Source organism: Erpetoichthys calabaricus, chromosome 3 (assembly GCF_900747795.2).
Source record: "Erpetoichthys calabaricus chromosome 3, fErpCal1.3, whole genome shotgun sequence".
Classification (NCBI taxonomy): Eukaryota; Metazoa; Chordata; class Cladistia; order Polypteriformes; family Polypteridae; genus Erpetoichthys; species Erpetoichthys calabaricus.
The window spans coordinates 1,345,749-1,479,411 of NC_041396.2; the positions used below are offsets into that span (position 1 = coordinate 1,345,749).

The 133,663-nt window shown below is 44.0% G+C and overlaps 2 protein-coding genes across 3 annotated transcripts; both read right to left on the reverse strand.

Moving 5' to 3' along the window:
- Nucleotides 1–1,865: 1,865 nt before the first annotated feature.
- mocs1 (molybdenum cofactor synthesis 1) lies at nt 1,866–75,070 on the reverse strand. 2 transcript variants are annotated; one of them, XM_028796328.2, is made up of 11 exons: nt 74,773–75,069; nt 35,109–35,250; nt 32,789–32,956; nt 32,431–32,595; nt 32,145–32,206; nt 22,893–23,004; nt 17,294–17,406; nt 10,746–10,856; nt 7,221–7,341; nt 7,009–7,056; nt 1,866–6,305 (listed from the first exon to the last, which is right to left on the reverse strand). In XM_028796328.2, exons 1-11 carry the CDS (start codon nt 74,953–74,955, stop codon nt 5,221–5,223), a joined length of 2,310 nt encoding a protein of 769 aa, XP_028652161.2. In that variant the 5' UTR covers nt 74,956–75,069; the 3' UTR covers nt 1,866–5,220. The 2 variants fall into 2 exon arrangements, with proteins under 2 accessions (XP_028652161.2, XP_028652163.1); XM_028796330.2 differs by having other exon boundaries at nt 6,164–6,305; nt 6,994–7,056; nt 74,773–75,070.
- A 33,123-nt stretch (nt 75,071–108,193) lies between these two features.
- Nucleotides 108,194–127,356, reverse strand: fosl2 (FOS like 2, AP-1 transcription factor subunit). Its single transcript, XM_051925419.1, has 4 exons — nt 127,104–127,356; nt 110,357–110,611; nt 109,102–109,209; nt 108,194–108,998 (listed from the first exon to the last, which is right to left on the reverse strand). The coding sequence occupies exons 1-4, from the start codon at nt 127,236–127,238 to the stop codon at nt 108,474–108,476; spliced, it is 1,023 nt and encodes a 340-aa protein (XP_051781379.1). The 5' UTR covers nt 127,239–127,356; the 3' UTR covers nt 108,194–108,473.
- Between the last annotated feature and the right edge of the window lie 6,307 nt (nt 127,357–133,663).

Consider the following 133,663-nt stretch of genomic DNA (forward strand, 5'->3'; position numbering starts at 1 on the left):
CAAGGAGGAGAGCCAGTCGGTCTGTGAGGCCCCCCAGTGGCACCTCTTAGCCCTCTACCACTGCCGTGCCACCTACTCCCATACGGTGACAGCTCTTCTGTCCTGCTGTTGTCCCATCACCACACAACGAGGTCCTCCACCAGCCCCCTGCACTCTCATTAGGAGTCCAGCCAATGACGCAGGTGTCACCTGAGAATGTCACATACAAGGGACCAGGAGGTGGGACAGCACAGACCCCTGGTGTTGTCCAGTCTTTCTGACGAAAACGGCTCTCTGCTGGTCTGGTAGTCCATGAGCCAGGAGATTTGGGGGGCATCAACATGCATGGACTTCAACTCCATCAAGGTCCCCCCAGCCAACCAGCCAGTTGATGAAGCAGAATTGGTGGACAAGTTTAGAGTGCAAACATCTCAACTACGAGCCTCATTTCCACACGCAGACCCCATGGCACTTACTAAGGGCTGCCACCTCCTCTGGTTGGCACAGTCACTCTGCAATGGCAGAACTATGGCCGAGGTGGGCACCTCCGTACTGAGGGCCGAGTCTCAAGGTACCTTAGCCAAGGCCGGGACCCCCCAGCACTCTGCTTAGAGCAGGATTCACGGATTTGCCAGTCGGCTCCCGGCTCGCCACCAAACGACCTGAAGAAACGGGCAAGAAACCCTCAGGCGGGGGGTCCAGGAGAAGAAGCGACCTGCCAGGACCGCCTTACCTTAAGAGTTAGGGTCGCACCATGAACACTTGTCACAAGACACAGGAGACCTGGGACAGGGAATGGCACCCAAACGTCACTTCATCTGCTACTTCTGTTCACTGGCACAGAAAACATGGCACCCAATAGCAGGGGTCTACTGGGGGTGGCACACTCGGATAGCCAGTTGATGCCAAAAAAAAAAAATGAAATGATCACCAGCCAGTGGCCCTGACGTCACTCCTGTCCAATGGCGGAGTTCACACCCTGAAATGTGGAGGACACGCTCAGGCCCAGGACGGCACACTTTTGGAGAAACCCACCTGTGGACTGGCATCAGCCTGGAGCTGCCCGATGTCCTCGGTTGTAAGTGACAGCAGTCAGAGGAGGACGGCCATCTCGGCCTGTGGACTTTCTCCTTACGCCCGAGCAGTTTGTTAAGGGGGTCCACAGGGCGCAGTGACCGATGGCCCCCAAAGGTCTCCCAAAGCTCAGCAGATGTCAGCACCTGGCCTGACAACTCCAACAATGGGGCCAAGAAGATGCAGAGGTGCCGCTCACTGAACCAGCTTGACCAGTGGTCCTCAGTTGGGGACAAGGTGACAGGGCAGGGTGGGGGGTCACTAAGTACTTGAGGAGCAAACAAGAGGAGAGCCTGAACTTCAATGGAAAGAACGAAGGAGGAAGGCCAACGGCGCAGCCCTCTAGGAGGAAGAAGGCGGCGGCCGAGGAAAACAAACACCTCGAGTAGCGTCCGGTGGCACTCGTGGACACAACACGTCGTGAGGACCCTCGGTCAGCAAGTGACCCCTAGGAGTTGCATCAGATGTCCAGCTTTGGAACACTTGTGGTGACATCATGAAGAACAACAGGAAGACGTAATGAGATGGGATACGGCGGTAAACCCCACAGCCACATGAGTAGTCCTGTAACGTATGAGCGCACACACACACACACACACACACACACACACACACACACACCTCTAACGACAGTTAAGCCCAATGACAGACTCGTTTTATTTTACTTTTCCATAAGAGTCCCCTTCCTGCTTTTCTAACCACACAGAAGTCACAGTGAAGCTGGCCAGGGCTTGAAGTGACATTCACTCGTCCACCGTGTCCCTCTGTGTCAAACAAATCTCTTCTATAAAATATCACAGAAGGGAGAGGATAACCAACAACCCCTGGCCTGAACACAGCAAGGCGACAAGAAATGTTGAGCAGGGAGGGTTTATTGAAAAGTACAAAAATGTACAAAAGAGCAGAACAGAATCGAGACGGGACGCCTCTGGAAGGCAAACTTGTTCCAAACTGAAATCCAAAAGAAGAGTCCAAGAAGTCGAGAAGAAAAAAAAAATCTAAAGAATATCACAAGGAAGAAACTCAAAATCCACCAGAGAGCATTCGACATGAGCCGCCCTGGACTTCAACTCCCAGCATGCCTGTCTAGGGCTGTGGGGGGAGGTTCCTTCACAGTGACGGACATGTGGCTCCACCTCTTACTGGGCCGACCCACAAGATACAAGAAACATAAAAGAGAAGGGAAACCGAAAACACACAGCGACGTGGAGGAGCCCAACCTTCTCAGCGCATGGCGACGCTAAGCTGGCATTTCATTTGAACCAAATGGAGCTTCACGGAGATTAAGGAACAGTCGGTTTAACCCTCAAAACGCCAACAAGTTCACAGAACGACCACAACGCTCCGCTGTGTAATAACACAAGAACCTCTGGTTTGTGGTTGGAGGACCAGAGAGGGACGCGCGCTGTGAGACATGAAGACGAAGATCTCAGGCCACTGGCATCATGCTACGTGCGTCTGGTCCTGGAGAACATGAGAACATACAGAAAGTCCAAGGAATGGAACAAAAAGACATTTGAGCCTTCAACAGAACGTCACTGTGTGCGTGAAGAGTGGACTTTGAATTTCACTAAACGCTTAACATGAAGACACTTGGACTGTGGAGTCCTTCATGAAGACGAGTCCTGCTGCGGGCCAAAGCCTTTCAGGTGGCTGCGTTTTGAACTGTTTGGAGACCCTCAGCAAATGCAGCTACCTTAAAATAAATAATCAAAGAACAGGAGGATCTGTGGTGGGCTGGCGCCCTGCCCGGGGTTTGTTCCTGCCTTGTGCCCCGTGTTGGCTGGCATTGGCTCCAGCAGACCCCTGTGACCCTGTAGTTAGGATGACGACTGACTGACTGAACAGGACAATGAAAAAGAACAAAGGAGATCATGAGAAGCCCCTCTGAACATGAGCCGCTGTGGGGGTCCAGCGTTATTAGTGATGAGCAGACATGCAGCGGGGCTACATGCAGTAATAACGGTATTTGGTTTCATCGTCCCGTTGCTGTCCGTTATGTGTGCGTCAGTAAATGTTGTCCCCGTAAGAGCAGAGAGACCGCAGCACCAGGACGGAAACCACCTGTTGACGCACCAGATACATCGGGACATTTTACATTTAAAAAAGAGGCGCGAAGGCGAACGAAGAAAGGGGACAAATGACAAACTCGTCACTGCTGCTCATGGCGTCATCACGACAGCCAGAGGCGAGAAAACCCGGGGTTCGGATTCATCCCAGCCATTGCCAGCACTCGTCACGGTGAGGTCGTTCTGTCACAACACACCGCAGCCAGTATTAACACGCCGCATTTCAATTACCTGATCGGCGTGACGTGCTTTTGTTCAGGAGCCACAGAGGGTTACTGGGAGTCTCTGTATATTCGTGATCTTGTCTAGTAATCCGTCACTGGTGTTTTGCGCACACCTATCTATATTATTGAATATTTGTCTTTTCAATCTACAATACTGCGGTGGGCTGGCGCCCTGCCCGGGATTGGTTCCTGCCTTGTGCCCTGTGTTGGCTGGGATTGGCTCCAGCAGACCCCCGTGACCCTGAGTTCGGATTCAGCAGGTTGGATAATGGATGGATGGAATCTACAATACTGTATATCCGGGTTTGATTTCACTTATCTGAGACAACTAGTAAGGAGTACGGCTCGGGGTCGGCTGGCACAAAATAAAAAAGCACACAAACCTCCCGGCATCGACACCAGCCGTGTGGCTCAGTCTCGAGGTGTTTATGTGCGTTTAACTGCACAGGCGTCTCTGCCATTTCGTTTTTAAATAAAGATCTCACTTGAATGATAAAACACACACACACACACACACACACACACACAGTCCTTACTAATAGGAGCCCACCTGTCATGATGGCACGTCTTTACAAATTCATCATTCCCAAACCACTCAGACCTTCACGAGATGCGAGTGCCAATCTCTGCCTGAACGCCATCTGCTGGCAGCTCCTAGCGACTTCTCGTAAATCCAAAGGGAGGAAGAAGGAACAACAGAAACTGAGTGGCACCAAATCTGTACCAGCCGGAGATTCCCGAGCCATTCAGGACGGTTTTCCTACCTTGAGCCGCTGGATAAATACGAGTCCTGACCTGATTTGGGGCAACGTCTGAGAATAATAAAAATTAACTTGGGGAGGTGCCCCCCCAAGCGGGGTCTGCTCATGTCCTGCCACACACAGACAGCTTGACGTGTGCTGGTAGTTGGATGCCCACTTTACCAGTTACGATGACAATCTCAAGCCTAAAGCATCACAGACAGAAACGAGACTGGCAGCTCCCCGTCACTTGAAGTGGGCACCGCCGCAGACCCCATCGACGGGACTCGGGGAAAGGGCAGTTGCTAGGTAACAGTGGAGTGGGCGGGACTTCATGCATAAACGGGGTGTGGCAGGGTCACAGGTGAGAGGCTTTAGCGTTTTTAACTGTCAATCAAAAAACTTTAAACCCCAGGGACCCTCCAGTGAGTTCTGCAATTTCAAAATCGCCCGGCAGATGAGTTTTAGCGTCGGCTTCACAAAGCTTACTGTTCTGCTCATCAGTGCACAGCTCACTCTTTGGGGGTGCCACTGCAAACAAAGGCAAGCGAGCACGTGCCCCTCTATGTGACAGCCTGTCCCCATTCGCCGGGTAAGAGCTGTGCGTGTGGCATCACCTGCCGATGGCCTCTTCATCCTGTGCAGATCACCCGACGAGGCCCAGAATGTGACATGTCTATGGGTGACCTGCGGGCCGTGATTTGCCCACCACTCATCTAAGCAATCGCCTGCTTCACCTATACAGACAGGCTGGCATTGGCTGTGACACCCAGTCTGAAAAGCTGTGGCTTGGGCAATGCCACACTTGGAAAGTCACCAATTGCTCGTTTGTCTCTCGGATTATTGGCACCAATGCCCATTTGTAAGCAGTCCCCATCTTTTCTCCTCAATATACCCAAAGCTTTGATGCACCCTGATCGTGCCCGTGGGATCCCTCAGCCTCATTAAATTCATGGCACTATATACAAATAAGGAGGTTGAGGCAAAAGTAGCTACAAATAATTTAAATGCAGTGGGTACACAGCAAAAGTTAAGCAGAGCCAGTCAGGAGGTGGCAAAGACGCCATTGTCATCTTCTTCCTCCCCGGGTCCATTAGTGAAGCAGGTATCAAAGCCAGCACTGTGCCCACTGTATTACTTTAGTGTGGGCTCAGGGGCGGGAGGGTACCTGTGAAAGTCGCCCCTCTGCCCGCCTGTCTTACTCATCAGTTTCACTTCCTCGATGACAATATCATGGCTGACTGCTTTGCACATGTCATACAGGGTAAGGGCCGCCACGGCGGCAGCCGTCAGAGCCTCCATTTCGACTCCGGTGCGAGCGCTGGTGTGGCATGTTGCGGTTATCACAGCTGAGTGGGCAGAGTCCTCCAGAGTCAGAGATACATGCACCTTGTCAAGTGGCAGAGGGTGGCACAGTGGGATCAGTGAGCTGGTTTTCTTAGCTGCCAGTATCCCTGCTATTTGGGCCACTGCAAGGGCATCCCCCTTAGCCAGTTGGTTGTCCTGTACCAAGCGGAAGGCTCGCTCACCCAGCTTCACCCTGGCATGGGCCACTGCTGTCCGCTGGGTAACTGGTTTACTCCCAACATCCACCATGGAGGCCCGGCCTTCGGCGTCTGTGTGAGTGAGCTGACTATATGTGGCTGAAGGGTCAAATCTGAAGGCAGTTGTGCCCAATTCATGCCCACCTGCACTGGAATAACTCGGGACAGAAGAGGGGGTTTCAGGTACATTTGTCTGCCCAGTACATGTACACTTCAGGCACATTCCCTGTGCCCTAGCCAGAACTGTATAAGCTGCTGCATGGGCACTGTGGCCAGCCTGGCATACAAATTTATACCACCTCATTAAAAGCATTTGGAAGGCATTTTTCCCATTGACTACTGATAAGAATGTGCGTCTCATCCAGAGCTTCGCACTTGATGCTTGGCATCCACAAGAGTCTATGTGATAACTCAAGTCGGACTCGGTGTGACGTGCCCGTTGAAAGGTGCTGCTGCAACTGGGACGAAGGTGCTGGAGATGTTGTCGAGTCGCAGCATACAATATGCCAGCATGTTGCCATCTCCTAGAAGTCCTTGCTACTGGAGAAACGTGGCACAGAAGACAACTGTGAGGCACAGAATTAAGCACATTAGGCACCTGCATTGCTGGGTGACTGTGCCAAGGCTTGGAGGGAGAATATCTGGGCAGAGACGGGCACCTCAAACGGTCAGCACCTGAAAAATAACAGAAAAGAACAGAGAGACCCTAAACAAATGGAAAAAGTCTGGGTGGCACCAGACTGAAGGCTTCCCATGGCCACCCACTACATGTGGCACAAGTGTCTTCTTATTTTCTTAACAATTGGTAATGTCCTTGTCCAAGGTGACTTGCAAGATCGAGACACATTGCAATTAAGTCACCTGCTTAGTGTTGCATGAAAACTGAAATGGCAACCTCTGGGTCCAACGTTCAGTGTTGTGCCCACTAGACCACACTGCCAAGTGAGCTCATCAAATAAGGTGATGGTGCCAGCAGTGGGATTCCTTTTAGTGAAATTTTCAATGCCAGCTAGTCAGTCAGATTGTTCCATCTAAGTATGTGCCCTGGCAACACCCATTTAAGATCTCTACTGCCAGTGCTACCATACCTGGGTAAGGTGGGGCAAGAATAATGCTGACAACCCACCGCTGTATTTGTCAAAGCAAGACGAGATTTTCATTGCAGTTCTATGAAACTGGTGCCACAGTGTGGAGTCACATGAAAGACACCATAAATATACACAATGCCAACAGAAATCCCAACAGGTGCTGCTTAACCCACAGAAACACCCAACGAAGGAAAAACCAAAGAAAGGGGAAAACAGAAATGAGGAGGAGAGGTGAGGAGAGGTGAGGTGAGGCACAATGACCAGTTGTTACGTACAGCGGTGTCACCCACCGATCAGGATCATCGGACGATTCTTCATCTGAGAGATGTTGAACATGCCTGCAGAAGACAAGAGAAGAGATGAGTGAGCACGTGTGTTACAGAGGCCCTCACTTGTCACCAGACTGCGGGTCTTCACCATCACATCTGTCAAGGAGAGCTCACATGTGGAGAGGTGGATACGCCATTGTCTTTCATCACAAGCCTCCCCTCCTTTCGCTCACCTGCATGCTGTTTCTTTTTGCGGCCCACCGCAGCCCCTATGATCTGCAGGAGCTCCTCGTCGGAGGCCCCAGCCCTCAAGCAGTCTCTGAGACTGACCTCCGAGTTTCCAAACAGGCAAACCTGAGGAGAAGAAAGTCAAAAAGGAATGACTGGGGTACATCAATCTGTAAATGAGCAATCAAGAATTTCATAAGTGACGAGGAATAACTGATGGAGCAAAACTATCAGCTGACTTTACAATTATTATTCACAATGTATTCTGGGATAGTCCCGTTACTGGGTGTAGGCCAGGACTGGTGGTGGGTGCACATGTATATGTTTTAGGGGAGTGTGTTGGTGTTAACACATGTATAATATATTTAAATACTGTACATGTCATATGTATTTGGTTTAGATGTGATGTCTGAAGACTTTGTGAAGTGTAAGCAGGGAGATACGGGTAGTGGAGACAACAACGGGCACAAGGATCACCTTGGCTATTCTCCACAAACGGAAACGTCTGCATTGTATTTGTGTGTGTATTTTGGTACAGCAGTGTCAATCATACCATACCATACAGTGGCGGTCCGGGTTGACTCTACCCGCTACAACATCTTTGAACCCGGAACCACTGATAACATGACCAGGATGAGTCTGGCAAATGAGGACACAAACAAGACGAGTAAGGTTCAAGAAAAAGGGTTCAGTGATCCAATAAATAAAAGACAACATTCATGGAGGTTCAAATGCCAATAAAACGAGACTGAAGTCATCGGCAGGTTAAAACCATCACAAGCCGCAGTAATTCTTTCTGAAATCGGACGTCTCCTTAGCTCATCCTTCTAGGTCTCCTTAGCATGAGGAGACGTCCATCGACAGCACAGTTAACTCTCAAAACTCCGGGCTCGTGTTCCTCGCCCTCACAGCTTGGCAGCCCGGGTATCCTGTTAGACCCCCCACTCTGTCTCCTGTCTGACACCACGGCACGGCCTTAAGACAGGAGCCCATTCAGAGCATTTGGCTTCTCCTGCGTAGCACTCCGTCCCTCAAGTGCCAGCCACACTCTGCTTTTGGGACCCCGCATCACACCGGCTCTCACGATCCTGCCCTCTTTCTTCATTACCGTCTCCCTCTTGTCTCTCTCTGGCTTCTCCCATTATACCTCTATGGGTGCTAATTACCTACAAGTCACAGAGACTCCAAGTGGAGCAGCTGACTGATCACTCAACTACGTCACCATCCACACCACTGTCCTCGTGGCTGCCCAACTCTGAAACTGGGCACACACCCATGGAACCTGAGCCACAGTATTTTTAAAAACTTGAGCTGCCACAGGCCTCCATTTCATTACACATACCGTCGTCTAAGCCTGCTTACTCCTGAGCAGAGTCACAGGGGAGCTGGAGCCGACACCGGACTAGGAAAAGTGAAACAGTCGAGTGAAGTCGATCATCCAGCTGGCGGTGAAAGTCTAAGGTCAATTGATATTCTGCCTGTCGAGGACACGTCTATATGTGGTGGGTCCACATACGAGTCTTTATTTATCAGGGTAAACATGTCCTTGTCCTAGAGTGTCATTGAATGTTGTGGATAGTGACAGAGATTTGTTAATTGGGCGGCACGTTGGCACAGTGGGTAGCGCTGCTGCCTTGCAGTTAGGAGATCTGGGTTCGCCTCCTGGGTCCTCCCTGCATGGAGTTTGCATGTTCTCCCCGTGTCTGCGTGGGTTTCCTCCCACAGTCCAAAGACATGCAGGTTAGGTGGATTCTAAATTGTGCTTGGTGTGTGTGAGTGTGCCCTGTGGTGGGCTGGCACCCTGCCTGGTTTGTTTCCTGCCTTGCATCCTGTGTTGGCTGGGACTGGCTCCAGCAGACCCCCGTGACCCTGTAGTTAGGATATAGTGGGTTGGATAATGGATGGATAGATTTGTCAATTGATTAGCCATGTAGCTAATGTAGAGGAAAAGTATCTCATCCGGTCGCCACATGTCACGTCTAAAACCTGGATGTCCCGTTTCAAGAACCTTCTTTTTGAGTGATAGTCCATGATGGAAAAGAAAGAAGAGAGAGAAGGATTCATACCATGAGAAGAATCCCGTCACATCAGATCAGATTATTCAAGGCCTGCACTGAAGGAAACGTCCATAACTTGGATTAATGAAAAGGTGTGTAGAAATGCACTTCGGAGGACAACACGCTCTATAATGGCAACTCTCCAAGATACCGGCAAAATCAATACTCTTGTTTTTAGGTCTCTGAGCCGCCATTTTACACTTGGAGTAATTGATTTCTTTCAGGACTGGTTTGATTCAGGGCCATGGAGAGCAACTGAGGTGGAAAGACTGAAAGATCTGAACTTTTCAATGCAAGTAAATGAATTTTGTAGGCGGCATATTTGAAATGTTTAAAATTATGAACAGAATAAACACCGTGGATTCTAGCTGTTACTTTAAATTCATTAATAATAATAATTCTTTGCATTTATATAGCGCTTTTCTCACTATTCAAAGCGCTCAGCAATTGCAGGTTAAGGGCCTTCCTTGCTCAAGGGCCCAACAGAGCAGAGTCCCAACTGGCATCTTATGGGATTCAAACCAGCAACCTTCTGATTGCCAGTGCAGATCCCTAACCTCAGAGCCACCACTCCGCCCATTAAGAATTTGGACGCTTGCTTAGGGAAATCTCATACAACAAATACAAACGTTTTCTACACACAGAGAACCAGAGACACGTGGGATAAGTGACAAAGTACTTTAGGGACCTTCAAATTTCAAATTGATATTGTAGAAAATCAACGAGAATAAGATGGACAAGTCCTGATGTTGTTGTCCTGAATGGCCTATTTTTGCCATAATAATCGTGCTATTTTAACCAAACACCCTACCAGCCTTCCTTTTCACATCAGTCCACCATCTTTAAGCAGTGAACAGGCCACTAGGACTCCTTGGTTATCTTCATATGACGTACTTTAATGTTTCATGACTTCACTTATTTCAGCCCTCCATGAATTGACTTGTGATGTGCCACCTTGTTCATTTCTGCCCATTTCAGTTTCTAACCTGTGGATGTGTCTTTAGTTCTGTTTGTCAACTTCATACACTGGAGGAGTCTTAACAGTGACCCGCACTGCCAGCAGAACAATACACCTTAAACTTTATTTAGCGCCTTTCCAGAGGCCAACATTACATGATGACTTCCAGGTAATTCAAATAAAACAGATAACTGACCTCTAAATACCGAGCCAGACATCTGTTCTCTTAAGCAATAAAGCGAGTGGTTCACTTGGGACATGATACTCTTCCACCTCAGGTGGCCCGGGTACCAGCACAGCTTTAAACATTAGTGATCAGATCCTCTGAGCTCTCAAGGACAGCACAGCAGGTACAAGTCACACTATATGACCAGTCATGTCATTATCAAGTGACGCACGTTACTGACAGGTCGGATGAGGTCCATGTACCTCACTACTCATTCATATTTTGGGTACATTTTCCAAAGGTTGTAAGGCATCAAGTTAAAAGGAGAAACAAGAATCTCAAGTTTTACCTTTAAATTGCCATCAGCGGTGATTCGCAGCCGGTTACAGGAGCCACAAAAGTGATCAGACATGGAAGTGATGAATCCCACCTGACCTTGAAAGCCTGGCACCTGGAACTTCTGAAAATAAAAAGAAGAGAAGGACATGTGGAAACTAGGAAGTAAGAAATGACAAGAGGCCCAGCTTAGACTGGCAGATGGGCACTGGCCTTGTGTACCAAAACCATAAGGTTTGGAAAAACAATGAGGGGCACCGATAGTTAAATACGAGTTACTGCTTTAGCCTCACACACCTGGCGACACAGTGAGCACAGTTCACACCATGCTAACACACAAAACCCACACACCATTTCAGTCGGATGATTTTTTTGTAGGTCACTGGTGTACTGGTTGTGAAAGCCACCTTAGCTTATCTCTTAACAATGAGGCACAAGAGGCTGCTTAGAGCGGCCATTAGGTGGGCACCTCAGGCCTATTCTCCACTTTCTTTAAGTCTGTCGCAGGTAGGTGTGTTGCATTGTAAGCAATAAAAACAGTGCGGATAGGTGAGATGAGGAGATGTGGGGCAGGTTTAGAAATGCGTTTTTTTCCATAAAGCGTTTGACTCAGTTGATTGAGCTACTGAGTGGGACATCCTAAGACTTTGTGGAATCCCCCCAAAGTTGCTAGATATCCTGGCCGTACACTGGTACTGTGAGTGCTGTGCAGAGTGGAGGCAGAACCTCTGTGTTCTTCCTACTATGCTCAATGCCTGCATGGACTGGGAGGTGGGCAGGGTCGTGGGGTCCGGAGTCAGTGGGGCATCTGTTGGTGAAGAGAGATTCACTGACCTTGACTTTGTTGATGACGTGAGAAGTGTCCAGCTGCAGTCAGGACAGTATTAGGCCTCGGTCAGGTCCGAGCACTTCAGACACTATGAGGTCCATAAATTGACGCCCCCTTCTGAAGCCCCGCCCCTATGCCTGTATTACACGCCCCTTGTGAGGATTTCAATTCCCTTTAGTGCCTGCACTCAAATGTGTATTCAGCATTTATTAAACTTCTAAACTATCAAGTTCTGCATCCGAGGCAGTTATTTGGTGTCATATATTAGAAACAAGTTGAACAAAAAAATCTTAACACTTTGTATTTGATAGTATTTTTATAGCTTTTTAGTTTTATATCTGCGTTTGCTGCGTCTCATTTTTTAATACGGTAGTTATATGCTGCACTCAACAGAGTAGTGGCTCTGTGGCAAAGGATCTACACTGGTAATCAGAAGGTTGAGCCCTTGTAAAAATGGGAAATGCCAAGGAAGAAGATGAAGAAGAAGAAGAAGAAATGATATGCTGCACTCAGCTACCATTAACACTATACAGTAGTACCTTGGGATACGAGTGCCCCAAGCTACAAGTTTGTTGAGATACGAGCCGTCACTAGGTTGATTTTTTGCCTTGAGTTACGAGCCAAAATTCGAAATACGAGCCATCAAAGAGCATTCCGAGGAACTGACGATGGATGAGTTGACGGAACTACAGACACGGCAACATGCGGAGGTCCTGCAGGAGATTGTTATGGTGGAGGAGGAGGTTATCTCTTAAAGTGAGATAAAGGAACTGATTGCAATGTGCGAAAAAGTTTCGAACTTTAAAGAAGAGAAACAACCTGAAAAAGTTACAACTGATCGTGCAGCGGCGCTATTTAATGACACTTGCCTAACTCATAAAGGGGAGGACTAAACAAAGCTCCTTGGACAGGTTTCTATTGAAACGCCTTGAGAATGAAAGTGACGAAAGCGAGGCAAAAAGAAAAAAACTAGTGAAAAAGAAAATTAAGTTAAGCAAAAGTGAAGTGAAAGAAAAAAACATTACAATACGCTAATCGGTGTCGCCAACATCTGTTTATTTCCTTAGATTCTCTTTTATGTACAGTCGACCCTCAATATACGACCGGCCTGACATGTGAACAACTTGCTTTATGACCAAAATTTTTGTTTTGATTTACGACCAACATCTTGCGTTACGACCTGAATGTGGTCACATGTATCCGCTTGTGCGATTGTAAACAAACAGCCAAGAGCGTACGTAAGTGTCAGTCGGAGCCCAGATACGTGTGTTTGTGGACGTAATTTCGATCAGTGCAGTGATTTATATAATTTTTTTTGATAATTGCTAAGGAAGGAAGAGAAGGTAACGAAGGTAAAGAAAGCGATCACAATCGAAATGAAGGAAATTGTGCCGAAATATGAGAGTGGCGTTTGTGTGACCGATCTCGCTAATATGTACAGCATGTCGAAATCCACCATCTCGACAATTTTACAAAGAAAAGATTTGTATAAGGAAACTCCTTCCAAACAATAACCACCTTCCATTGCATTCTCCTCCTCCTTCCTTCCTGCAAGCCAAATTAAATGGTGAGTACAGTATGAAATTGTTGTTTCTGGTAGGCTAGGCACTTTTTATAACTTTTTGGTTAGTACATTAGAAAAATTATTGGTGTTTTGGTACATTATGCACATTATACAACCCTTCTTTATTATGAAAAGGTTAAGTAAGTGTTGCTGTGGGAGGTTCAGAAGGCATTATGGGTATTTCCATTATTTCTTATGGGAAAAATAGTCTTGACTTACAACCAACTTGAGTTACAAGCAGCCCTCGTGAACGAATTGAGTTTGTAAGTCAAGGGTCCACTGTATTAGGTTTTATTTTGTTTGTATACGATATTTGTTCATTATAAATACATTTTTCTTATGTTGAAAACATTTAACAAAAAATTGGGTTGGTTTTTTGGGGGCTGGCACAATTAATCTCATTTCAATTAATTTCAATGGGGAAAATTGATTTGAGATACAAGCATTTTGACTTATGAGCTCAGTCACGGAACGAATTAAATTCATACAGTATCTAAAGGTATCACTGTATATTCTTATAGACTAATTCGAATAAATCATATAATTTGTGTAAGCAGTCAAAATATGCAACACTATGCGCCGGACGTTTAGGAGCTGTTGAGAGTGCTGTCTTTGTGGTCCTCTCTGTGTTACATCATTAGTACTGTATTATTATTGGTGTACAAAATTTGAATATTTATATTAACGATGCATTAATTGTGGCGGAGTTTATGCTCCTAAGGAATGACGCACTCGCCCTCAGAAACACAAAGAGGTATAAAGTAGTCGTTTGAGTCGCCCAGCTTTGACCTGCTCTGTTAGCTGAGCGGCTTTGCAAACCCACTGAGGATGGCTCACGACCTCACAAGCAAGTACAAAGAGACGTTTATTACATTAGCACGACAGTTTATCCTAGTGAAGCTTTTTTATTTATAATAAATATTTTTTGCTCACGTACAGTTTGCCACCATTACTGTAATAGTACATTTAGCACAAAATTGTACCGCTAACACGAGGGGTGGAGGCATGGAATGTGGGTGGAGTCAAAAGATATGCAGCTGAAAGGGGCGCCAGCTTATGGGCCTCAGAATGTCTCAGGTCGCTTAATCTGTTCGAGGTCTAAAACTGTCCTAACTGCAGCTGGACTCTATTGGACGATGCTGCGATCTTTGCGGAGACAATGGAGGTTGTGATCGGGGCTCTCGAGAGACTGAGCAAGTAATCGGAGGGTCTGGGTTTGCGAGTGTCTTGATAAAAACCAAGAGCCAGGCCTTTAATGACCTCTTGGGCACGGCCGTCAGCAGTGCATCTGTTTGTGAAGAGTGTCGACCTCGTCGAGAGGTTTACTTACCTTGGCAGTGACTTTCACATCTTTGGTGACTCTTCCTATGAAGTCAGTAGACGGATTGGGAGAGCATGGGGGGGTCATGAGATCACTGGAAAGGGATGTGTGGCGCTCCTGATATCTCTGCAAAAGGACGACAGTCCAAGTCTTTAGAGTCCTGGTGCTTCCTGTTTTTGCTATATGGTTGCGAGATATGGAGACTACCCAGTGACCTGAGATGAAGACTGGACTACTTTGGTACTGCGTCTCTCCTGAACATTCTTGGGTACTGTATTTTTCTATTTTGTTAAATAAATCCTTCATTTAAGGATTCTTTCTTTGCCCTTTTGTGAACAAGCCTGAGGTTTATGGTCATCCTCCTCCTCTTTGTGGGGATTTTTGCTATATTTTGGAACATTTCTTTATGTTTTCTATCTATTAAGCCAGTTTACCTCACTTTGGGCCTAGCCATATTAAAGAATGCAGGCACATTTCTCTGGGCAGGTTGATCTGGAATGAGTGAGTCCCTTTTGAGCTAACCAATGAAGATTCTGGTCTGCGTTGTAGTTATTTCTGAAGGTCCCACACCATTTTCAGTATATTTGGGTCTCCTCATCCTTACTACTACTATACTAATTCAGGACAACCGTGCACAACCAAATAGGAAAGACTGAATCTTTTAAATTTAAGAAAACAGAATGAGGCAGTGCACTGAAAGAATTTCAAATTATGACACTATTAGGATAGTGGATCCAAGCTTTTACATTAAAATCGATTCTTGAAGAACATGGGAAAACCCAGCTCTTCATATATAAAACCAGAGATACACTGAAAAAAATTACCAACACTTTTCCAATATGTTCACCACTTTCAGTCCCTTTCTACCTTCTTTACAGATCTCTTTGGAAAACTTCCTTCCAGCACCACATGAGAGATGGCAGGCAACCTCAACTTTCTTTGTTTTACGCAACTTAAATCCTGACTACGTCCCAAAGGAAAAACTCGGACATATGTCTGCTGAGCAGCTAATAAGTAAGCTGGCTCAAAGAAACAAATTTTACTTGATACCTTTTTGTTAAGCTCAACTGATTTGTGACCTACAAACAAACAAAAAGCTATTCTGTCATGAGGACAGTGTAATAATATAATGATAAAAATATGTACTTAGAAAAACAATAATACATTAGAACTTATTACAGTTTAACAATGATAAAATCTAAGAAACTAGACTGGTTAGTTAGCCTGGGAGAATACAGGTGGGATGAGATGAAATGCCATTCACCAGTCTGGAACAACCTGATGTGGAAGGGATATGGAAAATTCATGATGCCCCTTCCCAGTCCAGGAAGAAAGGATGGGATGGAATTGGGGATGAATCTACCAGAGTTGGAATGAAGTAGGGTACCTGTTTATGCCACTGGTCCAAGAGGCTGGACTAAGATAAATACAGAGGTGACAAAGAAGCTCAGGATCTCTGTCATTTTTTCATTCACGGAGGAACAGAAGCCCATCTCTTGTTTCCAGCAGCCATATTCAAACAGGCCATGCCACCTGGCCTTATGTAGATGGCATGCTGAATCGAGGACCAGGCTGGACCAGAACACAAGACAGAGCCACCTGAACTGATTATTACATACATTGTATTATTATTATTATCATTTGAACTCTACTTACACTTTAGGAATATTATTGTCTTAAATATATAATGAATGATCCTATAACTTTGTCTCTCCTGCCTGTCCTGGAACTCAAATTACGGACTGGGGTTAGAGATATAAAAGGAAGGGGGAGAAGTGCTGAACTGAAGTATGTGATGTTGAAGTATGAGATATGAAGACTACATAATAAAAGAGTATAAAGGGGAATCGGGTCACCCTAAGACCCTACCACAAGAAAGCAACTTCCTACCTGCTCAAAATGATGAACACAAAGACTACGCATTCAATGTGGATGTGCCAGGCATCCATTTATGTTTCTGCATTCCCATTACAGCATTGTGGGAGAGTTAGCATTGTGGGAGGTCAGAGTTGAACCCTACCCAGGCAGTTAGGTGAGATTTAAACCTGCAGAGGACATCTCCACTGGCAATTGGCAAGGACAATTAACCTGAATTGTACATCTTTGGAACATGATGGGAAACTAGAGTACCTGGAGAAAAGCCATGAGGACACAAGTAGAACACGCAAACCGCACACACTGCTCAGGCTTGCTCATGAATGCTTAAGGCCTTGTGTTTAAATTCAGCCCCATAGTTTTTTTTTTTTTTTTATATTAAACTTACTTATTTTTGTGATAAATTACCTATTAAGATAGATATCATGCAATAAATTAAAAAGATTACAATATTCAAGCGTTCGAGGCAACTCAGGCCCCTTCTTCAGGCAAGATGTAATATGATGTAACCCTGAAGAAGGGGCCTGAGTTGCCTCGAACGCTTGAATATTGTAATCTTTTTAGTTAGCCAGTAAAAGGTGTCATTTTGCTTGGCTTTTCTCTACATTTTTAATGGCTAACACGGTACAACACCCTAGTACTATGCAATAAATTGTTAGAATAACCCTCAGTTTTGCAGTCTTAACAAATTTTTGAAAAAACTCCTATCATGTGCTGAATGTACAGTACTGTAATTACTCACCAGACTAACCTCGCTTCTTGTAGTGTGTGAACTTGCCTCCAGCCCCCTCCCCTGCATTGTTCTTGATACCCTTGGCTGTGTGGACACAAGGCCAACCTGAACTGCCCAGTGTTGCAAATATTAAATGTGTCCATTTCTTCAGACTAACACTCCCAAACACGTTGGTATTTTAGAAAGCCTGTCGCTCAACCCCCCTAATCCTACGCTTCACCCAGGCCCGACAGGCTCACCTTTGACGTCTCAGTGCCCTCAGCAGGAAGTGGCTTCAGATCAGGCCACTGCTGCCGGATCCGATCCAGCATCTCCTGGTAGCTCACCATCTTTTTGAAGTTCCATTTATTGCCTGAGAAACAAAAGAGAGAAGGCCTCAGTGATATTGAAGTAATATTTTTGAGACATTGAATAAATAAATATTTTGTTTTCTGGACTAATGTTTCTAACTGTCTTTCCTCTGTTAATATCCCCTTCTCCTTTTTTATGCTTACTTTTATCCAGCAGAGGTTATTTTGTCTGAGTACAACTGATACTAAAATGATCACAGACTCTCTGTATACTTCTGAAAATCCCCTTTCTTTAATCTCTCTTACTCAAACTTTCAGCAGCATGAATCAATGGGTCATGTGGCTCCATTGCAGAGAATACAGTGACAAGCTGACGCAAGTTTGGTAGGAAGCTGGGTGGCTGGGACTGTGATACTCGTCTTACTCCCCAATTCTTCACTTTTCAGATTCCTCTCTATCCCCCTGGGCTCACTTTGTCTGTTGGGCCAATCTCACTGGTCTACCAGGAACTTTCAGTCATACTGGGATCCTTTTTAACAGTGTGGTTTTGAGAAAATGTATGCTGGAGGGAAGGGGGTCACTGATTCCTTATGTCACTACAAGTTTTTCTATAATTTTGATTGCTCGATTTTCTTATGTCTCACATACTAATGTCAAGAGTGCCTGACGGTGGTTTTGGGTCTTTATCTTATAATACAGGGAAGGTTTCTTTCTAGAATGGAGATGAACACCCCAGAAGATGAATGACATCACTAGTGCTGCCCCTTCCTGGAGTCTACTTTCAAACAAGTCCAAACTCTTTGTAGAGAAGCCCTCTGACAGCCTGAGGAGTTGCACTCTATAGTCTGGACCTCCTTCAGCTATTATCTTCTTGCCTTTTTTTTCTTCAACCTGGACGTCCCCTGGAATCCCCAACCCTTTTTCTAAGTGTTTACATTTTCTTATTAAGCTCAATAAAAAAGCAAAACTGAGCACACATACATATACAGGTATGTGCCACTTAACATCCTATTTCATAGAATGCATTTTAGGACAGTGACAGCAGTCTGTCGCTGAAGCTGCTCTTCTGTCTGGAGATGACATTATTTAGTGGATGCAGTGGATTCTCCATAATTGATAGGAGCCTGCTGAGCGCCCTTCGCTCTGCCACAGATGTTAAACTGTCCAGCTCCATGCCAACAATAGAGCCTGCCTTCCTCACCAGTTTGTCCAGGCGTGAGGCGTCTTTCCTCTTAATGCTGCCTCCCCAGCACACCACTGCGTAGAAGAGGGCGCTCGCCAAAACTGTTTGATAGAACATCTGCAGCATCTTATTGCAGATGTTGAAGGAAGCCAGCCTTCTAAGGAAGTATAACTGGCTTTGTCCTTTCTTGCACAGAGCATCAGTATTGGCAGTCCAGTCTAATTTATCATCCAGCTGCACTCCCAGATATTTATAGGTCTGCACCATCTGCACACAGTCACCTCTGATGATCACTGGGTCTATGAGGGGTCTGGGCCTCCTAAAATCCACCACCAGCTCCTTGGTTTTGCTGGTGTTCAGGTGTAGGTGGTTTGAGTCGCACCATTTAACAAAGTCATTGATTAGGTCCCTATACTCCTCCTCAAGCCCATTCCTGATACAGCCCACGATAGCAGTGTCATCAGCGAACTTTTGCACATGGCAGGACTCCGAGTTGTATTGGAAGTCCGATGTATATAGGCTGAACAGGACCGGAGAAAGTACAGTCCCTTGTGGCGCTCCTGTGTTGCTGACCACAATGTCAGACGTGCAGTTCCCAAGACGCACATACTGAGGTCTGTCTTTAAGATAGTCCACGATCCATGCCACTAGGTATGAATCTAATCCCATCTCTGTCAGCTTGTCCCTAAGGAGCAGAGGTTGGATTGTGTTGAAGGCGCTAGAGAAGTCTAGAAACATAATTCTTACAGCACCACTGCCTCTGTCCAAGTGAGAGAGGGATCGGTGTAGCATATAGATGATGGCATCTTCCGCTCCCACCTTCTCCTGATATGCAAACTGCAGAGGGTCAAGGGCGTGTTGAACCTGTGGCCTAAGGAGGTGAAGCAGCAGCCTCTCCATGGTCTTCATCACATGTGATGTCAGAGCAACAGGCCGAAAGTCATTCAGCTCACTAGGACGTGATACCTTTGGGACTGGGGTGATACAAGATGTTTTCCAAAGCCTCGGGACTCTCCCCTGTTCCAGGCTCAGGTTGAAGATGCGCTGTAGAGGACCCCCCAGCTCCGATGCACAGACCTTCAGCAGTCGTGGCGATACTCCATCTGGACCCGCTGCTTTGCTGGCACGAAGTCTCCTCAGCTCTCTGCTCACTTGCGCTGCTGTAATTGTGGGTGGGGATGTTTTTCCTATGCTGGTATCAGCAGAAGGATGTGTAGAGAGTGCAGTACTCCGAGGTGAGAGTGAGAGTGGGTTAGGGTGGTCAAACCTGTTAAAAAAGTTGTTCATTTGGTTTGCTCTCTTCACGTCTCTCTCAATGGTGGTACCCCGCTTCGAGCTGCAGCCAGTGATGATCTTCATCCCATCCCACACTTCCTTCGTGCTGTTATTCTGCAACTTCTGCTCCAGCTTTCTCCTGTACTGCTCCTTCGCCGCCCTGAGCTGGACTCGGAGTTCCTTCTGCACACGCTTGAGCTCATGCTGATCACCGTCTTTAAAAGCCCTTTTCTTCTGATTCAAAAGGCCCTTGATGTTACTTGTAATCCATGGCTTGTTGTTAGCATAGCAGCGTACTGTTCTTACTGGAAGTACAATGTCCATACAGACGTTGATGTAGTCAGTAGTGCAGTCAACAACTTCCTCAATGTTCTCATTATGAGATCCCTGCAGGATATCCCAGTCTGTAGTTCCAAAAAGTTCTCTCAGAGTATTCTCAGCCTCCAGGGTCCACTTCCTGAATGATCGTGTGGTTGTAGGTAGGACTCTAACTTTTGGTTTATAGTGAGCTGAAGCAGAACCAGGTTATGATCTCCTTTCCCAAGCGCAGGCAGCGGGGTGGCGCTGTATGCGTCTTTAACGTTTGCATACAGTATGTGATTTGGACTTTGTGTGAACAGCATATCATATACAGCATTTAGGAAAGCTAAACGAGATAATGTAGTGTAACTGTTTTGACTAAATACAGAGAGCTAATGCTACAGCACTCCAGAGACGCACGATTGGGTGCTGCTGCCTACGAGTCAAATCACACACTCTGCTACACGGTAAACCTTTTATTTGCAAGTAGGGAAAATACACATTACAAGAACGATAGAAAGTACAGTACAGTGGAATCTCGGTTCACGAACGTCTCGGTACACGTACAAATCGGTTTACGACCAAAAGTTCGCCAAACTTTTGCCTCGGTTCACGACCACACACTTGGTATACGAACAAGCCAGTTTCCCTTTCGGTTTGTACATGTTCAGTCTCTCCCTGTGCATGTCCTGTGCAGCGAGTGAGCAAGAGAGAGACAGCGAGAGAGAGCGACACACACAGAGGCGCGCGAGAGAGACACACACACACGAAAGAGCGAGCGAGCGAGAGAGAGAGAGAGGGACGACTGGACGCATAAGGTAGAGAAGGCTTGATTTTGTGTTCACTTCTGTTTACAGCGATCCGTTCGTAGCGTGCATTGTTGCAATGTTACTTTTCTTGGTGGTTTATTAAATTACGGATTTTTCAAATGTTCATTTTTCCCTGTGCTTAAAACTCGTAAAAAAAAAAAAAAAAAAAAAAAAAGCGGTTGGTAGCGCTATAGCGCGAACTATTGCAGTGTTAAGTTTTCTCTGTTGTTCAAGGTTTTCTCAGTGTTATTCAATGTTTTTACATTTAGTTTACTATTACGCTGTGCATTCTATGGTGTAATTAACTATATTTGTGCTTAAAAAACTAAAAAAATATTTACATACAGTTCGTACGGTCTGGAACGGATTAATTGTATTTAAATACAATCCTTTGAGGGAAATTGCTTCGGTTCACGACCAAATCGGTTTACGACCAGAGTTTTGGAACAAATTATAGTCGTGAACAGAGGTTCCACTGTACTGGCAGCGCAACTGCTTTGTATACAAGAGACATGACATATGTATGTGGGAAGCTGTTACGTTCACTACACTCCTTTTCATCCGCTACATTCAGTTCTCCGATCGGGATTTCTTAACTCCATCATAACTTTATGGGCCCAAGGATGTTGCCTGAACACATGTTATGTGGTGCATAGCTGTATTGTGAAATATGACAATAAATAAATATTAACAAAATGACATGTGAGCATGAATAATTATACACATTACAAAATGTATGTTTGTGAATTTTAATACATTTGCAAACCTTTTCTGAAAACATGTTTGTTACTGTTATTGAGTTTAGAGTGATAGGCAACTTATCAAGTCACTCATCAACACATACGCCACTTCTCGTTTAGTTAAAAAGCAGACATCTGGCAGGATGGTACATCAAGGCCAGTAGGTATCACAAGGTATATTTTGATATCTCAGTATTTATGGGTAACCACCCACCATTAGAAAAACTAAATACCCAAAAAATCTCAAAAACACTTCGACAGATTTAATTGAAATTTGGTGACTTTATAGAAAAAGAAAATTAACCATTGCGTTTTTAGGTGTGTTTGTATATAATGTCATGTCATGTCGGTCTGTCTGTCTGTTCACATGAAACAACTCGGCCCCCCGTGCACCAATTTTGTTAAGATGTGGCCCACTTATTTTTCAAAGAAATGTGTCGAGACAGTTCAGTTTTCATTGCGATATCTTGAGCAGATCACACTGCACAATGTTTTAAAATTTCAAAAATTTCCCATTGAAGAGCACCAATGAATTTGTGAACTCGTCCATCTTTCAATGGAGAAACGTTCTGTGAGCCTTCGACTAGGAATTTGTGTACCGTTTCATTTTTACCTTGTGAGTGGTTGCTTGAATGATATTTTTGTATATTTCTCTTTTTTACTCATCCGACTGCTGACTTTAACAACAGCTGCCAAACTACTGCTCAGTAATTTCTAGAATTGTGCATGTGCATTGAGGGCCTTGGAAAGAAAGACTTCTGTTACTTTTAGTGCAATCCAAAGCTTGCATTTGGAGCTTTTAAAGTTCAAAATTTTAAAATGCCAAAGTGGTATTACATATTATTTTGTTAACTTCAGACTGTATATTATAAATAAGAAAACATTTTGTGTACACTGCACCAGTTTTTTTGTACTCTTTGGTGGTGTGTTAAATACCAGTAATAATGTTGGTTCAGTGCCCACCTCTAATATATTGAAAGCCCCTGAGCAAGTCACCTGCAGGTGTTCCCAATGCAAAAATAAGCCGAAATCTGCTGCCCTATGGCTCTGTACCTGACTGGCATGGGATTCACTGCAGAAACTCACTATTTGTTTGTATCCTTCATATTAGAACACAGATATTATAGCTGCAGTTTAGTACCAAAACTTTTATGACAGTCCATGGAGGTCAAATCTATCATGGAGGTCTAAGAATGTTGCCACGCCACACCACATCACACCAACCCCCCCAGGGTACTGACCATCAAATGGCATGTACTCGATAAAGCGCACTTCAAGAGGCTTCCTCTCTGTGAGAGACACGAAATCCAGCAGCTCATCTTCATTCAGGCCTCTCATCACCACACAGTTCACCTAAACAACAAAAACAAAAACCTGTTAGCACACGGAAAGCCAACGTAGGATGGAGAAAAACAGGAAAAGCATCATGACTTGATCACTTTGACAAAGGACAAGAAGGAATTTGCTGGAATGGAGGTTCTCTAGTCCCTACTTGAATGCCCAATGGCCACATAATTAATAAATCCTGGGTGGCACAGTTGTCAGTAATGCTGCTCAAGTATCCGTTGCCTAGAATTGTCCCATTTGTAGGGTCTGCAGGACTCCCCGCTGACCCAGAAACATCTGTGGCAGGTAATCTGGACATACCGGGCTGGCCCAGGGTGAGCGTGTGCCTAATTTGGTCCTGCAACAGACTGGCAGGCCATCCAGTGCCATTTCCTGCCTTGTATACACACAATGCTGCCAGACTGAATTAGATTCAACAGGTTGGAGAACATTCATAGAAGTTTGTTGGTAGAATCTAGATATAGTTTTAATGTATATGTCTAGTACTATCAGTATTGCTTCAGCGACAGAGATTAATGAAGATGAAAGAAGTCCTGCTTGCCCAGCTGTTCCACTCAGCTGGGCATATTCATTTACCATCTACTGGAAAGCATTTCGTCATAGACTGCATCACATTTTTCATTCCAACAAATGGTGCACTGCAAACATTAACACAACAGTTGAGAATCTAACAGCAAACAGCACATAAATGAGGCAGTAGAAAAACTGACACTTCATAAACGAAAATTCAAACAGAAAAAATATCTACACAATAAAAGCCGATTTCTGTCCATCTGGCAGTTCTAATTTACTGGACGTGATCCGTGTTAACGGATGGGGTTCACCATGGACTGGAATGTATTTTGTAAAGCATGTAGTCATAAAGTACGCTGAAATTTTTGTTCCAGCAGTTGATGTCATTGAGAATTTGATAGCGAATGGCATCCCCATGGGGACAAATAAAGATCTCTTTATTTATTTTTAAGGGAACAAACTGAAATTACATCTAACAAAAAATATTTTAAAATTCAGGAAGCAGGACTAATGTGATTGAAGTTGATTTAATATTCTGAAGGTCTGCATTCATGTAGCAAAATGAAAGCAAAAATAAAAAGTAAATAAGTGACAAGGCTGAATTAGATTCAACAGGTTATGATAAATGATATGGAAGCACTGGCGTCTACAAAAAAAAAGTCTTAAGAAGTCCGAGTACTAAAGAGCTCAGTGACCGTCACAGAATGACACCTTTACCACAAGTCAGTACTTGACACTTCTGCCCCAGTATTGTAAAGCAGAAGAGTCGAGGAGCAACTTCAGCTCGGCCACACAAACTCACAGAGCAGGACTGCCGAGTGATGAAGAAAGTAAAAATGGCCTCTCCACTGTGGCATCACTCACAACTGAGTGCCAAACTGCCTCTGGAGGCAACATCAGCACAAGAACTGTGTGGGGAGCTTTATGAAATGGGTGTCCGTGATAGAGCCGAAGACCATCATGTGCGATGCCAAGCGTTAGCTGGTGTCGTGTAAAGCACACTACCTACCCTCAGATTCTGGGGCGGTGAAAACGTGTTCTCTGGAGTGGTCAATCGTGTTTCTCTATCTGGCAGTCAGAGATGCCAGGAGAAGACCATCTCCCAGACTGCATAGTGCTTGTTGTAAAGTTTGGTGAAAAAGGGATAATTCAAGGGTTTGGGTGGGCCCCTTATTTCAATGAAAGATACTGTTAATGCTACGACATAAAACGACATTTTACACAACTTTATGGTCACAGTTTGAGGGAAAGCTCTTCTCTGTTCCAGCATGACTGTGCCCCTATGCTCAAAGTCAGGTCCATAAACCCATGGAGGAACTCGAACAGCCTTATCTCAACACTACTGAACACCCCAAGGATGAATCAGCAAGCCAGGTCTTCTCACCCAACTTCAGTACCTGACCACACAAATGCTCTATTGGCTGAATGGGCACAAATCTCCATGGGCACACACCAGAATCTTGTGGAAAGCTTTTGCAGAATGGAGGTGGTTGGGGGGCTCGGATATTACTTTGTTATCAGAGGTAGATTTAGCATAGCTGGAACATGGATACAAATTATGAGCCACCTTTTCTTCTACTGCCCTGATGTATCACAGCTCCTACCGCATGACTCCATGTGCTCTTAATGAGAAGTCCTCATTGCTCCAAATGCTGCAGCAAAGGTACCTTCTCTCATCTGCTTCATCCCCCACATGCACACTCACGCTGTCGGCTCTGCCTCACACTGCTCACTGAGGACAACGCCATCTGCTTCACTTTTCCCAACTCCGTGGACTAATTCAAGCCAGAATGAGTGAAGAAGCTTGTTGATGGCCACAGACCCAGGCCAAGTGCTGTCTATCTGCACTGAATTCCTTACGGCACATTCTGCAGCAGCCCCTTACAGCTGGAGCCTACTCCAGTAAGCACTGGAGGCAAAGCAAGAACAAGCACTGGACAGGGAGCCAGCCCACCACAGGCTAAACACACACACATATATCCTGGGCAGGTTTATTTATCACTTTATTAAACTGTGAAAATAACTACACCATGTTGGTACTCAAAGGCATCAACAAAACACACCCAACCAAATTCTGGATTTGGTGAATCACACACACGTGGAAATTAAGGGGAAGTGCACTTAGGACTGAAATCAGGAAGCACTTCTTTGTGCAAAGAGTTGTGGGACTTTGGAACAAACTATCAAGACGTGGAATTGAAACAGAAACCCTGACAACCTTTGAGGAGGATCAGGAGGAGATTTTGGAACTGCTTAGCTATTAGCTAAACAAATGAGTGACAAATGGACTGAATGGTCACTTCTTGTGCATAAAACAACCACTTCAATATAACGACGCCACCTTCTACCATACACACAAGATTAATGACAGACAACTGCTATTCCGAGTATGGAGGGCACACCATGACTTCCACTGCTCTGCAACCATCTGTATGTACTGTATGTATGTTTTTTAATTTTATATATTTAGATAGATAGATAGATAGATAGATAGATAGATAGATAGATAGATAGATAGATAGATAGATAGATAGATACTTTATTAATCCCAAGGGGAAATTCACAATTTAATAATAATTAATTTAATAATTTATTAGCCATGCTAACTGTCAAAGACAGGTAATAGTAAATATTTTTTAAATTTGTGCTCTCTCTTGCCCTCCTTGTACCTTCAGAACCTTTCATCTGTATTTGCGTGTGTCTGAACTGCTCTTTATCCCTCTGTTTAGTGCGTTCCCATAAAGCCGGCTTGTCAGACTTGTTATTGTTTTTGAGGCACTTTCCTCACCTCCTGCCTGTTTTTATACATCCCGTCTTTGGAGACTCTTTCTGTGTGCCTCTTACACCGAGTCACCTCCTTTTGTGTCTAACACTCACGCTTCCTCATTCAGTCGTGTCACCAAAGCCAAACTGACCAATCTTACTACTCAGAGGGACAGGACATACACACAGACCTTGACGTTTTACTGTATGGTATATACCGTACATGCTCACATATTATTTCGTTGTCCTTCAATTTCGTTGTTCCTTTGTAAAAGTGACAATGACAATAAAGATCTATCTATCTATCTATCTATTATACGCCCGTTCACAAATACACTTTTTTTTTTTCTTTTTATATTTTCTTGCTTCCTCCAATCTCACACCAGTTTCTCAGACCCATCAAATTTTGTTGCAGCAGCGCAGTTACCAGTTTCTTCTGCCACTTCAACGACTTTTAATATAAAACCAACTTCACATTCTCTTATCGAATGCTCCATCATAGATAAAGGATGCTCTTACGATAAAGGTGTATGATGGTGTGAGACACAAAAAAAATACAAAACAGTGCAAACGTTGCTTAGGAATAGTTTGGATATTACCATGTGGTTATGTAGGCACAATATGCAGAAAAAATAAAGGCAGTTTGCTCCGTGGTTACTCTCTTAGGTGGGCATTAGCATATCATAATCTCTTGGACCAATAGCGTGAGGTTTCCACATTCAACTTACACGACCGACATTATAAAATACTGGAATTTACATGGTAAAAATCAAGCCTCGGCTTATTCGCGGGAGAACTTAAATGCGAGTGTGTATATTATATATATAAATATATATATATATATATATATATGAAAAAGTTTGGGAACCCCTCTCAGCCTACATAACAATTGACTCTCCTTTCAATATAAAAGATATCAATACAATACAGTTTATTTTTGTATAGCCCAAAATCACACAAGAAGTGCCGCAATGGGCTTTAACAAGCCCTGCCTCTTGACAGCCCCCCAGCCTCGACTCTCTAAGGAGACAAGTTGAAACTCCCCAAAAAATAACCTTGTAGGGAAAAAATGGAAGAAACCTCGGGAAAGGCAGTTCAAAGAGAGACCCCTTTCCAGGTAGGTTGGATGTGCAGTGGGTGTCAATACAATACAATATAATACACAAAACAGAACAAATCCTCAATACAGTATTAAAAAAAACAATTTTAGAAGTAAGGAGCAGAATTTAACAGTGGATGATATCACATAAGAAGATTTGGATGTATTTAGAGTCTTGGAGACCTCATCCATCAAGCTGCCTCCCCCATTTGGCCATTCCATGGCATGAAACAGCACTGGGCCAGCCAATCCGATGAAAGGACCCCTCCTTCCCACGATTCCTGCGATCCTCCATCAGGGTTGACTTTACCTTAGGCAGGCAAAACAACTTGACAGGTGGGCCGTGGCACCAAGTGCCACATTTGAGTATATATCAGTGGTATGTCTTTCATTTCCTAGGAGTCCTGCAGTGTTTTCGAACAAAGATTTTTAGTGACGCAGGATTTAGTTGTATGAAATTAAATCAAATGTGAAAAACTGGCTGTGCACAAATGTGGGTCCCCTTGTCATTGTGCTGATTTGAATGCCTGTCACTGCTCAATGCTGATTGGTTGGATGAGCTCATTATGCCTTGAACTTCATAGACAGGTGTGTCCAATCAGGAGATATAAAGGGATTTAAGGTGGTCAATCGCAAGTTGTGCTTCCTTCCTTTTGACTCTCCTCTGAAGAGTGACAGCATGGGATCAACTCAACTCAACTCTCCAAAGATCTGAAAACAAAGATTGTTGAGTCTCCTGGTTTAGGGGAAGGCTACAAAAAGCCATCTCAGAGGTTTCAACTGTCAGTTTCAACTGTAAGGGATGGAATCAGGAAATGGAAGGCCACAGGCACAGTTGCTGTTAAACCCAGCAGGTCTGGTAGGCCAAGAAAAATACAGGAGCGGCATATGAGCAAGATTGTGAGAATGGTGACAGACAACCCACAGATCACCTCCAAAGACCTGCAAGAACATCTGGCTGCAGATGGTGTATCTGTACATCGTTCTACAATTCGGCGCAATTTGCACAAAGAACATCTGTATGGCAGTGTGATGAGAAAGAAGCCCTTTCTGCACTCACACCACCAACAGAGTCGCTTGTTGTATGCAAATGCTCATTTAGACAAGCCCGATTCATTTTGGAACAAAGTGCTTTGGACTGATGAGACAAAAATTGAGTTATTTGGTCATAACAAAAAGTGCTTTGCATGGCGGAAGAAGAACACTGCATTCCAAGATAAACACCTGCTACCTAATGTCAAATTTGGTGGAGGTTCCATCATGCTGTGGGGCTGTGTGGCTAGTTTAGGGACCCGGGGCCCTTGTTAAAGCTGAGGGTCAGATGAATTCAATCCAATATCAACAGATTCTTCAGGATAATGTTCAAGCATCAGTCACAAAGTTGAAGTTACGCAGGGGTTGGATATTCCAACAAGACAATGACCCAAAACACAGTTGGAAATCTACAAAGGCATTCATGCAGAGGGAGAAGTACAATGTTCTAGAATGGCCGTCACAGTCCCCTGACTTGAATATCATCGAAAATCTATGGGATGATCTAAAGCAGGCTGTCCATCAAATTGAACTGGAGAGATTTTGTATGAAAGAATGGTCTGAAATACCTCCATCCAGAATCCAGACACTCATCAAAGGCTATAGGAGGACAGCGTCTAGAGGCTGTTAGATTTACAAAAGGAGGCTCAACTAAGTATTGATGTCACATCTCTGTTGGGGTGCCCATATTTATGCACCTGTCTAATTTTGTTATGATGCATATTGCATATTTTCTGTTAATCCAATAAACTTAATGTCACTGCTGAAATCCTACTGTGTCCATAAGGCATGTCAGATATTAAAAGGAAGTTGCTACTTTGGATTTTTGTTTATCATTGGTTGAGCTTTCAAAGAATTAAGAGGAGTTCCCAAACTTTTTCATATGACTGTATATGCAAGCAAACTATGATTCTTAGCGATGACAGAAGTCGCAAAATCAACCAGAATGTTGAAGCAAATTCTAGAAAAAAACCTGACCTAAATCTGTTAAGTAGTTCTCTCATTCGCTAGCTAAGTGGATGTAAGATACGCCCCGAGGCTGGCGCATGAGTGAGGAAGGCCCTGCCTGCCTCAGCCTGCTGCGACTCTCTTGGATTCGTGCAAATAAATCAGTACCGCAAGTGAATTATGATACTTAGCGCAATGAGAGACGTGGCAGAATCAACCGGAATGTTCAAGCAAATTCTAGAAAAAAACCCAATCTAAATCCGTTAAGTAGTTCTCTCGTGAAAAGTGGACAAACATACAGACGTTGGATTTTATATACTGTATATAGAGCTAACATACTCTGAGTGTTGCTTGGTGTGTATATATACAGTGCATCCGGAAAGTATTCACAGCGCTTCATCACTTTTTCCACATTTTGTTATGTTACAGCCTTATTCCAAAATGGATTAAATTAATTTTTTTCCTCAGAATTCTACACACAACACCTCATAATGACAACGTGAAAAAAGTTTACTTGAGGTTTTTGCAAATTTATTCAAAATAAAAAAATTGAGAAAGCACATGTCTATAAGTATTCACAGCCTTTGCCATTAAGCTCCAAATTGAGCTCAGGTGCATCCTGTTTCCCCTGATCATCCTTGAGATGTTTCTGCAGCTTCATTGGAGTCCACCTGTGGTAAATTCAGTTGACTGGACATGATTTGGAAAGGCACACACCGGTCTATAGAAGGTCCCACAGTTGACAGTTCATGTCAGAGCACAAACCAAGCATGAAGTCAAAGGAATTGTCTGTAGACCTCCCAGACAGGATTGTCTCGAGGCACAAATCTGGGGAAGGTTACAGAAAAATTTCTGCTGCTTTGAAGGTCCCAATGAGCACAGTGGCCTCCATCATCTGTAAGTGGAAGAAGTTCGAAACCACCAGGACTATTCCTAGAGCTGGCCGGCCATCTAAACTGAGCGATCAGGGGAGAAGGGCCTTAGTCAGGGAGGTGACCAAGAACCCGATGGTCACTCTGTCAGAGCTCCACAGGTCCTCTGTGGAGAGAGGAGAACCTTCCAGAAGGACAACCATCTCTGCAGCAATCCACCAATCAGGCCTGTATGGTAGACTGGCCAGACGGAAGCCACTCCTTAGTAAAAGGCACATGGCAGCCCACCTGGAGTTTGCCAAAAGGCACCTGAAGGAGTCTCAGACCATGAGAAAGAAAATTCTCTGGTCTGATGAGACAAAGATTGAACTCTTTGATGTGAATGCCAGGCGTCACGTTTGGAGGAAACCAGGCACCGCTCATCACCAGGCCAATACCATCCCTACAGTGAAGCATGGTGGTGGCAGCATCATGCTGTGGGGATGTTTTTCAGCAGCAGGGACTGGGAGACTAGTCAGGATAAAGGGAAAGATGACTGCAGCAATGTACAGAGACATCCTGGATGAAAACCTGCTCCAGAGCACTCTTGACCTCAGACTGGGGTGATGGTTCATCTTTCAGCAGGACAACGACCCTAAGCACACAGCCAAGATATCAAAGGAGTGGCTTCAGGACAACTCTGTGGATGTCCTTGAGTGGCCCAGCCAGAGCTCAGACTTGAATGTGATTGAACATCTCTGGAGAGATCTTAAAATGGCTGTGCACCGACGCTTCCCATCCAACCTGATGGAGCTTGAGAGGTGCTGCAAAGAGGAATGGGCCAAACTGGCCAAGGATAGGTGTGCCAAGCTTGTGGCATCATATTCAAAAAGACTTGAGGCTGGAATTGCTGCCAAAGGTGCATCGACAAAGTATTGAGCAAAGGCTGTGAATACTTATGGACATGGGATTTCTCAGTTTATTTATTTTTTATAAATTTGCAAAAACCTCAAGTAAACTTTTTTCACGTTGTCATTATGGGGTGTTGTGTGTAGAATTCGGAGGAAAAAAAATGAATTTAATCCATTTTGGAATAAGGCCGTAACATAACAGAATGTGGAAAAAGTGATGCACTGTGAATACTTTCCGGATGGACTGTATATATGTGTGTGTTTGTGTGTGTGTGTGTGTATCAGTCTCTTTGTTATTATTGCTCTCAACTTTTCTGAGGCGACATGCAAGGAAGAATTCCATTGCACTGAGTCCACATGACAAGAAATCTGAAACTTAATGCAGAACTGAGCGCCACAGGATGGCCCAGTCTGTTAGGCCTCATGAACTTCCTTTATAGAGGCCTATTAACATTTATCTAATCTAGTATGAGCAAAATGGTGTAGTCGTCCAGCGGTGCTGCACAGAGTGGGAGCTCATCTGACGTCACCAGGAGTGCACTGCTTGCTGAAGCTCAGAGGCTGACCCTGCATGTATTGTAGCAGGACAGACGTCTCTCTTGCTCAAAGCATTAAGGTGTTTAGAATCAGCCACTCATCATGGATTCACACTCAGTGATTCCAAAGGTGAATGTCGGACTGAAACAGCAAAATCTAAAACTCATCCCACCCATCTCAGGGCGATGCCTGCTCTCTGCTGCTCATCCTCCCAGAGATAAAACTCAGGGGGCCTTCAGGTTACAAACCCCCTCCTCGGCCAGAGCAGCTAAAGCACACCTCTCCTCTTGGTACAGGTGCCAATAGGACATAACAGGACGCTCCATCTCTCTCAGCCTCACTGCTCTTGCACATTCCATTACAGTCATCAAGAGGATTTTTGTGACTTTACAAATGTTGTACATGAAACAAGTGGGCTTCTGGCTTCCCACAAGGACCCCCATCCGAATTTCTCCAACAACATAGCGTGCAATGATCAGCAGAATCACAAACCTTCAGTGGACTGTAGCCCAGCTCAATAGCTTTGTGGATGCCCTCCATCACTTTGTGGAAGCCTGTTGAGATACAAATTGGTGGACGTGCAGAGCTTTTAATTGTCAATGACATACCTGACACACGTGATCAAAAACAAACATTTTGGAGCCCACATGAATGGTAGGAGATAGGACAAAAAATGACTTACCACTGAAATGAATGGTGAAAGAGATGACAAACACACAACAGACAGGCCAACCAGAATCTCGACACCATCGCTAAACAACAGAGCAGCTCCACTCACCTTTCCTACGGACGATCAGCTCAAACTTGGCAGGGACCAGAGAGTCCAGACTGACGTTGAGCATGTCCAGACCCGCTGCTTTCAAGCTCGGCAGGAGGCGTGTGAGGTTTGTACCATTGGTGGTCACAGCAATCGTCTTCAGCCCCTCAAGTTTTCTGAGCTCTGCTGCAAGAAGATTAAGATGAGGCATGGCCAACAGTGAGGCCACTCATGAGCTGGACATCAACTAAAACAACAACTCTAAATGAAGGATATTTCAATCTAAGGGGATTTCTTTACATGTGGATAAACTGGATGGACCAAAGCTGCAGCAGAAGCTGTAGTGGGTAACAGAAGCTAAGATGGTCAGCTTACTCACCAATGATATCCACCACATCGGGCCGAATGAGCGGCTCACCCCCAGTCAGTCGGATTTTCTCAACACCCTCTTTGACAAAGAGCTGTGCCAGCGATATGATCTCTGCCGAGGTCAGGAGTTGTGATCGGGGGGTCAGCTTCACTCCTTCTTCTGGCATACAATACTGACCTAAGACATCCCCAAAAAAATGAAAAATGAATGATTACAACAGCTGAGAAAGACAGCCCAAGACCAAGAGAGATGAGCCGATCCTGACGTATACCTGACACCGTACAAATATAACTCCAAGGCCAAACAAACGTCCATCATCAAGTGATGACAGCACAGGTCTGATCACAGACACCATGAGATGTTCAACAGAGGACAATCTCCTTACAGTTTGGTCTGAAGACAACAATCTCACACATGACATCAGCAAAACCAGCGGACACCAAGAAAGTTGACAAACGGTCATTCTACGGAACTGAAGTGGAAAGGACAAGTAGCTTCAAATACAGTGCTGTGAAAAAGTATTTGCCCCCCACGTGATTTCCTGTATCACTGCAATGTTTTGCCATGAATGCTTCAAAGGCTTGAACCAAATATCTACTACTAAGTAAAGCACACTTGAGTAAAACACAATGCATTATTGTTTTTCACTTATATCACTTATTGAATGAACAACACAAACTGGCATTGTGTGAAAGCTAACTGCCCCCTGGCATTTAAAAACTGGATGTGCCATCTTTAGCTGCAGTGTCTGCAGCCAAGCATTTCTTCTGATCCAGCATCAGTCTTTCCTATAACTGGGGGATTTCAGTCCACTCTTCTTGAAGACCTCCTGTAATTTGGTTGGTTTTGCAGCATAGAAATGGAGTTTAGGCCTGGACTTCCACTTGGCTGAAAAGAAGCAAAATTAAAGTTTTGGATTGGCCATTCTGATGTGGCCTGGCACATGTGTTTTGAATCTCTGCCTCATTGTATGATCTCACTTTTAGATTCAGGACAGACGACCAGATATTCTACTTTTGAATTTTCTAATGATGACTTGAATTCATGGTTCCTCCAGTTATGGCAGGTCATCCAGGTCCAGACGCATCAGATAGATAGATACATAGATACTTTATTAATCCCAAGGGGAAATTCACATTCACCATGCAACACACTGCTAATGCCACCACGTTGGACTACTATTATGATGCTCTTACCATGGAATGCTGCGTTTGCCTTACTCTGAACATAAGGTGAATGTCCTCCAAAATGTTCTGCTCTCAGAGAACATTCTCCTCAGGGGGCCAAAGAAGAGACAAACATTGAAGTTCTTCTTGATGAGCAGTGGCTTCTGCTTTGCTGCTGTCCAATGAAGCCCATCTCTTGAGCCCAGTGTCGCCAGCATGGACCTTTGCTGAAGCAAGCGAAGCCTGCAGATTATGGGATTGTTCTTCTACCCGCCTGGATGATTAATGGGATTACTGCACCCTTGGCAGCCCATCCACTCCTGGGAAGATTCCATGCTGTGCCAAGGGTCTTCTGTTTGTAGAGTATGGTGTGGATCACTGTGGGCCCACAGCTTTAGAAATAGCCTGATCTTTTTTCCTGGCTGTCTATTTTTATTCTGATTGCTTCAAGAATTTCCTTTGCTTGTGGCGTTATGAACTTGTGGAGCACTTCTGCTGGAAAATTGACTGTGACGGTGAGGGTCAAAATAAGTGAAGCTGATACTGTGTTCAGCTGGCAACCCCGAATGATCTCTTGATTTAACTAAAGTGGGCAATTACTTTTTCATACACCATCTGCTGATGTTGGATAACTTTGTTCATTTTAGGTAAACAAGTTCAACTAAAAGGGCCGACTTGTTTTCTCAGGAGCCTTTTTTTTCTAATATTAGACTTTGGACAATGGCCAAAATCTTCAATAACAGATTAAATCAGGAGGGGCAAATACTTTTTCACAGCACTTTTGCTTGTCACCCATAAACACCGAGGACCTTACAAGCTCCTTCAGCACCAATTGTCTGTTTATGAAAGCGCAGCATCACCATACTTCTTACAAGGCCTGAAGGAGCTGGTGATGTCTGCTCAGATCCCTGCTAACTTTCAGAGGCGCTCCTGGGAAGTTTCCTTTTATTATGTAGTAACATTATTAAAAATGTGTTTCAGTTTTCTTTTGTTTCAGCTTTAAGATGTCAAAACTATGAAAAACGTAAGTCTGTATCAATGGAAAGAAGGTCAAAATAAACAAAAAAAAGAAGTCCAAATCATTACAGGCATCTCTGAAACTTCACGTCACACATCACAGATGCAAATGCTTCTCCATGCCCAGACTTAAAGCAAACACTTACATCGCAGGTTGCACTTCTCCGTCAAGGAAATTCGCAAGTAGCTGTGTCTCCTTCCAAACGTGTCTGTCAAGAAAGCAGAGAAGGGTAGGTGGTCACCCTTCATCAGCATCCTCCTCCGTGCTGCAGGCGACTGCGCCAACTCCTGTTGGGGTGACATGAAGAGGGGGACCTCAAATTTATGTTGTACCACACAAACACAAGTTACTTATTTGCCTAAATTAGTAAAGGAGCTATTCCCCGATGGCTGTGGCCTCTTACAGCAGGATAACGCAACCTGACACACGGCAAAAATTACTCTGGAATGGTTTGAGGAGCACTAGGCCACAACTTTCAAGGCTTCATTTACTTTCATTGCTGCGGAACATCTGTAGGTTGTAACCTCTTAGTTGTTACCTAATGAAGGCCCTTCACTAATATTCTTAAATTTCCTTTTTTTCAGTTTTTTCTAACCTACTTTGAATTTAAACTTCTGGCAGTTTACCGCTTATGTTTTCACCATTTTTGGTCATTCATTGCATTTCAACTGATTACATTTGAAGAAAAACTGGAAAAACTGAGGTGTTGTAAAACTTGTGATGGGTAGAATAATATTTTATATATATTGTGACACCAGTAGAGGGCGTAGCAGCCACTCAACCCGACACAGACAAACGCAGGAGGCACATTTAGAAAAGCACCCGTGATTTTTATTCTTTTCCCTTGTTGGCAATGTCTTCTCCATACCCACAAGCCACAACACTGTCACAAAGCACAAACACAATACTTTTTCGTTTCTTCTCTCTCTTTTCTTTCTCATCCACCCAACTCTGGCTCCTGGACTACTGTCTGCTGGCTCCTTTTATATGTTACCTGGAAGTGCTCCAGGTGCCTGATGACCTACTTCTGGCAGTACTTCCGGATGTGGCGAAATAACTGCCCATATGGGCTCAGGAGCAGCTGCAGCACCCCCTGGCGGCACCGTTGCAACTCAGGGAGGCTGCCCTCTAGCATTCTGGGATAGGTAATGTCCTGACTAGGCTTGCTCCTCTGGTCCTCCCAGCAAAGAGGTGTCCCCAACCATCCATGAGATATATATATATATATATATATATATATTATATATACTATGTAACCACCCATACAATCATTTTGTGACACAGACTACGAATGCCGTGAATGTAATTACCCCGATCTACATGCTGTCAAATAAACGAACCACACGCCGTGGCGCAACGTTAGGGGCATCGCCTCTGGCGCGGACATCCGAGGTTCGATTCCCGAGAGGGAGTGCAGTAGAGTGTGTACACCTGATGAGCCCAGAATGAGGGCGAAACACGTGTCGTGTACTCTTTGCATTTATTTGACAGTAAACTATTTGAACCATATTATTATATATATATATATATATATATATATAAATATATATACTTACAGTATATACACATACATACACACACTAGGTGTTCCCCCCTGCTTGTTTCGCTCATCAGCCACTTTGCGTCTCTGCTGCTCGTGTTGTGAAGAGGGGGGCTGAACGCACCCCATGGAGATGCGGTCGCTCCTCTGAAACCCCCTCTTAAATCGGTGATACAATGGGAAACACGTAGTTTTGTTTTTTTTTGTTTTTTTTTTACCTCCTCTTTGCTTGCTGCTGCTGCATCATCATCATCATCTTGCACGGCAAACATTTAAAAGCCTGTACAGCAGCTGTCCTACTCTGTTTTTTATTTCCGTGGTTAAATCTCTTGGTACAAAGTCTTGTCTCGCAGGACGAGAGTTCTTGATATTTTTTAGTTTATAAATTTAAAAACAGAATAAGAATTTGAAAATCTAACAACATCACGTTAAAGTTTCATAAATTCTGAAAAGAACGATACCAAAGATATATATGTAGGTTTTAAAATAAGCCCGATTTAAAGCGTGACAAAAAACGTGACGTAAAATTGTTGCACTTTTAGGCATATATATATATATATATATATATATATATATATATATATATACATATACATATACAGAGAGAGAGAGAGAGAGAGAGAGAGAGAGAGAGGAGAAAAGGACTTTTTAAACAGATTTGTGTCTTTATGTGTACTCATTGTGTAATCTGTAAAGTTTCAACTTGCTAAAGCACACCAAGCCTACACCTTAGTAAATGGCGCAATACAAAAATTAAGTCAACTGAACTGAACAGATGGAAATAAAATCACAATATAAGGATAAATGGGTGCATATAATAGATAAATAATATTTAAGAAAGGCACTATAGAGATACAGTAGTTATGTAACAGATACTGTAGATATCAGACATAATATCAACACATATTGATGAATATTTTTATATCATATATCAGACATACCTGACATCATCACATTTACTGCCGCGTGTATTGATTTATGGTCTGCTCTCCCACACACAACTATCACAATCACACGCATTTCATTGCACACACCTGTAAGTGTGAGCTGCTCAGGATCACCCAGGGGTCAATGGTGGGGACTGAACTTGTGGCTGACACATAAACTAAATCTTTGTTTGTGGCCTGTGACTGAAACAGACCGGGGGTCACGGTGTATGAACTACACAGACAATTCTATTTTTGATGTGTACTTTAGTGTCATCTGTGGTAGAATTTGGATAAATAAAGACACGTCACACGAACACATCCATTTGTCTGGCTTTTGTAAGGAGTAACAACATAAAGGTGGGAGGCCAGTCTGGAGCCTAAGACAAGGGGGGGGGGGCACAAGACAAACGGCTCATATCAGTTTTGTTTTCACCAGCCCCCCCCCCCCCCCCAAATTTCCCCTTTGGCTCACAAGCACAAGGCAGTGTTAAGACGGCTAATCTTTGTCTTCCTTCACTGATCCCCGCTTATCAGACACGGACACACTTGGATGTGCCCACTGCTTTCACTCTCACTCGCTCCAAAGGTCATCTCACACAGCAAAAGAGGCGGAGTCAGTGAGCAGCGGAGGGTCCTGTGACACCACTGACTCTGTAAAAGATTATCAAGAAAACTGTGGGGAAAAGACAAAAAAAAAAAAAACCAGCAAGGCTGGCACAAGTTAAAGAAACTGGGACTTCCACAAACCTGGCATGAGCACACCAAGTACCATGACGATGGCCTTCACACTGCTGATCGGGTTAATACAAAGCATGTCATAACAGGGCTGACCTCGCCCAACTTCAAAAGAGCCACTTGTCCACTAATGAGGGGGTCACTTGCCAGGACATTTCATAAGTACAGGGACCTGATGACCAGCAGCAGCTCCATTTGCTACCCACAAAACCAGGCATCCACTGGGGGTTGGTGGCCACCTCACGGGCACTTGGGAAGTAAAGTCACTGCATTTCATAGAAAGACAAAACTCTTACTTAATAAACAGATTAACAGGCGGTAATACTGGGGGGACGGCAGAAAGTGTGTGGCGGGGGAACTGCTAGTGGGGCACACATACTTAAAGCATGGCACTCCACCTCATTCAAACATCATTACAATATTTATATGCTGGCACATGTAATTGCTAACTCCATTCTGTGAGTCACATGGTGGGGTATATTTTAATAAATAATTATTTCTGCATTATCATCAACTGCTCTTGAAGTACAACCTGGGGAGATCGTAAATTCAATCAATAACACCACTGATAGACTTATTTCAGTGAGGACACAATGTGTTTGATCATCCCTCATGGCCTGCCTTTGGCTCTGGGACATCTACTTATAACAGACAGTAGCATTTAATTCTATATATTTCAAAATAAATAAGAAAAAAACCCCAGAAGTCATAGTGAATGGCAAATATAGAAATAGCAAAGGTATTAGAAATAAACTTGATCCCTTATAGTAGGTTTAAAGGTCAGGGAGAAGGTAAAGAATTTAGGGCTAATCATTGACTCCGACCTTAACTTTAAATCACATATTAACCAGATTACTAGGACTGCATTTTTTCACTTCAGGAATACAGAAGTTAAACCTCTTATAACTTTACAAGACATTGAATAATGAGTTCACGCTTTTGTTTTTAGTTGACTAGATTACTGTAACGCACTCCTAACCTACCAAAGACATTAATCGATTGAAATGAGTGCAGAATGCTGCAGTAAGGATCTTAACTAGGAAAAGAAAATCTGAGCACAACTCACCAGCTTCAGCGTCGTTACAGTGGCTACTCGTGTCAGTCACAATTGACTTTAAAGTACTTCTAATGGTGTATAAAGCTCTAAATAATCTGCTCTGCTCTATATTTCAGAATGCCTGTCCCCCTACACTCCGAGTCGTAACCTCAGATCTTCTAACAGTCGCTAATTATAATCCCAAGAGTCAAGCTTTATAGATGTGGTGAGGCAGCCTTTTGCTGTTATGCACCTAAAATCTGGAAAACTTTACCAAAAGATACTCAGCAGACTAACACTATGAAACATTTTAAGAAACTGCTAAAAGCCCATTGTTTTAATTTGGCTTTTTCATAGCTACATTTTAGTTGTAACAGACTACATGGGCATAGAACTCTCACATTCTTCAGGGATCTGCTCTGCTATTCTCTGCTGACTTTTCTGGTTCTTCTGTGGTGGTGATTTGCGTCGCCGCCACCACCACCTGATCAAGGCACCATGCAGACCCTTGTGATGATGGAATGGAGGTGGACATCCCAGCTGTCCACAAGACCAACTTCATCAAGAACATTTACATTAGTTAAAATGTCCAGAGAATGTTGGGTGGTCTCTTGGCCTTGGAACCCTTGCAGACTTTGTTTTTTCTCCAGCCTAACTAGAGATTTTTTTTTAGTTTCTCGTATACCTGTGGGTAAAGTATTGGAATTGTCCAAAACTTCAATTGCAAGATTTTGATGAATCTCAACATTTTAGACCTCCCGAGTCAGAAAATACCATTTTTGGAATGATGTCTGTGTGTGTGTGTGCGTGTTGATGCAAACACTTTCACTTCGGCCAACTAAATTTTACATACAAGTTTTAGGTACAAAACGTCAATTTCTATCAACTTTTAGGCTAATTCCACTAACCAGAAGTGGTACTTTACCTGAAACGTTTCCCCAAAAATATTAAAAATGTGATAATTTCACACCATATTACGGTAATGGTCCACATTCTAAGCATTTTTTGTCACTTTGCATTTTTTTTGAAAAACGACCAGTTTTCGAGATAATCGCAATCTTCTGTTTGACATTCAAATGGTAATACGTACATATTTGAGAATGTTTTTGCTTTACGTAAAACAAACGTTTGTGCACAAGTGTTACATTGCACACAATTCTCAGCTTTTGACCCACTTCCTCTTACTGAAGGTGATAGTTTACCTGAATTGTTCGCCAAAATAAAATTATGGCAAATTTGTTATTCATGCAGTTTGCAGAGTCCGATTTCTTTAGCTTTCCTTTTATAATAATTCAGTATATTATTAATTTGATTTGATTTCTTGTTGATGGTTCTTTAATGTACAGAATATAAAAATACAACTGCGGTGGGTTGGCACCCTGCCCGGGATTGGTTCCTGCCTTGTACCCTGTGTTGGCTGGGATTGGCTCCAGCAGACCCAGTGACCCTGTGTTCAGATACAGCGGGTTGGAAAATGGATGGATGGATGGATGGATATAAAAATACAAGCATTGTCTAGCACTTTATTCCTCAAATATCCATTCCCATATCTTAGTATACAAGAAAGTCGAGATGGGGAGAGCACTCCTGATTGTTTTGGTTTTTTTTCCATCCTCCTGGCCATTTGACCTTATCGTTTAATATTATTGCCTACTCTCATTTGTCTCATTTTTCTTTTCTTGTAACTTTCTCTTTGCCATCCTGTAAAGCACTTTGAGTACCACTGTTTATATGACAATGTGCTCTATAAATAAATGTTGTTCTGGTATGGGGTAAAACGGCAGCCTTGAAATAAACATAACACTTAAAAAGACAACACTTCACAAAAACAGGACCTTGTGCACTCACAAAGATCAAAAATGAAAGTTGACTGGGACTACACAAAAACCTGGAAAAACATGTTACATGTCTATTATAAAAAAATATACTGGAGAGAAACAGTAGGGCGTCGAGATGTGATCTTCATGTTAAGATCACAGAAGACAGTTAAAAGACCCGCGAGGACCTTAAACATGAGACATTGTGCCAAGAGATTCACCCAGGACTGTCTCACGATGACACAGAACATGAGATTCTTGCAAGACACGCTATACTTACAACCAATATCAAATAAGACAACGGGGCAGCAAAACATTTAGTCTTGTGAAGGATTTGAGCACACACAGATCCAGGGTCTCAGCGCATATAAAGCGTATAAGGACAATATGTTATAAATGAAACGTCGACGACTAAGTGAAGAAGAAAGCAGTGTGGAGAAAAGAGACTCAAAAGCGTTGGAGAGAAAAGAGAGCAAAAAAGAAAAAATAATCTAGGTGTAAATTCAGAAAATATGGCAAGTAATTATCAGCCCGTAACGTAACAAGTGGAACTGAAACAAAGCACTCCTAATCGGGCTCAGAATTAAAAGACAGAGTAAAAGACAGAGTAAAAGACAAAGTAGAACTTCATAAACGTTGGCACTATACACATGCTGAGCAAATTATGAAAACAGTGAAATTCGAAAGGCTAAAAAAAAAAGTATGCACGATACAAATGTGGAGAAAGAAAGAATATGAAAGTAGGAAAATTAGAAAGTATAAAAAAAAAGAAAGATCGCAGTAGCGCAAACAAACGGAAATTATTACTTGAGAAAGGAAAAATAATCACCAAAAAACAGGACAAAGCGAGATTAGAAATAAAATACAAGAGTAGAAAACAAAGTAAAACGTCACAAAGAGGTTACAAAACAAAAGGGCCAAACACATGCAGAGCAGGTTAGAGAGAATGACAACAGGAATTCAAAAGACTCAAAAAAAAGCAGGCACGAAACACATGCAGAGCAAGACACAGAATATGAAAGCAGAAAAAAACGACAGTGTCAAAAAGAGAAAGTAAACATTGCATTAGCGCAAATAAAGAGAACTTGTTACTCGGAGAAATAACTAAAAGGCGAACAGAGATCGAATATATGGACACAGGTGATATGTCAGAAGTATGGAAATATTGTAAGGCTCTGAAGTTTAAGTCAGAGAATTTCAAAAATTTCGTTTTACCTCAAATGCATTTATTAGTAACTTTGCAAAAAAAAATTATTAACTGCTGATGATGTCGATCGCTTTGTCTGTGCTGAAATTCCAAACAGAGAAACCTGTCCTGAATTATGGTACAAAGTCATTAAACACATGTGTCACTGACCTCCTTTAAAAGATTCAGCACATTGGAACTCGAAAGATTCCAAATATTGTTTTTACAGAAGTTCTGAAATAAAAGTGAAACTAATGAAATAGCAACAATTCAAAGAAAAAAACAAAATTTTAAAAGTGTGTATCCAGAAAATCAAACACGGGGGTTGGCGAGCAAAGCCCCCTAGTAATCTAAAAAACCAAAACACAACCCAGTACTTCACGACCCTGGACACCAGGCGGGTGCGGTGTGCAGGTGCCATTGACCAACAAATGATAGTATAGACTAAATATTTATCTTCCATTGTATGTTATTGTTTCAGGTGTTGCGAGCCAAACCAGCCACCACCTTAGATGCAGGATCATTAGCTTTAAAGTACAGCACAGGTTGTGGGAACATGAAGATTCATACCTTCCAAAGATTGTGATTTGTTCATTTTATTGTGGGGACCCCAGGGACACACCCAGTCTTGACACACACACAGAGACACGGACGTGTGACAGAATAAACCGATAAATACTATAATAATGAATAAGAAGAAATACTACTACAAAAAAGAAATGTGTATGCAAAACCCCTTCCCAACTCCCCAATGGCAAGAATTAATTAGAATAGCACACAATAAACACAAACAACAATGTCCAAAGCAGTCCAGGATCACAGAGGCAGATGATGATGGAGGTATGAAATGAAAAACCCTATATATAGCCCTCTGAAAGCAATGTGAAGTTTTGTCCTGCCAGGTTGCAACATGAGGATTTGAGAGGATTGGGAGTGCTCCGCCAGACGAAGATGTGTCCACTCAGTACAAACTCGCACGCACAAGCAGGTGCAGGACAGCACATATATCCAAACAGAATCTGTAATCCACGGTGGTTAAGCCATAATCAAACAGCATGTGGGATGAGTAGAAATAAAACAGATGGAAGATTGCAATGCTTCCTTTTGAAAGAGCCCGCCTGATTCATCTCCTTCCCAGCATCACCTGCCTCCTCTAAATCCACCGAATTGCATAACACCACCAGGGCCGCAGGGAGATGCAGGACATTTTAAGTGGAGCTGCTACAAACCGCATGTTGGCCGAGGTGGCAGATGAGCACTGTCAGTACTGAAAAGGGTCTTTAAAATGGCAGCTTTAAAGCTGCTATTACAAAAAGAAAAAGAATATGGCACTTGTGTTGTGGATTTTATATTGAATGTTTGATTCTTTTGTCCACACAAAGATCAACTTCATTTTTACAAGGACAGTTAAAATCAAAGCACCTTCTTCTCCTGAATTGTACCAGTAATCAATCAATCACAACTGTGTGAGAAAGCAGAAGCTCTGGAAATGGCGAGTGACTAAGAGGTGCCAAATTGATTTCAAGCTTGGGAAAGGATGGAATTTGGAAAAAAGGAAAAGATCAAAGACTGCAAGTGAAGTCAATTAACATGCGGACAGTCAGCCAATCAAATGTGTGTAACATCACATGTTCCAGAATACTATTTGGAATTTTAAAATGCATAGGCCTTGTCCGAGAGTGATGTTGGAAGAAGAGACAAAGACACGTGTGACCATTTCATCTTAACATCTCAGGACACAATTCGCGCATTTTGCCAATTGCTGACTCAAAGAGCTGTTATAATCATCAACATTAAAAGAAATAAACATTTGATTAAACATCAGTCTGTGTGTAATGAATGAATCTAATATACAAGTTTCACTTTTTGAATGGAATTACTGAAATAAATCAACTTTGTCATGATATTCTAATTTTGTGACCAGCACCTGTATATACATCCAGACTTCACTATTAACCTTATTTTCTATTATTTCTTGTTCTATTTGGTATTATTATTCATTTAATGCAGGGCTTTCCAAACTCGGTCCTGGGGACCCCCTGTGGCTGCAGGTTTTTGTTCCAACCGGATTTCTAATCAGTGACAACACCTGATCTCATTTAATTAGCTGGGATTTTTTTGTCTCTTATTCTACACTCAGAAAAGCACAGCAGCATTGATATTTACATTTATAAGACGTTTAGAGATATTTCTATTTTTGCTATAGACTGAAAAGCTTAACTCTCTTTTGCTAATTTCATTCTATTTTGCCCTTTCTCTGTGAAGTTTTCCCCCTTCATTGTATCTTAATAATGACAATTAAAAAGGAGCAGAGCAGACAGACAGCCAGGCAAACAACACAAATCATGAAAAGCTGCAACTGCTTTAGAGTCAGACTCACAAATTAGTAAATAATGAATTAATTAAACAATTAGAATGAAAATCAAAATGAAAAAAAATGTTAAAAAGAACAAAATACATTATTCCCATATAACTGCTTGGTACATTTTAAGGATGTTTATGCAAGTAGAATATTGTGAGATGTATTCTCCATTGTCAGCTTTAGGACATAAACGTGTGAATGTGATGGGTTCTAAGTAGAATATTACGGGGTGACTGACAATTAGGCTTTCACCCGAGACTTTGTCTATAGGATCCGTATATGTGATAATCGTAAGGTGCGACTGTAGGCCAATCTAGTAACGGACTTGGCAAGTCCCACAGAAACCCACAATAATGCAGCACTGAAGAAAAACATGAACACACCAAAGGCTTACAAAGGCTGGCTGAAGAAATGCCAGTCAAGGTGTCTCACATTTCACCTAACAAAGACAATAAACTTCCCAGTCCTGTGCAAGTCACTAACTAAAGTTTTGCTTGTAAATGTACACATTTTTCATGTCGGGGTGTACAGCAGACATTTGGAAGACCTTGAGGAGTCACCACAGAGCAAGTTTGGAAAGCAGGGCCATCCTGTTTTGACTAAAACACAGGAAAGGAGCGTCGGCGCAGACAGCAAACAAACAAAGTCGGCGTCCAGCCTTCACCGCAGATAGCCGGGCGTTCAGTTGAACAAGTCTAGACTGCTGCTCCATTTTCCAAGTATCACATTTACTCAAATGTTTTACATTTTTCAGTTCATCAAATAAATCTGAACTGCAAACTAGCATTTTCATGAAACAGCCATTGTTTGAGCTTGCTATCAAAATTGTATTTCCTACTTTGTGCAGTGGACCCTTGACTTACAAACTCGATTCGTTCGCGAGGGCTGGTTGTAACTCAAGTTGGTTGTAACTCAAGACTATTTTTCCCATAAGAAATAATGGAAATGCCCTTAATGTGTTCCGAACTGCCCACAGCAACACTTACTTAACTTTTTTTAATAGAAAAGGGTTGTATAATGTGTTTAATTTACCAAAAACACCAATACTTTTTCTAGTGGTGGCTCTGAGGCTAGGGATCTGCACTGGCAATCGGAAGGTTGCCAGTTCGAATCTCATAAATGCCAATAGGGACTCTGCTCTGTTGGGCCCTTCAGCAAGATCCTTAACCCGCAATTGCTGAGCGCTTTGAGTAGTGAGAAAAGCGCTATATAAATGCAAAGAATTATTATTATTATTATTAATGTACTAACCAAAAAGTTATAAAAAGTGCCTAGCCTACCAGAAACTACAGTTTCATACTGTACTCACCATTTAAGTTGACATCTTTGGCTTGCAGGAAGGGAGGAGGAGGAGAATGAAATGGAAGGTGGTTATTGTTTGGAAGGAGTTTCCTTATACAAATCTTTTCTTTGTAAAATTGTCGAGATGGTGGATTTCGACATGCTGTACATATTAGCGAGATCGGTCACACAAACGCCACTCTCATATTTCCACACAATTTCCTTCTTCGTTCCGATTGTGATCGCTTTCTTTACCTTCGCTTCCTTCCTTAGCAATTATCGAAATAAATTATATAAATCACTGCACTGACCGAAATTACGTACACAAACACATGTATCTGGGCTCCGACTGACACTTACGAATGCTCTCGGCTGTTTGTTTACAATCGCACAAGCGCATACACGCGACCGCAATCGGGTCGTAACGGAAGATGTCGGTCGTAATTCAAAACAAAAATTTGGGTCGTAAAGCAAGTTGTTCGCATGTCAGGCCGGTCGTAAATCAAGGGTCGACAGTACTTCAAATGTCAACAAAATGTGCCATTTGGCCAGGGGCGTCCAAACTTTTTCAGAGAACTACAGTATGGCTGTCATAATGTTTTCAATTCTAAGCATTGTGTTTCTCATTCAATCACATTTCACTATTCATACGTTTTCACCAGTATAAACTCAGAGGGTCACATGTGCAGAACACAGGGAACAATAACAACATTTATTTATATAGCACATTTTCATACAAACAATGTAGCTCAAAGTGCTTCTTACTGGCACGAGCGAATCAACATGCAACACACATCACAACTCTCTGGTGCCATGAGAACCACCTGATGGCAAAACGTCCGATTTCCTCACCAGAAAATTTACTTTCATAACAGTCTGAAATCAAACAGCACATCGTCTCAATATCAATGGGAGAATTAAAACAGAGTTTAAAAAGGAGAATCATAAGAGCCACATTTGGACATCCACCGTGGATTCACAAAGCAACAACACACAAAACCGAACACAAGTAATCCTCTTCACCGAGTATGGTACAATAGTACAAGAGGTTCAAAATCTTCCTGACCTCCAAATGCATTCATGTAAACCATCCTGGATAGCAGACCCAACTCTGACACAGAGTTCCAACAAAATTGGATTGCTGCAAACCCCGTTAATGCCCACCTCAACGATCAGACGACCCGAATGCCTGGGTCTGAGCTAAGACAACACAAATGGGTACAACTGAATAGAATAAGAACGCACCAAGGAAGGCGTGATGCATAAATGGGGCATCGCAGAAACAGCCGAGAGGCAGACAATTCAACAGATAATTGACGCACGTCCAAATAGGCGATTTGATGGTGGTTTAAATGTCCAACATCAACTTCCACCCACTGCAAAGTCTAAATATTAATTTGTAAAAAGATACTAGTCATGTTTATAAGTCATACAAATAATAATAATAATATAGTCTAATAGTAACAGTACAAGCCACAGCTCTGAGGATGTTGATGGAGAAGTAGAGAGAAGGCCAGAAGGCGTTGCATTGTGTCTTTGTGGACCTGGAGAAAGCATATGACAGGGTGACAGAGAGGAGTTGTGGTGTTGTATGAGGAAGTCGGGAGTGGCAGAGAAATACGTAAGAGTGGCACAGGATATGTATGAGGGAAGTGTGACAGTGCTGAGGTCTGTGGTAGGAGTGACAAAGGGGGGATTACATCAGGGATCGGCTCTGAGCCCTTTCTTATTTGCAATGGTGATGGACAGGTCGACAGACGAGATTAGACAGGAGTCCCCATGGACTGTGATGTTTGCTGATGACATTGTGATCTGTAGCAATAGTAGGGAGCAGGTTGAGGAGACCCTGGAGAGGTGGAGATATGCTGTAGAGAGGACAGGAATGAAGGTCAGTAGGACCACCATGACAGAATACATGTGTGTGAATGAGAGGGAGGTCAGTGGAATGGTGAGGATACAAGGAGTAGAGTTGGCGAAGGTGGAGGAGTTTAAATACTTGGGATCAGCAGTACAGAGTAACAGGGATTGTGGAAGAGAAGTGAAGAAGAGAGTGCAGGCAGGGTGGAGTGGGTGGAGAAGAGTGTCAGGAGTGATTTGTGACAGACGGGTAGCAGCAAGAGTGAAAGTGAAGGTCTACAGGACAGTAGTGAGACCAGCTGCCGAGGTGTTATGGAAGCCCAGGATGCTTTGGTTGCGACCTTCATCTCGTCAGCATTATTGGCTCTGCTGTCTCTCATCTTCCTCTTGATAGGTTCTCTATGGGGTTTATATCAGGCGAGTTAACTGGCCAGTCAAGCCCAGTAATACACACCACAGTCATTAAACCAGGTATTGGTACTTTTGGCAACGTGGGCAGGGTGGAATTGAAGAGTCACAGTGTGGTGGAGGAGCGATCTCCTCAGTCTGTCAGAGAGCAAGACGGTGACAGCATGTCGCTGAAGCTGCTCCTCTGTCTGTAGATGATCCTGTTCAGTGGATGCAGTGGATTCTCCATGATTGACAGGAGTCTGCTCAGCGCCCGTTGCTCTGCCACAGATGTCAAACTGTCCAGCTCCATGCCTACAATAGAGCCTGCCTTCCTTACCAGTTTATCCAGGCGTGAGGCGTCCCTCTTCTTTATGCTGCCTTCCCAGCACACCACCGCATAGAAGAGGGCGCTCGCCACAACCGTCTTGATAGAACATCTGCAGCATCTTATTGCAGATGTTGAAGGACGCCAGTCTTCTAAGGAAGTATAGCCGGCTCTGTCCTCTCTTGCACAGAGAATCAGTATTGGCAGTCCAGTACAATTTATCATCCAAATCCGCATCTCCATAAAGCAGAGGGAAGCATTGAGTGATCTAAAATGTCCTGGTCGATAGCTACGCTGACTTTGGACTTGATAAAACACAGCGGACCAACGCCAGCAGACGATACGGCTCCCCAAATCATCACTGACTATGGAAACTTCATACTGGACCCCAATCAACTCAGATTCTGTGCCCCTCCACTCTTCCTCCACACTCGCGGTCCTTGATTTCCAAATTGACTTTCATCTGAAAAGAGGACTTTGGATGGCTGAGCAACAGTCCAGTCTGTTTTCTCCTTAGCCCAGGTAATAGATAATAATAAACTCTGTTTCTTGTACTCATAACCCTAACCCTAGGTTTGCCCAACCCTAAATACACACACACAACTGACAGTGCCTGTCATAACAGATAACAGCAAATATTTCACTTCTACCTCTTGTTGTACGTGTAGCCGTTTCTCTGTCTCTGTGCATGTGTGGACATCTCACCACCAGCGCTCCTTCTCTTGAGCGTGTTCCCATAAAGCCTTTTCAAGGCTCCTTTCTTGTCTCCTGTTCGGTTTTATACTTTCTGTCTTTGAAGGCGACACTCCCAGTGTGCCTCATGTGCCTTTACTCTCACTTGTGCACCTCACACTTCGTCTTTTGACTGCGTCAGCAAAGCCAAACTGACTGGTCACCAGACCTTAGGGTTTATTATATAGTTGATCACAGATATGCATACACACACACACAGGCACAGTTCAAACTAACGTATACACGCACACACAATTACACTGTATATAGTGCAAATACAAAGTGACTTGACCAAAGAGTAAGTGAGACACACCCAAAACCCCGTCTGACTGCTCCGTCATGTTAAAATGCAGTTGATGAGGTGTGTGGGACTTCATAGAACTGGCTGGCAGTTGGTGGTAAATGAACAGCATAGACGACTACATTAATAAAGTTCATTCTTTACATTTATATAGCACATTTCTCATTACTTAAAGCTCTTCACACAGCGAGTGGTGAGCCACCCCAACCACTACTAATGTGTAGCATCATTCTGAATGATATGACAGCAGCCATTTTGTGCCAGGTACTCTCACAACCTATTAGCTATCAGGTGGTGAAGTGGCGAGAGATGGCCAATTAGAGACAGGGCATGATTAGGGGGTGCAGAATGCCTAGGCTGTGGTGGGCAATTTATCCCAGACATCTGGATACACCCACTCTTTAGGGTCTTTTATGACCACAGAGAGTCAGGACCTCGATTTTCCATGTCCACCGAAGGACGGTGTCATTTTTACAGCACAGTGTCCCCGTCACTGCACTGGTGGCATTAGGATTCACATTCAGAGGACAGGGTAAGCGCCCCCTGCTGGCTTCACCAACACCTCCTAGGTGGCCTACATATTTATTTCTCGGTTACGTGTTAGTCTTTCAGGCGCCGTGTGTCGAGTCAGCAGCTACCCAGGACACAGGTTGTGTGATAACTGGCTCATGGAGCTAAATCAGCACTGCTGACATTGGCTCTTTAAAATGGTGACTTTAAAGCTGCTATTATGAAATATGGAACTGTATAAAAACCATGAACACACACCACGTTTACAAATGCTTGAAGTTGAAATGCAAGTTAACTGGTGTCTCATTATACCAGATGTCCCCAATTATATCCAAGTCACTCATCTTTGAAAACCTTTCATTAAAACATTTGCTCCTAAATGTTAAGACGGCTGTTCTTCTACTTCAGTTCTAAATCTCACCACGTTTTTAAACACACAGGGGCAACACGCAGAGACTTAGCAGACCTCGGGCAGCCATCACGGAGAGTTTGGAAAGCAGAGCACTGGGCTAAGTCAGTGGTGTCACTTTAAAATGGAGTCGTTTGTGCTGTAAAGTGCCTTGTGATGCGCCTCGTGGATTAAATTAGCGTTGCTGTCTCTAAATCCCCCTTAGTGACCACCGCAAATCAAGCACTACCACTAGGATTCAAAGGATATCCATGAACAAACCAAAACAATACGCATGAACAGAGGAACACTGAGCGACATTCAGTAGGAACAAATGAGGAACAAAACAATTCTCCATGCCAGCTGAGCTCCCACTTGGGAATGAAGGCCGCCTCATCAACTAGAACTGCCGGATTAAAAGTGCAATTCTGATCCTGAGCAAGATAGCAAAGAATGAATCCGTGGATGTTCAAGTAGACGATAAATAAGCAGACAAATACTGAGACACAGGGCAGAGCCCGATATCAACTTACAGTACAAAACACAACGACGAGCGCCCAGCCATCAACAGGATATGTGATTCAGAGCCAAGGGGCTTCATGGGAGCTGGAAATCCCACAAGAAGCAGCTCTGTTACTGCTGTGCCCTAATTTGAGGAAAACCAAATCAAACAAAAACAAAAAAAAAAAAAAACAACGATACGCAGCTAACACAGTGAGGCCGTTGTGTACTCGTCTTGTGAGATTTGAAAGGGGGACGTGTGACATGCGCACTGCCATGGCTGTACTGTGTGCTGGGCTGCCCAGTGCTCACCACAGTGGATGTGTGCTGAGGGGTCTTAGCTTTCAGTCTGGAGGTAGGCCTCTGTGAAAAGACGGTACACTGCGGCAATGTGCACCTTAGTCAGGGCAAATACAACTTAACACCCTTTTATGTGTGATCATCGAAAATCTACGGGGTGATTTGAAGCAGGCTGTCCATCAAATTGAACTGAACTGGAGAGATTTTGTATGAAGAATGGTGAACAAGACCTCCATCCAGAATCAGACACTCATCAGAGGCTATAGGAGGCCAAAAGGAGGCTCAACTAAGTATTGATGTCATATCTCTGTTGGGGTGCCCACATTTATGCACCTGTCTAATTTTGTTATGATGCATATTGCATATTTTCTGTTAATCCAATAAACTTAATGTCACTGCTGAAATCCTACTGTGTCCATAAGGCATGTCAGATAGTAAAAGGAAGTTCAGCCAATGAGAAACAAAAATCCAAAGAATTAAGAGGGGGTTCCAAACTTTTTCATATGATTGTACATATACATATAAACATACATACATGCATACAGTATGAGAGACTTCAAAAAGTTTCTACACTTTTATATTTTCACTGGAAATGGTGAAGGTGGGAGGAGTAGAGTAGTAATTGAGCATTAAAAACTTGGTACAACACTGGGAAAATTGCATCGCAAATGAAGGTGAAAATGTAGAAAAGTGACGTCATTTGTTTTTGAAATCCTTAATAAATATAGTTTAAAAAAGAAAGTGCGGAAACTTACTGAACATCTCTCATATATATACATATATATCCAAATCATTTATAAACAGCAAGCTGGTGAAGCCTACAGATGATACCAAGTGAAGTGGATCATCTAGAATCTGTTGAATCATCACAGAGGGGACTTGGACAGCACTCAGGCTTGGGCAGATTTGTGGCAGATGAAATTTAATGTTGGCAAAAGTTAAAAATTACACAGAGGAAGTGAATATGTGAGGTTTGAATACACAATGGGAGATCTGAAAATCAAAAGTCCATCTTATGAGAAGGATTCGTGAGATTTAGTGGACTGGACACTATCAACTGTCAGAGAGCAGGCATTATGAAGGCTAACAGAATGTCAGGTTATATAGCGCCTTGATGTGTGGAGTACAAGTCACAGGAGGTTCTGCTCAAGCTTTATAACACACTGGTGAGGCCTCATCTGCAGTCCTGTGTGCAGTTTGGGTCTCCATAAAGACATAGCAGCACAAGAAAAAGTCCAGAGAAGAGCAACTGGGCTGATTCAGGGCTACAGGAGAAGACTTGTGAGGAAAGATTAAAAGAGCTGAGCCTTTACAGTTTAAGCAAAAGAAGATTAAGAGGAGACAGGACTGAAGTGTTTAAAATTATTAGGTGAATTAATTAGTCCAGTGGATCAAGATGGTGACTTTACAATGACTCAGTTTCACACAAACATTAGGAAGTTATTCTTCACACAGAGAACCACAGACATGTAGAATAAATGAGTAAGTATTGTTGTGAACATTAGGGACTTTCAAAACTCAACTTGACATTATTTTAAAAGAATTAAGTGGACAGGACTGTTGAGCATTGTTGGGCTAGATGGCCTGTTCTCGTCCAGACTGTTGTGATGTTCAAAAAAAAAAAAAAAAAATGTAAAAATAAAGGAGCAACAGTGGAGATGAAGTCCACATCAATGGCAAACACAACTTTGAAACCAAAATGAGTCTAAACAATACAGAAAAGCCTGAACCCCAAAGGCTGACAGCACCCGAACAAGAAAGGCACACAACTGTCTAACGAATGTCCCACAGTTGACAATGACCAAGCCACAAGGCCAAAGGAATTGCCAGAAGAGCTCAGCGACACCCAGATCTGGGGAAGGTTGCAGCACTGGAGTTCCCCAGCAGCACAATGGCCTCCATAGTTCTTAAATGGAAGAAGTTTAGAACAACCACAATTCCTCCTGGCCATGAGCAGAAGACGACGCGGGGAAGTGTTTTTTCCCACTGTTTGGATCTGTGACTCCAATGGAGTCAAGTGCAGCTTCCTTCTCTCTCACACACTCCACACTGCTAACAAAATGCAGGACAGAGAAGGCCTTTATGTATCGTCTCAAGGGGCTTCCAAACAGCCATTTTAAAACATTCAGTTATCCCACTCTCTTCAAGGGGGTAAAGACACAGAAAAGTTACTCCATGAAACCCCTCCAAAAAAGTTACTCCAATCAAACCCACATACTGTGACAGCCTGCGGTGGGTTGGCACCAATGCCCTGGATTGTTTCCTGCCTTGTGCCCTGTGTTGGGTGTTGAAGGCGCTCTGTGCACATTTCAGTCACACAATGTAGAAATGACAAGACAGCAAAGGAAATTCCAAGGGCGATGAGGAAAACAGCTGTTGAAACTTCCCAATCAGGAAAAGGTGGCAAAGTCTCCACAGTGAGAGCCTTTAACTGCAAATGGAGAACATCTGGAACAATCTCGCCCTGTCCAGGGTTTGTTCCTGCCTTGTGCTAGCTGGGATAGGCTCCAGCGGACCCCTCTGACCCAGATCAGGACTAAGCAGGTTAGAAAATGACTGACTGGCCTACTGAAATGAGCCCAAGGGCACAGTGACAACTCAGCCAAGAAAACACAAAGAAAGAAAGAAAGAAAGATAGAAAGATAGAAAGAAAGAAAGAAAGAAAGAAAGATAGATAGAAAGAAAGATAGAAAGATAGATAGAAAGAAAGATAGAAAGAAAGAAAGATAGAAAGATAGATAGAAAGAAAGATAGAAAGATAGATAGATAGATAGATAGATAGATAGATAGATAGATAGAGATACTTTATTAATCCCAAGGGGAAATTCACAGTAGAAGAACATCCACAGAACTGCAGGCCTCTCCAGCCACAGACAGGTCCACATTCAGGACTCCTCGACAAGAAAGACAAGACTGAGGAATATGGGATTCGTGGGATAGAGGTAAAGAAGCAAAACCTTCTGGCCCAGCAGAGGAACATCAGTGCAAAGAAAGCCCAGGATGATTCCCATGTGTTTAGGAATGACGACAGACCAGTTAAGAGCAGAATGTTTGGACAAAACAGGGCCCACTATGTCTGGCTGAACAGACCTACCATTAAACATGGACATGCCGGTGTGATGGGGTGGGGCGCTTTTAGAAGGCTTGCCATGATCGAAGGAGCTATGAATTGTGCACTTTTCCAGAAAATTCATTTGCAGCAGGACAAGGAGCCAAAACTCAAAAGCAAGTTGACAACTAAATGAATGGCTCAGGCATTTTGAAGTGTCCTCATCAAAGTACAGACATGAACCCAACAGAGAGGACCATACGGAAAAGGAGGCTAATGAGCTTTGGGATGAGAACCAAAACACTAACGTCCTTTTACCACTGGATTATGTCACACACGTGTGCATTGGGGACAACTGAAGGGCTCTGGTGATTGTAATCAACTGCCCCTCCAGGGGTTGGCACTATGTTCTAATGTCTGTTCTCTTCCTCCCTCTGCAGACTGGATGACTAACAGCTCTAACATCTCTGACGTCACTTCTGGTGCCCAACCGCCTGGACCCACCTTTTCCAGCCAGAAGGACACATAACTGAATGGTCGGACATTTTGAGATCAGTTCCCTGTGGAGCTCCTGTCTGAATAGACATTCTTTACAATTATTGTTTGTTTTTCTGCTTTTCCATTATATGGGGGTCACCAGGTGTTGCCCCAACTCTTTAATGTGGTCTGTCTAATCTCTTAGAACTATTAAAAGTGTCCGAAACCGGATACATCTTAGTGTGGTTTGGTTGCCCCATTTGCCAGGATCACAAACCTCTCCAAAAGGGCTGTCCATACATCTTTTAAAATCACTGGGGCTCACTGGAGTTGAACCAATCACCACGGGGGGCAGACACCCAGCTCCCCTACTGTTTTCACCTCTCCACCCACTTCTGGAGGAGCTTCTTCTCCCAGGCCATTAGGTCACCTGACCCTACCTGCCCTACACAGAGTACTGTGCCCACCCAGACAGATAAAGAAAGAGAGAACTTTATTTGTCCCCAGGGGAAATTGGTCTTTTTACAGAAGCTCTATAAAGAAATAAATACAAAGATGGACAGACTGACAAAAAAATGAAAGGAACAAGAGACAAACACATAGACAAACGTACACACTCGTTGGTCTGAACACACACTGCTGCTTTATGTGAAATTGTACAGTATGTTATAGTAAATAAGAGTGAAAACATGTATTTTATTTATTTGGACTCTTTATTCATTTATCTTTCTTCTTTTTATAATTATCAATTATTTTCTAATTTCTATTCTTATTTGCAATGCTGATGGACAGGCTGACAGACGAGATTAGACAGGAGTCCATGTGGACTGTGATGTTTGCTGATGACATTGTGATCTGCAGGTGGAGGAGACCCTGGAGAGGTGGAGAGGAATGAAGGTCAGTAGGACCACCAAGACAGAATACGTGTGTGGATGAGAGGGAGCTCAGTAGAATGGTGAGGATGCAAGGAGTAGAGTTGGCGAAGGTGGAGGAGTTTAAATACTTGGGATCAACAGTGCAGAGTAATGGGGAGTGTGGAAAAGAAGTGAAAACGAGAGCGCAGGCAGGGTTGAGAAGAGTGTCAGGAGTGATTTGTGACAGACGGGTATCAGTAAGAGTGACAGTGAAGGTCTACAGGACGGTAGTGAGACCAGCTATGTTATATGGGCTGGAGACGGTGGCACAGGGGGCAGAGCTGGAGGTGGCAGAGTTAAAGATGCTAAGATTTGCATTGGGTGTGATGAGGATGGACAGGATTAGAAATGAGGACATTAGAGGGTCAGCTCAGGTGGGACAGTTTGGTGACAAAGTCAGAGAGGCGAGATGATGTTGGTTTGGAGAGATGCTGGGTATATTGGGAGAAGGGTGGTAAGGACAGAGCTGACAGGCAAGAGGAGAAGACGAAGGCCTAAGAGGAGGTTTATGGATGTGCTGAGAGAGGACATGCAGGTGATGGGTGTAACAGAACATGACGACGAGGACAGGACGTTATGGAACAAGATGATCCACTGTGGTGACCTCTAACAGGAGCAGCCGAAAGAAGATGATTTATTCATTGATCTTCTGCTATTTTATTTGCTGCATTTATTTATACATTGCCACAACCGTGGCACAAGAATTTCAGTGAGCTCTAGACTGAAATTGGCAGTTAATGCTGGCAAACAACAACATCATCATCATTCATTTCTATAACACATCTTTATACAAGTGATGGAGCTCAAAGTGCTTTACAGGATGAAGAAATAGAAAGTATGAAAATAAAATTAGGGAACACTAATTAACAATGTGACCAATGTGCCCAAATTAAAGCCAAGAAGAGCAGCTAATCAGTGATGTGAAAGACCGAGGTGAAGCGACAGGAAGCGTTTAGTTGCAGTTACAATCTATGGGCACAATTACTTATCGTGGGAGGTGTTGGACAAGAACGTTGTTCCCTTGAATAAAGACCCGATTTAAAAACCGTCTTGTGTGTTCACTCAGTTCCCCTTCTCCACTGCCGACTCCATTTATTGTGTGAAATATACAACTTAGGTAGGGGGCAAATACTTTTTCATAGCTGGCCACAAATGCGAGTAGAATATCACTGCATGCTGGACACGGATGTACTGCTACTGTGATTTCAAAGCCCACCTGTCTTTGGTGTCCCTTTCTGAATTCTGCGATGTCAAAGGCAGGAACACTGGGGTCCCACAGAAATGACTTGTACTACGTTTTTCATTTGTATTAACAACTTGAATAAAAAAAATTTTAAAAATCTGGTTGTCTTTTCAGTGGAGGTATCCCAGACAAGGTCCAGAATGTTCCTTATCAATGGCTGCTGGATGCCTTTTATTAACTTCTCAAGTCACCAGTCCCAGGTCAGGGCCACCTAACCACTGTCCTACAGGGCCACAATGGCAACTAGTCCTGTAATTTAGAGGTCGACAGCCCTTTGAACCCCCACGTTTGACTAACTGACATGATATCGATTTTGCATTCACACTCAAATGACTCCGACGTGAGCTTTTCAATGGCGACTGTCAGAACACAAAAGTAAAGGTGGCGTCGGGCCTGCTCGTGTTATACCGATCTGTCGTTCTTAGCCAGATGAAGCTGTGCTATCAACAAGCATCGCTGTCACCTATAAATACAAAGCTTGTGATTTACACCTGCAGCACGTTGCTGAAATAAATTCTCGTTTTTTTTTTTTGTTTTTTTTTGCAACCCACTTTAACTCTTTTAGGGTAATTTTTTTTTTTGTTTCTTTTCTCCCAGGGCTGAATATTTTTCCAAAAACTAACTTTTTTAAAAAAAAGAACACAAAGCAATTGAAATCAACAAAAAATATTTACTTTGACAAATGTTCCTGTCTTGCATGTTGTATGAGCCTGCATACTCGATGATTTCAGATACAAATCACATACGTGTTACACAGCAAAGTCCTGCCAAGTCTGATCTCGCTCAAAGCAGCCAATTTCAGTCACTGCCACATTGCACTGATTACAATACGTGTTGCTTTGGTGCCTACTTTTCAATTGTCTGTTGCTGCACTTTCTCACATATATTGTTAGTGTGTACTTTAGAGAGACAAGTCACCCGTTTGCCATCATGCCATGCCACTGCCACCAACTTTTCTGCCCGCATGAAAACCGTATTGTCACCTCTTTTCCTCTTCAGCCTGTGTCTCCTGTTCACCCTCACTGTGCCACAAGCTCCAATTCCTCTGCTCTGTAGCTCCATGAACAATTCTGCTGATGTATAAAAATTGTCCAAATGTACACAACATGACCCAAATGTTCATAGCCCTGAAGCAGCTCCAGCACAACCTGACTTGTCAAGGGACAGTTCTCTCTCTGAAAGAAATACTTTCCTGTATGTGTAATTACTTTCAGGTAGAAACCAGTGTTTGCTTCTGCCAGTACAAAATCCTTTATGCCATACTTTGTGGGCTTGTCTGGCATATACTGTCGTCCCTTGTATTTTATCACAGATTCATGCACAGGCAAATCACAGCCAGGCTGATAAAATTGTTTCTATGTTGGTTCCACAATGTCAAGCAGGGGCTGAACTTTATGCATGACGTTATAGCCTGGCTCACCCCACGGGATTTGCTTGTGTTTATTACAGAAGTGAATAAAACTTTGCAGCATCATGTACCTATCATCACGCTGCATAACCTGTCCAAAGCCACCAGGGGACAAAGCACGTTTGGACCAATGCTCCCTGAAGTTATATCACCAGTTCTGTCCCATCTCTATGTGTAATGCCACAGCGCCCTTCATCTCGTCTTTTGTTGTGGGTTTCCACTTTGAAAAACGAAAATGCGATGCAAGCACAGCCCGCGATTCAAAAAATTTCTCTGCCTACCTGTTTGTCTCGTCTGACAGTGGCTGAAAAGCAGCATCAGGAGAGAGCAGCCTGAAGTAGTCCAGCAGCTGGTGACCTGTCGTGTCCAACAGCAAGCCATGCCGTCTTGTGAAGTCCGGTAGCCAGTTCGGCTCCCACGGATCAATGTCTGGGTATTCCTCCCACGCCAACCTTGCCGTAGCTGCATCAGCTGCGCGAATGCGCTCAGCTGGCAGCGGATCAGCTGGCGCGGCATCGGCTGGTGTCCGATCAGCTGATGCTGGCTTCTCACTCTCTTGTTCGATCTCCTGATCACTGTCAATAAAATCTGATTCTGAAAAATCAGAGTCCGACTCCGCGATAATGCGCAAAACATCGTCTGCTGAGTGTTTTGTTTTCTGCACTCGCTTCGCTCCCTTATGACATGTCAATGCCATCTTGCCATTGTTTACATTTCGCAACTCACGCACACGCAAGGATTAGTTGCCGAGTCAATGAGTCTAGCATTCCTCCATGCACAGAGGGGATGCCTGTGACGTGACAGTGAGGTTTGTTGCCATTAACAGCTGATTGTCACCCTCTATCCCTGGATGTCGACTCTTGTCGACATTCGCCCTCAACCCCTCCTGTCGACAAAAGTCGACATCTGCCCTAAAAGAGTTAAACAGAGTATCAGCATTTAAAGTTCCGACAGCTAAAATGCCATAAATATGTTGTGGGAGAGCAAAAGACAAAGTGGGGCATCTCAAATCCTCCTAAAGAGGAGGGCAAAAAAGGAAATGAGAAGCTGGATTTCATAAAAGGACACAAGCCAGCCTTGGACTGCAGCTGAAAAATGGGCCAAAAACTTATAACAGTATAGGAGAAATGAAGCTGAATGTCAATAAATATTACATTTAATACAAAAGAAAAATAAGAAATCCAGTGACACAGCAGAAATGTGAAGCGGCAACAAAAAACAGGAAAATAAAAAAGTCTGCAGGCCTCAAAAAATGAGCAAAATGAGGCCAGGACCTTCACCGGTCAGCATACTACACACCGTCTGACTCAAAAGTCAGCTAGCGGGCTTCAAAAAGTAAACTGACTTTTAACAGTTCAGAAAAACTTTTAAGACGTCTCAGATATACAAAAATGCTCTCCAAAGGACACAAGAACCTCTGACCTAAAAGGACAAGGCCACAAAGAATACAAAGTATTAAAAACTAGCAAAATACCCGCGCTTCGCAGCAGAGAAGTAGTGTGTTAAAGAGGTTATGTAAACATATATATACATATGTGTATATGTAGATATATATATATCTACATATATATACATATATAAATATTCGGTGACTAAGTGCGTTGTAACACGGGCTGTGATTGTTACATGGGAGGGAGACGACAAATCACAGCTTCCCACTTTCTAATCGGGCCTGTGATTGGTGCTTTGACGGATGCCCAGATCCCACAGTATCTCCCCTTAGGAGAGGCGTTAGGCAAGTGTCATTGAATAGTGGCACTGCAAGCGGCGCGTCATTGAATAGCAGCGCTGCAAGTTTAGTTTCTTTTCAATAAAGTCAGGCGTATAGTTGTACAGGAAAAAAATGGCAATCTTTTGTAGGTCTATGAACTTAATTTATGCCTGTATGCGTCAGTCGCTTCATATTCTTTTCGTACCTCATGAATTGTGTAATGTGTTTTTTGAACAGGTTTGATTCATCGAAGTGATCACTCGTGCTGTGTTCAGTCAGTCAGTCACTCGCTCGCTTCTTATTGTTTCGCTGCCTTCTCAATTGTGTAATGAATGTTTTCTTCAGCCCTCTTTGTGGCTGTTCCTTGTTTTCAGTTCACGTGATTACGTAGGAGGCGTGATGACGCGATACGTGACTCTGCCTCCCACGGCCATCGAGCTGCACTCCATTACAGTATATGGACAAAAAAGAGATTCCAGTTATGACCGTTACGCTTTGAATTTCGAAATGAAACCTGCCTAACTTTGTAAGTAAGCTGTAAGGAATGAGCCTGCCAAATTTCAGCCTTCCACCTACACGAGAAGTTGGAGAATTAGTGATGAGTGAGGGCTTTGCCTTTTATTAGTATAGATAATAAAAAGTGAAAGGTTAAAAAAAAAAAAAAAAAAAAAACTGAGCAAAAAGGAAATTCAAGGCAAACGAGTAAAAGCTCACACTCAGAACACCAGAAGCAAAATTCAATAAAGTAGAAAAGAAAACACAAAAGATCTCGACTCCACAAACTCCAATGACACACTGCTGGGACCGGCCGCTCAACCCCCTCATAACGTCAGGGGGCGGGTCCCAAAGTAGTGATGACACAGTGACCCCGCCTCCTGAGGTCCCCCCTCCCAAACGACAAAGGAATAGGAATTTAACTGTACGTAAAAACCAAAGAGTAAGTAAAGGTAGACAACATTAATGAAAATGACAGAAAAACCAAAAACACAAAGAATAAAAAAAATGAATAAGTAAACCACATAAATTATTACTATAATGTGAAATTACAAAATAAACAGTTGAGCCAAAGTAGTCAGCTGGTATTTCAAGGGAGCCCGCGGTGTAACAGCACTGCATTCGACTGGAATTCCTGCTTGTGCTCGGCCTTCTTCTTTGATATTTCAGAATATCTGGAGCTTCGACCCCCTGCTGCGTTTCAAGGCTCTGTGCATTTAGTTCTTTTTTTTGGATTGCTTTGCATTTAGTTAAACATGTTTTTGTTGTTTTGTTCCTGGCTTGCATTTACGTGCCATTTTTTCCTTTTCCTAATAGAGATTTAACTCTTTTAGGGCAGATGTTGACTTTTGTCGACACAAAGAGTTGAGGGTGGCTGTCGAATAAAGTCAAAATTCAGGTAAAGAGGGCGATAAAAGCTGTAAACATCAATAAATCTGACCGTTACGTTATAGGCAGACCCTCTTTACTTGGAGGACTGTTAGACTCGTTAACTTCATGTCAAAACCCTGCGTGTCTGTGAGTGGTGTAGTGTAAACATTGACAAATATGGCAGCAACATCGGGCAAGAGAGTGAAGCGAATGCGCAAAATACTCTGCGTATATTATTTATTTTTTTGCTTATTATTGCTGAATTGGTCTCTGACTCATTAAACTCTGATGTGGAAATTGAAAAGAAGGACAGGTAACTGCATCAGCCGATTGTAGTGCTGAACACACTCGTATAGCGAACGGGGGAAGACTACACAGATGTAGATCTGTGGCTACTGGACTTCATCAAATAACATGGCGTGCGGAGACAAACAGGAATGTAATAAATACGTGAATTCACACACTGTAGGGGCTCATGGAACATAAAACAGAGTGACAGTATTTTATGCTGATTTTTATGTGAAACCACTGCTTTTTAAAAAACTGAGTTTTTTGGAAAAATATTCAGGCCTGGGACAAAAGAAAAATAAAAATTAGCTCTAAAAGAGTTAAATATAAAGGATCTTTGCTGGTGCCGTTCTTCAGATCAGAGCCTTTCAAACAGTTGTCCCACTTTTTTATTTCTTTACATTTTTGCACTTTTGGAATTCAAAAGCTTGAGCCTCACTTTTCGGCCTGTTCAGGATGGAAACTTGCCTGTCCTGCCTATGGAGGCGGCAATGCAGTTTATATTTGATCTGGGACCCGAAAAGGAAAAAGAAAATCAGCTCAAGTCATTAAAACAAGAAGTCAATTAAACCAAATAATGACGCCAAAACGCCAAGCCTGAAACACAGCAGATAAAACAAGGATCTACACTGGAAATTCAAAGTCTCTAATGGATAACTAAGTAACTGCACACCTGATTACATCACAGGTCACAACCTCCACTTATCTGTCGGTGCCAACCACCCCAGCAACACAATACAAAAATCCTACAAAATGGCATCAGAAAAAAATGAACCATCAAAACTGGAGTCAATGCCCCCAAAACCTGCAACATTTTTCATGACTTTTAGTTTATAAACAATGAAAAAATACATTTAGAATGAACCAAAATCACCAGCATTGTTGTCTATGCCATTTTCATGTTGTATTCTTCAAAATAAAGTGTTAGGTCGTGAATTAAAATGTTAAATGTCAGACAGCTAGCAAAACCTTTTGTAAGTTTCAGAGACGCCTGGCATGTTGGACAGTTTGTTTTGAGGTACCAACTTCACATTTGGTGTATTTACTAACCGGACTTTGCTCTTTCCAGCGATTATTCTTATCAGGGTAGAGTTTGTTATACATGGGCAATATGCAATTGAAATACAGGAGTAAAATGATTTTTTTTTTATTTGAATGCCTCATAATTCAGAAGGTTTGGTTCCTTCCAGGCAGGCTAAAGAAGAACTTTACCAGAAGGAAAACCTATCAATATCTGAAAGATCTGATGTGGTTTAATGTGGAGATGCAGAGGATCAAAGTCACTCTGAAGCACAATGAAATGCTTTTATATGAAGGTAAAGCAAAATTAAAGGCAGTTTAAAGATTCAGCAATAACCGCAACACAGAGAGACACAGATGCCATGCAACACGTTCACAATGGCTTACGGGTAGTCTGAATCCTGACATCACGGCGCTCTGCCGTTAGTCCAGTTGAAGCCAAGGTCAAATGAACATGGACGCTCCACTGTTGAACCGTAGCGAGACTTCTTTGGGCAGACAGAGTGAAACCTGCTGAAATTCACTGACGAATGTTGGCTCGTGCAGCTCAGAAGGCTGTCTGGGTGCCCATCTTGTGCAAACCTTCCAGTGCCCCATATCATCAAGCACCATGGCGTGTGCAGATCCACAGCAGAAATCCAAATGTGCTACAACAGCAGGCAACATAATCTGTGGGTCTTCCCTGATGAAGGCATTCGCCATGTCAATGTGGGCTTGTTGCTGGTCGACCAGATTGGTTATATTTGTTTGTCACGCTTCCTACCTGTATGTAAACTTTTTGTTGAGCCCTCCTGTTTCACTTCTGTCCTGAGCTGACATCCCTCTGTGAGTTTCAGCACTCACCCTGCCCAAAGAAATCTCACTACGGCGCGATGTTCAACAATGGTGCAATACTGCGCTGTGCACGGTCAAATTACCCATAAGCCATTGCTTCAGCTTTTATTAATTGTGGTTACTGCATCATTTTAAAGTTGCCTTTACTTTTTGATTTACAATTTTCAGCAAGGCAAAAACTGGCAAATACACTACAGTGGGCTAACTGTTTAGATGTTAAAGGCATTGAATGCTAAATAACAATCCCTGAAAACTTCACCCCTCTAGCATTAACACTTCAAAAGGTTGTGACTTATAGGACAAAGTCTTTTGTTAAGTAGCACTCATTGTTTTAGTAAAATTAGGGCCATAACGCCTTTTTAAAGCCACCACATCTCAAACTAATGAAGATACAAGCCTGTGTAAATCAGCAGTGATATTATCACCGACATCAGTCAGTATCAAGCAAATCAAAGACAGTCAGTCGGGAACATTTTCGAAAATCTGCCAATTTGACACGCATTGACTGATATAAGACTGGCGACACAATCCTGCAGTGTGAGTTGTTGCTTGAGCAAAATTTCTAAAATAAAATCGCCCAGTGTAGGCCCGGCCTTAGGGTTCAGTGCTGGGGCCACTGCCCTTTTTAATTTACATAAATAACCCGTACAGGAATATAAAACAACCAGCTGGACAAGTTGGCAGATAATGCAAAGCTGATTGGAAGGGCATGGCTACCACTTGGCTGGGGGTGTTTGGCTGCGCTGTTTCTAAACTGCTGGCACTTTGCATTGGAGCGGCTCAGGTGTCAGCGACAGTCGATACGGGCTTGTCAGTCTTTGCAGCTATCTTAACTGGAAGTGAACTCCATTTTAAATTTGCTCAAACAGACCGAGTAACAGGCCCATCAGAGTAGTAGAATAAAACTCTAGGGAATACAAGAAGCAGAACTCAGTTTTACTAAAGACGCTTTATAAAAACACTGGCCAAACCATTGGCTTAATCAGAAGCCACAAGCTCAGCTCAGGAACTGTGAAATATGAAGCACGAGACACGCCATGATTAACAGACCCTCCATGTTCAGAGGTTTGGCCCTAAACAAGGACTTTGACTTCATTTGGTTTCTCACATGTCATTTACCAGTGGATTTTGTTCTACCAGTTCACACAGCCACTAATCCATCTTATTATATTACTAAAGCCACCAACATCCTTATATATATATATATATATATATATACTAAAGCCACCAACTCCTTATATATATATATATATATATAGGTTATAAAGCCATTTCTAAAGCTTTGGGACTCCAGCGAACCACAGTGAGAGCCATTATCCACAAATGGCAAAAACATGGAACAGTGGTGAACCTTCCCAGGAGTGGCCGGCTGACCAAAATTACCCCAAGAGCACAGAGACGACTCATCCGAGAGGTCACAAAAGACCCCAGGACAATGTCTAAAGAACTGCAGGCCTCACTTGCCTCAATTAAGGTCAGTGTTCACGACTCCACCATAAGAAAGAGACTGGGCAAAAACGGCCTGCATGGCAGATTTCCAAGACGCAAACCACTGTTAAGCAAAAAGAACATTAGGGCTCGTTTCAATTTTGCTAAGAAACATCTCAATGATTGCCAAGACTTTTGGAAAATACGTTGTGGACTGATGAGACAAAAGTTGAACTTTTTGGAAGGCAAATGTCCCGTTACATCTGGCGTAAAAGGAACACAGCATTTCAGAAAAAGAACATCATACCAACAGTAAAATATGGTGGTGGTAGTGTGATGGTCTGGGGTTGTTTTGCTGCTTCAGGACCTGGAAGGCTTGCTGTGATAGATGGAACCATGAATTCTACTGTCTACCAAAAAATCCTGAAGGAGAATGTCCGGCCATCTGTTCGTCAACTCAAGCTGAAGCGATCTTGGGTGCTGCAACAGGACAATGACCCAAAACACACCAGCAAATCCACCTCTGAATGGCTGAAGAAAAACAAAATGAAGACTTTGGAGTGGCCTAGTCAAAGTCCTGACCTGAATCCAATTGAGATGCTATGGCATGACCTTAAAAAGGCGGTTCATGCTAGAAAACCCTCAAATAAAGCTGAATTACAACAATTTTGCAAAGATGAGTGGGCCAAAATTCCTCCATAGCGCTGTAAAAGACTCATTGCAAGTTATCGCAAACGCTTGATTGCAGTTATTGCTGCTAAGGGTGGCCCAACCAGTTATTAGGTTCAGGGGGCAATTACTTTTTCACACAGGGCCATGTAGGTTTGGATATATATATAAAGAGGTGGATCAGGAGGCCATTTAGATTAATAAGCAGGTAAATCCCAGGTAAATTAATGGAAGTGATTATTAAGAAAAAAAAAAGAATTGGAATGTTCTCGTATACTCTGATATGGGGATGGATATTTGAGAAGTAAACCGGAAGACAATGATTATATTTTTATATTATGTACATTAAAGAACCATCAACAACAAATCAAATTACCAATATATTGAACAATTGTTATAAAAGAAAAATTGAATAAATCAGACTCTGCAGCTGCATGATTAAAAGGTAAAGTAATACTTCCGGTTAGCAGAAATATCCCAACGTTGAAAGAAATCTATGTTTTGTACCGAATACTTGTATACAAAATTTGGTTTACCGAAGTCAAAGCGTCCTCAAGTTACACACACAGACATAATTCCAATAATAGTATTTTAGGACTAAGGGAGGTCTAAAACATCGAGATTCATCAAAATCTCGACATGGAATTTTTGGATGATTCCAATACTTTCCCTAGACTTTGTAAATGAGAAATAAGAAAAAAGGATCAGCACATGACAAGAAACGGAGCGTTAGTGAGTGAGCAGTCAGCACGGGTTCAGACTGGGATGTTGTTTTTTTATTAATGCGCTGGAATTCTATAAGGAAGGAAGAAAAGCATACAATCATAGAAGTGCAGATGAGATTATACAATACAATTTATTTTTGTGTAGCCCAAAATAACACAAGAAGTGCTACAATGGGCTTTAACAGGCCCTGCCTCTTGACAGCCCCCCAGCCTTGACTCTCTAAGAAGACAATGAAAAACTCCCAAAAAATAAAACCTTGTAGGGAAAAAATGGAAGAAACCTTAGGAAAGGCAGTTCAAAGAGAGACCCCTTGCCAGGCAGGTTGGGCATGCAGTGGGTGTCAAAAATAAGGGGGGCCAATACAACACAACATACAGAACAGAACAAAAGTCATTCTCAATACAGTATAAAAATAAAAATATTACAAGTATGGAACAGAATTTAACAGAAGATGATATCACATAATATGATTTGGATTTGTTTAGATTATGAATCTTGATTTTCAGAAAGGCTCTTGATAAGGTGCCACCATGAAAGGGTAGCAATCAAATTAAAAGAAGGAGGTGTTCAAGGCGTAATAATATAAAAATTGGCTTAAACACGATAAGCAAAGGGTTATGAAGAGAGGAACTTTAAAGAATGAGGTGATGTTAAAGGTGGTGTCCAGCAGGGGTCAGTGCTGGGGCCGCTGCTCTTTTTTTAATAGACAAATGATCTGGACCAGGGGTTCAAAAGGTTTTATTCTCATGACCATATTTTGTTGTTTTTGTGTTTTTGCAACATGGAATCAAAACCGATCATCTTCTTTCATCCTCCTTGGAAGAATGCCACCAATTGTATACCCTTGTTGGGCCTGGAAAATCAACATTGACCCTCATAAGTTGGGTTTTGGTGGTCCCCTGGAGAACTGCCAACACAGATTGTAGCAGAGCAATGACATTTGCCTAAACAGCTCCCTGTGACCCATCGTAAGTCACTCCACAGTACAAGCGCCACCCATTACCATTAAGGACTGCTGTGAATCACGAATCTCCATGACCAAATCCAAACCACAGGCGACCCAGTTTGCAGTTTAAGAACATGTGATCTGGACAAGAATACAATCAGCAAGCTGGTCAGGTCTGCAGACGACACCATACTAGGAGGACTGGCTGGCACATAATGCAGAATCAGGTAAACTGTTACAGAGGGGCTGGGAGGGCACACAGGCCTGGGCCGTGTAATTTAATGTTCGTATATAAATAAAGACCACCTCAGAAATACCTCACTTAACAAAGTAGACACATTCAGAGAAACTGGCGTCTTCTTACACCGCGCCAACAACGCACGTATACAATGAACAAAAACTAAAATGTATTCCCAATGAAGCAAGCAACGTTAATTTGGGGAAATATGTGGCTAGTGTCGATTGTTTGGGTTTTGGTTTTCTCTCATTTAATAACTGTGTATTTTTTCTATTATGGTCCTGCTTTAATTTTGTGCGGGCGTTTTAATTTTGTCCAATTGATTTGATATTTTAAGATGCTGCTATGTACATGGCACTTTTATTCTCCAGCTTCTACTCTTTAATCTTTAACTTCATTTTGAATGAAATTGCTTTACTCTTTAATAATTCTGACATACTAAACAAATAAAAAATGAATAATTACTACTCCAAATAACGTGGAAACTAACCTTGTCAACTTTTCTATGCTCTGTCAAAGATTGCTGAAAAAACTAAATATCACAAACTGTCATGACACAGTTCACTGTGCGTAATACACCTAAACCATGTGCTGTGTGTTCATTGATTCATTCATTCATTGAATGACGCCACACAACTGTTGGAAGTTAGCTTTGTCATACCGAAAACTTTGCAGCACGAGGATTCATTAAGCGAGGCGTTTACTATATGACACACGCAGGAAGTAAAAATGCTAGATTTGAACACACAGGGAAGTCTTCACTCTCAAGACCCAGACAGAAGCGATCAAGAAGGCTTATAGGATCATGGGTAATACAGCGCCCTGAGGCGTGGAGTCACACAACACACCAGCGCGGCTCCACCTGTATCACCGCATGCAGTTTTTTGCCTCCATATTACAAAAAAGACAAAGCAGCTCAAGAGAAAGTCCAGAGGAGAGCAGCAGGGCTGACTTTGGGCCTGAGAGGTCTGAGCTATGAGGAGAGACACAAGACACAAGATTATTAACTGTAATGATTAGAAGTAGTTACCTCATACATACTAAGGATTGTATTTGTATTAATCATGCTGCAGAGAGCTATATCATTTATTACTTCTATATGATTTGTTTTTTCATATATGTAGAAAAAGAATTAAGCTTGTGCTCAGTTTAAGAGACTAATTTGCATGCTTTGAGAAAATGCTGACCTCTTGATACTAACAGAACACCCTGTGGTATTATAAACCAGTTGTGATTGTTTTCTGAATTCTTGCATAAAACTATAAGAAACATGTCACTTATAAATTAATAAATAAGGATTTATTAATCTAACCAGACAAAATCTAATGAAGACATTAAAGCTATAAGAACGTAATTTCTTTATAATGAATGTACTGAACTATAAGAAACTGCTTTAAACTGGTCTTGTGTGTGTGAGCTCCTTAGGAATGCGAGTGCCCTGACGACTCTTTATTTTGGTAAGAAACTCAGTGCACTCCTGTATGTAATAAATCAGGATGTAACTGTAACTTACAGCAATCTACTGTATGTATGACCTCAAAATGAACTGCCATGTTTTCTCTTTGGCTAATGAATAAGCTAGGTAATAAAAAGAGAGGATTTCTTTCTTTTAGGCAGACTGTCTAATCTGACCAGTCAGTGACACTTAGCTTCTTGGGGTTTGGGTTTCAGTCTCTTTGACTCACCAAGAAAAAGAAATTACTTTTTGCTCTAAATTGGTTTTGTCTTCCGTTGTTTTTGACTTCAGCGTCCACAAGTTTAAGCAAACAGAGATTGTAGACAACTTGAGTGAAGCGTTTAAAATTATCAAAAGGACGAGTCCAGTAGGTCCCAGTTGTTACTTTAAAATAAATAAATAATGTTGTACTCCCTGCTCCGTGTTCCAGTCAGTGCTCACTATCATCAGTTTAGTAGATTTCAACATTTTTTTTTTTTTAAATATGGAGCCAAAGTTGGACGCATTTCAAGGTAGAAAAGTTCTTATCTGCTGCTCCTATGCACGATATTAATTTTTTTCCACCTACTCACAGAAAACTGTAGAGATTAAGACACTTAGGGAGCTTCAAATGACCAGTTACACTACAAATGTAATTTTCCAGATACGCTCTTTTCCCAATATGCAAAACAGTTATTTTGTTCAAAGAATCCCACCCAACTTTCCACATCTCACAACCCTACCTGTGCCTGAGGATATACTGCTTAGTCCTGATGAAAACTCAAGAGTACGATTTAAAAATATGTGACAAATGAACCCTTCCCTTCAATGATCCTTGGGGACAAGTCAAAGGGACTTTTCAATTAGTATCTCAGAAAAAGAGTGGAACTCAGCCATAACATCGAATACAGTCCGGCTCTATATGAGCCAAGCATCCCATAACTTAACTTAAGGTCTTTCATTGGTCACATTTATCTCGTTTAAAATGGTCTATAAAGGTACCCTGGGCAAGAGGCGCCACCTCATGCCAGCATCACTAAGCCAGATGTCTTGGGAATACACTAAATTAACACCATTTAAGACAAAAAAGTTTCCATAATTCTCAGGCAGTCTTGGCATTACAATCATCTCTAATCAAGTAACGGTAATTGTCTGGTGTACAATACAGTGTGGAGGGATAAATACAATACAATTTATTTGTTGTGTACAGTAATCCCTCGCTACTTCGCGGTTCATTTTTTGCGGATTTTACATGTAAGCATATCTAAATATATAACGCGGATTTTTCACTGCTTCGCGGGTTTCTGCGGACAATGGGTCTTTTTACTTCTGGTATTTGCTTCCTCAGTTGGTTTGCCCAGTTGATTTCATACAAGAGATGCTATTGGCGGATGACTGAGAAGCTACCCAATCAGAGCATGCAGTTAAGTTCCTGTGTGCTGCTGATTGGCTCAGCGACGGAGTGCTGCATTCACCAGGAAGTCTCATCTCACTCATTCAGCATTAACGTGCTCTTGCTACTGCATTCAGGGGATTATCACCTTCATCATCATCATTTTTACTGCGCAGCATATTCATCACCATCATCACATCATATATAGCTACGTGTACTTCGCTATACAGTAAGTGTAAAGTTATCTACCGATTTCATATTGCTTAGCAGTTGTCCCTGTTATTAATAGAGTAAAGGGTGGGTTGTAAACAATACAGGGAGGGTTTAAAAACGTCCAAATACACGTTAAATAATTAAATAAATATAGTGTCCCTACTTCGCGGAAATTCAGTTATCGCGGTCAGCCTTGGAACCTATCTCCCGCAATAAGTGAGGGATTACTGTAGCCCAAAATCACACAAGAAGTGCCACAATGGGCTGTAACAGGCCCGGACTCTTGACAGCCTACCAGCCTTGAATCTCTAAGACAAGAAAAGAACCTTGAAGGGAAAAAATGGAAGAAACCCCAGGAAAGGCAGTTCAAAGAGAGACCCCATTCCAGGTGGTCTGGGCGTGCAGTGGGTGTCAAAAAAAAAAAAAGGGGGGGGGGGGGGGTCAATACAACACAATAGACAGAACAGAACACAAGTCATCCTCAGTACAATACAATAGTGCAGTAGGAATATTACAAGTACAGAGCAGAATTCAACGTTAGATGATCTTCTTCTATAATACGTTACTGTGGCTGTCTGTTTGCCTGTCCAGGATTTTAAATCACCATTAGCTCAACTGACCTGAAATTTGGTACACAAATACTATGTGACATCTGCTATCCGCTTTCAAGGTGATGATTGACCACCAAGGTTATTCCTCTTTTTATTTTAAATTTTATTTGATTGTCAAATCAACTCTCCACAGCGGGCAGCCAGGCAGTGCATGCGTATGGGCGCCGTTCTCATTCCTACCACCTTCGCGGTCACTTCCCCTACCACTTCATATCTTAAATCATTCTTGAAACAGATTGAAGACTTAAATGCCAGCTTAAGTGAAAAATTAAGGAAAACGTACAAAGTAATATCAACACAAACACTGGCTTAATCAGTTTTAACGCAAAAAGATGGCTGACGAAAGAAGAGAAGAAGCAGGCCACTAGAGTGGAGAAAAGATCTGCTCAGGAAACAACAAGCACATCAACCTCTGAGCAAAAGAATGATAAACGTACAGAGAAAGAGAGAGGAGGAAAACTAGGAATGTCAAGTCAAGTGTGTTCACTGCACGTTATCGTTGTAGTGCACCGTTACTGGTATCACGTAATACAAATTGGATAAATCATAACAATAAGAAATCTGACAAACAAGAGGAGGCCATTCAGTCCATCAAGCCCACCGGTTTAGCTAAGATCTAAGCTGTCCCAACTCGAGGAGAATAACCTGCAGTATGGCACACTACTGGCAAAGAAATCCAACCCACCTTTTATAACTGAGTGGGTGAGCGACATTGTGTATTATCTACAATTAGAGAAAAATCAAATTCTCTGTTTAGACCAATTCAGACGAGATTAGTGTCACACCAAGAGGTGGAATTGCAGTCCCATCCCAATCACTCAAATAACTGAAATTGTACAGAGACATCTGAGCGAGTTTTACTCAATACAGTTTTACAGACTTTTTAAACAAAATGGCAAAAGGCTCTGTGATCTTTACTGAGACGTCCATTAAAAGTTAGACATGAGCAATTCTGATGGGACTAGAATTATCGCGGTCTTCCAGTAATAATAATTACTCCTGGTGTAAAACTAATCCCATCCGAATGAAGACATGGCCAAAACATTTGAAAGCAGGGCAAGAATTCACCAATATTACTTTAGAATAAGCGTGCCAGGCCTGAAATGGACTCTTTTATGCTATTAATTGTTCTGTGACATTTAAAAAGTTAAGATTTTTTTTTGTACAATTTTCTCTTTTTGAAAACTTTTTTTGCTCTTTGTATTTTTAGTTATCCTCTGTTTTTCACAGGATTGATTCTGAAGTTAATGTTTGTATCGGTCATGCTATTATTATTGGCTTGATTAAGTAGCATGCCATTGTCCTTTTTGATTTGATAAACTTCATTAATAATAAGTTTTATTTATGTAGCGCCTTTCATTCACTCAAGGACACTTTACAATTCAATAAACACATTAACAAGACAATAGAAATTACATACAAGAAAATGAATAATAGTCATTGAAGAGACGTGTTTTAACAGGATTTTGAAATAAGGAATAGATTTTTCCTCGTGAAGGCAGATTTCAGATTTTAGGGGCTATCACATTGAAAGCTCTGAAAGAAAAAAATCCCCCCCCCCCCCCCCAGTCTTATCACATGACCTTGGAGGTCACAGCGCAGAGTCAGCCATCGTACAGCACCACTGGAGTAATTTGTAATTTTCACATTACGGGTCCAAAGGAGTAAGTAGGACCCCTTCTGACAGTAACGGGAGTTGAACCGTCTCTGCTTTTTGACAGTAAAAGTACAAAAAAACGACATTCTGTAACAAGAGCACAGGAACACGACTGGAAACTTAAGGGAAGATTTGGCATAAATGTTTGGAAGTTTTGCTTCATTCAAAGAACGACAGACACGTGTGATAAAGAGCAAATAGTGTGGTGGGAAGTAGCACTTTAGGGATTTCAACTTGGGGTTACTTTGGACAATCTCAGTGATGGTAGCGCTGGTTGGGTTGAATGGCCTGACCTTGTCACAATTTTCCTAACACTCTACAGGGTGATTCAAAATGATTTACTTCACTTGTAAATTGTTACAGAACAATGCAGTAAATTGTAAATGGTTTAGGTGAGCATACAGGTTTATTATGTAATTTTACAAGTGCTCAATATGACCCCTCCAGCTGTATGGATAACATCAATGGTCAAATTCATCCCGTACTCTATTGACGTGTCGGGTGTCACTGTACTCCTAATTCTTTCAATGTGATTTTGGAGATCATCCAGTGTTGTTGGGAGTGGTGACAGTCATCGGCAATCCTCCGAATACCTGTCCCAAATTATTTAACAACTGTTTTCCTATCGAGTGGACAATATTTAGGAGCGGGAGCAATAAGGTTAGTTATAACCAGCTTACTTATTTAAAAATATCGGTTGCATCATGACATCTGACAAGATAATAATGATGATGTACTTCTGGCTGTATGACATGAAGTCGAAGCATGTGATGTTGTTTGAGGGTCTGACCAGCTGGGACACCATAGTGAATTATAATAACTACTTTTACCACTAAGAGACGTTGCAGCTGTTGTGCTGGAATTAATACAAAATATTGGAACTACATCTTATTGTCTTGCAATAAATATTTTTTCGCGGCTTTCAGTGTAGTATTGTCCACTCCATAGGAAAACAGTTGTTAAATAATTTGGGACCGGTATTCGGAGGATTGCCCAGTCAGACACTCTATGACCCCCTCTTTAAATTAGTATGTGATTGGTTCCTAGGTGTCTCAGGATTATAAAAAATATGGCACTCTGAAATCGGAGGAATCTTTTTGAATCACCCTGTAATATTAATGAACCTCGTTATTTAATTCCTACAGCTTGCTGGTCAACTCATTAGCCACACAAGACTTTGCTGACGGCAGATTCAAAAAGTTTTGTTGACTTCAGAAGCTTAACGATTTAAGACTTTCACTTTTTGTTTGTTTCAAATATTTTATAGAAACAGATTTTGTATGATGGGCAAAGGAGTGCAGATGAAATCATCTCAGCTTGTTTGGACTGTTGGAATTATTTATTGGAAAAGTGAAACAAGAATTCTTAACTTAAAAAAAGGAAAGTCAATTCAATGAAGGCAAACAAAGGCCGTGTGTTCAATAAGACCGCAAGACCAAAGAAGAAGGCGCCTCTGCGGACATCGAGGATCTTAATATGACGTCCCCTGCTTTAACATGTCTTGACTCTCTTTGTCTAAATTGAAGACTTTGCGTGTCCTTTTTGTCGCGCCACTCTGTACCGTTTCATGCCCTCCGAGTGTTTTTTTTTTTGCAAACTTGCATTCTCTGTTTGAAATGGGGGGGCTCTCCCTCGTGGTCGAACTTCTTCTAATAAAAGGGCCAGTGACTTCAGCTATAACGAAGTGACAGTGCCCGCTCTTGTTCTGTTAAATTCATGCCCTTTAGCACCACTGCCGCCTCACGCATTCTCATGGCGCATGTCAAACTCCTGTTCTTTCATGACAGTTCGTTTTGCGCTCCTTTACCTGCACCACTCCAAGTTCACCTTCTGTCCTGGAGCTAAGATGCGCGTTTACTTCAGCGAGTCACCACCAGCACGTATCTAAAGGGCTCTACTGCATACATATTTTAGTTGCTGACTAGCGAACACATGCGCCCCTAAAGTACCTGCACCTGCTCAGCTCACTAACGTAGTTTTATACGTCAACGTACCTGCACCGCGGTGATCTTCTCTGTGATGCCCGCCTCTTTTCGCTCTTTCAAGTTCTTCTCATGTCGTGGAGCTCCAGAAAATGTACTCTGTCCCCGACACTTCCTCCCCAGAACTTGCAGGCCCCCCGTCAGCCCCCGCCGAAGCCTTGAGACGTTGCACGCTTTTACGGCCCGTAAAACCATCGCCCTCGGTGGCCCACAAACACCACGCAACGAAACGATTCACAATATGCATCGAAACTCCCCACAAGAGTTTATACGGGATGAGAGAGAGAGCAGCCGCGTCCTGCGCCTCCTACACGAGCCAATGACGGAGAGGCTTGTGGGTGGGTGGGGCGAATCCAGCCAATGGCTGCGTTTCGGAGTAGCTGCACGGAATTATGGATCTCGTAGTTTTGCAAGCGTTTCCGCAGATTTTTGTAAAAGGTAAAATGTGGGAAAAGTCAGTTAGTCATTTTCTAACCCGCTTAATAATAATTCTTTGAATTTATATAGCGCTTTTCTCATTACTCAAAGCGCTCAGCAATTGCAGGTTAAGGGCCTTGCTGAAGGGCCCAACAGAGCAGAGTACCTTTTGGCATTTACGGGATTCGAACCGGCAACCTTCCGATTGCCAGGGCAGATCCCCAGCCTCAGAGCCACCACTCCGTCCTGAACAGGGTCGCGGGGCGAAAGTTCAAAGTCACATACGTATTAAAATGCAGACACATAGCCCAGAACTACTTGTATTTCTCCTTTGTTCAGAATCTCAGCAATTGCTACACGTTTATTAAATATGTGATAATAAATAAACTTATAAATAAGCGCTTTGTTAAAAATATTTGTATAATTGCAGACACAAACACACCTTAAGGTGGGCCCTGGGCAAATGGGAAGAACGCAGCTAGCTCCTTGTAAATTAAGAAAGTGAGGGGGGAATGGTTGTGAGCAGAGAGAAATGAGCCAGCCACAATGGTCTACCTAAGTAGAAAACACTGGAAAACTACAAGCTGTAAAATGAACGCCTCCACTTCAAGCCTCATTTCTTTGGTTGCCTATTATATCTACTACATAATAAAAAGCTAAGGTCTGTGGGTGGGTGTCAGATCTCTACAAGCAATCTGATTGATGGCGTCGCCAAAACCAAACTGACCAAAGGAGGAAGTGCATGTGTGTGACACAATGGGAGGAGTAAAGGCATAGGAGGCACACTGAGAGTCGCCTTCAAAGACGGGAAGCATAAGGGTGGACATTAGGTGAGCAAGGTGCCTCGAAGTGACAGAGAAGCAGTTTTTATGGGAACGTGCTCGAGAGAGGAAGCACCGGTCAAGAGACGTTCAGACACACAAGAATACAGAGAAAGGTACGCACAGGGCAAAAGATAGCAAATGTTTTTAAATGTATTCTGTTACTTGTCTTTGACAGATAACGTTGCTAGTATACACACACACAATATACACTGTGTATACATATTGTCAGGCATGCACACCTAAGGAGATAAATAATAACACTCCAAGCTGATAGGGGGCGCTGTAGCCAACACATTCTCCAATTTCATCTGCAGTGCTGAGAGACTTCAGCCAGAAGTCACATGACTACACTTCCTCTTCATTCTGGCAAGCTCCGCCCCTTCTGGGAGCCCTCTATTTAAACAAGACAGCCACCAGAAGTGGGCATTCAGTTTGAACCTGTGTCTGATGGAGAGGGAGCGCCTGCTAAGAACTAAGCTATTCTTGACAAATCCTTTTTTTTTGTTTGTTTCATGACAGACTCAGTCAATCTAATTTACTTTTGGGCCCTCAAATGAATACGGTTTGCCATGGTGGTACCCCAATTCATTGTGCTGTCTCATTCTTATGTTTACAATATATATATATTTATATAAACAGAGACAAAGCAAGGGAGTGGGAGGTACTGTAGGACCCTATTTCTGACAGAATGCCACACTTTTGTACACAGCACACACACACTGGTTATGTTGGTGGTGCACTGTCATCATCATCATCATCATCATCAGCTACTCTCAGCACTAGCTATTCCTTGTGTTCCTCATGTGACAATAGGACCACCACTGACTACAGAAGTGATTCAGGGCATGAATGGTGTTTCCTGATCTTGTGGCACAGAGACAATAATAAATGTAAAAAAATGATAATAATAAACAGCATTCAATAAGAAGATGTCACCTACTAGATTGGCTCACAAGCCGAAGTTCATTCCTTATATTCTGAACTTCCCTTTGGCACGAACAATAAAGCCAGTGGGTGACAAAGTCTCATTGATCATGGGGTGTAGTGAAGTTCAACAGAAAAAACCACTGGAAATGCCGCTGGTCAGGGGGCAGCAGTCCATAGCAAAGCACAGCCCCCATATGATGAGAGTCCTGGGGGTCCACACACTGTGCCCAGTAAGTGAACAGATCAAGAAGACGGAGCCCAAACCCCTCAACTCCAGCAAGGGAGACTTTAGAAGGGCGCCACCTGGCTGTGGATGATGTACCAGCAGCCTTAAAGAGAAAAAAAGGTACAACCACATGAACGTCAGTCAGTGGAGCTAGCAGTGTCTCTTCCATCTGTCTCAGTTATATAGTGCCTTTTACATCTGTTATTTAGGCCTTTTAAAATTATACATCTATCTCTTAAAAAGCATCTTTTACTGTATATCTACAGTATCTGTTCTGCAGACCCTTTCACATCTTCATATTGTAACAGAGGACACCAACACAGAAAAAAAAAACATCTGGGGCACATATAATAAAAATAAACAAAGAAAAAGATCTTTTTACAAAGATTTCTGCAACATCTCTTTAGACACAAGCCCAATACAGAAATGAGGTCCAGGCAGGAAGATGGGGGGTCCAGGAGGACGAACAATGGAAATGACGTCAGCTGCGGAGTGGCCATTAGTCTTCTGTTCTGCAGTGGGAGGAAGAGAGAGAGAAGGCATTAGAACACAGCGCCATCTCCTGGTTCGGTGGGCAACTGCCATCACCAGAGCCCTGAGGCTCCCAAGGACACATGTGTGACAACATCTATGTCTCTCTGCCTTGTACATAAATATCAAAGTCACTACAACAGACATCTCACTCCTATATTGTGCCTTTCACATCTATCTATCCATCTGTCTGTTATAAAGTGCCTTTTATATCTGTTATTCAATTATTAGGTAGATATAATAATCTATCATTAATATAATATTTTATATCTATATTTATTTGTTATATAATGCCTTTTAGATCTAATCTGTCTTTTACATTGTACATGTTATCTCTCTCTCTCTCTCTGTTATATAGCTCCTTTTATCGTGTCTGTCTTGTAATGCCTTTAATATCTATCTCTTGGTTCTATAATGCCTTTTACAAATGCCTATCTCTGTTATATAGCGCCTTTTACGTCTCTCCATCTATCTCTCTCTTCTACAGCAGAGTGTCTGTCATCTCTATCTTGCGGTGCCTTTAATATCCATCTCTCTATGATGTACCTTTTATGTCTATCCATGTTATATAGTGCATTTTACATCTGACTCTCTGTTATATAGTGCCTTTTACATCTCTCTGTCTACACAAGAAGGTTATTATAGTTTTGCCTATTTATATTAGTTTTTATTTCTATATTTTTTCTGACCTTACTTGCAAAAATTCAGTTTAGTTTTCTTTCATTGTGTATTTTTAGTTTTAATTTCACAAAGACATTTCTATTTTATTTTTTTATTTATTAGTTTCAGTTTTAGTTTTAGTAAGTATGGCATGGAGCTACTATGGAGTTTAGTTTTGTGTCACAATCAGACAGAAGTGTACACTTAGATACGAGTTTAATGTTAGTGGAAGCTTACTACACTACATGGTGTAATAAAAAGCACAAACAAGTACAAAGGTTTGGGAGTGTTTAGGCCCCATATACTGTAAAGCAAAGCAAAAAAAAGTCAGTGTTTTCAACCAAAGTACAACAGACATCAAACAAAGGAGGTCGGACAATTTATAATGGTGCAACAGGAAATGATGGGGAAAGTCGTGATGGTTGATGGGAAAAATGATATCAACTTTGGGGGACTGGAGGTTAGAAAGGACCCCAGATGTGGGTGGTAGTAGAAGACTTCCGGGTTTGTTTATGGCGGTGGTGCTTCGGTCTTTCTGAGGGAACAAGAAAAGAGAGGTTAGTACCCTGCCACTGTCCCCCGGCACGACTTGTCGCGGTGCCCATCGGGCCCTTCAGCCGCTCCCCATGTGCTTGTGCATGACAATGGTTTGCTCTGTGGTTTTGTATTTTTGTCTGATAAAAACAGGCATAATCAAAACCAGATACTGAAAAAGAACAATTTTATACAGTTTTGTAATTTTTTCAAATATTTTCTATATCATTTGTGCTGAACAAATATGAGCTGACTGTTGAGGCTTTCATTTTCCTTTTATTGCCCAGAATGGGGCAATTTGTAATAAAATTTAGGTGAATTTTAAGGTTTGAGGATTTCTTACTCTAAATATCTATAGCACACAACATATCCTGCTCCAAGACAATGTGCTTATAATGACTGCCTTCAATATTGCATTCAAAAATCTCCCATACTGGGCTTTGCTATTTTCTACCAGCCATATTGATCTCTGATTCCATCTCAGGCACAAACAACTTATAGACAGAATTTTGCCACCTGCAGGCCTGAAAAGATAACAAAAATCAGAATTCAGATTCTACTGTGTTCTGACAGGTGTGATCTTGAAAATATGGGGGCTTAGGAAGAACAGGGGGTTTAGGCTTGAATGAGTGTGCAGATCACACCTCGCTGTATTGAGGGAAACAAAGAAAAACAAGCATGTAGTGTGAAGGTTAGGGGCAGTGAGACTTGAACAGCCCACCATAAGAACGGTAAACCCTTAATGAGCAGAGCAAGAGCAGGTAATAAGAGTATGGAGGGGCACAAAACAACGGAAACAGCATCAGAGATTAGAGATTAGGAACAATATATACTGTACATTACATAAACCTGTTTAACCACAGCAGGATCGCAGGAAACCTGGAGCCTACCCCAGCAGGTTTGGATGCAAGGCAGGAAAAATCCCTAAAAACCTACCCGTAGTTCAGTAGAGACGTTGCCAACTCAGGAATTTTACAAGGGTTGTGTCACCTCATGGTTAAACGACTTTTTTAAAGCAAAAGTGATTGGTCAGTAGCAATACACAGATCTTGTATGATGACCTAGCCGGTCTCTCGATCAGCGCTATTTTATTTTCAAAGATGATTTCTTCTGTGCAAAGTGACAAGTAAATTGTCAACAGAATGCAGGCACCTGAGAAATAAACTGAAACGTTACTCACTTGTGATTTTTCTGTCCATACGATTAAAGATTTTGTTGAGCAGCACATTCTGATTTCAGGCATTTGAATGACATCTTGATATACAACAAGCGCAAAGAAAGGCGGCCCAGTAATTCGCTTTCTACTTCACCCGCTTTATGCGCCCGTTGTCAGCTCGCTCGGTCACCGCCAATGCTGTGTGAGCAGCCGCCCTCCGTCACCAGCTGCCGATCACTGGATGAAGATGTGCGGGCGGCTCGTGGTGGATGACTTTCTGTTTTAGAGTTAAAAGTTACAAGCGTTAAATAACAGCAAGAATATTCATTCAGAAACAAAAACTAAAAATATTATAGTAAATTATTATTTTATTTCAGTTAGTCTTTCCAGCTACTTTAATAGATTCGTTTAGTTTTAGTTTTTCTTTTTGGTTTTGTTAATTATTTTATTTCAGTTTACAAAAATGTTTTTTCAGTTTTGATTTTAGTTTTCGTTAACTATAATAACCTTGCTACACAATGCATTTTTAAATAAGACCCCCCGGCTACTGGTTAGCATATTTGACTGTTTGATGTCCTGAGATTTCTCACGTAAGGACGACCGATGCTCTCAGGCCTGGCAGTTCTACCCACTCATGGTGGCACCAGAGAGTGCTGACGTGTTACATATTGCTCAGCACATGCACGTAAGAGTATGCCTGGGCCATGGGTATGGGACCATAAAGACCCCCCAAGCCTATAAAGGGTCTGCTTGGAGTCCCAAAGACAAAGAAAGGCAATGAGACACTTCATGGCATCTTTTATAGCGCCTGTGAGATTTCCTACTCGTGGCCCAACACCATGTGAGCACCTCTAGTGGGCTGCAGGCCCCTCACCAAAGACTCCACAGCCTCCCCGAGCCATCTTCCTCAGAGGTCACTGTCCACAGAGCTGGCCAGGCTGCCATCGTCTTACCGTGTGACCCTCAGCGAGTCACTTGCCCCGCCAGAGCTCCAAATGTAAAACACAGCAGTAGGCTGAAGCTACACTGGAACAACGCCTTGGGATGGAGTTTATTACTGAAAGGAATTGTGAAAAGTGGAAGCAACTTGAAATGTCAACAGAAGCAAACATAAGGCATTGAAGGATAAAACACTGAGTTGGGTCTGACGACTTCATAATCCCACATATCCCACCTTGTGAATGAAGACTGACCTCCATAAACTGAAACCAGAACAACGTCAAAACCCTCCAGACCTTTGAGAGTCGGTGAAAACACCGCTAGGTCCTCACCAAAGGAAGAACAAAGCAACTGGAGCGGCAGAGCAAGAAAGAATCTGACAGCTGAACTGGAAAGTACACGGCATCGGAGAAAAAGCCCGCCGTCTACAGCTCTTAATTAATTGAGCATGCATCTTTATTTCATGAGGACGATGCAACAGAAAGCAACTTTACCAGGACCATGCAGCTGGAAGAACAAGAATAAAAGGGGATCAGGTCATCTGTCAAGCCTCACAGAAAATAATTAAGAAGTGTGTGCTCATTGTGGGCAGCACAGTGGCACAGCAGTTAGCGCTGCTACTGCAGAACTCCTGTGTCCTACCTTAGATGCAATACAATACAATACAATTTATTTTTGTGTAGACCAAAATCACACAAAGCCCATTGTGGCCCTCCTTAACGAGCCCTATCTTTTGACAGCCCCCCAGCCTTGACTCTCTGAGAAGACACAGAAAAACCCCTAGATTTCTGGGTGTATTCATTTTCAGCTTTGCAACAGCGCCACCTGATGTTCATTTTGGCCCTAATCCAGTGTTTCTCAACCCCTTTTTGTGACGCGACCCCCTTTTAACCATTTAAGCGTCTTCGTGACCCACTGGGGGTGGGGATCGAATGCAATCATTGGAGTAGCGACCTGTCAGGCCCACTTGTGACCCACCGGCACCAGCCCACGACCACAAATGCTGCTGCGTTTATGGAGGGTGCAGTTATGGAAATCTAAGCTTCACGTTACCACTCCTGTAATTCCCTCTAAGAACTCAAAGATGTGGGCAGAACACATTAAAAGGGGATGAGGAAGCCAAGGAAAGCCATTTAATGGCCAGCTGTTTGGACCATGCAAAGTCGAAGCAAGTGGACAAGTGGGATTGAGCAGGAAGAACTCTGGTGTGGCCACACAGACCTGGCAGAGGGTGCGACACATCCAAGGAGAAGACGAGAGGGCCAGGAGACGGGACATGCAAAGATCAAACCCAGGAAATCAGGCCGCACTCTCATGAAATCCAAACACAAAACGAGAGAATCAAAGCTGAATAAACGCAAAATCAAAAGGAAACACGAGAAAGTCTTTAATAAGAATATTTATTATCTGTCAGCCTTGGACAGGAAATGGCGGCTTCGCATGGCACTTTAACTCCATTCCATAACTGGCACAGGGGGTGTGACTCCCGAAGCCCCACCCCTAGAAACCAGACTTGTGTCATAACAACAGTAAAGCCAAAATGGCATCCAAAATGGCATCAAAATAATCACAACAACACTGTGGAATAGAACTCTGATCACAAAATAACATGGAACACGGATTCCTTGTCCACCCCAGACATTTTTTTTTTTGCCTCCATCAGGTCTGCAAAGGACAAAAAGGTAAAAAGAGTTATTTCTGCACTCAAAAAGAAAGAAAGTAAAAAAAAAAAAAAGTCTACCCTTCACTTGGGTCCGCGTTCATAAAGATGCCTGCCGTACGCACATAAGAGGCTCCAAATGTGCACATGAAACTCATCAAACGTTGGCATTTCTAAAAGAAAACTTGACGGGATGTGTGCCTACCGCAGATTGAGGGCCACTCTGACACATGCATACCGGGAAACGACGAGACCCTCGGGCAAGCAGGGAAGTGCAGCAAACTGGTGAAATGACAACTCGCACGCATAGTAATACAGATCATATTATTATAATTTATTATAAACGTGACAAACACATCCCACCTCAGAAGTGCTGTATATGATGCACAGTCTGTGTTTGAGTTCCCTTTTCAGAGGGCCAACACTGCGCATTTGTGCTGAACAACTTCTTTTGGCTTTTCTTGAGCTAAATAATAATATGTTTATTTATATAACACCTTTTTCTACATGTTGTCACTTCTCTGGTGCCACGGCCCACCTGCCAAGTTGTTCTGCCCGCCTAAAGCAAAGTCATCTCTGATGGAGGATCACAAGAATCGTCAGGTCGAGGGGTCCTTTCATCAGATTGGCTGTTTCAGCTGTGGAATGGCCAGTAGGGGGAGGCGGCTTGATGGCTGAGGTCTCCAGGGCTCTGAACAAATCCAAATCATATTATGGGATATCACCTACTGTTGAATTCTGCTCTGTACTTGTAATATTTCTATTGCACTATTACAGGGTGAGTCAAAATGACGTTAACAATTGAATGGCGGAAACAATTTATTCACAAAACATACCTCATATGTGCAAGATGACTTAGAGGAATGTCTCAAGGTGTTCGCCATCACGATCACCACATGGACCATACGTGGCACAGAAATTGTATACAAGTCTCCACGTTGCAGTCCCATTAGTGTTGACATAATTACATAATTTTGACTCACCCTGTATATTGTATTGATGATTACTTGTCTTCTGTTCTGTCTATTGTGTTGTATTGTCCCCTTTTTTTGAGACCCACTGCACGCCCAACCTACCTGGAAAGGGGTCTCTCTTTGAACTGCCTTTCCCAAGGTTTCTTCCATTTTTTTTCCTTACTAGGGTTTTTTGTTTGGGAGTTTTTTCTTGTCTTCTTAGAGAGTCAAGGAGCTGGGGGGCTGTCAAGAGGCAGGGCCTGTTAAAGCCCATTGCGGCACTTCTGTGTGATTTTGGGCTACACAAAAAATAAATTGTATTGTATTGTATTGTATTGTAAGTGGCTGACAGGCAGGAGTATCTCAGCCAGGCTTCACTCTGTCATGCCTGCAATACTGGCAGCCATTAACCAACAGCTGGGGCGCTAAATCCAGTTTTCATATGGTGTGGGTCAACATACCTGTACATAAAACAGAGCAGGTTTTTGCTAACAAACAGAAAAATTGTTTTTGCAGCCATGTCTGGTTCTCCGACTGTAATCGGAGCGATTGACCGCACTCATCTCAGCTTTCAAATCCCGGCTGAAGACTCACAACTTCAGTTTAGCACACCCTGACTAGAGCTGCTGATTAACTGAGCAGACTGCATCTCTGTTGTTAGTCATTAGCAGTAAAACAGAAGTAACATGATAGTCAGAATTTGTTACTAACCCTCACCTGTTCTGTTTCTCATCTTGGTACTCAAATGTGCTCACTGCCCACCTCCAAGTTGTTCTGCCTGCCTAAGGTGAAGTCATCTCTGATGGAGGATCACAGGAATCGTGGGGTACAGGGGTCCTTTCATCGGATTGCCTGTTTCAGCTGTGAAATGGCCAATAGGGAGAGGCAACTTGATGGCCGAGGTGTCCAGGACTCTGAACAAATCCTATTATGGGATATCATCTCCTGTTAAATTCTGCTTCATACAGTGGAACCTCGGTTTGCGAGTAACTTGGTTTATGAGTGTTTTGCAAGACGAGCAAAAATTTTTAATAAATTTTCACTTGATAAACGAGCGAGGTCTTGCAGTACGAGTAGTTTTTCTGCTGAGCGTCATGTGATCACAACTGAGCTGATGGTTCTTCTCTCACTGCAGGATTGTGGGCAATCGTCTCCTATTCTCCGTCTGAGTCGGCGTGCCTCACTCATATAGTCAACGAGCGTATAGTGTTTACTATAGCATTAGCATTGTGACTGTGTGTGCGCACATGTGTGTGTGCTCGTGTGTGCTGTGACGTGCGAGTCCCCGTCTTGCACCCTAAAACACGTAGCTGAGTCTCAGTACTTTAGCAACACCAGCTTTATTCAGCTTGAAACAGCAACAGCGCGGTTATTTATACACAGACACAGCAGTCAGGCAGGGCCCTGCACATTTATAATGTTCCTTGTTCCTTGTATCACCCACTGACGGCAGGCGCTTACAGCATGTCTGCGATCTTTTCGGATTCGCTTTTACGGAGAACTGCTACAGCGCTGGGAGACTGCGATTGCTTTGGGACGCTCTTCAGCATGTCGTCCCGTTGGGTGGAATCCCACAAGAGTTTAGAAACTCACTTGCACCAGCCATGATTCTTTTCAAAGGTAAAGTGCAGGTTAATTTGTTTTATGTATTTTTACTTTATATTTTGTATTAATTATTTTTATATGAATAGTTTTGGGTTGTGGAACAAATCATCTGAGTTTCCATTATTTCTTATGGGGAAATTCACTTTGATATACGAGTGCTTGGGACTACAAGCATGTTTCCGGAACGAATTATGCTCGCAAACCGAGGTTCCACTGTACTTGTAATATTTCTATTGTATTGAGGATGACTTGTGTTCTCTTCTGTCTATTCTATTTTATTGACCCCCCTTTTCTTTTTGACACCCACTGCACGCCCAACCTACCCGGAAAGGGGTCTCTCTTTGAATTGCCTTTCCTGAGGTTTCTTCCATTTTTTCCCTACATGGGTTTTCTTGTCTTCTTAGAGAGTCAAGGCTGGGGGGCTGTCAAGAGGCAGGGCCTGTTAAAGCCCATTGCGGCCCTCCTTTTGTGATTTTGTGCTATATTAAAATAAATGGTATTGTAAATTGTACTTGTAATCCAACAAGAGCACCAGACAAGAATGAAGCTTTGTTTGTTAACCGTAAGCATTGACATTCCGTTAATGCACAAGTCATCCTTGATGACAAGACGAGAGTGACAAACATCACGACTCGGTGGCCTGATGGGTTGTTGGTAGGGTCACTGGCTGAACCCTCAGTGTTTCACATGGCCTGAACTAGTCATTGTCACAGCAGCCGTGTCATTACATGTGCCAGGTGACAATGGCTACCCACTCAGAGGAGAGGCACTATAGTGGCACACATGATCTGCACTCTCAGCTGTGGAGCACAGCCAGATACTCTTGAGTGTAGGTGGTGGGGCGCTGGGTGGGGCTGCTCTAACAGTCAATGGCGTTCTGCAGCATCATGATTGCATATGCATGAGTTTAATTAGCACGTTCCATACATGGTTGTTTCAGGACACGTATGCACATTTACAAGGTGATTAGGATTTATAAACTGTAAGAGTTAAACGAGATTCCAAGAAGGTTTGGGGCAGCAAAGTTATCTGCGTATAAAGCAAAGTACAAAACCGACAATAAACGCAGCAATCGTCTTCAGCTGGACTGTCTCAGGGTGGCAGAGTCGCTGGATTTAAGGCTGGGAATTGGAGGAGGTGGGTTCAGGTGACTGGAAACCAGAAGTCTGCCAATCATCCTTCCTTTGGGTATTAAGTGATGGCGCCAACCACTGGTTTGGAGTGCAGTTACAATCAGCCAAGCCCTGAAGTTGTCTCCTAATTGCACGTGTGTGACAAAACGTTACATTTAATAGAAATGCGCGTACGCCAGGTTTTGGAAATCTGATTTTTTTCACTGTATGTATGTTCCCAGTGTTTTGTTTGGCGTTCAAATCCACAAACAGTTTTATAAATGAGGCCCCAGGTGTGTCACTGAGACGTCGCGTCTCTTACTTTCCTTCGTGTTCAGCGTGGAAGTCTTCATTCTCAGAAACAGCACTAAACCGAACAGGATTACAAACATCCTGGTAAAGAACAATCCGCTGTGTTCACACTGGACTCATCCTTTAAAGCCGGAGCTGATGGTTTAACAGTTTGTTACAAACGCTGCAGTCAAACAAGACGGTGACTTTAACCTCCGCATCGTCTTAAAGAACAAGTCAGGAGCCATTCTAATACATTCTTGTTTTCTATTTTAACTTTTTTTATAATAATAATAATACATTTTATTTCTATAGCACCTTTCCAATGCTCAAGCCGCCTCACAGAATCTCAGAAAGGACGGCAGGGTATAAATAACATTGGATACAAATAATACAAAGCATTAAATAGAATAAAAGAATAAAATAAAAGTCTTCTCCCACATGCTTACAAAAGCTGGTCCAGCAGTAGCCGAGTTTCTGTGCTGCAGTTATCCCACCGGATTGCAATCATCTTCTGGACCCCCACTTGTGTTTGACTTTTTTGGACAGGTTGTTTAATCAGCCGTAATTTTAATTGGTTCATTTCCCACTGGACTGCCCAATTTGACCAATAACTGGTGTGGCGGACGGCTGGCAGCTCAAACCTGCTGGGACACCCGTGAGATGGAAGGCAGCTCTTTCAGGACAATGCCTCCCCGAAAACGCTAGATGGCAGCTCCCCTGGAGTGCAGCAGTGCCCCGGATTCCCGCAGTGCATTCTGGGACTTGGAGTGCCCTGTTGGGTGCTGCCAGGGGGAGCTGTGAAAGAACCTGGGGAGCCATACTTCCCTTGCAGCCCCAAAGTACTTCCAGGCTGATTAAAGAATTGAGTTCTCCATCTGACCCGGAAGTGCTAGCAAGTCATGTGAACGGAAGAGGAGAAGCACTTCCGGGTCGAGGACCATATAAAGCGAGAGCAGAGCTTGCTGGGAGGAGTGGAGGAGAGAATCGTGTTTATAATTGTGACTGATTGTAGTATTATTGGTTTATTGGCTGTTTATTGTGGTGGAGGTGCTTTGGGCACTAAAACAAAAAAGAAGAAGAAACGTAAACAACTTCGCAGTGTTTTAGTTGGTGTACAGAGCGTCTGCCTGCCATCCAGCGTCCACTCTCTTACACTGGGTAGCAGTAGCTGTGATTGACAGGCCGTTGGTCCAATGAGCTGCAGCGATCTGTGAAACTGGCAGGTTTTAAACTGTTAATGAAGGCGGGTGTGTGACATTTGACTGTCATAGGCTGGAAACAAGAAGAGGCGGTTTGATAGGCTAAAGGGGTGTGGAAATGCAAATCGACACTTTTAGTCTTTATAAAATGGCGCACAATTTCAAGAAAAACGGCTCAAAGTCAGGAGTCACACCTGAAGCATTTTCTTCTCAAATAACAGACTCAGAAATATCTCCACTGGTCATGAGACCCCCCCAAACTGGCAACTACAACGTCATAAATTTTCAACATGGTCTGGGCCTGCGTGAGAACATTGTTCATGTGTAGTGCAGATCAGACTGGGAGCTCCGGGCACCTCCTTAAGCGTTAGGTGGGATGGCATCACATGTCTGCCCTTCAAGATACTCACTGCCTTTACATTTTATTAGATCAGAAGCAAATTGTGAAATTCTAGTGAAATCCACACCTCACGTGACTACAAGAATATCAACTGTGACGTGTTACACTACCAGCTGACGGAATGAGACACGTTACAATAAACATGGCAGTTTGTGTACCTGTCAGCCCTAACTCTGAGGTGAAGCCGCCATGTTTGAGGTACTCGTGAACCCCATGAGCCTCGTTTAGTCTGGTCCTGAGTGGAATTCATGTGTTGAGTAGCCAGATCTCCTCTAGGGGGCAGTGGGTGTTCATTCTGGTGGAGTTTCATTTCACAGTTACTTTTAGTATTTGCCCAATTCTGGGTTTGCTCCCGTCTTGTGTCCTGTGCTGACAAGACAAGCACCTGATGCCCACAACCCCGATGGACGGACGTGATTAGCATTGAACCTCATACAAGGTCACTTTCTGCTTTGGCCCACCACATCCAACACCATTCTTGAAGATGACATCAGCAAAGGTGACTTTAGGTCTTTATCCCCTCCTGAGAGCACTGGTAGAAACAATATGAATGCCAATGTAAGTGAGAAGGCTGCATCATCATGCCAGACCTCCTGGTGGCACCTCTACTTTTATCCAAAGCAACTTATAAAAGATGTCAGTGTAGTGGAGAAATCATCAGGCTGGGAAATAAGAAACTGAACATCACCAAGCAGGAAGTGACGCGCTCAGAGCTAAAAGGAGATCAAGTGACCCCTAGTGGGCAGGAGCTGGACGTGCCTTAGTTATTGCATTAAGATACAGTTAGGTCCATAAATATTTGGACAGAGACCACTTTTTTCTCATTTTGATTCTGTACATTACCACAATGAATCTTTCAGCTTTAATTCAGTGGGGTGAACAAAACGATTGCATAAAAATGTGAGGCAACTAAAGCATTTTTATAACACAATCCCTTCATTTCAGGGGCTCAAAAGTAATTGGACAAATTAAATAACTGGAAATGAAATGTTCATTTCTAATACTTGGTTGAAAACCCTTTGCTGGCAATGACAGCCTGAAGTCTTGAACTCCTGGACATCACCAGATGTTGGGTTTCCTCCTTTTTAATGCTCTGCCAGGCCTTTACTTTCAGTTGCTGTTTGTTTGTGGGCCTTTCTGTCTGAAGTTTAGTCTTCAACAAGTGAACTGCCTGCTCAGTTGGGTTAAGATCAGGTGACTGACTTGGCCACTCAAGAATTTTCTACTTCTTTGCTTTAATAAACTCCTGGGTTGCTTTGGCTGTATGCTTTGGCTCATTTTCCATCTGTATCATAAATCAATTTGTCTGCTGTATTTAGCTGGATTTGAGCAGACAGTATGTCTCTGAACACCTCAGAATTCATTCGGCTGCTTCTGTCCTGTGTCACATCATCAATAAACACGAGTGTCCCAGTGCCACTGGCAGCCATGCATGCCCAAGCCATCACACTGCCTCCCTCCACCATGTTTTACAGATGATGTGCTATGCTTTGGATGATGAGCTGTTCCACGCCTTCTCCATACTTTTTTCTTGCCATCATTCTGGTAGAGGTTGATCTTGGTTTCATCTGTCCAAAGAATGTTTTTCCAGAACTGTGCTGGCTTTTTTAGATGTTCTTTAGCAAAGTCCAATCTAGCCTTTCTATTCTTGAGGCTTATGAGTGGCTTGCACCTTGCAGTGCACCCTCTGGATTTACTTTCATGCAGTCTTCTCTTTATGGTAGACTTGGATATCGATATGCTGACCCCCTGGAGAGTGCTGTTCACTTGGTTGGCTGTTGTGAAGGGGTTTCTCTTCACCATGGAAATGATTCTGTGATCATCCACCACTGTTGTCTTCCGTGGACGTCCAGGTCTTTTTGTGTTGCTGAGTTCACCAGTGCTTGCTTTCTTTCTCAGGATGTACCAAACTGTAGATTTTGCCACTCGTAATATTGTAGCAATTTCTCAGATGGGTTTTTTCTGTTTTCGCAGCTTAAGGATGGCTTCTTTCACCTGCATGGAGAGCTCCTTTGACCGCATGTTGTCTGTTCACAGCAAAATCTTCCACATGCAAGCACCACACCTCAAATCAACTCCAGGCCTTTTATCTTCTTAATTGATAATGACATAACGACGGACTTGACCACACCTGCCCATGAAATAGCCAAAGAGTCAATTGTCCAATTACTTTTGAGCCCCTGAAATGAAGAAGGGATTGTGTTCAAAAAATGCTTTAGTTGCCTCACATTTTTATGCAATCGTTTTGTTCACCTCGCTGAATTAAAGCTGAAAGTCTGCACTTCAACTGCATCTGAGTTGTTTCATTTAAAATTCATTGTGGTAACGTACAGAACCAAAATGAGAAAAAAGTTATCTCTGTCCAAACATTTATGGACCTGACTGTAGATTACACATTCAAATGTTGTTACTTTTTAATGATAAGGAAAGGCCAGTCAGTAAGTGCTATGTAATAGATAGGTAGATAGATAGATAGATAGATAGATAGATAGATAGATAGATAGATAGATAGATAGATAGATAGATAGATAGATAGATAGATAGATAGATAGATAGATAGATAGATAAACTTTATTAATCCCATTCTAGTAGTGTCAAGTATAGAAGGTGCTGAAAGAAAGAAAGAAAGAAAGAAAGAAAGAAAGAAAGAAAGAAAGAAAGAAAGAAAGAAAGAAAGAAAAAGAATTTTTTGATTTTTATTTCTCATAGGAAGTATAGGGAAAGTAATGGAATGATCCAAAAATTCGACCTCGAGATTTTGATGAATCTCAATGTTTTAAACCTCCCAGAGTCCAAAGATACCAATTTTAGAATTACGTCAGTGTGTTTAAACACAATAAACTTCACTTCAGTCAACCAACTTTTGCATTCAAATATGAGGTACAAAACGTAGATTTCTATTAACTTTTGCGCTATTTCCGCTAACCAGAAGTGATACTTTACCTTTTATTCATGCAGCTGCAGAGTCTGATTTATTCAACTTTACTTTTATAATAATTGTTCACTATATTGTTGATTTGATTTGCTGTTGATGATTCTTTAATGTCCATAATGTAAAAATATAATTCTTGTCCTTCGGTTTCCTCCTCAAATATCCATCCCCATATCCGAGTATACAAGAAAGTCGAGGGGAGAGCACTCCTGATTTTTAATATACAGCTTATTACTGAGCAACAATTATTACAAAACAACAAACACAAACTTTAGAGTCATAAACCCTCAAAATGTACTTCAAAAAAACACAAAATACAAAAGTTGGTATTGGAATGACAAACAAAGATAAAGAGTCCCTCCTTCCTGATTGTACAAACTGCTTCATTTACACACCACTAATGAAAGTTTTATAAAAGTTATAATCAAGAAGCCCTCGTTTTTACTGAGGCACTAAAGATTTACCTACAGTAGATCAATCTCTTTTTAATTACTGATATTTTTTTCTTCCATTTCTGCCTGGCCCAACAAAAGTGAGCAATCCTGCTGTTACTCTTAATGTCCCTCAAATCACTCGGCACTCCACAAATAAACACAGACTCATGACAATCCAAAGCATTATAAATGGAATTAAGAGCAGTTAAAACAACACAGAAGACAACGAGAGTCTGTCTCCCTCTTCCTCTTTCTCGTCTCTCTCTTTCAGAACAGAAGGGACGCTCACCACAAACCTGATGATCAATGAGACACACGAATGACTTCACAGCGACGAGCCCATGCAGGACCCTCCACTGCAGATCACCAGTCCTCTTATTTAATGGGGGTCTGTACCGACTGCCTGAGGTGGGTTGGCACCCTGCCCGGGATTGGTTCCTGCCTTGTGCCCTGTGTTGGCTGGGATTGGCTCCAGCAGACCCTCGTGACTCTGTGTTCGGATTCAGCGGGTTGGAAAATGGATGGATGGATGAACCGACTGCCCCAAGCTGGGATGTAATTTCCTACCCCAATTTCCCCCCCCCCCCCCAGTCTGTCCCTCCAGGGTGTGTCTGGAGTCTTCCTCAGCTGACTCTGATGTCTCCCCTGGACACACAGTTTATGAAGTTCTTTCCCTTCTTGACCATTCAGGTCAACTGTTTGCAAATCCAGAGTTGCTTCCTGTATTCCATCTTGAGCTTGGATTCTTGAAGTAACTAAAAATTTTGAAAATGCACAAAGTCATTCAGGGGTGTCCATATTTTTAAAATAGTCTTTTAGCATTTCTTTAACAGCTTGTGGGAAGCCTGAAACTATTAGTCTTAAAATGTTTCCAGGGGTATGCACAGGGCACAGCTTCAAATCCTCCACCACCTTCATTATCCAGCCACTCTGTGCATCATTAACAGCCCAGCATTCAACATCCATCATTGTGTGGATGAAGAGTCTATTGGGAGGTAAGCGAGGTTGGCCATTTGTAAAGCCCACTACAGTGTCAGAGAATTTTCCTAAGGAGTTGCTTTCAGCTGTTGCCAGCATCTCAAAAGACTCCAATAATATTCTGGAAGACTGGCCAAGAAGAGAAGAGAAACATCCATCAAAACCTTTTTTGCGACTTTGAATATCAATCAGTCCTTCACCGCCCTTGTTCTTTGGAAGGTACAGAAGGCTCCGTCTTAGCCAGCACTTTCCACTCCAAAAAAATAGTTCAATAATTCTCTCTGTACGTCAACAGTATGGCAGGAAAAACTTGCACAAGTAGCCCTCGTCTCTAACTGGTGCCAACCTGTAACATTCTGTGATGTCGTGAGTGTCGCCCTCGAAAGCGCCCTGCTCTGCGGATGTCGTCCGTCACCCTGCGCTTCTTAGACACGACCTGCTCTTCAGGGTTTCGATGGCTTTGCACAGCTTTAGGGACCTCAAAGTCACCACCTTGTTCTACGAGTTGCATTTCCAACCTCCTCTTAAACTCTCGATCGTCAACTCGTTTTCGGTCTCACTTATGGCTGTAGCCACGCTGTCCTTACTTGTAGCGTTGCTGTCGTCTCCCCTAATAATTTCATCCCCATTTACACTCTCCTGTTCGGTTTTTCATTTTGAACTAACACACCATTAGCCTTTGCCTCAAGTTCTTCCTGTTGTGAATCGGATGGATTTTTTCTTCACCTCCTGTTACGGCTCTTTGTACCGCAGGATCAGAGGCGACACTCGGGTGGCGGCGAGCGACGTGTCCAGTGCCACCACACTGAAGACACTTCATAGGTTCCGACGAAACAAAGACAACATATTCGTAGCCATCAATTTTAAACATTAGCGCTACGTTTATTTCTTCATTTGGAGTCATTAGGACTCGTCTACTAAAACACACAACGCGTCTCAGCTGAGGAGCTTTGCACCCAAATGGGATTCTCTTTATAGGAGACACGAGCTGTCCGTCACGAGAAAGCTCCAGAGCGGAGGGCTGGGACACTAGGTAGAGTGATCCTTTTAGCTAAGGTGACCACAATTTTTTGGCCCAATCCGGGGACATGGGGGGGGGATGGTTTAGGGGGGGTTTAGAATCTACAGATCACGAGTAGGGACTCTAAACACTACAGAATACAAAGCGAAAGCTTATCACGTGATTTCTCAACAAAGTTGCAGGATGCGGTAAAGCGTAACCTCCGTCAAAACACTGCGCACGCGCGCCGAGTTCAAATTATCGCGCTGATGAGATACACTCAAAAAAGAGAACCAGCTGAAACCGGGGACATGTTTCTGAGTGGGGACAGTTGTCCGAAAAAGGGGACTGTTCCCGGAAAATGGGGACGGATGGTCACCTTATTTTAGCCGGTGGGGCAGGAGGCATTACGGGAGTCAGCCTGTCTTTAATGATTTATGAGGTTAGTTGCAGCAACAAACACCAGCATTGCACCGCACATTCGTGAAGCGGAACGGACGTTTTCACAACCGATCACGTTACCAACCGCCAAAACACACTCCTCTACAGAGCAGGCCAACTCAGGCGTCATCATTCCGAAAAGGGCACCTCCAGAAAACTCGGTGTACTCGAATCGCCAGAAATGCACCGTTAAAAGAGAAAGGAAGAAAAACAGCAGGAAAATACAGTAAAGATGGACAAACCTTCAAAGTCTCCCGCTCACTCTCCGAGTCCGCCCGCAAAGCTCCGCCCACTCACCACTCTCGCGAGAAAGAAAGAAAGAAAGTGGCGCGTGTTCGGCTGTCACGAGTCATCGCTCTTTCATTCTGCAGAAGGCGCTGCCGTAAAGACAGTCAGTTTGAATATGAGTGCCATTGTAGTCATCAAACACCCGCTTATTGACTTATATTATATACAAATAAGCAGAGGCGGCCTAGGACTGACCAACGTCACAGGAGGCCGGTTACGTCAAACGCTGTTACCCGTATGTGTGGACTGTATAAACCTGCGCACGAATTTAATAAAAAATAATGTTAACATACACTGGATTTTCTCATTACAGTATTCAGCTAAATTTTTGCAAAACAACATGTGGACTTTATCAAAATAAAACTGGAGAATATAACTTGACAAATCCACTCGAACAGGACACGGGCCCCCTTAGGTACAGGGCCTGGGACAGTCGCCCCACTTGCCACCCCCAAATGCCGCTCTTGAAAATAAGCGTCATTAAACATTTTAGCTCACAGACATCATCACATCACTGCACTGTGTACCAATAGCACCACTGATCTGCGAGGTCTCACTATGCTCTCTGTGCCCACCAAGAAATCACTAAAAGCCATTATCACTTACTTATTTTTTTTTTTGGCTGACATCTTAATCCAAGGCGACTTACAACATTTGAGAGCTACAAGTGGTTCCTGTGCTTTTGATGTTCCTGTTGGTGCACAGGCAGGTGAAGTGACCACCCAGTGGTGTCAGTAGTGGGATTTGATCCCACAACCTCAGGAGTTCAAGCTAAAGCCTTAACCGCTAGACCACACATCAGTGAATGAGGACTGATTGCCAACATGAATTTCCAACAGTTCAGTGGTGCTCTGTGGGCTGTGGGACCAGTTTGACAGAAGGAGTGAACGTCATGGCAGACGGTGTGCTGCTCTCTGTAGGACCAAATTAGAACAATAGAACGGGCCATTCAGCCTAACAACGCACACCAATCCTATCTTCTCCAAAATAACATCCAGTCAAGATGTGAAGTTCCTTCAAGTCTTTGGTCGTTTATTTCACATGTCTGAGGTTTTCTGTGTGAAGAAAAAATGTGCAACATTTGTGTGAAATCTGCTTCTAAACGTGTCCCTGTGTACTTTTTGAAGAATTTATTTTAGAGCAACAGCAGGGGTCCACTGTACTGATTCTCTTCCTAATTTTGAACACTTCAACCAACATGTGTGCCCATGTCACTCCTTAACCTCCTTGGTGTTAACCCTGAGTGTGACACGGGCTTGGAATTTAATATAAATACGGTTAAACCCGAGTCCACCTCGAGGGTGACGTGTAATGATCCGCTTTGCAGTGTTAAGCCTCAGCAACTCTCAGGACAGGATTCTGCTGCCGTCTAGTGGATGAAATAACATCTTGCTGTAAAAAATAAATTGTGAATATTTCTGTGCTGTGGTGGGTTGGCACCCTGCCCGGGATTGGTTCCTGCCTTGTGCCCTGTGTTGGCTGGGATTGGCTCCAGCAGACCCCCGTGACCCTGTGTTCGGATTCAGCGGGTTGGATAATGGATGGATGGATAATAGATAGATAGATAGATAGATATGAAAGGTACTATATAATAGATAGATAGATATGAAAGACACTATATAATAGATATATTAGCTCTGAATGTTTCAAAGCCTGTGGTGGGTTGGCACGCTGCCCGGGATTGGTTCCTGCCTTGTGCCCTGTGTTGGCTGGGATTGGCTCCAGCAGACCCCCATGACCCTGTGTTCGGATTCAGCAGGTTGGGTAATGGATGGATGGATGGATATTTCTGTGCTGATGTTCACTTCCTGAATCGAAAATCCAAACAAGCTGGTACCGTAACCTTAAAATTTGGATTTAGTTGGTACTTTTCCAGTGCCAATACAGCATGCAACCCCAGAATGCTAATCCAAAGTCACGGGGCTGCGATAAAAACATCTCAGTCATCTTTACACTTCAATCTGGTTCTGTGGTCACCTTGGGATTCCTGAGCACAATTCGTCCCATCACTCACTTGAACTCATCCCCCCGCCCCGCACACTCTTAATTAAGAGAGACCTAGGACCACAGGCATGGAGGTGCTGGTCCTCATCCCTGCTGCCTCACACTCAGCAGGAAACAGAAATAATCAAACATTAAAGGAACTCAGTTTTTGGATTGGGGTTTTTTAAAGGTTCTCCTTTTGTGGTCATTTGTTCACATTTGTTTGCCGTAAGCCGTGGACCTCAGCAGGTCTGAAGCCTGCCTGTATAGTTTGGGGTTTGGCTGCCAGTGGGAAGGCCAACTCTGGGGTGAAGTTCTGCTGTGCTGCTGGTTTTGAGGCCTGCACCCCTTTTGCATGTACTTCATAGTGGAAGGACTCCCTACACTTGCACTAAATGTCATCGTCCCCAGAGCTGTGCAGGCCTCCCATCTGCCACTCTCTTTGGTTTGGTATCATCTGCAGACTGGACCAGCTTGTTTTTGATATTCTAATCAGTTCATTTACGTAAATTAAGAGAGAGCAGCGGCACCAGCACTGCCCCCTGCTGGACACCTACTTCTGATCGGGTCACTCTCACCTTAACCTTTCACTGTTTAGCCCAGTCTTCTACAACCGTGCCCAGAATGCCCACTTCATTCAGTTGCATGATGAGCCTCTCATGTGGTATCTTATCAAAATAAATAATGTGCTACGTCTCCCCGATCATATCATCTATATGATGCTTTGAGAATGGGAAAGGCGCTATATAAATGTCACCTTATCATTGTGTTCATGAGAATTCCTTTTAAATTCTTTAAAATCATTTCATTGTTTTTTCTCTAGAACTCCTAACTCACCAGTATGACTCACCAGTATCGACTCGTCTCGATGTTAGTTATACAAGATGTCCAAGTTTTTGAGGTTCCCCCTATTTAAAAAAATTTTAGTCCATATTTTGTGTGGGAAATTACACTAACCAGTTTTGGGGTGCCACTGAGCCCCAAAACCCCAGAACCAATAATACCCAACACAGTCACGGGTTCAAATAATTGATTTTTTAAACCAACAAACACAAAAACAGAGAAAACAGCCCAAAAAAAACATACAAACAATGAAGCTCTTTGTCTCCTTTGGCCTCCAGCTGAGTGTTGCCCGCTGCCTCCTGGCTGCTCAGGGTAAGGCAGTGGGCAGTGAATCTGGAATGGGCATGACTTGTGAGGAATGAGAACCTAGATACCCCCCCCCCAACAACACCCCCTTGTGGCACCCAGGAACCCCAACAGGGCATTTCTCATGAACCCCTGCCATGTCCAAGCTGGGACACCTCTAGTGGACTACTGCCACCTAATGTATGGAGGATGGAACTGCTCCTGACCTCCAGGGAGAAGCATGGAATGGCTCAGAAACAGGAAGGTGAATGTCACCAGCCCCGATCTGAACCCTCTTGAGAATCTGTGGCACTCTTTGAAAACGGCCATCCTACCAACCTGGAGGGTCTCTTGAAATTCAGCTAAGCAGAACCGGGAGGAATCCCACTGTGCAAAACGGGTTGTCTAGGCCTTGGATACCTGAAAGCAAACACAAACTCTGAAGTTGTTCTTCTTCAGTTAAATATCAACAGAAAATGGTGAAGTCCTATCACAGCACAAGAGTTCACATTCAAAATACTGAAATGTGAGGACAATCTTTGGTCAGGCAGAAAATTTTAATGACTTTCAGGGGGGCTCAATACTTTTTCACGCCACTGTCTGTCTGTAGAGCTGACCATGAAGCGATTCCCACGACAGGTTATTGACTTCTTCATTGATTAGTGAAGTTTTCATCCTGCCCTTCATGGCCTCGAGACCACATTCTGTTGTCTAGGGACAAGTGTCAGGCTTGAAGTATCGGCGCTTTTGTCGATTTGGACAGGCGAAGGTCTCCTCTTCTGTTATTATGTCTCTTTGTGAGTTTGGTGTGTGTGTGTTTAGTTCTAAGCTTGTGCTGTCCAGCTCAATGAGTCCACGGCCCCCACTTTTACTGGTGACGTTCAGTCAGTCTACGTCAGGTACAGGAGACCATATTTGGTTAGCAGCTCTCTGTTTTCTGGTCCTGTCCATCTCCTGGATTTCTTGTTCTCTCCAGTCGAGGACCACAAAGCTGGCATTGCCAAGCTGCTGAGAGCTGCCATTTGGTCCTTTGACCTGAGCTCAGTGCCGAGGGTGAGTCTCATATGGAGATAATATTCACTTCACATTTGTCCTTTTATTTTTCTGTGCTGAATACCATCGCTCTGACCTTCTCCTAAATATCCGTAAACCTCATCCTGAAAAAGATTTGAATCTTGTTATTGTTGTTGAGCCTTGGCAAGCAGGGTCAGTGGCAGGACTGGCACTCCAGCCAATGCAAAAAACCTCACGCTGTTTAACTCCATTCAGACTAATGTGGTGCTGAGGTGTCACCTGTGGCACAACTGCACTCGGGTCCTAATCTGGGAACCTGATGTGGTGCATTTTGTGGTGGGTGTAGCAACGCACTCTCTCAGTGCTGCTCACAACCTCCTCCTCGTCCTCCTCCTTGTGCTCGGTCCTGAGATAAGTTTAGAACGTTTGATGGCGACTTTGGTGCACTCGTCTAGTGCCAGTCGCACGCTGATGTCATTGCTGAGCATCTTGAGGACACAGAACTCTCAGCCCACTTCACTGCTGTCCTTTGGAAAGAACGTCAGGCCGCCGACGCATAGCAGGTGACTCACCCTGGGCACCTTCTGCACCATAATTATTATTATTACTAGTAGTAGTACAGTAGTATCATTTATATATATAAATAAATATTATCATTTATATTATTATGATTATTATTATTTATTGATAGTATTATTATTATTATATGATTTATATATTTATTGTTAACATTATTATTATTATTTTCACATTTATATTATCATTTATCATTTATGAATATTATTACAATACATATCATTAATGTATATTATATCATTTGTATTATTATTATTATCATTATTATCATTTATACATATATGTCATCATTTATCACTTATGAATATCATTACAATACATATCATCAATACATATCATTAATGTATATTCTATCATTTGTATTATGATTATTATGATTATTTAGATATATTATATAATGTATATATTTATTGATTATTATTATTATTATGATTTATATATCTATTGTTAGCATTATTATTATTATTACTATTATTTACATATTTATATAATCATTTATCATTTATGAATATCATTACAATGCATATTAATGTATATTATATCATTTGTATTATTATTATTATTATCATTTAACATATATGTCATCATTTATCACTTATGAATATCATTACAATACATATCATCAATACATATCATTAATGTATATTATATCATTTGTATTATGATTATTATGATTATTATAATTATTTAGATATATTATATAATGTATATATTTATTGATAGTATTATTATTATTATATGATTTATATATTTATTGTTAGAATTATTATTATAATTATTATTATTTACACATTTATATTATCATTTATCATTTCTGAATATCATTACAGTACATATCATTAATGTATATTATATCATTTGCATTATGATTATTATGATTATTATAATATTTAGATATATATGTCATCATTTATCACTTATGAATATCATTACAATACATATCATCAATACATATCATTTACGTATATTTTATCATTTGTATTATTATATTATTATTATTTATACATATATTATCATTTATCATTTATATATTTATTGTTATCCATCCATTATCCAACCTGCTATATCCTAACTACATGGTCACGGGGGTCTGCTGGAGCCAATCCCAGCCAACACAGGGTGCAAGGTAGGAAACAAACTCTGTGCAGGGTGCCAGCCCACTGCAGGGCACACACACACACACACACACACACACACACCAAGCACACACTAGGTACAATTTAGAATCGCCAATGCACCTGACCTGCATGTCTTTGGACTGTGGGAGGAAACCCACGCAGACATGGGGAGAACATGCCAACTCCACGTAAGCAGGGAGGACCTGGGAAGTGAACCCAGACGGGTCTCCTTACTGCGAGGCAGCAGCGCTACACATTTTTGTCCTGAAAGACTACGAAGGATGTTTCTTGCTCTCCTGAGTTGCCGTCACCTGAACTGACAAATCGAAGCTCAGTGAGCTCCAACGGCCACTAGATGGTGCCCTGTGACACAAGTTGGCGTACTGAGTTTGGCCCACAGAGCTGACTCAATGGGGCTTCTCTTTTCTGTTCTCTCAGTTGCATGAATGGCGGCGCCGGATTAAAGCTTCAGGAATGCAGGTCTGCTCAGGACTGGCATCGGCTGGCAACATCCAGTCAGGCATGTCATTCGGTGTGTCCGTGAATGGCACTATATAAAATCCAGATGGCGAGTGAGCGCCTTCTGTTGGATTCTTGCTGTTTCGTGTGGCACCTTGAGAAGGTGCTCGCTGTCAAGAAATAGCCCATAAAAACCAAGCTGATTGACTTCCTTGTATTCTCATTAGGATGGCACAGTCATTAGTGCTGTTTCAGGGTCCCGGGTTCAGATTCTGATTTGCATTCAATCTAATGGGAGTTCACTTGTCACCCCCCGTCTTTGGGGTTTTTCTCTGGGGGCTTTGGCTTCGAGTCATGAGGCGCAGCTTTGACTGACTGAGGACTCTGAACTTACTGAATGGCTTTGACTTGTGTTGCTTGAAGACTTCAGTTCTGATTTGTGGGACGCAGCATCTCATGAGAAACGTGTAGTCTGCAACCCAAAATAAGTTGAAATGGTCCCACACCACCACTAGGAGCTGCTGCACTCCAGCTGGAGACCCCCATAAGAAAAGAAAGGACTTGTTCATCCCGCTGAAGTCAGAAGCCATTCAAACAAACAGTTTCCAGAAGAACTGTGTGGAGTCAGCGTCATGAAGCGTTGCCAGATTCCTGTACTTTATGTTCTCTTCAAATCTATTTGGGCTCAGGCTGGCCGGTCGATGTTTTCAGGCTCGTGGTCCGTGTGAGGACCAGCCTGTGAAAATCAGCACTCTGACATCTCAACCTGATATAAAATGAATTAGAGATGAGAACCTTCTATCGGTCGGGTCTTAGGCGGATGAATTGCGTTTTGCACATCCGTGCAGTTGACAAACGAAAGCCACACCAACATCGCACACTAAAGCCACTTCACATAACACAGATGATCGTCAGTGTCGTCCGGTAATGGAAGCCGCAGCTTTGTCTCCGGCTGAAGGCCGAATGCTCACCTAATATATGAAGTCTGTGTGAGTGTGGGTGTGATGACGTACAAATCCACTCGGGCGGCCCACGCTCTGCCACACTCATTGGATTGCAGACTGGAGGTTCTACATTAGTCCCGACCCAAATTTAAGTCAAAATTTTGGAATAAAAACCGTAGCTGCAGCAATATGACTGAGCTGCACCGGAAAGGGAGTCAATGCAAATGGTTGACAGAACACATGAGCAGGACCACCGACTCGTGGATGGAAAGACGTGGTGGTGTCCTGGACAGGAAAAAAGAGAAGGCCTCAGGTATGGGGTGGAAACTGAGGGGTCCAGTGGAAGGAGAGAGGAGTGCGAGGAACACCAGCTTAGTGAGGGCACCTTGAGTGTGGGTGCCACAAGCTGTGGCTGTGACCCTCGGTGTGGCTTCACTAAAAGTCAAAAGGAAGGTGACACTGTTATGGCCAGTCCTAGAAGAGGAGTCTAAGAAACTTCACCGGTCCACTGGCCACTTCCGATATTACAAGGCAGACAAAACACGCAGTCTGGTTAAACAATCTAGCAACTCAGACCCCCCTGTTCACAAGCCATGAGGACCCCCAAGGACACCCACGCCGACCCCCAGATGCTCACAGACCACTCAAAACTGGAAGAGGGACCCTCCCCCACTTGCACACCATATGAAACTCTTAGGCGGACCACCCAGGACTGCCCTGCCGAGACACTCAAACCCCCCCACCACACTCATGAGCTTCTATAAGGTCCTCCAGTCCCCAAACACTTCCTTAAAAACAGTCCACTGAAGACCACTGATGCAGATACTGGATGGCCCACCTGCCTTTCAGTCGGCACATTTAAAACAAGCAGAAATATGTAACCCGTCACACAAGTATACCTGGGCAATGCCCGTTACTATACTGCACTGTTCTCCCATTGGCCCCTGCTGAATGCTGGGAATTGAAGTCACATTGGCAGCACTGCCTCTGGAATACCCAACACCTGGAGCGTCGTGTGCAGTTCTGGTCACCACACTACAAGGACAGCGGGCAGCAAAGTACATCTCAGGACTTAAGGACACGTCCTACTGTGACACACTCGGGGAGTTAAAGCAGAGGGGACGGCGAGGGGACCTCAGCCAGGCCTTCAAACTCCTCAAAGGCATCCATGAAGAAGGAGCAGCAGACGTCTGTCATCTTAACGCTGAATCAGGGACTCGAGGACATCAGCGGAAATTACATGGAGGCCATTTAGGACTGAGGCCAGGAAGGACCTGTTCATGTAAAGAGCTCTGGAAATGTGAAACAAGCTGTGAAGACATGGAGTGGAAGTAGAAACCTCAACTACCTTTAAGAAGGATGAGGAGGATTAGGCGTAGGGACAGCTGAGCTACTAGCTAATCAGGCGAGTGACAACTGCACTGAACGGTCTTCTCTCGTCGTGTCAAATTTGTTTTGTTTCCATGTGACAGGGACACTTGAGATTGGCAGGCCTCCCCGGAAGAGAAGGGACACGTGCAGCAAATGTGTGACTCTGAGAGGGAAGCGGGTTTGAGAAGGCAGTCTGCCACCTAATTACTGACATTGTCTTTCTTTCTTGAAAATGGAGAAAACAAGAGGACATGACCAGGACGCTAGGAGTCTGCCTGACCATGAGGTGTGTCAATGACAACAAGACTGGGCTGACAGAAAAGGCAAAATGTCACCGGCCACACGCTCCACCGTGTCCCGTCCTGCTGATCTGTGCTCTGTGGGACCAGAGAGCTGCCTGCTAATCTCAGCGTATTGATAGATAGATAGATAGATAGATAGATAGATAGATAGATAGATAGATAGATAGATAGATAGATAGATAGATAGATAGATAGATAGATAGATAGATACTTTATTAATCCCAGGGGGAAATTCACATACTCCAGCAGCAAAAAATATTAAATTAAAGAGTAATAAAAAATGCAGGTAAAAAACAGACAATAACTTGAATAATGTTCAACGTTTACCCCCTCTGGTGGAATTGAAGAGTCGCAAAGTTTGGGAGAGGAACGATCTCCTCAGTCTGTCAGTGGAGCAGGACGGCGACAGCAGTCTGTCGCTGAAGCTGCTCCTCTGTCTGGAGATGACACTGTTTAATGGATGCAGTAGATTCTCCATAATTGATAGGAGCCTGCTGAGTGCCCGTTGCTCTGCCACAGATGTCAAACCGTCCAGCTCCATGCCAACAATAGAGCCTGCCTTCCTCACCAGTTTGTCCAGGCGTGAGGCATCCTTCTTCTTAATGCTGCCTCCCCAGCACACCACTGCGTAGAAGAGGGCGCTCGCCACAACCATCTGATAGAACATCTGCAGCATCTTACTGCAGATGTTGAAGGATGCCAGTCTTCTAAGGAAGTACAGGCGGCTCTGTCCTTTCTTGCACAGATCATCAGTATTGGCAGTCCAGTCCAATTTATCGTCCATCTGCACCCCCAGGTATTTATAGGTCTGCACCCTCTGCACACAGTCACCTCTGATGATCACGGGGTCCATGAGGGGCCTGGGTCTCCTAAAATCCACCACCAGCTCCTTGGTTTTGCTGGTGTTCAGGTGTAGGTGGTTTAAGTCGCACCATTTAACAAAGTCCTTGATTAGGTCCCTATACTCCTCCTCCTGCCCACTCCTGATGCAGCCCACCATAGCAGTGTCGTCAGAGACCTTTTGCGTATGGCAGGACTCCGAGTTGTATTGGAAGTCCGATGTATATCGGCTGAACAGGACCGGAGAAAGTACAGTCCCCTGCGGCGCTCCTGTGTTGCTGACCACAATGTCAGACCTGCAGTTCCCGAGACGCACATACTGAGGTCTGTCTGTAAGATAGTCCACGATCCATGCCACCAGGTATGAATCAACTCCCATCTCTGTCAGCTTCTCCCTAAGGAGCAGAGGTTGGATGGTGCTGAAGGTGCTAGAGAAGAACAGAAACATAATTCTTACAGCACCACTGCCTCTGTCCAAGTGGGAGAGGGATCGGTGTAGCATGTAGATGATGGCATCCTCCGCTCCCACCTTCTCCTGGTATGCGAACTGCAGAGGGTCGAGGGCGTGTTGGACCTGTGGCCTCAGGTGGTGAAGCAGCAGCCTCTCCATGGTCTTCATCACATGTGATGTTAGAGTGACAGGCCGGAAGTCATTCAGCTCACCAGGACGTGATACCTTTGGGACTGGGGTGATGCAAGATGTTTTCCAAAGCCTCTGGACTCTCCCCTGTTCCAGGCTCAGGTTGAAGATGCGCTGTAGAGGACCCCCCAGCTCCGATGCACAGACCTTCAACAGTCGTGGCGATACTCCATCTGGACCTGCTGCTTTGCTGGCACGAAGTCTCCTCAGCTCTCTGCTCACTTGCGCTGCTGTAATTATGGGTGGGGATGTCTCTCCTATGCTGGTATCAGCAGAAGGATGTGTAGAGAGTGCAGTACTCCGAGGTGAGAGTGAGAGTGGGTTAGGGTGGTCAAACCTGTTAAAAAAGTTGTTCATTTGGTTTGCTCTCTTCACGTCTCTCTTGATGGTGGTACCCCGCTTCGAGCTGCAGCCAGTGATGATCTTCATCCCATCCCACACTTCCTTCATGCTGTTATTCTGCAACTTCTGCTCCAGCTTTCTCCTGTACTGCTCTTTTGCCGCCCTGAGCTGGACTCGGAGTTCCTTCTGCACGCGCTTGAGCTCATGCTGATCACCGCCTTTAAAAGCCCTTTTCTTCTGATTCAAAAGGCCCTTGATGTCACTTGTAATCCATGGCTTGTTGTTAGCATAGCAGCGTACAGTTCTTACTGGAACTACAATGTCCATACAGAAGTTGATGTAGTCAGTAGTGCAGTCAACAACTTCCTCAATGTTCTCGCTATGTGATCCCTGCAGGATATCCCAGTCTGTAGTTCCAAAACATTCTCTCAGAGTATTCTCTGCCTCCGGGGTCCACTTCCTGAATGATCGTGTGGTTACAGGTAGGACCCTCACTTTTGGTTTGTAGTGAGGCTGAAGCAGAACCAGGTTATGATCTGCTTTCCCAAGCGCAGGCAGCGGGGTGGCGCTGTATGCGTCTTTAGCGTTTACATACAGTAGGTCGACAGTCCTGTTTCCCTGGGTGTCACAACCCACATACTGGGAGAAGGCAGGTAATGTTTTGTCCAGCGTCACATGGTTAAAGTCTCCAGAGATTAGCACAAGTGCCTCAGGGTGCTGCGTTTGCAGTTTAGCAACAGTGGAATGGATGCACCAGGTTCTATTCTTCTTCTTCTTCTTCTTCTTCTTATTATTATTGTGCATATATTATTAGACACATTATCAGTAATATATGAGTTAATTGTACCTTTTCCTCTATTTGCTCGTCCCTGACTCTCGTTCTCTTGTTGGTGTTCATTTCATGATTCTTCATCATGTTCCAATAATATAAGTTCTGTTCATTTATTATTTGTCTAATTAAGTTGCAGCCGCACCACCTAAATGGACTACAAATCCCAGCATCCCCAGTAATATTTTGCCATTGAGTAGCTTCAGATTTCTGGAGGGGTTGTTGGGAAGACGATGAATTTTAGGCAGCAAGTTAAAACAAAAACCCTGAACATCGCCGATGAGGATCGCGGTCATCTGTGTCTGTTTGTGTCGACGCTTCACCCTCATCTGGGTTACCAACACAGCCACTTGGGATTACCGTTCTCCTGGTGTTAGGTTCTTGTCCTGCGCCTGCTCGCTCGTGTGATTCCGTCTTGGTCTGCTGTACTCGGTCACTACAAACCCGCATGTGACAATTGGAGCTCAGTAAGATATTCAGGAAGCCCCTTATCTTGGGAAATCAGCTGCATTTGCTGTACTGGACTGTGTTACCACGAGATGAGATGTTGGGGTTCTTGGAGACTTTTGAGCTTCAAATGGTCAGCTCTTGGACCGGCCAGTCCTGGAGAGATTAGCAGTCTTTTGAAATGGACGCCACTTGTAGAAGATTCTCCTTACAGTGAAATGACCGATTTCAAATCATTTGGTGATCTTTTGAAATTGCTCCTAGGCATCCACAACTTTCATTGTGAGGGCCTCTTTTGATGTTGGTGTGATGACACCACACACGTCAATAGCAAAGAGAACACCAGACCCTCGATTTCGGTGACCGACCTGCAGTCTCCATAAGGAGGTTCAAATCACTGCCACCTCGTCTGGAACTCCCGATTCTGATGTGGTGGATCTGAAGTGGTGAGAAATGGAGGGGTGAACTTCCATTTTCCACTTGACAAGTCAGCCTTTTTGCTCATTTAGGTTATGAGAGTGAAGACCCTGTGGTAGTTTGATGTGTCATTGGTTCAAGAAGATCACCTTTCTCTGTAGCACTGTCTGTATGAGGTTGTCCTGTTCAAATGCGTGGACAATGGGGTGCACTTACTTATTCATGTAACTGTATAAAACATATGAGGGCTGTAGCAGGGATTGGGGGGGCATTTTGGTATGAATGGGAGTAAAGGGTCACCACCATGATCAAACAACTGTCCAGGGATGGTCCCCACTGGTACCCTATTGGCAAAGTGGGTTAGAAAATGGACAAATGGAGACCACCAAAAGGCCGCCTCCTCACTCCCAGCATGCTGGAGTCTGTAATGAAAGCACCAGAGTTCATCTTAAAATTTTTATTAAAAAACAAATAAAACAAAAACAGTAAATCACAAGTCCATAAAACAAACAAAAAAAGCACACATTTTAAAAGCAGACTCCCACTGAAATGTACACCAAAGTGACAGGGAAAAGTGGCAGACAGAGAGCACACCCTGACAGACCCCGCCGCCCCAGGATGGGGGGCCACTCGTCTCTCCGCCAGGGAGAGGCGCCAGCGGCCTCTTCAGCTGCACGGCCACGCCCCCCCCGGGGGGAGGCGGGGCTCACAAATGCCCTCTGTGAGGGCTTTTTGCCCGTCTGTGCTTGGGGACGTCACCAGGCCCCATGAGTTTTTTTTTTTTTGTTTTTTGTTTTTTTAAACGCTAGCAGCAGGTTTCTTGAGGGTTCAGCGTCTGTGAAAAGAAAAGAAAGAAAGAAAAAATAAAGTAAAAAAAAAAAATTAAAAAATGTAAAAAATCAATATCAAAAATGTGGGGGAGGGGAAGGGTTAATGGGGCGGGGGGGGGGGTCCTTCTTCTAAAAGCCTGAACAGAAGACGAGCCAGATGTGGCCACTCACACAGCAGCTTGTTGGTTTGTGGTTGATACGACTAGTAGGGCACAGCAGCGTCAGGGAGGACCTGGGCAGTCTACACAACGTGGCACACATGGAGGCAGCAGTGGGATTTGAACCTGCAACCTTCAAAATCTCAAAGGCCAAATCCTTAATGATGAGCAGGAAAAGAGGAGAGAAAAAAAATACAATGGCTGACGGACATCTTGGGGGGTCGACAAGGTAGAGATAGAGGGGGGGGGCACCGAGGGTACTTTGTGATAAATGTGACCGATATCAGGGGACAGAAAAACCTGGTGCAGTCTCCTTAGTGAAGAAAAAAAGGAGTAAAATAAAATAAGAAACTGCAGGGGCAGATAGGGGGCGCTACTGCCTACAAAACAGAGGAGGGAGAGGAAGATAGCAAACTAGGAAATTCACTTCTTTGTATTCCGCTTTGCGGTCCCTTGAACCCTGCGCTGTAATCCTTTGTGTAGACCACCACCACCACCACACCCCCCCTCCCCAGTCTGATAGGCTCCTTGCCACAATCCTTCCATCAAATGCAAATAGCAAAGCCCTTGAAATGCTCATCAGCCAAGGTGGGCACACTTGTGCTTCTCTTCTCGCTTAGTTGCATCTCCTCTCACTTACATACATACATATATATATATATTCATATGTGTGTATATCGATATTGTTCTTAATTTAATCAAAGCCCATTAAGTTCACTCAGCGGTGGGCCATCAGACCACCTGATCCAGTTGATTGTGTAAGGGTGCGAGGCAGGGGGGGTGGGGAGAGCACTCGGCGGGCATTTCAGAGCGCCAGGAGGGTGGGCGAGTTCAACGAGTCTGAAGACTGGTCTCCACTGCTGCTGCTCCGGCGGTGGGCTTTCGAGCACGACTCTGATGGGGAGGTGGGGCTCTCCTGGTCCAGCACGCTGGGGTACGTGAAGATGAGGCTGGAGGCGTTGGGCGTGACCACGGGCGTGGCTGTCACCACCACCGGGGTGTTGAGGGACTCGGCCTCCGAGAAGTACGAGGTCATGCCCCCTCCCAGGCTGATGGGCTTGATGACTGACCTCGGCGCCTTCTCCAGCATCATCTCGTCGTATTCATCCAGAGGCTCCTGCTTCACCACCACCATCGCCTTCAGGCTTGAATCCCCGGAACGACACGACTGGGAAATGGGCGAGGTCTGTGGGACACAGCGCTCCTCGGGGGGCAGTTTACACACCGGGTTGTGGGCCACCAGCATGAACTCCAGCTTGTCCTTCTCCTTCTGGAGGCACTCGATCTCCTTCTGCAGGCCGGCTTTCTCCTCTTCCAGCTTCTCCGTCTCCTGGAGAAATGAAAGCAAAAGCAGGTGAGCCGGCGGTACTCAAACAGACGGAGCTGCCCCCAGGTGTGGAGGTTCAGTGCAGGGCGGTCTGCGGCCCACTTACCCCTTGCAGTTGCTCTGTCAGCTCCCGCCGTCTGTTGCGGCACTTGGCCGCCGCCAGCTTGTTACGTTCTCGCCGGACCCTCCTCTTCTCCTCTTCCTCTGGTGTGAGCTACACAACACAAAACCAAAGAGTGGCTTGAGAACTGTGCACTTTCAGTCAATATAGCGCCTTTCATTAGAAAATACCCTCACAAAGCATTAGGAATCAGTCCTCTGTTTCTGGGAGCAACATGGAGGCAAATGGACAGTGGTCTGCTATGAGGGTGGACACAGAGCGCAAGGCACACAGTTCAGGTGTCAGCCATTTCACTGACAGGTCACTCTGAGTGGAATTTGGTGGCCTCAGTCCCCCATGACAAGGCACTTCATAGGATCAGCATGTCTTCACAAAGATGTAGCTCTCCTTCCAAAGCCCCACCCAGTGGGGGGAGTGCCCCAAAATTGACTCCACCCCAAACAGACATGCTCTTCATAAAGCTCTACCCTGTTATGGACTCCTCTATGCCACTCACAGCTTGGCCTCCTCATTAAAACAGATTTGCTTGTCCCAAAGCCCCGCCTATGGGAGGTGCCACTGACACAGACTCCGCCCATCCACTCACAGCTATGCCTCCTCCTCCTCCCAAAGCCCTGCCTATCAATTCCGCCCCTAAAACTGACTCCACCCTTTCATTTGCAGCTCCGTCTCCACCCCAAACAGACCTGCTGTTCCAAAGGCCCCGCCCTAGGGAGGTGAACGCCCCTAAAATTAACTCCAACCCTAAACAGACATCATTTTTCAAAATCCCTATCCTAAGGCGAGTGCCCCAAGACTCACAGCACCGCCCCCAACCCCACACAGACCTGCCCTTCCCACAAGCTCCACCCTTGTAGGTGTGTCTCTAAGATTGACTTCACCCTGCCCTTCACAGCTCCACCTGCATGCCAATCCAGACCCGCACTTTTCAAAGACCTATCCTATGGGGGTGTGTCCCAAGGCTGACTCCACCCCGCCACTCCACATCAAACACCTTTGAGGTGTGTCCTACAGATGGACTCCGCCTTACTATTCACAGCTCTGCACATCCAGTAGCCTCAATAAGCTCCAGTCCTTCCCTGTCTCTGTCATTAAGGTGACCCCAACAGCTCTCTGTGCTCCAGCAGATCAGTGCTGTGGAGCCCCATTTTTGTCACAGAAACTAAACATTAATTAAACTCATGGCTTTTTCTTTTTCCTCCAGGTTTGTACCCACTCCGTGATACCCCAGAACTCTTACCTGCTCGTCTCTCTTACGACGTCCCCTGGTGTCCCCGATGCAACGGATGACTCCTGGTCGGTGCAGAGCCCCATGGCCATGATGGGCCAGGCTGTTGACACCCGGCGTGCTGTAAGGATGTGAACGGGAGAACGGGCTGGACATGGACGTGATGACTGTGGGCTGCACCATCCACTGCAGGTCCTGGCTGGTGGTGATGGCGTTGATGGTGGGGATGAAGGCACTGCTGGACCCTGGCATGTCGAGGCGGTATTTCTACAGGAACAAAAAGAAAAAAGAAAAGGTGAGTTGGCGTCATGAGAAGAACAAAAGGGGGAGACACTTCAAGGCTGACTTATATAGTGCCTTTCACTGAGAAAACTATCACTGCATTTTGGACCTCAGCAGTGCTTTAAGATTAGTAGACAAAAGTGGAGGAGTTTGATTGGATCTAACTCTGGGGTCAGTTGGGAAAGGCACTATATCAATAAATGATGATGATGATGATGATGCTAGCATTGCTAAACAATGGAAGCTCTGGATTCTGCTGGGAAAAAGCAACATATAAATAAATATTAATAATTATTATCAATGAGGTTGGGGGTACAAAAATGGAAACTTTGTGGTCAACAAGGAAAGGCGCTATATAAATAAAGTAGCATTATTATTATTAATAATAATAATAATATTATTATGAGTAGTGGAGCTAAACAATGGAAACTCCAGCGTCAGCTGGCAAAGGCGCTATATAAATAAATTATTTTTATTATTATGATGATGATGATCAGTGCACAGGCACTATATAATACACTACATTAAAAAATTCAACTCCACTCATACAATAATCATGGTCTCCATTTGCCCATTTCTGTCAGGATGCTTGATAAAATGACGGGTGCCACGTGCCATGAAGGGTGCAGAGACAAGCCTGCAGCTGAAGCCCCCAGTAGGGGGTGTAATTTCTGCCTTAGTGGCCTAAAAGCAGTCAGAGGCCCAAACTCCACAGCGCCCCCTCCCTGCCAGCCAGTTTAAAGCGCTCTCCTTCTCTGCTGAGCCCCTCGCTTACACCCACCAATGTCACTGTTGTTGTGATGTCTCTGCCAGCTGCCGCTGCCCATGATGGCTCTTCAAGGCTGCTAATTAGGAACGGCGGCCGTTATCACAGAGAGGAAATCATCTGCTGCCTGCTCTTAACTGATAGAACGCTCAGTTCAAGGAAAGCCATTTAGAAGGAAATGTTTACTTGCGTGTGTCAACAGGTGACAACAGTGCGCTATATCAGTGGGCAGAGCCATTTCACTAATGGCACTTTATTGAACTCAAGAACAAACAACATAACGTCAGACTCAAAGGGCACTCGGCCAGCAGTTGACTCCTCAGAGAGATATTAGAGGCTACTGGGCTTTGACAATCACAGAAATAAACTCACTGCCCAGACACAGAGGACAGTCATGCCCATCTAGGTGGGTGACAGCTAATTTTCTACTTCTTGCTACAGATTTTACTTTGGTTGTCCACAGCTCGTCAAACAGCAACTTCCATCACCTGCTTCGGAGTTAAGGCAGCGGCTCAACCTTCAACAATAAGTCCAACAGACTCTGCAGTACTCCACCAGTCCACTAGAGGGCACTCTGGCCTGTGCGCCCACTCTCCCAAGCCATGGCATACACCAGCATTTCTCAACCTTTAAGTATTTGCGACCCGAGTTTTTTTTGTAATTGTGCCCCCCTAACGTTTTTTTGAAAGGAGCCCACTAATACCAATTTGTTCTTTTTAATTAATGATATATCATAGATGCATATTTTATTATACCTACTTAACTTTTATCGACCTTTATCTAACTCTATATTTATTTTTCTAGTATCAGAGTGTAGTTTAAGTTCATTTGTTTTGGTTTCAATAGATGGATTTTTCATATTTTCGATTCTTGTTTTCTTTTTTTCATATCTTCGCACCCCCCTTTTTGTTACTTCGCGCCCCCCCCCCCCACAGTTTGAGAACCACTGCCATACACGTCCAGTCCAGTAGGAGGTGCTCTGACAATCATGAAGCTTACAGGCTCAATGAACTGTAAATCGCTCATTAATTCCACAAGAGGACGCTCTGTGATGGAGCCAAGACACTCCCTGACCCTTCTCTGTGCATTCAGTGCAGAAGGCGGCGCTCAAGCCATTTGCTCCAGTGACGACAGGTCCAAATATTGTAAAGCACATCCAGTCCAGTAGGGGTGCTGTCACCCATAGACACAGTAGGGGGCTTACAGATTGCTAAGTTGTTCCAGCAGAGGGCACTTCAGCGCACAGCCAAACCCTGCCATACACGCCTAGTCCAGCTGGACAGGGTGGTCTGACTTGTAGATACAGTGAGGGGCTTACAGACTCCTAAACTCTAAATCACACACCTAATCCACTAGAGGGCGCTCTGTTTTGTTACTTCAGAGATGAAATCAAGGCCTTCTTAAACCCTGCTATTTACATTCTGGGCACTAGGGGGCGCCCTGTTTTGAAGCTTCAGGAATAAAACTGAGGCACTCATCAGTCCTTCTGTTACATCCAGCCCAGTAGGGGGGGTGTGTTCAGACCTGAAGATAAGGTGACAGACCTTACGCTCTAAACTTATACATGTAATCCACTAGGGGGCACTAGCTGTGGTGAAGGAGTCAATGCTCTCCTAAACCCTGCACTCTGTGCTCATTACAGTAGGGGGTGCACTTGCATGTGGCTTCAGTGACTGAGCTATGACACTCTCAAGTCCTGCAGTACCAATTCAGTGCAAGTAGGGGGCACTCTGATGTGTAGATACAAAGACGGGGTCAAGACAAATGAATTCTTCAATGTATCCCCAAGTCCAGCAGGAGGTGCTCTGACCTCTAGATACAGCGATGGAGATTAGAGACCCCTAAACTCTACACCACATATCGAGTCCAGTAGAGGGCGCTCTGTTTTGCAGCTTCAGTGATGGAGTTAAGGCATTCCTAAACCCTGCAATGCATATTTAGTGCAGTAGGGGGCGCCTCAGTGATCGAGTTATAGCACCCACAAACCCTGCTGTACACATTCACTGCCAGTAGAGGGCACTCTGATGTAAAGCTATAAAGAAGGCGACAAGACACATCCACTCTGCAATGCACACCCGAGACACTCCTGAAGTCTGCTGCACACCCCCAGTCCAGTAGAGGGCGCTCTGTTTTGTCACTTCAGTAAAGGAATCAAGCCACTCACAAACTCTATAATTCTCATTTATAATAGTATGGCTGCTCTGTTTCTTTAGCTTCAGAGTTAGAATCGAGTCATTCCCAAACCCTGCCATGCTCCTCCAGCCCAAAAGGAGGCGCTCTGACCTTACAGACTCTAAAACTGCACAGCATACATTCAGTCCTCTAGGGGGAGCACTGCTCTGTACTTTCACTGATGGACTCCAGGCATTCTTATACCCTGCACTGCACATTCAGTACACTAGGGGGCGCACCTATCTATGACATCAGTCATTGAGCTATGTACCCCCAAACAGTGCAGTGTATGATCATTACAGTAGGGGGCGCACTTGCCTGTGGTTCAAGTAACTGAGCTATGGCGCTCACAGTTCACACCCTCAATGCCAGTCAGTGCCCCTCAGTGATGGTGCCAAGAGACCATCACACTACAATGAGTTCATTTGTTATGGTGGTAATCATGTGTGATGGATGAGGTGTTCTGAGGACATGCTGGCAGTGGGCTTCACAGAGCTCATGTGACCACTTGTGACAGTGACATCTTAAAACACCAACCCCAGCATCTTTCCCTGTAATCTTTCACTTTGTTCTTTTCAGAACACTTTGTGATTCCTGCTTTGTATGCCCACATTAATGACTGGCAGAAGGAGCACAAACATGAAAGGCTCCATATTAAATGGAAATGTTGGGTCTAATGGACAGAGCAGTAAGGCAGAAAGACCCCAGACAACACCAGAGCCCCTACAAGTAGGATGGACACACAAATAAACTCCAGCCAGAAGCCTGGAGGCTGGCACCCTGGCATCTCCACCAACTGATACCCAACTCAGGTGACTCAGAGCCTCTCCAGGCAGCAGCAATCCAGGCCTTTAGCGGGCAATGTTTGCTCCCAGCCTTGATCACTTTGAACAATGCTAGGCTGGCACAAGACCCTGAATGGCACCCTGACAAAAGACACCTGCACAGAGGGCCCCACGCAGCAGACTGGCTTCTAGTCACTTCATACCCCCGTCCAGAAGACAAGTCCTGGCCACACACTCCTTTAAACAGCGGGTGGCAAGACACATTTAAGAGAAAGCACCAACCACGGAAGCAGCACCTCTCTTCAAAACGGACTCGATTTTTCAGGAGTTGGTCTGGACGGGAGACTTTCCTGACAGAATTCATGCCATATAGTGCCTTTCACAGGGGATAGAGTGCCAACCATGTGCCTCACTATGCTGCAGCACACTACATCGCCAGGGCAAAAATGGAGCCAAGAGAGCAAGAGCAGGCATTGGAGGGGGCATCTGATAGGGCATCCCTCTGCAAACTGACCAGCCCAGGAGGAGCTATAAGCCTAGACTGTCCTAGACATCAGAAAGGCGCTATACAGAGTGATGTCATGTTAGCAAGAGGGATGGCATAAGGTGTGGTTGGACTCCATCAAGGAGAGCCTTCTACTGTAATGTACAGGCCAGTCAAAGTCACCCTTCTGTCATGCCACCCTATGGTCAATTCTGTCACTCTGTACTCTTAAGGCTCCTGGCATTAGAGTGAGAGGCACTATATTAGACAAGCTGATTAAAGTAGACAGATAGATAGATAGAAGTGAAAGGCACCATATGAGATAGATAGATAGATAGATAGATAGATAGATAGATAGATAGATAGATAGATAGAGTGAAAGGCACTATATGATAGATAGATAGATAGATAGATAGATAGATAGATAGATAGATAGATAGATAGATAGATAGAGTGAAAGGCACTATATGATAGATAGATAGATAGATGGATAGATAGATAGAGTGAAAGGCACTATATGATAGATAGATAGATAGATAGATAGATAGATAGATATGAAATGGTGCATATAACCGGTACACAGATTAAAGGCACTATATAACAGAGAGACAGATGTGATTCACTATACAACTGATACATTGAAATGAAAGGCACTGTATACTAGATAAACGTTTAGAGATGTAAACAGCTGGCATGCTGCTAGGGTGGCACAGAGGGCACCAGTAAGACTTTTGATTTGCACCCCTCAGCATGTCACTGGCACATATTTCTGCCATCCAGACACACAGCTGTCAGGTCCGATTAGCAAGGCGCTATAAAAGGGTGGGGGGCCTCGGCACGAGGAGACGGCGTGGCTGTCGGTTTTTATATTTTGTGTTTTCCCTTTCCGCCCGACTCCTGTTTTTTGTTTCCCTGTGAAACTCCAAAATATTTACCAGCACTGCTGACCACAAATCACGTCAAGAGCAAAACCGCACGTCCCAGGCTCCCGTCAAAAAGGGCGCAGGGCAGTGTGGGATTGGAGCAAAGGCAGCACCCTCTTCCCTGCCCCCCCCCCCAATGCCCCGCTGCCGGACTTGGCGCCCCCCCCTTCGCCCGCCCGCCCATGGAATCCTCTTTGTTCACAAGTCCCAGTCACGTCCAGAGGAAAGAATGCACGGGCCGCCAAGCCAGACGCTACGAAAGAGGAGCGGGAAGCGGCAATAAATACGCAGCCATCACTGCCGGGAAACCTCTGGCAGCTGCTCAGAAGCCACCTGCATGGATGAGGGGGCCACAGGGTGGTGGGGGGGGTCAGCGGATTTCTTCTCCTTTACACTTGAACACGACCCTGCTGCTGACCAGATGGGGTGCTTATGGTGTTAAGAGAAAAAATAAATAAATAAATCACAGAGCAGCCCACTTGACTCGAACAACAAGCTCTGTGCCCACTGTGCCCACTGGCCACTTCAGCAAGTACCCAGAATGAGGATGAGGGACGTCACATCAAGATTATTAATTGTAAAATTATTCATTTTTATTTCTGGGCGACTCCAAACTTTGCAGCCCCAGTGCTGATAATGGTGTACAGAAATGACAAATGGACAAAGAGACAGAGACGGGCTGGTGGACAGGAGGACAAATGGATGGATGGACGGAATGAAGGGCTGATGATCACAATGGTGGACTGGAATGGCCAACAGACGAAAGAATGGAGGGACGGACGGCAGTCTGGATGATGGGAGGACAGGCAGGCCGATGGAGCTCACAGAACACAAAGTGATGGATTGGACAAAAGGACAGATGGACGGGTGGAAGAGCATCCGATCCCCTGGGTGGAAATACAAAGAGACAAAGTGGCAGATGGAAGGATTCTGATGTTTAAGTTTGGAAAGCCAAAAGTGGTCAGGGTGGCCACTTCTGCTACTGGTCATTCACTCCTAAGCCGTAATGACCTGAAGCCAGTCCAGTAAAGAGCCTCAAGCCCCGAGTTTTTAGGAGCCACCACAGGGCATCAAGAGCAGGCAGCCATCATCAAGCCAGTGGAGGGCCGAGCAGCTCACTTGTGGGTTGTCTCAGGAGGGCAGGTGGGCACCAAAGATGCATCTTCCATGCATGCAGTCCGTCAGCACAATCACGTGGCACTTGGTGTCCCTCCAGCAAATCCAAAATCCCAGGAGGTGTCAGCACAGGAGAGCAAAACAAGAAAATGGAGAAGTGCGCCCCCCTCAGAGCCCATGATGAAGTGCACAACTTAAAAAGCAAAAAGCAATTTGGTCACCAATCACGCCCAGTGCCCTCCAAGTCACCCAAGGGGACAAGTAGCACTTCAGTCTGCAGAGATCCAGTGACACCAGTGGCAGAAGGTGAACTTTATCAGATCTGCTGAACCGAGTTCATAGTCATAGGGCGCTGGGCACAAGGCAGCAAATGGCCCTGGAGGGGGCGCCAGTCCACCACAGGGACATATAAAAACCATAAAAACAAAAGGCAGAGCGAGGCTGGCAGCGAATGCCCGTTGTGGCCCATGGACATGGGTGAACAGGGTGACTGAATATCTGTGGTTTTACTAGAAATGTCCTCAGGCTGGACAGAAGAGGACATCTTGGATTTGTTCAAAGTGAATTTTAGGAGGACACTAATCAGGCTCTCAGTGTTATTGGCATCAGAGCCCATTTATCCATCCATCTATCTGTCCATCTTTCCATTCCTCATTATTGTCCATTCATCTATCCACCCACCATCCATCCATCCTTTCCACATTATTGCATGCAGGAGAGTCTATTCATCCATCCATCCATTATCCAACCCGCTGAATCTGAACACAGGGTCATGGGGGTCTGCTGGAGCCAATCCCAGCCAACACAGGGCACAAGGCAGGAAGAGTCTATTCATCCATTCTTTTATTTGCCCATTCATCTGTTCCTCCGATCCATCTGACCATCTTTGCATTCTTCATTATTCTTTACATGGGCCCACCCTTCCATTCTTCGTCATTGCTTGCATGAGAGTCCATCCACCTGTCCATTCATCCATCCATTTTCCAATCTGCTTATCCAGTTTGTGTGTTAAGGCACAACAAGAGCAAATTACAAGCAAAAGGGGAGAGAGCATGGGAAAGGCGCTATATAAATACAATGTATTATTATTAGTAGCAGGGAGAATGAGAAGTTTGGCGAGAGAAATGAATTGTGTGGGATCAAAGGCCACTTGGTATGTCAAGCCCCCCCATCCACACACATTCTCACCACAGCTGGCACATCCAGCACACCCGTGCCCAGCAGACCCAGCACGTCACTCACTGGTCAAGCGTGGGGGGGATCAGCGTGAATACGTGAATCAAGCTGAAAGTCCCTTGGAAAGACCAAAATCAGGAATTGAGTGTTAGGGAAAAATGAAAAAGGGAAACCAGGAGCGAGTTATGAACCGCTGACGTCCACGTTCTCGATGGCATCTCTGATGCTGGGCACGGAGGTTTGAACATCTCCGGCTTTCTGTCATTATTTGGGATTTATTTTTGAACACATAAAGCCGCTGCCATCATTTAAATCCCATCGACGAATCAGAAAAACGAATTTGAGAATCACCGGCCAGGCAAAGCCCGCCATGCTGACGTGACGCCGATCACGAGGGGCCCGACGGCTCCGAGTAGCTCGCTTGTTGCCGCCGGGAGGCAGCAGGTGGCGCCAGAGGGCTGCAAACGGGAACGAAACTCCGTCACTTCTGGGAAAAGGCGAAAGAGCAAAGGGCGGAACAGTCGATTGTACGGGCAGGAAAAAATAAGCAAAAATAAAAGGCTGAAGATAAAAAGGAGCTGGAAAAAGGTGTGACGAGTGCGAATGATGGATGGCAGCCCCCTTGTAACACGTCGGGCGCCGTGGGCCGCACTTTTTTTTTTTTTCTGGTCAGTCATTGACGGGAGGCGAAGCGAACTCTGGAAGTCTGAAAAAGCAAACACGTTACGAAATGCTCTTTCGCAAAAGCCCGACACTTTGGCTGCTCTCACTGCACATCCTGCGAGCCAAGTTGACAGAAAACGCCCGGGGTGTGGCAGTGGGGTCCGAACTGCGACCCAGAGAGCGGCGCCCCTTCCCGGGCTGGATGACGCGCGTTTGAGACCCCACAGCAAAAAAAAAATACAAATCGAAATGCCGAGCGGGTCAAACAATTAGGGGCGCGTGCTGTGGACATCGAGGGCCCCGCCAAATGACTTGTGTGTCCGACTTCACTTTTGGTAGTAAACGCTCTTACTCGATCGCCTGTTCATTGTCCGGCTGTGCTTTAGCCATCCATCCATCTTCCAAAACCAAACCAGATATTTGGGACCAGTGCTCACTATGGAACCCTGTCATGTAAAATGGAGAGGTTACCTGATGACCCCCGTTTCCATTCAGCCCCTTTCATCTATTCATCCATAACCCGGATATCTGCCCAGAGCAGGGCCGTGGGGAAGCTGGAGCCCATCCAAGCAAGCACTGTATCCAAGGCAGGACCGACCCGTGCACAAGGCGTCAGTCCCTGACACACACACACACACCAGGGCCACTGAAGCATCGCGAGGCTACCTAACCGAGTGAGTTTGGACTGTGGGGAGGAAGGCGGAGCATGCGCACTCGGGGAGAGCAATCACACTCCGGACATTTGAACCTGCGCCACCTGCCGCCCAGCGTGCTTTATGCGCCATTAAATGAACACTTCATGTCTTTTGTGGCCCCATTCTTGAAATTCTTCCCATTAGAAACAGATGGGAATGTAAACGTGGAGCTACGAGGGTCTTCTTTAAACTAAACTTTTTTTTTTCTGTGTCCCAAACTAATTGTAGGTTTAATTAAATCTCAGACAATTAGATTTTATAGAATTGGCAGAGAGTCGGACCGTATTAACCCCAGCCTCAGATGACAATGGCAAAGGGGGCGTTTGAAATACTAGAAGGTGGGAATGATTTGACAAACTCCCAAAAATCCAACAAAAAGTAAAAGGATACATGACAGCTGGTGGGGGGGCAGGGGCATTTCTAGGATTAGCAGGTATCAGGGTTGTAGCCCCTCCAAGTGAGGGTGGGTGGTCCCCCTTGGGTTGTATATTAACTAAATCATAACTGCTGGAATATAGACCAGAGGCTTACTGCTACTGAAGATGGATATTATAGACAAATCTCTGAAGCCCCCCCAGCACTACTCGCTGGGGGCTCAGCCTGGCTAAATGACCACCTGCTAATGCTAATTTAATCCCAGTAGTTTAACTGGAGTATAGTGAACATGAGCCAAGACCCAACACCAGAAGGGATGCCCAGCTGCACTCATTCATTCATAAGTGCCAAGCAGATCTGGGGGCTCCAATTATTGTAACGGGTAAATTTTTGAGCTCTTCTGATTTTTATGTTTATTTCAAAAGTCGATGTGCTACCCGTCTAAGGTGGGTTGAAATCGAAGTAATCAACGTTTGTGATGCACCATCTTTTGGAATTTGTAATGCATGTAGTAACAAAGTGCATTGTGTTTGTCATTCCAGCAGATGGTGCATCAGCATGGCAGCCTTGTGATGGACCATCTGTTGTAATGAGAAATATAATGTCTGTGTCTCTGATAAATGCCATTTGATGTCAGATTCGTAAAAGCAATGTTAATGTTTGTGACATGCCACCTGTTGGAATGGCAAGTGCAATTCATAGACCACTGTTAAATGCCATTTGTTATTGGATTCATAAAAGCAATGTTACTGTTTGTGATGCACCATCTGTTGGAATGAAAAATGCATAAGTCTCTGTTATATGCCATTTTGTATGGGGTTTTTAAAATCACTGTTAATGTTTGTGATGCACCATCTGCTGGAATAACAAATGCAATTCATTTGATTATATAAGTGTTTGATGTGCCATCTGTTAGAAAGACAAATGCAGTGCATATGTCTCTGTTAAATGCCATTTGGTATGAGATTTGTAACAGAAGAGTTAATGCTTGTGATAGATAGATAGATAGATACTTTATTAATCCCAAGGGGAAATTCACATGCCATCTGATATGCCATCTGTTGGAATAACACAGACACGGTCCTTTCAATACGGCGGATATACAATTCAGGAGTCACAACCAATATAGTCAACCCCTTTACAATCCAAAACAGATGTGGAAGGTGGCCAGCATGGACAACGCTGGGACAAGTCATTTGGACTCATCTTTCTGTGTTGTAGTGGCTATGGCTTTTGACTTTACACCCAGAGACTGTGGGTTCAAATCCTGCTTCTGACACTGTGTGACCATGATCAAGTCACTTCACCTGCCTGTGCTCAAACTGGAAAAAAGATGGAAAGTAACTAATTGTATGTCAGATGTTGTAAGTCGCCATGGACAGAGCCGGCCGTCAAATGAGCATGATTATTAATTATTATTATATTATCCATCCATCCATCCATTTTCCAACCTGCTGAATCCAAACACAGGGTCACGGGGGTCTGCTGGAGCCAATCCCAGCCAACACAGGGCACAAGGCAGGAACCAATCCCGGGCAGGGTGCCAACCCACCGCAGGACACACAGCCACACACCAAGCACACACTTGGGCCAATTTAGAATCACCAATCCACCTAACATGCATGTCTTTGGAATGTGGGAGGAAACCGGAGCGCCCGGAGGAAACCCACGCAGACACGGGGAGAACATGCAAACTCCACGCAGGGAGGACCCGGGAAGTGAACCCAGGTCCCCAGGTGTCCCAACTACGAGGCAGCAGCGCTACCCACTGCGCCACCGTGCCGCCCTATTATTATTAATTATTATTCTGGAAGAGTAAGGCAGCAGTTTAACGCCTCAATGCACAATCTGAGCTGTACGGTAATTGGAATAATTAATAAAAATGAAAATGTAATAGAGATCAAGGGAGCAGACGTCCGCCATACAAGTAAATAAAGGCTGCCCACTAGCAAACTCGCGTGTCTGTCAGGGGGATTCTTCATGAGCGTTCAGAGCCGAGCCAATTGGTCAGCAGAAAGCCCGCGGTTTAATCCTCAGCCAATCACGATTGAGACTCGGTCAGCTGTTAAAGCCTCGCGCTGACCACACGCTGTAATGCGCCGATGGCCGCTTCTTCAAAACAAGTTGAGATCAGCCGACCGGGTGGTTTTGCTGTAATCCCACAAGGAGGCAGAAAAATAAGAAGACGAACGAGTTTACCTCAGAGAGCAGTCGCGATGGCTGAAGTCAGGCTTGCGAAATCGCGGGGGAGGGGGTGTGGGGGTGCGCGGTTTTGCGTTCCTGCGTCTCCTCGCGGCGCACCTTCTCCTTTGCTGAGGCGCGCGCCCGCTCCGCACGTCCCCGACTCTTTTTTTTTAACCCAATCCGGCGCAGTTTATAAAAAAAAAACAAAAAAAACGGATGGACGGCGCAGCGACAGACGAGTCCCGTCAATCGGTGTTTAATATGGCGCCCTACACAGCGGTAAGGCGCTTTATGGTGCACGTCATTCGTTTTACCCCAAGGGTGTAACCCTTCTGGAATGTGCCCGGCTATTCAAAGCAGCTTGTCCTGGCAGGAGACTTCCAGAGAACTCGATGGGCTTGGCCGTACCACCCTGGGCTTTAAGCGCTCATGGAGAATCCGCGGTTGAACGCGCCTTTTATATTCTTTTTTTCTTGCTAGTTAACTTTGTGTCACATCAGTTGTGTGTTCAGTTACGGAAGTGTAACCAGTCCTGATTGAATATAGCGCCTTTTGATGTAAGCCCTATGAATGCGCTTCACAAGACGGGCCCTGTGGGTCATGAAGCCCAGAAAGAAGGAGGCAGAGTCAGTGCCGTCACTTCCATCTTTAACTTACACTTCTGCCTTTGTTATCATAAAAGTTAAAGAAAAAAAAGACCCTATGGCGCATCGGGGGGCTGCAAAGACCGAATATTTACCTGCCCTGGAGTGACGGGCCTTGGCAAACACGGCGGAGTCCACCTGTGACCTCCCGTTAAACGTTTACAAAGCAGGGGCAACAGTTTGGACGAGCGAGGATTTGGGGGGGGGGGGGGGTGTTGTGGGTCCTTGGGGGGCTGTCACCACCACTTTCGTCTCGAACCCTCTCAAACCAGCCTGGTCTCCAGTTTAGAAGATCACTGGGCGCAAATCAGGAACCAACACTGGACAGGACGCCAGTTGGTCGCAGACGGACTGGGCCAGTTACAATAATAAATAATCATAATAATAATAGATTTTATTTATATAGCGCCTTTCCCAGGCTCAACACGCTTATGCCAAATTTCTGGACACTTTTGTATTAATGTGTTTTTCGCTAAAGGTGGCATTGAACGCTCCTTTGTATATTTTGTTGTTGCTCGTTCACATTTCATCACACCAGTTGCGTGTTAATTTATTTATTTATTTATTTACGCCTTACTGGGCCTGCCAAGTCAGAAGTTTTCTTTCCTTTTAAATGTCCTTTCCTTTTAGTCATGCTGATGTGTGTTCAGACCATACATAGTGTGTGTATGTCTGTGTAAATGTATTTATTTAAATCACTTCTATTTCTTTAAAGAACTTCTGTAAAAAGCTAACTTTTTCCCTGGGGTAAAATAAAGTTCTGTCTCTTTGGCAGGATGGAGGGTCTGAATGGAAGTGGTGTCATCAAGTAACCCCTCGATCTTCCATAGCGGTTTTCCCATGGTGAGCGCTACTGGAACCACAGATCAGTTTCCAAATGTCTGCAATGTGAACGGATCCCAGTCAGAGACTTCGAATCGAGCACATGGCGAACTCAGGGACCACCACAGTTTCAAATAAGACCGCCGTGTACTGTGCCATTGGATTCTAGGAGTCGCCACAGAGTGCGGGTCGCTATTTTAAAGTACTGGTCACTTACCGCCCATGTAGTCCAGAGAGTCTGACCATCTGTACCAATCGGTGCCATCAGAGCCCACCCAAACAAAATCATGCCCTACCGCCCCATTATTCAGGGTGTGTGGACGAGCGCAGTTAAATTTGGGGAGCGTCCAACGGTGGGCTTTCGAGGAATTGAGATACTTGACAGCATTGGATGAGACGCAGGGTGACGTCGAGTGACGTCTTCCTTATAGCGCCCCCGCTCGTGTTTCTGCCCAATCAGAGTCCCCATTGCTCCTTCGTGACATTCACGTTTTAAACACTAGAGCGCCTTTCCCTGCGCACTCGCCTGCACGTTTTCCCAAACTGACCCAATCCGCTATACACTCCATCCATCCATCCCTTTTCTGCACTCCAGTTCATCGTCAAGGGAGTTGAAAGTTCAGAGCAAAAACATCACCCTGTCACGTGGACTGTCGGTCCATACAGGACATTATAGCGAATCCGCCCACGTTGGAACAATTTCGAGGGGCCTTGTCACCCACCTTGCGCGCCTTGAATGTTGTCTTATTTTCATTTCTTATTTTGTCTTTTATTTTTCTTTTCTTCATTATGTAAAGCACTTTGAGCTACTTTTTGTATGAAAATGTGCTAAATAAATAAATAAATGTTGTTGTTGTTGTTGTTGAGGATGCGGAAGACAAAACGGACTGGGATGAGAGCCCAGTGGTGAGCGCATGCGCAACTCTGTTGTCCGATCTCAATTAATGTCTCCGTACGCTATTCGTGTAATGGTTCGCAAGTCGCTTTGGATAAAATGGACAGCTGAATCAAAGTAAAGCGAGTAAACGAATGACGGGCTTAGGCGGAATAACGAGACAGAAGAAAAGAAATAAGGAGCGGAGGCTGCAAAAACTGCAAGCTGGGATTAAAGTTAAGAGCGAGCTGTGCGTGCACCTCGTCCTGAACAAGCAGCGGAGGCGCATTTAGGCGTATTGTTACAAAATGACATTTATTTGCTTTATCTGAATTATTTACCGAACTCAGATATTCAATCGCTGTGCCCATCCAACCACCCAAAATTCATGTTGTACTTCGGTGATTTCAAGATGACGCTGTTTTACAGGCGGGTTGGGATGACTTGCAGTGTAAAAGGCGCTATATGAAACCAAGCTTGACTTCCAATACAGTAATAAACGGCTATTTTGAACTCATACATTAAACGGCTGTACCCATCAATCCACTCAAAGGTTGTACTTCTGTGGTTTTTTGCCCGACGATGTTTTACAGGAAGACGGGATTCGCTTATGGTGTAAAAGGCGCTATAGAAACAAAACTATAATAAACAACTCATATTGTCAACAGCTTTACTCATCCATCCACTCAGAATTCATGTTGTACTTCGGTGATTTTTCAACACCCGTTTTGCAGGAGGGTCTGGATGGCATATGGCGTAAAAGGCGCTATATAAAACAAGGCTTAACCATCCAATACAGTAATAAACGGCTATTTTGAGCTCATATATTCAATATTCGTGATCGTCACCCGAAACAGAGATGAGATATTCAATATCTGTGCCCATCCACAAACTCATATTATACTTCTCGACGTTGTTCTGCACGCAGCGCACTTTATTAATCAAAGCCCGGCCGTCCAAACCCGCAGCGGTGCTCTGCTATTAAAATGGACGTGACGTGACGTGGCGGCATTCCGTAAAGATGCCCTTGCGGTGTGCCAACTTCATGCCGCCGTTGCCTGCTATCTTCCATTCTTGGAGGTGCCCGTGTAGGCTGCCGGGGTCGCTCCATTTGAAATGGGTAGGAGCTGCGCTGGAGAAGGGCACGCAAAGACCACCGCACCCGAACCCTTTCCCGTGATCGAGAGTCCTTACCTCAAGGGCCGAAGGTGCCACCTTTACGAAATATTCTGCTTATTTTACTCCATCAACCAATTACACTTTATTTCGTATTGGGCCTTCGACGGCACCTATAATTATGTTTTTAATGTATGGAATAATAAATAGAAAATAATCGCAAAGAGTTGCAGTGACACGCCAGTACGTTTTGAATTTAGCAGGGCAACAATTACACACTCGGATAATGAAATATTAACACACACACACACACACACACACATAGACGCGGGAACGCGCGCGCGCGCCCATTCACCGGCAGCTGCCCAGGTTTCGCCATTCCAAGCGGCAGCCCAAAGAAACTTCGTGTCCTTGTCACCGGCACTTCCACCTGTGGCTCCTTCACTCGTTCCCACTTCTTTCTCTGAAGTCGACTCGTCATTTCCTATAAACCGGGATGACGGGACATGTCAGGTATTCCATCTATTCGTTGAGTGGGGAGGGCGCTTTTCCATGAAGAGGATGGCACATATTTGGGGAAACACGGGGAGTTCATTTAAACTCTCTGCCAAAACGAGGACATTTGATGCCGGCCGTCGCCACCACGACTCCCGCGTCCGAGGAGCGAACTGGAAGGACGTTGGAGTGACCTGCCGCACCTCACCTGATACCCCCAACTCGATTCCTTTTAATTTCACCAGGATGGCACCCCCTTTTCGAATTGACTTCCCTTCCAAGACATTTTATGGAGGAGCGGACACCGGCGGCTCGCACTGTCGCTCTCGGGTCACTGATTAGCTAACATCTTCCGAAACGTAAGGCACGGACGGTTATCTTGAATGGAGGATTGAAAGGTGGGCAGCGGAGGAGAAATTCACACAAAACACACACACAGTCCAGTCCGCCACCCACTTTTAGTAGAGGGGTCAAAGTCCGCTCCCGATCGAGGCGCCCGCCCACCCGCACGCTTGCTCGCCTTATCTCTCGAGATTTGTGGTCACAACCAGGAAAACAAAAACGTAACTGCTGGGCTTCTTTTTCGTCAAAACCACACAGTCGCTTTTGATCGATGCACCTCATTGTGTTCCCCATGCAAATCCCATTGGGATTAATAAATTATCTATCTATCTAAATGACACACGGAGCAGCCGAAGGAAATCGGGGAAGGGAGCGATGGCTCTCGATTGACATCCCGACATTCCGTTCTGCAGCCCAAGACAAACGAAGCCTCCGCCAAAGGGTGAACAATAATAACAATAATAATAATAATAATAATAATAATAATTCTTTACATTTATATAGAACAATGCAAGGCGAGTGACGGCGCGCGGGATGTAAGGCACTATATACATTATATATAAAGGAACAGGTGCAAAGGAATAAAGGGACTGAAAGTGACCCAACATACAAGACGCTGCCCGCTGCGCTCCCGCCACCCAAACTGGCAGTCGCACCGAATCGGGGGGCCATAGGGACTGAGGCGGAAACATCAAAGCGGTCGTCACTGTCAGCCGGCCTCGGTGTAACTTTACGAAACCAAAGACGAGATCAGCGAGTCAGCATACACAGGACACCTCATATAGCGCCTTTCGAAGACTTTACAGAACATCCCCGGCGCCTTCGTGCGGACCGTCACACTGTACCTGGTAGCTGGAGGCAGACGACGGGCTGCCGATGGTGCTGCTGCTGCTGCCGCTTGTGAAGGAGTCTGCTTGAGCTGGAGAAGCGCTGCTGCCGCGGGACGACGTGTCGTAGTTCCCGGGGTAATCCTGGTACATGATCCGCTCGCTGCAGGAGAGCTTTGTAATTTGTCCGCTGTCCCGGCGTGTGGTTCCAAACGGGGTTCAACGAAACTTTCAAAAAGGTGTACAGTATACTTCAGAGAGGGATAAAGAAGCACAAACAGGAGGTGTGGGGTGGGGGGGCGTGTATAATAGCACTAATAATAAAACGATCTGCACAGAATGTCCCAGCTGCTAGCCACCGAGGGAACTTGGAAACGAGGAAAAGACTCCAGAGCTGCGCCGCGGCTTCCTTTTAGATCATATCCTCCAATTGTACAGCCCGCCTGGCCGGGCGCTCAGTGGCCCTCTTTAATTTGTCCTTTAGTCCACTTCGGGAAGGCGCCCCCTCCTGTCTCTCTTTCTCTTTCTCTCTCTCTCTTCTTTTCTTTCTTCCTTTCTTTCGCTCGCTCTACCACCGAGCGATGTTCCCACTGCGAAATGCGCGACTCGATGACTCACACTAATGCTATTAAACTACACTTGAGCGCCTCTTATCAAGCGCCATGCGGCTTTACCACGTCAAAGCTGTGGAGCAGCCAACCATTGCCCGAGAAAAGGAGGGGGCCGTGGCTTATGGAAACCGCAGTTAGCAGCACGAGACAACTTCCGATGAGGCGAGCAGACTGCGCTTACAAAACAACAAGTTACAGGAACTTTAAGAACGATCGAGGTGCATTTGAAATTAGAACTCGTGCTAAAGACAAACCACCCCGGCTCTCGAATCCCCTCGGTTTACGCTCTGTTTCACAATGGCCGGTCCAATTGACGCACATTTCCAAAAATGGGCAATTGCGTAAACGACCGTCTGGGTTTCCTAGGCTGGCATGACGTAGCAGGAGGGAATCCCTTTTTTTTTTTACGTCCAGTCGTAGTACTGAGTCCGAGCGGAGAGGAGCGGAGCGTAGAGCGGCTTGCCGTCGTCAGAAGCCTTCGCGCGCGTGTCTTTTATTCGGGGCCGTCCGGCTACAGGCTGGTGGCTCAAACTGGGAAAGCGGCCGGCGGAGAGGCGCAGGAACACACGAGGACCGAAGGGGGGCGCGCGAGCTCCAGGGCCGCTCTCATCGCTTTAAGTTAACGGGGGGCTCGTGGAGATCCCTGTATGCGCGTCTTACGTTATGGTGGAAAACAAGTGTGTTAAAAGAGAAATGCAAATGAAGAACATACAGATAATTCTAATAAGGATAATAAGGACTATTTCTACCTGCATGCTCATAAAAGTGTCATCCTATGCATACACTGAAATTATTATTATTATTATTATTACTATCCATCCTTCCATCTTCTAATCTATTCTACAGTATATCCTAACACAGGGTCACGGGGGTCTGCTGGAGCCAATCCCAGCCAACACAGGGCGCAAAACAGGAACAAACCCAGGGCAGGGTGTCAGGGCACCGCAGGGCACACACACACACACACACACACACACACACGGGACAATTTAGAATCGCCAATGCACCTAACCTGCATGTCTTTGGACTGTCGGAGGAGACCCACGCAGACACGGGGAGAACATGCAAACTCCACGCAGGGAGGACCCGGGAAGCGAACCTCAGGTCTCCTTACTGCGAGGCAGCAGCGCTACCCACTGCGCCACCGTGCCGCCCATATAAACTTAAATGCTACTGTAAAACATATATGCGTGTGTGCTGATATAAAAGCCCATGAATGCAGACAGCAGCGCTCTTAAGTTGTGGCACGCAGCTGCCCAGTGGTCTGAGAGTCCAAGTCCCCCAACTTTCAATAATCAACTCTTAAGCCCCTATAGCGTTTAGACTAACTAGTATCATAATACATCCAATTATCCATTATGCAACCTGCTATATCCTAACTACAGGGTCATGGAGCCAATCCCAGCCAACACAGGGCACAAGGCAGGAACAAATCCCGGGAAGGGCGCCAGCCCACCGCAGGGCACACACACACACACCAAGCACACACCAGGGACAATTTAGGATCGCCAATGCATACAAACTCCACGCAAGGAAGAGAACCCAGGTCTCCTAACTGCGAGGCAGCAGCGCTACCACTGTGCCACCATGCCACATTATAGTGCATGATTCCCAAGTGCTGAGCGAGCTCCCATTCTAGGGGTTGTTACTTCGTGTACCCATTGCTTACTGGGATAGGCTCGATGGGCTCCCACACTCCTGCCATTGATAAATAGGATAGAAAATGGATGGATGTCTGATCTGAGCACCCCAAACATTTCAGAATAGAATGATTTTATTACAATATCAACGTTAAATAACACAGCAGAGAATGTGACATACAAAGAGGCAGGAGCTCCGTCCTCTTTACTGGATTAGTTTACAGGACACACTGGCCAGTTAAAGAGCACAGCAGCCTGACACTTCAAAATAATAAAATAATAATAAAATAATAATAATAATAAAATAATAATAATAATAATAATAATAAGTGGCGCTCTGCCCAGCGATTGTTCCTGCCTTAGGCCCGTAGCTTGATGGGACAGACCCCAGCGCCGTCGGGCCCTGCTCTCCATCATGGGGAAGGGTTTAAAAATGGATGGATGGAATGAATAATAATAATAATAATAATATGATGATGATGATGATGATGAAAGTACTAGACAGCCACATCAGACTGGACGCCCCGCTGGTTCGTTTGGCCTTTTTTTTTATTTCAACGACTTAAGGACCGTTTGGACAGAGAAGAGGGCGCGGTGGTCTGGACTTTGTTCGGGCATGAACAGTTCAAAGCGTGCCAAGTGGCCGAAACAGGACAACGCCTTCGTAATTAGTTGGCTTTAAAAGGAGGAAACAAAAACGTGGCGCCCCACGCCAAACGCCATTAGCGGCTCCGTTGCAGTTCACGGTGCCTGCCGCTTTACGGCACCTGTAAAGTACGAAGACCGCTAGCAGACATTAGCTGGCTTTACTGGGCTTCATTCATTTCCGAAAGCCGCCCCCCCCCCCCCCCCCCCTAAACTGTTCCACACCCTGTATGCCTGTTGGGTGGCGCAGTGGTTAGCGCTGCTGAACTGGCGTCCCGAGTTCGACTCTTGCGCGCTCCCCTGTTTTACTGCACGTATACCGCCAAAGGCGCGCAGGGTCCATTGACTGACGACCCTGAGGTGCCCCCCGTGTCATTTGATGTAATGGAGTCGATTGGCCCACACAGGGACGGAAGCGGCACCCGGTGGGTTGGGGTGATGGATGTCTTGCTGTAAGTGGAATGGCAGGCTTCCCGGAACAGCGCAGTTGGTGTCGTTTTGTTTTCCTTTCGCGACAGAAGCTCCGAGTTTCACAGGAATGAAACCATTTGTGCTTTCATCAAAGTCCCCATTGCCAGCTTCTCCGAAAGTGACACGCTGACGTCCCGACCTGCTGGAGTGTCGTGGCCTCCACCGGGACCGACCCCCAGTAACGTTCTCATGGGCGCGTGAATCACGGACCCCAAATCTTAAAGTCGCCCATCTGCAGGTGCGGCAGCTAACGGCCCGTCTGTCACAGCGCAGTGCAGCCAGTGCCCGAGTTTCATGTTCTATACGGCGGTTTCATTGAATTAAACATTACAAGGGCGCAACCGACATGTCCGTGGAAATCAACGACAAGTCCTGGAAGAGACGACGGTGACTCGGGGGCAGCGCACGAACGGAAGCAACAAACAACCTTCAAACGGGACATGGCGCGTTTCTACAGGTGCTTTTCCACAGCGCGGGCTCATTTAGGAGAAGTGACGCGCTCGGTGGCGCACGGCGTGTGTGCGCTGGAAACGGAACTCTCAGCCCAGTGTGTGAATATAGCGCCTTTAAACGAACAACACCACATGAAGGCGCTTCAAAGGGACGACTGACTGACTCCCTCCGGGTCTGAACAAACGACATCGTGGTCCGCGGGCCAACATCTCAGCCACCACCCTGCATTGCCGACGTCTCTCTGGTCTTCTCATATCCCACCGCAGTCCGTTTAATGTGTTTATTGAGAGGAAAATGTCCGCCATATTAGACTGCGATTATAAAGTCATTTTATAAGATGACAAGAAGACACACGTGTACATTTCTGTGAAGGTTAAACAGAAAAGCAGAGATGGGGATCGAGCCAGTGACAGGGACACCGGGGTGGAAAGTGTCACACCTGCTTTTGTGCACATAATGGCCGAGGCATTGCAGATTCACAGTGGAGTGGAGCAGAGTGGCTCAGTCAGGCCAAATAAGGAGTCGGTGACACTCAGTGAACATGTGACATTATATAGCGCCTTGTCAGTAAATCACTCTGTCTCTCTATTATGCCTTTCTATCTATCTATCTATCTATCTATCTATCTATCTATCTATCTATCTATCTATCTATTATATAGCGCCTTTCTATCTATCTATCTATCTATCTATCTATCTATCTATTATATAGCGCCTTTCTATCTATCTATCTATCTATCTATCTATCTATCTATCTATCTATCTATCTATTATATAGCGCCTTATCTATCTATCTATCTCTCTATCTATCTATCTATCTATCTATCTATCATATAGTGCCTTTCACATTATCTATCTATCTATCTATCTATCTATCTATCTATCTATCTATCTATCTATCTATCATATAGTGCCTTTCTATCTATCTATCTGTCTGTCTATCATATAGTGCCTTTCTATCTATCTATCTATCTATCTATCTATCTATCTATCTATCTATCTATCTATCTATTATATAGCACCTTTCTATCTATCTATCTATTATATAGCGCCTTTCTATCTATCTATCTATCTATCTATCTATCTATCTATCTATCTATTATATAGCGCCTTTCTATCTATCTATCTATCTATTATATAGCGCCTTTCTATCTATCTATCTATCTATCTATCTATCTATCTATCTATCTATCTATCTATCTATCTATCTATCTATCTATTATATAGCGCCTTTCTATCTATCTATCTATCTATCTATCTATCTATCTATCTATCATATAGTGCCTTTCACATTATCTATCTATCTATCTATCTATCTATCTATCTATCTATCTATCTATCTATCTATCATATAGTGCCTTTCTATCTATCTATCTGTCTGTCTATCATATAGTGCCTTTCTATCTATCTATCTATCTATCTATCTATCTATCTATCTATCTATCTATCTATCTATCTATCTATCTATCTATTATATAGCACCTTTCTATCTATCTATCTATTATATAGCGCCTTTCTATCTATCTATCTATCTATCTATCTATCTATCTATCTATCTATTATATAGCGCCTTTCTATCTATCTATCTATCTATTATATAGCGCCTTTCTATCTATCTATCTATCTATCTATCTATCTATCTATCTATCTATTATATAGCGCCTTTCTATCTATCTATCTATCTATCTATCTATCTATCTATCTATCTATCTATCTATCTATCTATCTATCTATCTATCTATCATATAGTGCCTTTCACATTATCTATCTATCTATCTATCTATCTATCTATCTATCTATCTATCTATCTATCTATCTATCTATCATATAGTGCCTTTCTATCTATCTATCTGTCTGTCTATCATATAGTGCCTTTCTATCTATCTATCTATCTATCTATCTATCTATCTATCTATCTATCTATCTATCTATCTATCTATTATATAGCGCCTTTCTATCTATCTATCTATTATATAGCGCCTTTCTATCTATCTATCTATCTATCTATCTATCTATCTATCTATCTATCTATCTATCTATTATATAGCACCTTTCTATCTATCTATCTATCTATCTATCTATCTATCTATCTATCTATCTATCTATCTATCTATCTATCTATCTATTATATAGCGCCTTTCTATCTATCTATCTATCTATCTATCTATCTATCTATCTATCTATCTATCTATCATATAGTGCCTTTCACATTATCTATCTATCTATCTATCTATCTATCTATCTATCTATCTATCTATCTATCTATCTATCATATAGTGCCTTTCTATCTATCTATCTGTCTGTCTATCATATAGTGCCTATCTATCTATCTATCTATCTATCTATCTATCTATCTATCTATCTATCTATTATATAGCGCCTTTCTATCTATCTATCTATCTATCTATTATATAGCGCCTTTCTATCTATCTATCTATCTATCTATCTATCTATCTATCTATCTATCTATCTATCTATCATATAGTGCCTTTCTATCTATCTATCTGTCTGTCTATCATATAGTGCCTATCTATCTATCTATCTATCTATCTATCTATCTATCTATCTATCTATCTATCTATCTATCTATTATATAGCGCCTTTCTATCTATCTATCTATCTATCTATTATATAGCGCCTTTCTATCTATCTATCTATCTATCTATCTATCTATCTATCTATCTATCTATCTATCTATCTATTATATAGCGCCTTTCTATCTATCTATCTATTATATAGCGCCTTTCTATCTATCTATC

Excerpts from the sequence above, each read along its gene's own strand:
- mocs1 (XM_028796328.2), bottom strand. The coding sequence starts at position 74,955 with ATGGTTTTACGGGCCGTAAAAGCGTGCAACGTCTCAAGGCTTCGGCGG. Across the intron at positions 32,957-35,108 it reads GGAGAAGTGCAACCTGCGAT|GTCAGTATTGTATGCCAGAA; the intron begins GTAAGTGTTTGC and ends GGGATGTCTTAG. Across the intron at positions 7,342-10,745 it reads CCGCTGATGGCAATTTAAAG|GTTTGCCTGTTTGGAAACTC; the intron begins GTAAAACTTGAG and ends TCTTCTCCTCAG.
- fosl2 (XM_051925419.1), bottom strand. The coding sequence starts at position 127,238 with ATGTACCAGGATTACCCCGGGAACTACGACACGTCGTCCCGCGGCAGC. Across the intron at positions 110,612-127,103 it reads CGTCTGCCTCCAGCTACCAG|AAATACCGCCTCGACATGCC; the intron begins GTACAGTGTGAC and ends TTGTTCCTGTAG. Across the intron at positions 109,210-110,356 it reads GTCGTAAGAGAGACGAGCAG|CTCACACCAGAGGAAGAGGA; the intron begins GTAAGAGTTCTG and ends TGTGTTGTGTAG.